This window comes from Carettochelys insculpta, chromosome 2 (genome assembly GCF_033958435.1).
Source record: "Carettochelys insculpta isolate YL-2023 chromosome 2, ASM3395843v1, whole genome shotgun sequence".
In the NCBI taxonomy this organism is placed as follows: domain Eukaryota; kingdom Metazoa; phylum Chordata; order Testudines; family Carettochelyidae; genus Carettochelys; species Carettochelys insculpta.
In genome coordinates, this window is record NC_134138.1 from 61,538,176 (window position 1) to 61,682,354 (window position 144,179).

General features: G+C 43.2%; 1 protein-coding gene and 1 long non-coding RNA gene across 4 annotated transcripts; both read right to left on the reverse strand.

The window, feature by feature from the left end:
• Positions 1-1,233: 1,233 nt before the first annotated feature.
• LOC142008521 (uncharacterized) lies at positions 1,234-35,614 on the reverse strand. 3 transcript variants are annotated; one of them, XR_012644170.1, is made up of 5 exons: positions 35,528-35,614; positions 33,869-33,933; positions 25,214-25,493; positions 3,551-3,671; positions 1,234-2,693 (listed from the first exon to the last, which is right to left on the reverse strand). It is a non-coding gene; the product is annotated as an uncharacterized LOC142008521 (long non-coding RNA). The 3 variants fall into 3 exon arrangements; XR_012644171.1 differs by lacking the exon at positions 3,551-3,671; XR_012644169.1 differs by lacking the exons at positions 1,234-2,693; positions 3,551-3,671 and adding an exon at positions 23,775-24,338.
• Positions 35,615-53,955: 18,341 nt separating this feature from the next.
• CRISPLD1 (cysteine rich secretory protein LCCL domain containing 1) lies at positions 53,956-112,915 on the reverse strand. Its single transcript, XM_074985729.1, has 15 exons — positions 112,738-112,915; positions 111,227-111,550; positions 81,123-81,241; positions 80,854-80,986; positions 77,736-77,851; positions 76,944-77,044; positions 75,662-75,841; positions 75,502-75,562; positions 75,315-75,381; positions 72,972-73,102; positions 68,059-68,102; positions 67,898-67,970; positions 65,071-65,146; positions 57,879-58,009; positions 53,956-55,382 (listed from the first exon to the last, which is right to left on the reverse strand). The coding sequence occupies exons 2-15, from the start codon at positions 111,485-111,487 to the stop codon at positions 55,331-55,333; spliced, it is 1,545 nt and encodes a 514-aa protein (XP_074841830.1). The 5' UTR covers positions 111,488-111,550; positions 112,738-112,915; the 3' UTR covers positions 53,956-55,330.
• Between the last annotated feature and the right edge of the window lie 31,264 nt (positions 112,916-144,179).

The following is a 144,179-nucleotide window of genomic DNA, read 5'->3' on the forward strand; positions in this document are numbered from 1 at the left end:
TCTGATGTTTCCATACCATGGCAAAGATTAAGAGACCCCACTTCCCCTCTGCCACAGCATTTGTGAAGTCCCAAGAAGCAATACTGAGCTAGCCTCCTCCAAGTCCCAGATAAAGTCATTTCTTACATCAGGATAGGGAAGTAAGGTCATCACAACTTTGCCGGTTGGGCTGTGAAGAAAAAACACCCTCTAATGCTCTGCTGGCAATTGTAGAATCATAGAATACTAGAAATGGAAGAATTGCAAGAGGTCCTCACGTCCAGTTCCCTGCCCTCACACCAGGACCAAGCACCATCTATATCATCCCCATTATAGATATTTAGCTAACCTGTTCTTAAATATGTCCAATAATGGAGATTCTAAAACCACCCTAGTCAATTTATTACAGTAATTAACCACTCTGACAGTTGGGAATTTTTTCCTAAACCTTCCTTGCTGCAATTTAAGTCCATTGCTTCTTGTCCTAACCTCAGAGACTTAGGAGAATAATTTTTCTCCATCCTGCTTGTAACACCCTTTTAAGTACTTGAAACCTGCTATCATGTCCCCTCTTAGCCTTCTGTATTCCAAACTAAACAAATCCAATGTAGACATATCAATATCCCCAAAGTAGACATATATCAGAGAGGTAGCTGTGGTAGTCTGTAGCTTCAAGAACAAGAAGTCTTGTGGCACCTTTTAGACTAACAGATATTTTGGAGCATAAGCTTTCGTGGGCAAAGACCCACTTCATCAGACGCATGAGTGGTGGGGGCGTGGTTTCAGAGGGGTATTTAAAGAGTGGGGTCCCAGTAAGAGGGAGGGCCAGAGCTGACAAGGTCTATTCAGCAAGGTGGAAACGGCCCAGTATCAACAGCACTTATCAAAAGAGATAAAAACAAGTTAGATCAGACAGGGGGATGTGAGCCTTTGTCAGAGTCTAATGGGGAAATATTAGCACCCAGAGCAGAGAAATTGCCTTTGTAAGCTGCGAGCCACTGCCAGTCTCTGTTTAATCCATGGTTAATGGAGTCAAATTTGCAAATATATTGCAGCTCAGAGATTTCTCTCTCCATTTGGTTTTTGAAATTTTTTTGTTTCAGAACTGTCACCCTTAAATCTGCCACTGTTGCTGCGTCTACACGTGCACACTACTTCGAAGTAGCGGCACCAACTTCGAAATAGCGCCCGTCGCGTCTACACGCGTCGGGCGCTATTTCGAAGTTAACTTCGACGTTAGGCGGCGAGACGTCGAAGTCGCTAACCTCATGAGGAGATAGGAATAGCGCCCTACTTCGACGTTCAACGTCGAAGTAGGGACCGTGTAGACGATCCGCGTCCCGCAACGTCGAAATTGCTGGGTCCTCCATGGCGGCCATCAGCTGGGGGGGTTGAGAGATGCTCTCTCTCCAGCCCCTGTGGGGCTCTATGGTCACCGTGGGCAGCAGCCCTTAGCCCAGGGCTTCTGGCTGCTTCTGCGGCAGCTGGGGATCTATGCTGCAGGCACAGGGTCTGCAACCAGTTGTCAGCTCTGTGTATCTTGTGTTGTTTAGTGCAACTGTGTCTGGGAGGGGCCCTTTAAGGGAGCGGCTGGCTGTTGAGTCCGCCCTGTGACCCTGTCTGCAGCTGTGCCTGGCATCCCTATTTCGATGTGTGCTACTTTGACGTGTAGACGTTCCCTCGCTGCGCCTATTTCGAAGTTGGGCTGAGCAACGTCGAAGTTGAACATCGACGTTGCCGGCCCTGGAGGACGTGTAGACGTTATTCATCGAAATAGACTATTTCGATGTCGCAACATTGAAATAAGCTATTTCGATGTTGGCTGTACGTGTAGACGTAGCCTGTGTGTCCAGGGAGATTGAAGTGTTCCCCCCACAGGCTTCTGTACGTTACCGTTCCTGATGTCTGATTTATGTCCATTTATTCTTTTACGGAGAGACTGTCCAGTTTGGCCAATGTAACTAGCAGTGGGGCATTGCTGACACATTACTACATATATTATATTAGTAGACGTGCAGGGAAAGAAGCCCCTGATGGTATAGTTCGTGTTAGGTCCTGTGATGATGTCACTGGTGTAGATATGTGAGCAGAGTTGGCAGCGAGGACTGTTGCAGGGGCTGGTTCCAGGCCTAGAGTCACTCATTTTTGGTTTGTAGTGGCTGGTGAGGATTTGTCTAAGGTTGGCAGGCTGTCTGTAGGCGAGGACAGGCCTGCCTCCCAAGGTCTGTGAGAGTGACAGATCATTGTTCATGACGGGTTGCAGATAACTGATGATGAGCTGGAGAGGCCTTAGGTGGGGGATGTATGTGATGGTCGGTGGTGTTTTCTTGTTTTCCTTGCGAGGCCTGTCTTGTAGCAGGTGGCTTCTGGGTACCCATCTGTCTCTATCAATCTGTTTCCTCTCTTCCTTAGGTGGGTATTGTAGTTTGAGGAAAGCTTGGTAAAGGTCTTGTAGATGTTTGTCTCTGTCTGATGGATCAGAGCAAATACGGTTGTACCTCAGTGCCTGGCTGTAAACAATGGATCGTGTAGTATTCCCTGGATGGAAGCTGGAGGCGTGTAGATAAGCATAGCGGTCCACATAGTCATTGGTAGTGTTGCAATGCTAACAAAAGCTTTGTGCAGGTACAAGCGGTATATATATTGGAGGACTCTGCTTGCATAGTTATATCAGTATAACATTACTGAAGAGGCATTCGTAGAGTAGTCAGATCCTAAAGAAAAGGAGAAGTGGTCAACATGATCAGATCAGATATGAGGCAATTCATCTAGACCAAAGGTATAAAATCAAACACAATGAAAAAAAAAACCATTGTCTTCCTTGAGTGAATACCATCCACTGCTTTCTTAACAAAGTAATGAATGCTCCCAGAGAACATTATGCAGCCCTCCATAAGCTGAAGGCCTTCCCTACAGTTGGTCAGAGACAATAGGAAATACCTGGGCATGCAGGCAATCTGCAACTATCACACATTTCTTAGCAAAGAAGCTCTTGCTCAAGATAATAGGCAAAACAAATTTTTTCATCGTCACTCCCTAACCTCTCTTTTCTGAGCAAAGGTCACTGAATGGTGGTTGCAGCTCAACTCCAGCACCATCCTACAATTTTGCAGCTTCAATTAGTCACAATTTAAATTCAGAGATACGAAGAAAATGCATGACTCTTGTTTGTCAGTGATCTTTCTAACACTATGTGTGGGTCTGGTCCTCAGCTGATGTAAATTGGCATATCTCCAATTTCTTCAAAGGCATGACACTGATTTACACGGGCTGAGGATTTGACCAATTCTGATAATACCTGAGGTATTAAACAGTGTGCCAGCCAAAGCCCAAAGAGGAAAATACATTTTGCCTACTTAAATGTGATAGAGCATTGGTACACTTTCTGTCCTAAACTTCTATGCAGCATTACTCCTGTGTGCTGTTAAACAATTTTGCATTTCACTCCCATGCAGCTGAATAAACTAGTCCCTGTGCAAAGTTTCTCAAAACATGTTTTATACATCAGCAGTGCTACAACATTGCAAATTATTACTACTGATGGTTATTTTCTGCCCAGTAAGGCACTTACCAGTGTAGTGACAACTGCACGTGGCTTGCATGAGGTTTTGTGTAACCACTGAAGGGACACAGTATTGTTCTTCATAATAGAGGCTAACTTATTGTTAAATGGCTTCAAAAGTTAGGAGACCCTGTACAAAAAAACCCAGACAACAGATAGAAACCAACATACCAGTTTAGAAGAGAATTTGACAGATAAACCCAAAAGAGCAATTTGAAATGGTGCAATAGTTTATTCTCACTGCACTTAAAGAAATAAAAAGGCATAGTTTTTGCCTGATCTTAAGCTAAGCCACAAACTTGATCAGCTGTGAGTAAAAAGTTCCTGAAACTAAATATTTAAAAGATAACCAGTACCAGACAGACCAGTTCTCCATTTATCAAAGTGAAATGCCTACAGGATAAGTAGGTCAAAGGGCAGATTTACATGCTTCATTGTACCAGAATGCTGTTTGAGTCACTTCTGAATTTTCTTCCTTGCTTTTTTTAAAGCTTTTAAAATGCACTGTTGAAAGAAAGAAATCTATCAAACTGCCCCCAGTTGCCTTCCATATATAAATCAAAAATGCAGAAAACTGTTCTGTATATGCAGAGGGTCAAATCTTGAGATGTACTGAGCATCCACAGTTCCCACTGAGGATAACTCTTAGGATTTGACCCGAAGTCATTATCCAGACCCTTAACAGACTTATGCGGAAAGAACAAAAGAAGTCTTTGTGAGAGTAAAACTGCTGTCGGCATTACTGAGGTCATAATAGTATGAAAATTTCAGTTTGCTTCTCTGTCTGGTTCTTTGGGATGCCTGCATGATAAGGAGCCCCTGTTGTTTAAAACACCAAGTAGAATGTAATGCATTCCAAACTCCTTTTTATTAAAAAGGGTGCTATTAACATACAGTAAGATAAGCATTTTTATACACATTCCTCTAAAGAGGGGGAAGACTTTGGCAGGTCACCAGTGGAAAAAAAAGCAATGTTAAAAAAATCCCAGAAAAATGCATGCTCCCACTAAGGGCTTTCCAACTCAGAAAAGAACTAAACCACATATTCTCCCTACCCTACCAAATGCCCCATTCCTAATCAGCTCACTGAGAAAAGATAAACACAGCTAAAAACAAACAAATAAAAAAATCCTCCAATACTCTCCTTTGCCCCAAAACCAATGGAATAGTGTTTACTTTGCCATAAGATATCTCACTTTGAGTGCCTCATTCTGCAGGCCTTTCCCAAATCTGAATGTCTAAGAAACAGTCACCTTTGCTTAAAGGAAAAACAAACAAACAAAAAAATATCATGAAGGTTTGGACTGAAGCAGATCAAATCAAAATAATGGCAGGAAGGGATATAAATGGGAAGTACTGAGTGGAGTGGGGTCATGGCGAAGAGAAATAGAGATGTGTTGATTCAGTTCCTCTCCATTCAAGCATCCACCAGCTGGGCTTTTGTCTGGACCTTAAAGCTGCCTTCCTCTGGGAGAATCACTGACTTAGATGACTGCCACTGGGAGATACCATTTCATCTTTCCTGTGTACTGCAAAGGTGAATCTGACCTTAAGGATGGCTTTTTCATGGCTAGACTGGGTCAGAGGAAGCCTGATTCTACTGGACAGATGTGTATCAGAATGAAAATAGTGTCCATTTGGTCTCGTTTGAAACCCCTGAAGGCGTGAGGCATCTATTCCACGGGAAAAAATGGTGTTGACTCATTAAAGAGATGCCAAATCCCTTATATGAAACACACAATAAAAGTAAGTTAACCTGGACCAACAATTTGGTATGAAAACAATGTATAACAGTCATAATTTCATGTGGATTAACATTAGCTGTCGGTCAGTTCACGTGAAGTAGCTTTTCTCCATGACTTCAAACAGCTGCCATTTGAGTTCAGGCCAGATCTACACACCCACTAATCTCTGTTCAGATACATTCAGATAAACAGTGTCTTGGCAAGTGCAGTGTGGGGACAATTGGTAGAATACAGTATTCTCTTATTGTCAAGGGCCAGCAATAGACTATTACTCCACTGGAGCAAGTGAATTTCAGGGAAGGAATTGTGCCTCTCAATTACATAGTGTTGTGTCTCTTCTCACCCGTTCACCAGGACAGATGGATGTCCTTAGAATGTTTTACTTAAAAGATTCAGATGAATTGCTTCAGAACAGTGCTAACAATAACATGCAAGTGACTGAGCATCACCAAAGTTGATTAATAAAGTGAAAGAGGACAACTGAATGTTTAAATGAAAAAAAGACACTGAAGTGGGAAAAGTTGACATAATGCAGTCAGCAGTAACTACATTACTAGACATACACACAGCAGATTAATGATTAATATTTTAAATTCCTGTAAAAATATGTACCTTCCCATGAGGTACCTTCCCATGAGCTGCTATTCATCCTTGGCGACTTCAACGCCAGAGTTGGCAGCAACCACCACAGCTGGCCATCCTGTCTGGGACAGTTTGGAACAGGGAAGATGAATGAAAACGGACAGCGCCTCCTTGAACTCTGCTCCCAACATGACCTTTGCATAACCAATACTTTCTTCAACGTCAAACCCCAGCACAAAGTTTCGTGGAGACACCCAAGATCGAAACATTGGCACCAGCTTGACCTCGTCCTCACCAAACGCAGCTGTTTAGGTAATGTCAGGGTCACACGTAGCTACCACAGCTCAGACTGTGACACTGACCATTTGCTCCTGTGTAGTAAGGTGCACATCCAGCCACAAAGATTCTTTCACTCCAAAAAGGAAGGGAGGCCATGCATTGACACTGGCAAGACTCGTGACCCTTCAAAAGTATGCGAGTTTGCCCAAGCACTTGAAGAGGCCTTGCCCCGCCCAGACGACACTGATATCTGCAAGAGATGGGAGCAACTACGGGACACTATCTATAATACTGCGATATCTACCTTTGGGAAGAAGACAGTCAAGTCTGCTGATTGGTTTGAAGCCCACACTGAAGTGCTGACGCCCCTGATTGAGAAGAAGAGACAGGCACTGGCTGCATACAGGTCCTCTCCCAGTGAGGTGAACCTGCAGGCACTCCGGTCTGCTCGGAGACAAGTGCAGCAGGTTGCTCGGCGGTGTGCCAACGATTACTGGCTCCAACTGTGCTCCAAGATTCAGCAGGCTGCAGACACTGGTAACATGCGAGGAATGTACGATGGGATCAAGCAGCCCATTGGTCCACCACAAAGAAAGACTGCCCCACTTAAGTCGGCCACAGGCGAGGTCTTGAAGGACAGAACCAAGCAGATGGAACGCTGGGTGGAACACTACTCATAGTTGTACGCCAGAGAGACTGTAGTTACAGAGAGAGCCCTGAATGCCATCAAGCCGCTGCCCACCATGACTGAACTCGATACTGAGCCCACCTTGGAGGAACTCAGCGACGTGCTAAAAGCACTCTCTTCTGGAAAAGCCCCAGGGAAGGATGGTATTCCCTCAGAAATCCTCAAATGCACCAATGGTACCCTAGTTTCAGAGCTGCATGGAATACTTTGCCAATGCTGGAGAGAAGGCAGCGTACCGCAAGATATGAGGGATGCTAACATCGTGACTGTCTACAAGAACAAGGGTGACAAAAGCGATTGTAACAACTATTGCGGCATCTCCCTTCTCAGTACCGTGGGGAAGCTATTTGTACGTGTCGTTCTGAAGAGGCTCAATGTTCTTGTGGAGAGAGTCTACCCTGAGTCTCAGTGTGGGTTCAGAGCTGAACGATCCACCATAGACATGGTTTTCTCTGTTAGGCAACTACAAGAAAAGTGCAGGGAGCAGAACAAACCTCTGTATATTGCCTTCATCGACCTGACCAAGGCATTTGACCTCGTCAGCAGAAAAGGTCTGTTTGCGATTCTGGCTAAGGTCGGCTGTCCCCCAACTCTGCTCAGCATTATTAGGGCCTTCCATGAAGGCATGAAGGGGACCGTCATATGTGATGGATCCACATCCGAACCCTTTGAGATTCTCAGCGGAGTGAAGCAGGGGTGTGTGCTGGCTCCAACGCTGTTTGGCATCTTCTTTGCAGTTTTGCTCAAATATGCCTTCGGAACTGCTACAGAGGGCATCTCTGTCTGCACAAGAATGGATGGCAACCTCTTCAAACTGTCGAGGCTTAGAGCAAAGACCAGGGTGCTTACGAAGAGTCTAAGGGAGTTCCTTTTTGCTGATGATGCAGCTATTGCTGCTCACACTCAGCAGGAACTGCAGTAACTCATAACTTGCTTTGCGGATGCATGTATGGAATTTGGCCTCACAATCAGCTTAAAGAAGACCCAGGTGGTGGGCCAAAACATGGGTAAGGAGCCATCTATCAACGTGCTAGACTACGAACTGGAAGTCGTCCATGAGTTCGTGTACTTAGGCTCGACGATCTCGGACAACTTGTCACTTGATAGCGAGATCAACAAGTGCATTGGAAAAGCTGCCACAACGTTCTCCAGGCTGACGAAGAGAGTATGGGCTAACAATAAGCTCACTGTACACACCAAGGTGCAGGTCTACACAGCCTGTGTTTTGAGCACGCTGCTGTACGCCAGTGAAACATGGACTTTGCGCTCAAAACAAGAGCAGCGTCTCAACACATTCCACATGTGCTGCCTTAGGCGCATACTCGGTATCTCTTGGCAGGACAAGGTCCCCAATAGCACAGTGCTTGAGAGGGCAGGCACTGCCTCCGTGTTCACCCTTCTCAAACAGAGGTGTATGCACTGGCTGGGCCATGTCTCATGCATGACGGATGGACAAATACCGAAGAACCTCCTCTTCGGCGAACTGGAGTCTGGAAAGAGGCCGAAAGGGCGACCTAAATTGCACTACAAGGGCACGTGCAAGCATGACCTCAGCGCTCTCTCTATCAGTGTGAACACCTGGCATTTGCTCGCCTCAGACAGGCATGCCTGGAAACAGGGAGTGAAGGAAGCTCTTGTTATGTATGAAACTACCTTGGTGAAGGAAGCAGAAGACAGGAGAGCCCTCAGGAAGATCCGTGCCCGTGATACCAGAGCGACATCTGCCTACTGCTGCTCACAGTGAGGAAAGGACTGCCACTCCCGCATTGGATCACACAGCCACAGAAGACACCGCTCGAATCAGTCCAACTGGGGCACAAACCTGTGATCCCTCGGGATTGAAGGATGCCTACGATTGAAAAATATGTATCCTTTGTAACTGAAATGCAGATTCTCAGTTGCACGAAGAACTGCTCCAGGGACCAAAAACTGGTCTTTAACCACCTTTCCATCACTCTAATCCCCTGGAATATCAGAGAGCTGGTAAGTATAGACTCTGGTCAATTTACAGCAGCCTGAGACATAAAACCAATGTGTAAAAAAGCAGAGAACCAGCATGTCTCCAATAGAGAGCCACTGGACTCAAACTCAAGAGACCTGTGTTCTTTTCTTGATTATGCCACTAGAGACACCATTATAGAACATAAAATCATGCATACAAAATAAATTATTTATGCTTTTCAGGAAAAGTGTGCATTGATAAAACTATGAAGTTATCAACTGCCTACTTACAGTGTCAGTCCTGAGCCCAAATAGAAGCTAACAACCTCACCCTTTGAGCAACTGGCTGCAAAATTCTTAAGAAATAGGAAAGGTGTAAGTCTTACTAATGCAGGAATATGTAGCTTCCTGACACAGTATGGAAGAGATGTCAAGACTTTTTTGCTCTGTAGGTTTTGGAAAGTCATGGGATCCGAGATCTCCAGGGCAGAACCATAGCTTTAACCTTAGGTCACATTTTGGAGTGCAAATCAGACCAATGAAAGGTTGTATCACAGCCTGTCCTGTAACTCCGGATGCCTTAAATGGTACCAGCTGTCAGCGGACAAGCATGCATTTCCCTGAGCACATTGCTGTGCAGCCATGGTTCAGCAGTCTGACCCCAGCAATCTATTTTTAACATAAGCCTAACCCAGTCTCCATCAGCCTCAGCTACTACTTGCAGAATGATTAGCTCGCCCTCATTCCCATTTTTCCCCCCAAATGATCATCCCTTACACATCAGCCCTTTTGTGACACAGAATATTGCTCCTTTAGGCTACGTCTACAATAGCCAAAAACTTTGAAATGGCCATGCAAATGGTCATTTCGAAGTTTACTAATGAAGTTTACTAATGGAGCGCTGAAATACATATTCAGTGCCTCATTAGCATGCGGGCGGCCGTGGCACTTTGAAATTGACACAGCTCGCCGCCGCGCGGCTCGTCCAGACGGGGCTCCCTATGAGCAGATGGGAATAAGGAGACTTCGAAGTAGCCAGGGGCCTTTCAAAAAGAAGCCCCGTCTGGACGAGCCGCGCGGCGGCGAGCCATGTCAATTTTGAAGTGCCGCGGCCACCTGCATGCTAATGAGGCGCTGAATATGTATTTCAGCACTTCATTGGTAAACTTTGAAATGGCCATTTGCATGGCCATTTCGAAGTTTTTGGCTAGTGTAGACACGGCCATAGAGAGACAAAACAAGCACAGATTATTACTTTAATTGGAGCTGATTGTTTCAATTCAAACATAGCGCTGGTTTTGTTTAGATTAAAAGCAAAATTTGATTGAATTGGGGTCATTAATTGAGTATCAGGTATAAAGACAAAGTGTTTACAGGCAAATAAAAACGAAATACACATTCAAGTGGCGAAGACCTTAACAAGTTACAGACTTGCTGCAAGGTAGATTCATTCTTTTTTCATGATTTGATTAGGACCCTTCTTAGAAGCACAAGTTGCTAGTTTCCTGCTTCTTCTTAAGTGAAAAGCTTTTCACAGAGAAGGTTTCTCACATTTATTCAGTTCCCAGAGATTCCAACCCCCTTGGTGGAGGGACCTTTTTTCCTCTGGTTGAAAGGACTCTGTGTCCTTGATTTTATCCTGTGATATGTTCCAAGATGGCATCTTCTTAGATCTCCCCAAATTCCATATTTTGTTTCCAGTCTCAGGATGATCTTGTATCATAGAGGTAGCGGTGTTAGTCTGTCTCTTTGAGAACAAGAAGTCCTGTTGCTCTTCACTTCCTGGGGGGGCTTCCCATCTCCCCACTAATTTGTATGTAAATAAGATTTCCATTGTTTCTGGTCACAGTTTTTCTTCATTAATTTCATTAGAGATAGCTCACTTCGCTCCTGTGTATGTGTGTGGGGAGGGGGAGAAGCCTGTTTATTCCTATGTTTGTTCAAAGACTATAAACTATAATATCATTAAATGTCCATATAGCCTTATATATATATATATATCGTTTTAAAATGTGTATATTTATACTATTAGTCACAAATGTGTCATTAACTTTCATAAAAGACCTAACTTGATTAATTTATAATATTACATACAATTAGTGGATTCAGTCATTTCTTATTTGGGCTTGAGATCTCCACAAGAGGCTTCGTGCACTCCACACTTACTCAGTTGATGCCTTTGTTTCCATTTTATGTTAACATATCTTTATTGTGTTTGCCCAACAACCAGCCAGCTAGTCAGGTATACATTTCTTTGTCTGAGGCAGATTTGCATATGCATTAATTACCAAACATATTGAGAACATAATGCTTGTCCATATTCATAACTTTACTAGAAACATGCTATATACAAAGTCACACAAAAATATTAATGATCAGCGAATTAGTTTTCCTGTAATCTTACATAACATATTTTATATAAAGATTATAACTGTTAGATATAGAGAATAGACAGGGCTCACAGGAGTTGCTAACAATAGTAAACCACCAAAATGCTTCTGTGTCACACTATAACACAATTTTAAGATACAAATGCCACAGAATGTCATTTAGAAACCAGGATTAATATTAAACTTGTGAATGCCTGGAAGCTTTATGACTTGTGACTTGTGACTTCAAAATGTATGTAGTTTCTGTTAAATTTTGTTACCTTCTCCTGAAACTTGCAAAGTAATGATACAGCTACTAAAGGAAAGTGTCTGCAAAATAAAGTCAAACTAAAAATGGCCTAGTCAAGGTATGACTGTTAACTAATTATTAGTACTTGAGAATGGACATCTGGACAAAACTTGAAGTGTAGGTATTAAAGACCCCTATTCCTTTCAATTCCTTTTCTTCCAAGGGATATGAATTCTTTGAAGGTCTTTGGAGCAGAAGTGGTCTTTGTTTTTTGTGTTCTCTTTACTACATTAGGGCCTGGATTTTGTCTTTAGTTGCTATTTTAAAGCAATATACATATATAAGGGTTGCTTTTTTAAAATTTTTAATTATTCCTTATTCAGATGAACTACTGTTAAAATCAATGCGAGCTGCTGATGCTCAACCCTTCTGATAATTAGGACAATCATTTTGTTTCCTTGATATCACTATAGATAGCAAACTTTAGACCTTCAAAGTTGAAAAAGTTGGCTTCTGTGCCTCAAAATAATGAAACTGGATTTAGACAATTCCTTAACATCAGATTCTTAACTGATGTAATTACTATTGAGCCATTGAGTGCAATGGAACTATGCTAAATTATTCAGTAGCAACATGCATGATGTTTGGAAGGAGCAACACAGATTTTAGGAGGGAAGCGTTTGGAACAGACATCAGGAATTCAGTCTGTGAGTGCATGGTTGTAATGTTAGTTGAGGTTGTAGCACCTCTAAGTATTTTTCTGAGCAAAGAAACATTTTAGTTCAACAAGCACGGAATCCTCCCATTATTACTGAGCGTGTGAAAAGAGACTATTCCTTCAGCTAAGATCTAGCTCAAGACCCTTCTTTCAGAATGCTGTCATCAAACTTTCCATTTAATATTAATTCTTTTGATTTGAGGATTGTTAATGTGACACTACTTGATAGTGAATTTCAGTTTAGAAGGCAGATGATAATTGTCAAAATAGCAACATGTGCTCTATGCACTTGTTTATTTTTTTTTTGTATTTATCAAATGAAGAAATATCAGTACTGTGGGCTTGTGATTGCTTTGCTTAACTTCTAACTACATTTATTTTCCACACTGGAAGGAAGCTTTACTCACAAGATACATAATTAAGAACCATTTTTATGTTATCGTAGCTGATACTACTATAAGAAAAATGAATGTGTTTCACAGTATTATTTACTTTCTCTCCAGATCATATTAAGCAATCAGAGTATATCTCTTAAGGGTCATGGGTTTGGTAGGCATTCCAATAATTTTTCAGGAGTGAACTAGTTAGGAGGTATAGTGTAATCTACATGAATATATCTTGATGCCTGCTCAATGAACCTTATCCATTCCTAGATTTATGTGGTGCTTGTCATATGGATAAGCTACCATGGATAACAAAGCACAGTTAATAAGCATGACTAATCCTGCTTCCATTTACTTCAATGGCACTTGATTAAAGGGTAATTTAATTAGGATAAATTTTTTAAGAATGGAGCAGTTTTGCTAATTGTGAGGGAATGAATCAAAGTAGACATTTTTAAATTACTTTCATTTGAATATTCTGCATGTTTCTGGAGGCTGGCCACATTCAGGATAGGTATACTATTTCTTTAAACCTGTAGCATGGAGCCAGATAGAAGTGTGCTGGAGAACAGAGTTCTGTGCAGATACAAAATTGGTGTCCTCATTTACATCCACACCTTCAAAAAAAGGTCTGCAGATATCTGCATCCCCATGCATGGATGCAAATATAAAGTAGATAGCTGTAAATTTGCAGGATTCTAGATACACAATGGCTGTGTCTACACTTGCATTCTTTCAAAGACGGGTTTACTTTCTAAGGAGCAGTGTCTACACTGGTTTTCTTCTTTCGAAAGAAGCTATTTCAAAATAAGAATATGCAAATGAGGTGTCAGATATGTAAATCTGCACCTCATTTGCATTTTATTTCCCTCATTTGCAAGTCTCTTTCAAAAGAGGAATGCAAGTGTAGACACAGCCAATAATTTGTATCCTCATCTGAATCCCCAAAAGTGAGCCAATATTCTTAGATTTGAAGAAGGCTCTAGATAGGTATTCTGCAGTGAAGCAGAATAACTGTTTTCTTTACAGCAATAAAGAGTAAGAAGAATGAGACTTCTTCTATGGTTCTTTACCATTATAAAGTGACTCCTCACTGAGATAGAATAGAAAGAGTCAGTTTTCAAAAGTTCCCTTTGTTTCAGATTGAATTCCAAGGGGAGAGTGGGAAAGCAACACCAGAAGGCGTTGGAAGGGAAAAGTCAAATTGGAGAGACAAAGCTGCCAAACCTGTCCTCAAAGCAAGAAGTTTTTGCACTAAGGAGTATGGAGTGACTCAGAAAAAAAACTTCAATCCTGTGTCCTTTTAGAGCTAGTTGGAAAATGCCAATTTTTCTCACATCAACATTTCAGAAAAAATATTTTTATTAAGACATAAGATTTTCTGGAAAAAAGCGTTTCAGTTTTTCACTTCAGAACTTGAAACCTCAAACTTTCTTTTTTTTAAACGTTCAGTTGGTGTTTTGGCTTTGCAGACTGATAGTTACAAGAAAAGGGTTATTCATTGAAAAGCCAGTGACATTTTGAAAATTAGCTGGTTCCTCCCCCTTCCTCCCCTTGCCCCCCCACCCACCTTGCAAACATTTCCATTTTGACAAAAAGCCTTTTTTCACAAAATTAAAAAAAATCCAACTAGCTACAGGAAGAAATGGACTGCTCACGACTGTGTCTAATATTCAGTGCTCTCCAGTTTACATCAAAGTCCCTTGAACAGGAGGCTGGGCAGCAAAATATGACAACAGGAAATAGAAGATGGCAGTAGCAGTCTCTTTGAAAGATGCCCATATAGAAAAGTTAGATGAATATAAAGTAGGATGTTAATTTAAATCACTACATTTACTGGTATAAGTCAGCTTCTGGCTTGGTTTGTAGTTCTAAAGCAATTTAAAGTAAGCTGAAAAAGTCATTTATTTTTTTTTTTTTAAGTGGCCTCATGGGGAAGTTATAGCAATGTAACTAGAGCCGTTTAACTATGCCAGTAGACCTGGAAAAATCTCCTGCATAGAAAGGCTGTAAGTGGAAAGGGAATCACTACTTAAAAAGGAGAGTGAGAAGAAGAGAAGTTTGGAGAAACAGGAAAGACGGAGAGTCCAGAAACTTAGAGAGCCTAAGAAGAGGTCGTGTGGCAGAGGATTGATCTTTGGAAGAGTAAATGATGTGGTGGAGCCATTCAAATATTGTAATGTCACTTTGTGCTAAGAGTGCCATTTCGATATTATTATAGCCTCTTGTATTCTAACATTTGATCGTGTTTCATCTAATTAGTTAATCATACAGAACTTTTAGAATGTAAAGTATTATGTAAGTTTCAACTAGTAATACTTGTGTGCTACTGTTTTACTGCTCTTTTTTAAATTAAGTCTTAAAGTTATTTTCTTTGGACATAGAAATTTTAATTGAATAACCACCAATGTTGCTTTAACTATAACAGAATTATTTTTTGTTCTATGAAAGATTTCAGCTTTTCTACAGTTTGTAATAAAATAACCAGATTTCTGGTTTCCTGAAACTGTTTTTGAGATTTATCTTGCCATGCTGGCAAATGATTTTGCTTACATTGGAATACAGTTATTTACTTTTACCATTCACATTAAGAAGGGTATTTTTGCTGTGTACACAAAGTTTGTATTTTTGATTATACTTTCATTAGCTCTGCCAAAAAACAAAATCTAAATTAAATGAGATTGCTTACATATCTAAATAAAAAATTAAGCCTTACCCATGGGGACAGAAATAATTGCAGATAATTAGGACTAATCCTTAAAAAAGCCCCAAGCTAGTCAGTGTACAAATGCTCAAAGATGCACTTAAATGACTCCAGTGGAGGAGGCTCGATCCTTCAGATGAAGAAGGAGAGATGAAGTACTCTTCCTAAAGTACTGTTACCAAGCAGCAGTCTGTAACAGGATTTTCATGAGCCTTGTTTATCTCACATCCGTGAAATCAATGGAATTACTTCACTTTAAAACCAATGAGAGGAAGTCTTCAAGAAGCAGTGGAGGCAGGTGGGGGTGGTGGATTGTTGTCCTAGAATAGCAATAAATGCTACTGGTACAACACATAGCAAAGCTAAGATGACATAGTATGTCTTATATGTTTTTAAATTATTCCTTGAACCTTGAGAGCCCACTCATGCCATATTTTTCTTAACAGCTAGAGCTCCTATTCACTCTTTTTGTTTTCCTGAGAAGAAAGCTGTGATTCACACAGTTTCACGTCCAGAAGAGCTGGAACTTTAAGAAGCAAACGCTAGAAGATATTCAGTCAGATTGTAATAGCTGGTAATTCCTAACCTATCAACTCTCAGCACTGGAATTACCTCCTGATTAAATTAAACCAAATTAAACCAAGCTCCTGAACTTGAACTAAGCTAAATTTCTAAACTGATTATAAAAAGCTTTCAAACTGGAGAGAGCCTCCAAGCTGATTGAAGAGAGTGTCTTAGGGCTGGAGCAGGCCTCTGTCTCAGCTGAACTCCCAAACTGAAATGAGCACCACCAGACTACAGCAGGTACGCCAGTCCCTTACCCCCACCCTGTTATGCTTAAAAGAAGCACACAGTATTTTTCGGGGGGATAAGGCATCATGCCACATCTATTAAACAATATAGGCAAAGCAGCGTGTACTGTCACACACACACACACACACTCTCTCTCTCTCTCTCTCTCTCTCTCTCTCTCTCTCTCTGCTGATGTTATAATTACCAGTCTGTTGCCCACCCTGACCTACTGGCCAGATATCAGGAATAGGGGCATTGAGCCAAGTTCTTTTTGTTAGGACTGGTGCTCCACCTTGCAAGATGCCCCATTCTTTATAGGGTTTTTCCCCTCATCCAAGTCCGTGTGTTTCACTTTATCAGGCCTTACTCAATCAGTCAGCATTTCAAACAGACAAACAATTTATTTCAGCATTTCCAGCAGTCTTTCTGTGCACGACCTCATCTGGGTGTTGCCTTGCATGCTGATGGCCCAAAGGTGTTGGTCTCTTGGGAAAGTCTTTATCCATTCTTCTCCCACCTTGTACATTCCTCATTAAAGGGGTGTTTGCCTCCAACTCTGAGGTAGTCAATCTGCCTTGTTTTGGTTTGCCCGGGTCCTTAGCTCCACCTTTTGCCTGAGTCCTTAGCTCCACCTCTGATCCTTTGGATAGTAAAGGTCCTTTCATGTCCATGCTTTCTCTCATTCACACACACAGGCACACATTTATATAATTGCAGCAGGGCAAGAACAAAGAATGTGTGTTACAATTTAACATATTACAGAGTGAACAGAGTAATAAAGAATGTATCTGTTACCTAGCACGAAGTCTTAACAGTCTATTATAGTATAACAAAAATCTATAAAACTATAAGTCTACATTATCTATTATAACAAAACAAAAAAGCAGTCCAGTAGCACTTTAAAAGACTAACAAAATAATTTATTAGGTGATGAGCTTTCGTGGGACAGACCCACTTCTTCAAATCATAGCTGTACCAGAACAGACTCAATATCTAAAGCACAGAGGTCCAAAAATTGTTATCAAAATTGGCAAATCAGAAAAATTGTTATCAAGCTTGGCAAATCACAAGAGCAGAGGGGCAGCAGGAGGGGGTGTGGGTGAGTAAGTGCCTCCTCCTGCCGCCCCTCTGCTCTTCTGATTTTCCAACCTCAATAACAATTTTTGGTCCTCTGTGCTTTACTCCGCCATTGCCTGTCCTAAGCGCAGATGAAAAAGGAGGAAGGTTGGGCATTGGGCTAGCAACCCAATCCCTTAAACCTATTAATCGCTACAGAAACAACAAGTGCAACCAAACAAAATAAACAAAAACCTTTATGACGGCGCTGAATGAAAGCCAAAAGGAAGTTCAGTGCCTGATGCAGAGGTCGATCCTAAGTGCCAAAACCACAACGAAAGTCGGAACTTGGAATGTACAAATATTATACCAGTGTGGAAACCTAGCACAGTTACTTTGCGAATTTGACAGCTACCGAATGGACATCCAAGGCGTTAGCAAGATGAAGTGGTTAGGAAGTGACAGGATACCTAGTGATGGAAAGACCATTCTATACTCTGGAAATGATGACCAACATGTGTACAGCGTAAGTCTGGTACTCAGCAAGGATGCAACACAGGCATTAGTTGGATGGAAGCCCATCAGCAAGCGCATTATCACAGAGAGGTTCCAGTAGAGCCATGTAAAGACTACCGTGATTCAGGTCTATGCACCTACTGAGGATGCCGATGAAACTGAAAAGAACACATTTTACAACCTGCTGCAAGATACTATCAATGGTGTCCCCAGTCATGACATGAGGCTATTTATGGGTGATATGAATGCACGAATAGACAGGAAAAGGCAAGGATGGGAACACATGATTGGCCCATATGGATCAGCGATAAAAACGAGCGATAATGGAGAGCGCCTACTGCTGTTCTGTAGTATGAATAACTTGTGCACTGGAAACACCTATTTCGCACACAAAAATATTCATAAGAAAACATGGCGGTCTCCTGATGGCAACACTAACAATGAAATCGATTATCTCTGTATCAGCAAACGCTGGTGATCAGCGCTGTTAGATGCACGAGTGTATCATGGAGCCTATATTGGATCGGACCATCATCTTCTGATGGCATCTCTTTGCCTTTGCTTAAAAAGAAAAAGTGAAAGGCAACCACTCTGGTCCTTCGCAGTGAAAAGATGAGAGATCAGGCCATGGCTGAACAGTATAAGTTCAAACTCAAGAATCAGTTACAACAAATGCATCATGAAACTGAACTCAAAGACCAGTGGATGCGGTTCAAACAAGCAGTTACTAAGAGTGCGGAAGAGACGATTGGATGGAGAAGAGGCACACAAAGAGAATGCTGGATACAAGACAGAACCTGGAAACTGATATATGAGCATAAAATCGCGAAACAGCATAGAGACCAGGCAAAATCACCAAACGAAATAGCAGAGGCTACTGCAAATTACCAATTGCTGGATCGTCAAGTTAAGAAAAGCTGTCGGGCTGACAAAAAAGAATGGTTGGAACGTAAGGGTGCTGGAGCAGAAGAAGCAGCTAAGAAATGTAATACCAAGACACTGTATCGTATTGTCCGAGAATTAAGAGGTGCAAGATGCAATTCCAACGTTCCTATCAAGGATAAGAATGGGAAGATCTTACTTAGTAAAGAAGAGCAAGATGCACGCTGGGTAGTGCACTTCAAAGAGATATTAAACCAGCCAGCTCCAGTCACAACCTATGATTTTAGTAATTCCAGTCCTTCTGATGAACTAGAAGTAGACCTAGGCGTGATTAAATTTGAAGAAACTGATACAGCCATTAGATCACTGAAGAATAACAAGGTCGCTGGTCTTGACCAAATCACGGCCGAATTACTAAGGTATGGGGGCCACAGTGTCATGCAAGAACTAACAGGGTTGTTGAACGCATGCTGGCGAGCAGAGTGTGTTCCAAGTGATTGGAGGAAGGGAGTGATTGTTAAGTTACCAAAAAAGGGGAATGTCACCGATTGTAGTAATTGGAGAGATATTCCGCTCCTATGAGTCCCAGGCAAAGTGTTTTGTATTGTCCTGCTCAGGAGGCTTCTGGCCACAGTGCATAATACACTGTGGGAGGAGCAGGCTGGATTTTGGCACGGACACTCATGCAGAGAGCAAATCTTCACGTTGCGCAACATCATTGAACAGAGTATTGAATTTCAACAGCCGCTGTCAATAAACTTTATCGATTTTAAAAAGGCGTTTGACAGCATACATAGAGAGTCATTGTGGAATATAGTACATAGTTATGGTATCCTGCAACGCTACATCAATACCTTCCAAAATCTCTACCTAAACTCCAGTTGCTGTGTGAGGACCGATAGTGGTATGACCGATTTCTTCACTATTGACTGTAGTGTGCGGCAAGGGTGTCTTCTATCGCCATTCTTGTTCCTTCTGGCTGTGGACTTCATTATGAGGAAAGCAATGTGCAGGACGAATTTTGATATCACTTGGGAAAATCAGTGCCAGCTCACGGATCTGGACTTCACTGATGATATCACGCTGCTTGCAGAAACGGGCGAATGCTTACAGGACATGACAACAAGAAAAAGAAGCAGGTAAAGTTGGGTTGAGGATAAACAGCAAAAAACCAAAGGTGATGTGGGTCAGAAAAGCTCAGGCGAATACGCCAATAGTGGTCGAAAGTCAGTCTTTAGAAGATGTCCAGCGGTTCACCTATCTTGGCAGTATTCTGTCCAATGATGGGGATGTCGAGGCAGATGTCAACTGCAGAATCAGGAAAGCCTCGGCAATGTTTCAAAGACTATGCCCAGTTTGGTCTGCATCAGCAATTGGCCTTGCTACAAAGCTTCGACTCTATAGCACTATTGTCATGTCCAGTGCAATCTACGCCAGTGAAACATGGAAAAACACTGCAAGAATATCATATAAGCTGAATGTGTTCCACCAACGATGTCTGCGTAAGATCCTTGATGTCACCTACATCAAACGCATTACTAATGAAGAGATTGTACGAAGATGTGGTCTGCAGAGACTGCAGGATGTTGTGGCAGAGCGTAGATTGCGTCTTGCTGGACACACCTTGCGTCTTTCAGATAATCTTCATCCAAAGGTAGCAATGCGATGGACACCAGCTGAAGGAAAGAGAAAAAGGGGAAGACCACTGAAAACGTGGCGAAGCACGGTTAAAGAAGATTTTGACAACATTGGCATAATGTGGGAAGAAGTGGAAACAGTGGCATCAGACCAGAATCTCTGGAAAGCACTTGTTGCCCAATGTGCCCAGACGCACAGGCGGACCTAAGTCTAAGTCTAAGTGTTTTATATATTGAGTCTGTTCTGGTGTGGCTATGGTCTGAAGAAGTGGGTCTGCCCCACGAAAGCTCACCTAATAAATTATTTTGTTAGTCTTCAAAGTGCTACTTGACTGCTTTTTTTGTTTTGACAGAATACAGATTAACACAGCTACCTCTCTGTCACTTATCTATTATATGTCTACAACCCCAGTCAGCCTTCTTCACTTGACTCAGAAGAGAATCCCTTCTCTGGGAGAAGACACTGCAGTCTGTCCTAGCTCCAAGATAATAGGATTGTCCTTGGCTTCTGCACTCTAGTCTCTCCTTGAGACTCAGCAGAGAACATTGCTATACTAAAAGTCATAAAATTTAAGGCCAGATAATATTCCATTTGCATTTTTAAAATAAAGCATATAAGTAAACCCATCTCAGAGGAATAGCCATGTTAAACTGTAATTTCAAAAATAAGCTACAGGACTGCTTGTTATTTGTGAAACTAAAGATTAACATGGCTACCCCTCTGAGATGGATTTATTTTAAAAATGCATGTCAGCTGAAGAAGTGGGTCTTATTCATGAAAGCTCATGACCCAATAAATTTGTTAGTTTTTCGAGTACTACAGGACTGCTTGTTATTTAAGGAAATTCATGACTATTACTATTTAAAAGTTCACCAGACTAAAGAAAGATGTGTGAGGACTGAGAGGCGGCATCTCTTTTAAAACAGGGTCAAGAAACAAGACATGAAGAAATTCTTCTCCTGCTAACATCAATAGGAAAACTCTCAGTTTGGTCTATAGCTGCCTATCACATCCCTCATAAATATTTGCTTCAGAGTGCTCTCCTAGAATCTTGGATGTTATGGGGCCAAGAAGAATATAAACAGGCACTTGCATGCCAATCCCCTATGTCAGTTAAAACATTAAAAATGTTCCAATCAGCTTGTTATAGGCTGGTCTAAACAACTGACCTTTTATATCACCCATGATTTGTATGTGTTGTTGGTTAAATCTTGGCCTAGTGATAGGGGCTAAGGAACCAGATTCTGCCTGGGGAGTACTGCAGGGACAGCAAACGGACTCCTTCTCCACAGGCTAAGGAAAGATAGTAGCATTGCTGCATTGTGCAGCCCTGATACTGCAGTAGGACCTACAATTCCTTTCCCATATGCTGAGAATCCACTTCTCCCTCACTTCACTCCCAAACGCGTCCACAGGTGGAGCCCACAAAGAGCTGTGCTCCATGGCACTCAGTGTCCACATACAATTATACAGAAATCGTTTGTTTTACCAATAACAACATTTTTAAAAGTTGCTTGCTGTCCCAGTGCCAGGAGTGGTTTACAGCTGAGACTGCGCCAGCTTGGGGACACACTGTCAGAAAATAGAGCGGATGCCCCAAACTGGTGGTACATTCAATCATTAGATTTCACCAAGCCAGTAATAAAACAGTACTCTTGGATCACTTACACTAATTTACCGCAGACTACAGACAGTCCCCTGGCCATACTGGCCCTGCTTACTTCTCAGGTAAACTGGACTTCTGTGGCATAAGGTTATTAAAACCAAAACCACCACACATTAGATTCTTCCAGTCCCCAGGGACCAGTCACTTCCCACCAAGTCAATGAATACTTCAGGAGCTCATCAAAACTCTTAGCCAATCTTCAGAATCTAAAAAGGTAAAGATTTATTAAGAAAAAAAAATGAGAGCAAAGAGATTAAAGCAACATAGAAGTTGTAGTCAAAGGTGATAACTCAGATGTAGAATTTCTTAAGAATCTTTTCATAAGTCCTTCAGGGGTTTCCCAAAATAAACTTTGGTAGATCTCACTCCAATGGCTTGAAACTCTCCTGTTTTAAGTCCGGCACATTAGAGATTTTAAAAAAAGATGCTTTCCAAAGTCTGAAACAGGCATTGTGAGGTTTGCTGGCACAGTACAGCTACATCTACATTATGGCACTCTTTCAAAAGACAAGCTTCCAGAAGATATCTCCCAGAAGATCGCCTTTCCAAAGCGTACATCTACACACAGAAAGTGGATCGAGCTTTTGACCTGCACTTTCGAAAGACCACTCCACTCTTTCAAAAGAGCGCGTCCACAAAGCCACAGGTGCTCTGTGGAAAGAACAGAGCAGGAAATGCTGCAGACAAGGTTGCATGGCTGAGAAGCCCTTCCAGGCCCTGCAGCCAGCCACTCCCTTAAAGCACCTTAAAACACTCCCAGCACCCTCACCCTGTACACCTGAGACCTGTCGAGCTGCTCCAAGCAATGCAGAGCCTGTACGTGGATCCAATGGCTACCCACGCCCGATGAATCTAGATCAGCAGCTTCTGGCATGGAGATGGCCTTCCTGAGCGCTGTGGTCAGCCACCTGGCCAATGTGGTCACAGCCACCCTCCACCTCCTACTGGGGGTGAGCCCCCCCACCAGGGATCAAGGCCCCTCTTCCCAAGATCCCTCCAGTACTCCCACCAAGTGCCCTGGTGGAGGGCACCCAGAGGCCCAGCGGCATGTGGGAGGTGACCTGCAGGAGGGGGTCCAGGAGAGCCAGAATGGGGGAGGGAACTGGGGGAGGGAACCCTTCCTCCCATGCAGGTCATCTGTGCAGTCAACTCCACGTTGCTCCACAAGGTCATCCACATGGGAGATATGGACTCGGCCATCACAGGGTTCACCATGGTGGCTTCTTGAATTGCTTTGGTGCCCTGAATGGGAGACACGTGCCTATCCTTGCCCTGAAACACAACATTGGCCGCTACATACACTGCAAGGAATACAACTCAGTAATGGTCCAGGTGCTGGTGGACTCCAAGGGCTGGTTCATGAACATTAATGTGAGTTGTGCGGGCCAGACACATGACACCTGTGTGTTCTGGAACTCCAGCCTCTGCCACTGCATGGAGGCCTGGATATACATCCCCCTGTGAGAGCTCCAGGTTGGGGATGTCATCATGTACCTCTGCATGGTGGCAGATGCTGCCTACCCACTGCAGCCCTAGCTAATGAGGGCCTACATGGTCCAACCTGAACCCACGCAGAAGGTTTTTAACAACATGGTTGAGAGAGCATTCATGCACCTCAAGGGCCAGTTCAGGTGCCTCCTCATCCTCCTGGAGGTCAGGATGTGGAACGTCCCACAGGTGGTGGGCACATGCTGCACCCTCCACAACATTGTGAAGGACAAGGTGAGGCATTTGTCCTACAAGCAGCCAGCCGCTAACCCAAATCACCCGGCCCACTGAGTTGGAGTTGGCATTAGAGAGACCCTCTGTGAGAGTATCACTCATGGGCCCCAGTGACCTGCACCCACAGTCACCCCTTGCAGGCCCCCCCACACACATACACCCCTCCGTCCCACCTTCAAAACTCCCCTACACAGAGATCCACCCCTCACAGTCCCCCCATCATAAGCATGGGAAACAGGGATGGTGCAAAAATAAACTGTTTAATGAAAAGTAAGAACAGTGTGGTTTTTACAAATGGTGACCAGAACTATTTACAATGAGGAACAGGGGCAAACTATATACATGAGGGGTCTGTGGAAGGGGAGAGCAGCTCAGCTGGGGGCCGGGGGGGGGCACAGGGGGGCATCGGTGGAGGGCCATGAGCCCCATCAGCCCCAGGATCCCCACCCACCCCTAGTTCAGGTTCCCAGTGGGGCTGTGATGGGGCAGGAAGCACAGGGAGGGAGAGCCATGGGAGGGCTTTGGCAGGGTCAGACTTGGTGGTGGGGAGGGACAGCAGGGAAGGTGGCATGAGGGACAGGGCAGGGCAGGGCAGATGGGTCAGGTGCTCCCTCAGGACCCCAGTTATATCCTGATGCTGGACATGAGATCCTCCCAGGCCACCATCTGCCAGGCTAAGTCTTCCTCCTCCAGGTGGGGCACTGCTCAGCCACTATGCCTGGTTGTCCTGGTACAGGCCTGTCATGGTGATAGTGGGGGGATGTGACTGGGCACCCCCTCCTCTGCCTCTGGTGGGCTGTCCAGGACATGCCTTTGCTGCCAGCATGCTCTCAGCTTCCTGCCACAGGGTTTCTGGGTCTGTGCAGCTTTAAGGGCAGACAGACATAGGGAACATAAAGCTCTGCTGCTGCTGGCCAGGGCGCCTCCACAGCCCAGCTGGCCAGCGCCATGACAGATTCCTCTTTCGAAAGAAGGGCCCATGGTGCATCTACACACTTTTTCTTTCTAAAGAATCTTTCAAAAAAGGGAACTCTTCCCATTACAGGACTAGAGGAGCGCTTTCAAAAGCAGCACCATGTCCTTCCGATTTCCATTTGAGAAAGCAAATTTTTTGTACAGATGCTTCACGCACCCTTTTGAAAGAGGGCCAGGTTTTTTGAATATACTTTCTAGTGTGGACACGGATTATGTGTTTTCCTCTGGGAAAAAATAGGTAACTCAAGCAGTAACCTATATGTGCTTCCATATGTCAGACCAATGACTCTTGCTTTGAAGTTAACTACCTACTCCCCACGCATACATAAATAATTAACTTATACTGATTTACATGAGGCAATTGCCAAGCATTCATTGAAATAGGTGTGGATAACACAGGCAAGCTTCGTTGGTTCAATGCAGTGTATACACATTTGATCTTAAGCCTAACCGAGTACAGGATAAAGACAGATATTAACATACAAACAAAGTTTTCCTTGATTTTTTAACACATGTAAATATCAGCCTAATTAACATCTCCTTAGTATTCACATGCAGCAAATTATCCTGAATGGAACTGTGATGCCACTCCATGTACCTCTAAAAGGCACATTCAGGCAGTTGGCCTGTTAGTTTAAGCTCGTACTGATTTGCCAGTATTGCTCTTATACAATCTATTTAAAGAGAAGCTCTTTCACTGTTTGCATCCTACATCCTCATATTGAATGGGACTAGACAATAAGATCTGGGCTAGGTCTACACTTACCTTGAATATCGATGGCTGCTACGCAATTTTAGGGATGCCAATTGCATACCAAAAATTAATTTTGCAGCTGTCAATATTTGTCCCTGTCCTCACTGCAGAATGCCAACACGAGCACTCCTCCCGTCGACATTCCTTAATCCTTGTTGGCTTGCAAGGAGCTACAGGGTCTACATTGACCCCGGAACATGCTGTTTCATGGCACCATGGAAGATCTGAGTGTCTGCTCTTCTGCAGCGAGTGTATACACAGACCTCCTTGCCCCGCGACGACTGTGCGTGACCTGTCAGTGAAACATGGATGGGATTCAGAAGTTTGTCAATCACAGATAGATAGTGAATCCCAAGGAAAGTTTTTGTAACTGAGTCCACTTACCACTTGATGTCCCCTCACAACCAGAGACAGCACAGAATCATAGGGCTGGAAAGGACCTCAAGATGTCATCGAGTCCAGCCCCCTGCTTCAATCAGGATCAACCCCAACTAAGTCATCCCCCCAGGACTTTTTCAAGCCAGGACTTAAAAACCTCTAGGGATGGAGATTCCACCAGCTCTTTAGGCAACACGTGCCAGTGCTTCAGTAGTTTTTCCTAACATCCAACCTACTCCACTCCTTCTGTAACTTTAGACATTTGCTCCTTGTTCTGCCAGGCATCATTACTGAGAACAGTTTCTCTCCATTGTCGTTAGAGCTCCCCTTCAGGAAGTTGAAGGCTGCTATTAAATAACCCCTCAGTCTTTTGTAAACTAAATAAGCCCAAATCCCTCAGCCTCTCCTCATAAGTCACATGCCCCAGCCCCTTAATCATTTTTGTTGCCCTCCACTGAACCTGCTCCAGCACTTCCACATCCTTTCTATACAGCGTAGTACCTCCTCTTGGCAGTTATCACTGTGGTTTCTCTTTCAGGTAACTTTGCCCTCTCATCTTTAGACAACCCCTTCTAAGGTCCTAATTCTCCAAAGCTGAAGTCCAGAACTGCCCTTTACAGAAACAAAAAGACTGTGTCTATGGGGCTCTTCCTCAGGCAATTTTCCATGTAGTTTGCTGGGCTCTACTACCTTTGTATGGAGCCATTTAGGGATCTCAGTCTTATCCTCAGTCTGGGTTTTGGCCTGTAGTCTTGTACTACACAGCTGGGTCAGATGATTTAACCATATTTCAGTTTTCTCTGGGCCACTTTGCCATATTCAGCCCTTCAGCGTCTCCCAAACTCTTCTCCAGTTAATCAGAGTTTTGACCAGGCCTTCCTGCTTAGCATACTTTCCTCACTGTGTCCCCCCATGTCAGGGTGCCTGACTGGAGAACGGCTTGTCCTGTAATCAGGGCTGGCTTAGGCCCAGTCTCTCCAGCCCAAGGACAAGCCATCCTGTTACAGTTCCTTTAAAAAGATTTTGCCATTATTTGTTCTCTTTTAGCATGTTGTATTCCAAAACCTAAGAGCCAGGCCCTCAGATGGTCTCATCAACCCAGCCTCCAAGACAGTTTATACCACCTGTGGTAAACCCAGCGGTAGACCCTTACCTGGAAGCTTCTGGAGCCTTCTAGAAGGACAGTATACTGGGTCCAATTGGGGGATCCATGGAGTGGGCGGGTGCAGCCTGCCCACGACTAAAAGACCCCTCTTAGAGGGAGAGGGGACCCATTAAAAAAAAGGTCATGGCCCCAACAAAATGCGGGGGACAACTAAAGAAAAAACAGGGACAGGAGTGGAGATCAAAGGTTTAGAAGGAGGGAACCAGAAGGGTACACCAAGCAGAGAACCCCAGAGAGCGCCCACTGTCCCTCGAAGGTGTCAAGAGAGCCAGTGGACGCTGCCCAAAGGAACTCTGCCCGGATTCGTGAGCGGAAAGAGGAGCGGAAACAGGACCCACAATCGCATGCCTCCTCCCCTGCCAACCTCCTCTCCCGAGTGTTATAAATGGCTACCTTGGCCATAGCCAGGAGGAGGCTGACGAGGAGGTCCCGCAACTTGGTAGGACCACGGATAGGGTGTGCAAGGATAAGAAGGTGTGGGGAGAAGTGCAGCCAGAACCTCAGCAAGAGGTTCTGGAGGAGCCGAAAAAGGGGCTGCAACCTGGCACACTCAATGTAAATGTGTGCCAGGGTCTCCCTCGTGCCGCAAAAGAAGCAAGTGTCCGGGAGGGGGGTGAACCGCGCCAGGTACACTCCCGTGCTCACCGCCCCATGAAGAATTCTCCAGCTGATGTCCCCGGTGGGCCGCGGGACCAGGGTAGAATAAAGGCTGGCCCACCGGGGCTCCCCACCCTCCGAAGGTGGTAGAAGGTCCCGCCACTTGTGGTCTGGGTGGGACATGAGGGTGGGGAAGTAGAGCGTGTGAAGCACGAGCGTGTACAGATGATGTCGGGGCACGGTTCGGAAGGGGACCGGCTGCAAGGTGGGCAGCCAGCTGGGATGATGGAGGGGAGGGGGGCAGGAAGGCTCATGGAGCTGGGGGCCCACAGAGAGGTCCGGAGGGCCAGGAGTAAGAGGAGGACGGGGTACACCCTCTCACAGGACCCAGCATAGGTAGACGTGAGCAGCGGGTGGCAAGGCAGCCTTCACCTCCTCGAGTATGTGCCGGGGAGAGCGAAGGGTGGAGAGCCCCATGCACTGGGCGAGCGCTGGGGCCTCCATCCAGTCTCCCCGGTCATAGTCCAGGCGGTCTCCGATCCTGGTGATTCCACTGAGGACCAGCCTCTGGCACACCACGGGGGACTCCGCTGCCTGCACACGGAGGTAGGGGTTGTGTAGCAGGGGCTCCGCGAGGAGGTCTTCCCCCACAGTGGCTCCTAAGGACCTGGAGACTGCGAGCAGCCGCCAGGTGCAGAGGAGATCCTGGTGGAAGGCCAGCAGCTCTGAGAGGTCTCGTGGATGGCCTCTCAAAAGCAGATAAAGGAGCTGCCGGTCGTATCGGAGACCTCGGAAGCGACGGAGGAAAGCGTGCACCAGCGTGCTCCACGCCAGACTATCTGCACTATTGCTGTTGAGGAGTCCCTGCAGGGCCCAGAGGTGGAAGACATGGACCTGAGTGCAGAGGCAGGTCAGGCCCTGTCCTCCTTCCTCCGAGGGGAGATGGAGAACCCCTGCAGGGACTCAGTGCAGTCCTGGCCAGAAGAACTCCAGAATTACCTTCTGGAGGGAGGCCAGGAAACCCGGGGGTGGGACAAGGGTGCTGAGACGGTGCCAGAGCATGGGCAGGACTAAATTGATTAAGCACCTGTGCCTTCCCCCGTAGGGAGAGGCACTGGAGCAGCCCTGCCCATCTCTGCAACCGCTTAGCTACCCTGCCCTCTAAACCCTGCCAGTTTTCTGGTGGAGAGGGATGCGTGGCAGATAGGAAGACGCCCAGATAGGACAGTGGACCCGCGCTTCACCGAATGGCCTGAAGCGCGGGCAGGAGGTGGCCCGCCTGCCACCCAGCCCCAACCACCAGACCAGAGCTCTTGACCCAGTTGACTGAGTAGATGGCTTGGCAGGCCTCCAACCGCACCAGGTCTCCCGGGTCCTGGACCACAAGGAGTACATCATTGGCGTGTGCCGACAGGACCAGCCGCAGCTCTGGCTCATGGAGCAGCAACCCTGTCAACCTTCGCCAAAGGAGACAGAGGAAGGACTCGATGGCCAGAGCGTAGAGCTGGCCTGACACCAGGCAGCCCTGATGCACCTAGAGGGAGGGGACTCAGGACCGACTAGGGCCGGCCCAGGGAGGTGAGGAAAGGCAGAAGGGCGGAATTGGGGAGGAAGGGAGGGACAGAGGAGAAAACCACCCGTATGCCCAGGTCCTCGAGCGGCTCCAGGGGCACGTGGATACCCCTGACTGTCAAACCCCTTTCCACCGCCTCCTGCGTGGCGGCCTCCAACGCCAGGAAGAAGACGATCTTCCCAAACATTCGAGAGGCCGCCATCATGGCCGCGGTCCCCACCACCCGCGCCAACACCCGCACGTAGGTCTCGACGTGGGGCGAGGCCGACACTACGAGGCAGCGGACTCTGTGCCTGCTGGTGAGGGTGGGGAAGGGGCCGCGACCATCAGGGATGGTATTCTGAGCGGAGGTGGAAGGAGCAGGATGCATGGCGGCCACCATTGCCTGGGCGTACGACCTGGGGGCCAGGGGATCAGAGCTCCCAGGATCGGTGGAGGGAACAGGGGGGAGGGAAGTAGAGGAAGCTGCAGCAGGTGTTTCGGCAGCTGGGGTGGAGGGCCCAGTCGCGGGAGGGTTGGCCTTCCAGGCAGGGATCTTGCCGTTTTTGGTCCCCTGGCCCTTCCTGCCCTTTTGTGGGTGGTGGATTCGGGGCGGGGTTGCTGGAGGAGGGCGCCGCGATGGAGGCAGCAGGAGCCCCAGAGCCCACGCCCGCGCCCTCAACCAACGCAATGGCAAGATCCCCGGAAGCCCTGGACGAGTGGGCCACCATTTCAAGGGTGGAAGGGGTAGTAGTGGAGGGAGGAGGGAGGGGGGCATCACCAGATGTCCCCCCGGCGGTTGTGGAGGTCATGATGAGGGGCGCAGGGCAAGGAATTTTATAGAGTTAGGGCACTTTAAGAAGGAGTGGGGGAGGGGAGGAGGAAGGGAGAAGGGAGGGAGGAAGTGGCTACCCCTCCCCCACTGGCCAGGCTGAGGACCTGATCAGGTGGGGGTGGGGCAGGAGGAGAGAGGGAGGAAAGGGAATGCAAGAAGGCCACAACTCCCAGCACAAGATGGTAAACGGCTGCTACTACTGCACTGGGATGTGGCGGGGAGGTGAGTGTGAGAGAAAGGGAGGGACTCAGGCACCTAACAAACACAAAAAAAGGGGGGGGGGGCGTGGGCACAAAGGGAGGGGTAAGAAGGAGGGGTGGCAGAGCCAACCAGGAAGGGGAGGGGGAAAGGTGTGCCCACGGGTGCCTGAAGGAGGGCCCACAGCAGCTGCTGCTGCAGAGCCCCGCAGATGCAGGAAGGAGGAAGGGGCAGATGGTTAGGGTGGGGCCCAGTTGGAGAGGGCCCTGGCAGCAGCTGGGTGTGGGGGGTGGGTTAAAGGAGGCGGTGGCTACAGGGGTGGGGCAGGGACCACACCCTAACACCCCACCCCCATCTATGCAGCTACCTCTCTGGAGCACTGGTGGGGAGGGGCCCCACCCAAACTCACCAGCTGAAGCCACCAAACTCACCAGCTGAAGCCACTTCACAGCAAGCTGTGGAGGGAAGCCCAGCCGCCACCCCAGAAAGCCCCTTACCTCCTCTGGAGCAGTAAGGATGCAGCAGCCAGTGGATGGAAAGATGGGCCCAAGTAGAGGGCCAGCAGAGTCCCCCCCAGAAGATGGAAGGAGGTGGGTACTACCCTCCCCGCCAAGAGGCAGGGCAGCAGGAGTCCCCCCTCACACCACCCACGCAGCAGGTCCAGAAGAAACTAGCTGGGAGGGGTGGGGTGGTGGGGAGAAGAAAGCAGCCTGTCTAAGGCAGGGAAGAGAAGCTGGCCCCAGGGGGGCCTGAAGCAGCCAAAGGCTGCCCGCCCCCTAGCACCTCACCTCCCAACTGCAGGGCTCTCCAAATGGGATCCCTGCAGCCCAGAGGACAGAGTGTTTCTGTTGCCTGCCTAGGCCCAGACCTTCAGTGGTCAGATAGGCCCTGTGCTCCCTATAAAAGGCTCCCCATCTGGTAGCAGGGGGGGGAAGGTTTTGGGAGGTGCACCAGACGAGCACGAGCACAGTGAAAAGGTACCACAGGGAAATGGTGGGCGAAGTGGCCCAGGGTGAGGCTACTACTTTGGGGCAGGGGTAAAGGTCCTGCCAGTTGCCTCCTGTTCTCATAGGGACCCTGGGCCGGAGTCCAGGGTGGAGGGTGGGTCTGGACTTCCCCCACCCTTCCCCCGAGGGATCACTTTACTGGAGCAGGCACAGGCCTGCAAGGGGACTGGTATTATTCTCCCTGTACTGGTCCTGCCTATGATGAGGATGGCTCACTAAGTGGAGACCCCTGCCTTTGGAAGGGCCTGGGCAAAAAGGGGGCCTCCGTGAGTCTCTGAGGCAGCACAGATCCGCCAGGAAGCGCAGGGACCCACAGAGGCTGACAAGGGACTTTGTCACACACCTGAAAAACTAGTGTCAGGTCTTCAGAAATTAATCTTTTTAAAGTAAATTTAAATTTAAAGCCAGATCCCCCATACAGACAATATAGAAGCAAATGTGCTGCATTAGAAGTTATTTTAAAATACCTCACAGACAAATTCCATCTCATGTTGCTAGAAAAAAATTTCCTGGTCTCTTTCATGTGCCGTTGATCCATGCCAAGGGTATGGTTTGCCAAATCATTCCAGCACGGTGTCTGTCTAGTGTAATTTGTTATATCAAATGCTATCCCAGACGTAAAGCAAGAGTAAAGGGGGTTTTGTTACATCAATTCATTCATCATATTCCTGCTGCTTTTATTCTATTTAAAATGGTTGCTTACAAAGATGGGTTAGACAAGGTTCACTCTCTGTGGATTTTTCACCTCCCATGTTGGTGCTCCAGTGACTCCTCACTTGCACTCTGTTTTTACTCCTTAAAGCTTTTGGGCCAAATCTCCACCTGACGTAAATTGGCATAGAGATACATAGGGTTTTAATCGGCAAAGATAGTAGTGGAAGTCTCCTGGGCTCTGCCCACTTGAAACATCAAACTCAGATGTCATTTATAACAGACAGCGCAGAGGTACAGGCTACATGTTCTGTGCTGGGCTTCACTGGGCTCCCCTTCAACAGGGTTCTGATAATCCAGTGGTGAACACTGGCGTAAGGCACAGGCATGTTGCAGTCTGAGACTGAGATGATGCTGTTAGGATCTGAGTTTGCAATGAAAAATCAAGTTTCCCATCCCTATGATAGTTTTTTTTAAAAGAATTGAAAACAAGACACAAGTATAACTAGTGTAATGATATCTGCCTGGGAGGAAGGATGGTGCAGTGATCAGTGTAGTGGTCATGGGAATCTCAGGCTTGTTTTTCTCCTCTGTCATGAACTTCCTGTGTGACCTTGGACATGTCACTTAAAGTCCACAAAGCTACTCAGATGGCTGTGTCTGGGGTTAAGTGCCCAAGTTCTAGTCTCAGCTCTGCTGCACTCTGCAAAACTCCCACTCAACTCTGTAAGGCTCTGGCTAACCTGCAGCCCTATTTTGAAACAAGCTATTTTGAAATGGCTATTGTGAAATATCTCATTTACAAAGAACACAACTATTCAGAAAACGTATTTGAAATAGCATTTCTGAACATGTAGAGCTATTTTGAAATAGCATTTCTGGACAAATAGTGCTACTTCAAAATACAGTAAACTCTTTGATATTCAGCATTCATGGGAATGGAGGGTTGCTGGATAATCAAATATTCTGGATAAGAGAGAGTTCAGTACTCACGCTGGGCGGAAGTACAAGAGGAGCCTGCTATCCGCTCTCACATGCAGCAAGGAGGGATGCCGAGCAGCACTGAGTGAGATGCCCTCCCCAAGGGGCAGGGCTGTGCACAAACCCCAGCTCTGGCTCCCTGTACTTTTCTTCCTAGCTCTGTGCTCTGTTGTCGGCTGGCCGGGGGCCTGGGCAGAAGGAGGCAGGTTTGCAGCTGCCATCTCCCAACCCAGGGCTGCACAAAGCCTTCCAAAGTGTAGCCCCACAGCAGGGGGAAAAGGGGAAGGCACTGTGTCAGGGTGGGGGGGAGATGCAGCTGGCTCCGGAGTAGGTCCCCCACAGGCTGCCAGCTTTCCCCTTTAAGAGCAGGCAGCTGGCTGCAGAGGTGCATGAGGCTAACAGGAGAGAGGAAGTGCCTGTTATCTATTTAAATTGTTAGCCAACCACAAGATTAATAGGGCTAGATTAAGCAAGTCTTTTTAGTTTCCTTAGGGAACAGGATGCCAAGACCTGTGAGGTTTGTCAGTTGCCAGCTAAATGTCCCTCTAGGGGAGCCACTTCCAACTAAACCAATGAGATTTTATTGCTGCCAGCTTATTACAATGTATTTTGTAGCTGCCGCCAGTGGACTGGGACGGAGAGAGCACAGGAATTATGCCAGTTATTTGAGAGTGCTGGTTACTCAAATACCAGTTAAACAAGAGTTTACTGCAGTTAACAACATTGACAGATATGTTGCCCCATTTGGGGACCTAGGTGAATATCTGTTGAGGTGAATGGGCAGTTCACCCCTCTCAGAGATACAATACGTGGCTTGTTAAACTTCATTGTTCATGAAAAATTACTTTTTCTTAGTCTTGCTACTTTCCCCTTTTTGTCACACTTTTTCATGCACAGTCATGGAACTGAAGCGTTCCCCTGTCTTTTCTGATGTCATCTGAATATGACTGATCCCTCCAAGGAGTCTGCCATCCCTCTAGCCCTGTGGAGCTGAGCAGTAATAGCAGAGACATCTTCCTCTTAAGATTTTCTTTCACTGTGTAACATCTCTGGCTAAGAGGAAGAGACGCATTTATGCTCTTGCTGAGACTCAAAATAGATGGGCTAGATGGGAGAAGGGACAATGCAGCTGTTTCAGAGCCATAGCTGTCAGTCCACATGAGGTAGAAGAGCAGCACTAGGACAGCAGCTTCAGCTGCAGAGGTACTCTTAGTAGCTTGAAGGTCAAACCCACAAGATATACTGCTTCACCACTGTTGTCAGCTGAATGGCACCATGTAGCCAGCAGATTTAGAGAAATTACCTTATTTCCTCTTCCTTGGTTTTCTGAGAGTACGAACTTGATTTCCCATCAGCGGATTATTTTCCCTGTTGTGAGGAGGATGAAAAATTCACACTAACTTATATTCTGTAAAATCTCTCAAGTCTTGTTGCCAGCAAGTAATCTTTGGATTTACGCTACTGAAACCTTGGCAGCTGGGAGATTATACATCTGGGGTGCATCGTGGGGTTTTGCTGACTAATAAGCTCGTAGAAAAGAGTAATCTGTGGCTCATATGCATGGCTTTTTCATGAACGTGATTTGTAAAGGGCAAGCAAAGGGTACAGTTCTGAGTTGAGTGGACTAGTGGGAAATAAATTCCTCTTTAATCTTGAGAATTTTATTAAATAAATCTTACCTTGGCACCTTTACAGCTATCAAACTTATAGCTATCAAACTGACTCAGGAAACCTCAAGAAATAATTCAAGAAATATGTTTACAAAGGTCTAAATAACCCCAGTAACAACTGTGGCAAAAACAACGTCTTGTTCTACTTTCAGCTGACTGCAGAACTTTGCTCCATTGGCTGCATGAGCATTGGACCACTTTGATCCACACATTCAGCAACTCCAGACTTGGGGTACTGTGTCCCTATCCCTGGAACTGAAAGACCTCTAACTATTGCAGAACACAACTGGCTAGTTCCTCAGTGGCTTTGGTTGCACATGTTGGTACCAGGCAGTGCAGTTCCAGATTAGTGGCAGTTCCCAAACTTAGAGCTATGTCTAAAGCAACTAGAGCAACAACCTCAGCTGGCCTTTGACAGCCAATTCAGGCTGGGGGCGGGGGCTCAGGTTGGGGGTGCTATTTTATTGGTGTTGAGATTTCTGGGCTCAACTGGAGCCCAGGCTCTAGGACTCTGGGTTCCAGAGTTTTGGCTCAAACCTGAGTATACAGAGTGAACAGCAATGAAACAGCCCCACAGCCCAAACCCCACAAGTCCAAGGTGGCTGATACAAGCCAGCAGTGCTTTTTCTTTGCTGTGTACACATACATAGAGAAACACAATCCAACTAGAAAGATCTTGACTAATTATTTACAGGAGTGTACATGTTCTTGGAGCCAATGAATATCCCCAATAAATGGTATGAGCCATCTCTTCAAACCGGTCATGTCCCAACAGGTAAATGTTACATTTGCACACAGGAGTTGAATAGTTGGCCAATTAAGTAATTTGCTTGCACAAATGATAATTCTCATAGACAGATTTTTCATATAGCGTACTGGTGTCTGTGAGTGCAAGTTAAATCACCTCAGAATAAGACTCCTTCATAAGTAAAGTACAACAGTGTCTTTAAAAATCTCATATCTGGCAAACTGGCAAATTACAGTAGAAAGCCATTCTTCTGCTCCAACATTTAATTCCTGGCTAAGTCTCTTATTTTCAAATACCTTGAAGAAAATATGAATTTTGTGCATGACTTGAAGGTCATCGGATTTGGCCACAGCCAGCAACTTTTTGTCAGCTCACCAGGCCACCAGATGAACCGGGATCCACTTCAACACAGAGCCAATTAGGAATAAGGTACTTCATTAATCTTACTATTCCACTGCTACTACAATTCACAGGGTACACTTTAGCAAGCAAAAGCACTACAGGACAACGCTTAAAGAAGTAAAAGACTCTTTAGAATGCTTACACCGCTTCTGCCATGGGGAGTCCCAAACCCAAAAGGCCTCACACCTGGGCTGCAGCAGACATGGCTGCAGCTGACAGACTCCAGGGCATCTCTAAGGCTGGAAGAGAGACTCAGCTAGGGGCAGGGCTCCCTGGGTTTTTATATCTTAGTTGTTTACCGCCATGTGTGCACTCACTGGCTCAATGCCACTTCTACATTCCCACAAAGTTAAAGCAGAGTTGAAGCAGGGGTCAGGGCTGTTTACTTCAGTAGTTGGCTTTCAATTAAAGGTGTAGGGGTTGCTGCTGATAAGGGCTGTCAGGCATGATAAAGCCCATCTGTTGTTTATGCCTGCAGAGCTCAAGGATGTGCTAGGCTGTGTACAGCAAGCATGAAAGTTTCTATTCTTGCTCTCAGAGGCCTGCAGGCTGCTGTCTGCCGGCATGTCACGTGACACTTTTAGCATAGTAAGGGCCATATTTTTTATTACTTATTATTTGAATTACAGTAACAACTAGGGGCCTCAGTCAAGGATCAAGGCCCTATTGTAGTCGGTGCTGTGCAAACACAGAACAGCCATTTTCTAAAACATCATAGCATGTTCTCAGTAGATAAGACATTTTTTTTTCTCAGAGCCCTCAGTTAAATAAGCCTTCAGCATGTGTTCTTACCTTTCTAATTAAAAGCCTAATTACATGATGAACACTAGGAATTAAGGCTGATTAGTACATGACAGGCGGTGCTCCGTACCGCACTGAAATACGCCTTATGGTTCTTTCATGAGACAAATTAGTAACTGGCATAAAATGAACTTTCTGGTCATCCTAGATCTAAGGTTGTAAGACTGGTTCTCAGGTACCATAACCATGAAATAATCTAATACAGATCTGCAGCTGAACATCTTCCAAGACAACCGGGTAGAAATTATATTTTTCCTTCGTTAGCTCATGACTGCATATTGGGTAGGAGGAGTGATTAGGATCTTAGTGAAAAATACAAATTATAACAGAAGATTTGCTAATCGTAAATTAAGATGAAGATAGCGAAAGTCCTTATTGTTTAGTAGGTACCAAATCTCGTATCTTCAGCTCATACGCTCATCATGATCTAAATATGATTTCACCATTCCTAAAGCAGATCTTTCCACATTTCTGAAACAGCTGACTTGAAACTAACCTTATCCTGGGTATCCTGCATTGCTGCATCTGAAGATTCCAACAACTAGTGCCAATTGATCTTACATCAGCGCTGAACCTTGTGCCAAACCTATGAAAATCATTGATGGATAATCTGTAGACCACAGAATGTATTTTACATGCATTACTTGAACCCCATGTTAGGGCAAGTGTCTATCTTAACCCCACTGTCTGTCAAGTTCTGATTGCTTTATAAAAAGTGCAGAGTGATCTAATTTAGCCTATAATTCTTACTAGATGAATGAGAAAGGATCAGGGTATTTCACTAAGCCATTTCTTTAGCTGTTGGATCAATTATAGCTGTGCCAGGGTCGGAATATCACCTCCAGTGCAGCCAGCACTAACTCAACTTATACAATACAAACCTTTGTGCACTGAATTGGGCTAAATCCAAAAAGCTGAAATTAAGTCCTTTTGCATAGAACGATCGCTCTGTTTCTGTGCTTAGGGAAGCCTGCTGCCCAGAAGATTTTGGAGCTGTTCTGATACAGTAATAAAAATGTTTTTTTCAGAAGGCATGATCTCTCTAAAAAAACCCAAAACTCAGCCTCCCAGAAACAGATGGATTTTAACAGCTAAACAAGGCACAAGATTGAAGACTAATGGGAGATTTATTTAGTGAATGTTTCCAATTTATCTTTCGGATGCTATAGAGTAGCAGCAATTCATGACAAATCTGAAATAACTGGCTATTTGCAGTGCTGTAAGGAGGGAGCAACCCTTAAGAAAATAATTAAGCAACTGAAGTACAGTAGCTTTCCAAACTATAGGTTAAGTTAAAAAGGCTAGAAGTCTTTGCAGCAGTTTTTGTTTCTTTGCTAATGTTTGCAAATTATAATGCCAAAGCTTAAAATAAAATAAGGGTTGGCTGTACAATACTGCATTGAACATCAGACAAGTGTGAATTCTAATGCACACCAATATGACCAAAAAACCCTGGCTCATGTAGACCCTGCTGGCATGCATGAGAACTTCCCTAGTACATATTAACATTCTGCTTGAAGCAGTACTATGGTACAGTACACTAGGGAACTTTGTGTGCTCATGAGTAGGCTCCACATTGGCCAGTTAACGTGCTCTACATTGTTGAATATTAAAATTCACAACCCACCAATATATACTAGTGCACTTAGTAGACAGGCTGTAATACTGTAGAATCTGTCAGTCTTGCAAATGCCATAGAATATATGCAGTAAACCCTCAAAGTAGGTGGCTTCAGGTTGTGCATAACTGACTTTAACGCAGCTTAAGCACAACTTGAAGCTGCTCTGTGGCTGTCAGCCTGCCTAGCTGCCCACATCTGCAGGCAGCTAGGCAGGTTACGAGCACCTTCTCCCTGCCTTCCTCCAGCAGCGTCACTGTCAGGCTGACAGCTGCGCAGCTAGAGGAAGGCAGGGAGAAGCAGCCAGGAAACTGACCAGTCCTGGTGTGCTAGTCAGTTTCCCAGGTCTTGCAAGCAGCAGGAAGCTGGGAACCAAGTGTCAGCCTGCTTCCCAGCTCCCCACCCCGACTTGCATGAAAATTTGAGTTACCCAGGGATGGCAGGAACACAACCTCCATATAACTTGAGGTTTTACAGTAGCTGCAGGTGAATTTAATACAACCTGCATGAGTATTCAAAAGATATTTTCCGTGAAAGCCATTTATGTTTACTGAACTATGTTTAATAAACAAAGCCTATAATACAGTAGAGTACAAATCCTTATGACATCTGTGGTGAAGTAGAGAAACTGCTCACCAGCATGTAACAAGTTAAAGTGAGCCTTTGGGACCAGCTAACCCGTTACACCTGCAGTCTGTCTTAAGGCTGGAGAAGAGGCAAAAGGATGGAGCCTGCCTCAGTTCAGGGCTGACTGCCTATCTGAGAGACAGGATCACTATCCTCCCAGCTGAGTAGTGATGGGGAACCAAGCAGCATCTTTCTGGCCAAAGGAAACAGAAAGATTCCTGGAAGCACTCTGCCTAGGAGGAACTTGGGTGACAGAAGCTTGCAGAACTTATGGGGTTCCAACCCTACCAAACTTACGGTTGCCCTGCCTGAAGAAACTTGGGGATGCAGCAAGATATAAAGAAGTCACAACAGGAACTTTCATAGGCCAGGCCCGAATGCCAATGATTAGGCTGCCAGGCCCTTGAATCAGCTGTTAAGTCATTTGTAGTATTTCATCAGCACCAGCTTTGTTTGGCATTGTCTAGAAACCAATCCAGGTTTAATCATTATCCAGGGTTTTCTGAATGCAAAGCAGTGGGAGTGTAACCATTTCTCTCCTGGCAGTGACAGGAATAAATTGACGAGGACACAGCTCCTCCATCTGATAAATGATTAATACAAATTGGTGGTAAGCCCACGTGAATATATGTTATAGCATTAGGTTTAGAGCATGCCAAACATTCATATTCAGGTCTAAGTCGGAAAGGGTTCTGAGTGATCATCAACCAGACTTTTGGGGCCTTTCTTCCATCCACCGCTGAGGCATTCAAGAGTCAGCTCCTTGCTCAAAGAAAAACTTCCTTTGATTGCTCCAAAGTGTACCCTTATGCTTATTCTATGTTAATTAACTGAAACAAAGCACATAACTCATAGTGACTCTTATTGGGTCACCATAGCAGCCCTTGGTGGGTCACCATTTCTCCTAGTTTCAGCAAACTGCTCTTATCAAAGAATTTCTAGTATTTCTAGTCGTAATTACAGTAACACTTATTTTGTTAGGGGCACTTAAAATCAAGGTTGAAATATTTAAATATTCTTTCCATTCTCATGGCACATTAACTCTCTGTCCTGTCTTCCCATTCTGATTAGCAGAACTACAAACATGCAGCTGCACACCCTTGCCATTCAGCGCCTATGGTTATTTCAAGTATTTGGTTTCCAACTAGTACGCAAACATTGAAGTAATATCAGGTCCTGGGGCCACATGCCATAATCTTGAACTGCCGAGTTACACTTCCCTCCTTGTAGAGCATATATTTTAATATTAAGATCAGCACACCCATACACAACTGGGTTCATGGGTTACTAGTGAGGCCCAGAATGGGCTCAAGATTCTTGACCAAGACTGAGCAATAATCTTCTCCATGGCACTCTTAGTTTTCACTCTCGATTTTGCCTTGTTAAAGACCAGATCTCATGAAAAGTCCTTCATGAAGTACCCATGGGTTACAAAAGTACAAGCTTTGCAATTATGATCTTCCTCTGGATCTAGAGGAAAAAACAATGACCATAGTCTGAAACACCAAAACTACTGCAGTTGAATGTAATGGATTAAAAATCCACGTTGCTGTGGGGGAAACTTGCCAACTTGTTTCTCACCATTTGTGTTCCAAAACTTTGCCAGTCCTCTCAATTAATTACTTAATTAAAAAAATCAATTGTTTAATTTTATTGGTAGAGTGTTGGACAATGATAATAATTTTACAAGTTTCCTGTTTAGAAACATGTAAATAATTCCTTAAAAGGGAATGCTGAAGCAATACCTGTAAAACAATGATATTTGCTATCATCGGTACAAGGTTACACAGGAATACAATATATATTTCTTTTTTGATTGGTTATATTTCCACTCGGGAACTTGAAATTTAGACTTCCATCTTTCAATAGCTATAATATGACAAAGCCTTTGTTTTCATGTGGATTATTAGGTACCTGATGTGCAAAATTAATTGTGAATACCGGGAATCAGCTTTTGAGATGCATGCAATTGTCACTCCTGCATACAATTTCATTTGCAAGTGGATTAATGGCATAATGATATTTTCCCACTATAATTCTAAACACACATGCTGCAAGGGTATATTGAGTGCACGTATATCCAGTCCCAGTTTCTTCTACTGAGGGTCTCAATTCTACTCTGTTCCAACCCTAATCTTCCTTTGCGATGCATACTTGGGCACTATCACTATTTGATTAATATAAAAGCCCACTGCTAAAATGGGGAACAGCCACCTTATTTCTGGTTTTGATATTGCCAAGACAAACAGGGGTTTCTTCAGTCTCTGGTAAAATTTACCATTTTCAACCAGTATTGCAAATCTTTCAGTCTGGGTGAAAATTTTTCCAAATAATGTTCCTAATTTTCAATGTGTGTATCCCACTCATACTGTCTGGAATCTCGCCAGGAACCCCCATCTGCATTTGCATTCATACCAGTGGAAAGGAAACATTACTTACAACTTTCAAAAGGGAAAGGTGATCCTTTTTGCGGGACTGCTGCTGTTCCACCCTGTCCTGCAGGGAGTGTAGCTGATCTAAAGATACCTTTGGGTGTTGCATTCATTTTATTTGCCACCACTTCTTCACTGATATTAAGAATCATTACCCCTGTTCCAAATGTTCACACTATGTCCCTTTTTGGTCTGTCCTTGCGAGGTGCGGGAACAACCTGAAGATTAATTCAGTTTTTCCAACCTTCATATAACTTTTCACAGTGTGTTTTATTGCCAAGATGTTTGCTGAGGAAAATCCACAATAACCTTTTTCAGGGTGTGGTTTCAATTAATTGCCAGTTGCTTCTTTACATTGGTTTGAACTACATATTCCTCAAACAAATTAATTAGAGAAGGTTCCAAAATCCACACTTTTATAACTTTTACTTCACGGGGTCTCTGGAAGGGCCATTTCCTTGAGGTACTTGGCTGCATATTAATAATTTTTTTACCAAGGCATCATTAACCAACCTGTTATCGAACATGCTTTCACCCTTTCATAAATTTCTTGAGAACCTGGGTCCTCCAAAATGCAAGGCAAAAGAACCTCCCATTGCTTCCTGGTATCACTAGCTGTACTCTTGCAGCTCCAAGACCTTCTTATCCTGTGTTCGGCATTAAAAGGGGTTATTTCTGCCTAAAATGAAGTGGCTTTTTTCCCTGAAGTAATCTGCTTGGGGGACATAAGTGAACATATTTGGGCTTACCACAATTTAAATAACTTCCTATCAGTTCCCATCTAGTGTGATGCATGTGGTTAAAATATGACCATGTAGATCATTGTTGCTGCAATGCTGTTGTATAATTACAACAAATATGTAAGGCATGTAATGTGTCCATGGAAAAATAAGATTTGCTGAATATGATTACCCTAATTATATCCATTTTCTTCTCTGAAGTTGTTAATATTGATTGTATCCCCGTACTTTGAAGGCATGTGCTCTTAGGCAAAACCAACAAAGTAGTTTACATCCAATGTAGCCAGCACGTTATGAATAGATTATTCAGGTTGATAGCCCATCAATGAACACAGTGGGCCATGACACCAGCCTAGTCCCACCTGATGGACTTTTCTGTGCACATAGTAGCCAGACTATGAGTAATATGCCTTTACATGCTTTAATGAATCATAGCAGGGGCAGTGATGCTAAATTCCATCTTGTGCTGATATTTTTTAACTAATTGTGCTGGGAGCAAAATACCATCACCACCTCATATAGCAGGAGATATCGCTAAACATTTAAGCTGCACATTAACTTTTACTCAGAGCCATTAGGGTCTGAGCTCCCCTGCCTCCATTTATCCAGAAGGGGGCTCTTGAATGTCTAACTGTGCTTTGACTGCCTGCTTGGGCCTCCACTAATTCATCACTAATTGCTTAGGCCTTCCTGGGGCTGGGCACATGACTGTTGTTAATTTTGCTGGTGAATATGTATGTCTTGGAGAGTGGGCAGTTTTCAGTAACACCAGGGACAATCCAACTAGATCTTCCCAATCTTGCAAAGCCCCAACTTGTGCCAAAACCTCCCTTTCATACAGAGTAAATCCCATCACCATTCCACTTAAAGTTTGGAAGCATATCCCACAGGGGAGAGGCCTGTAGCATGGTTCTGACGCTGTACAGCTCCCATCACCATCTCATCAGCTGGCAACTTTGGAGCTCAAATGGATGTCCCACCACGGACATGTTGGAATCTGAACCAAGGCCTGTTTTACTGGACCAGGGTTTCCTGGTATTAAAACTCACAGTCTTATTCTGCTTCCTCCTTTAACAATTCATGCAGTGGGGCTGCCTTCTCTGAAAATCTCTCAGTGAACTCTTGAGAGAAATAAATCATTCCCAGAAAGGACCTCAGAGCAGTTATATTGGTGGGAGATGGAGTTTAAGAATCAGCTCCACTTTTTGTTGGTCAGGAGAAAACCCCTTCTGTCCCAGAGTCACTGCAAGATAATTTACCTATGTGGGTCTTTCTTTGCACTTACTTTAAATTCCTTTTCCTGAATCTTTTGTAACACCATGTCCAATAACTCCAGATCTTTCCAGGTGTCAAGGTACCATCCACATTACAAATTATACTGTCTCTGTCTGGCATCCTCATCCACCTCTTGACTACATGGAAATTATAAATAATAGGGGCCATGAAGACCCTGGCAAAACATAGAATCATGCAACCATAGGCCTGGAAGGGATGTCGGGAAGTCATTGAGTCCAGCCCCCTGTTTCAGGAAGGATCAACCCCCACTAAGTCATCCCAGCCGGGACTTTATCAAGCCGGGACTTAAGAACCTCTAGGGACAGACATTCCATCACCTCTCTAGGCAACACATTCCATTGCTTCACCACCCTCCTGGTGAAAGTTTTTCCTAATATCCAACCTATTCTTCTCCTTCTGTAACTTCACACCATTATTCCTTGTTCTGCCATCTGTCACCACTACAAAAAGTTTCTCTGCACCCTCTTTAGAGCTCCCCTTCATGAAGTTGAAGGCTGCTATTAAATCACCCCTCAGTCTTCTCTTCTGTAAACTAAATAAGCCCAAATCCCTCAGCCTATCCTCATAGGTCATATGCTCCAGCCCCTTAAGCATTTACATTGCCCTCCACAGAACCCTCTCCAATGTGTCCACATCCTTTCTCTACTGGGGGGCCCAGAATTGGATACAATACTCCAGATGTGGCCTCACCAGTGCCGAATAAAGGGGACCAACACCTTGTCTATATCTGCTCGAAATGCTCCTCCTAATGCACCTTGATATGCCATTAGCCTTCTTGGCTATAAGGGTACACTGTTTACTCATATCCAGCCTTTTATTCACCATAATCTACAGGTCCCTTTCTGCTGTACTGCTGCTTAGCCAGTTAATCCCCAGCCTGTAACAATGCCTGGCATTATTCTAATCCAAGTGCTGGACTCTACACTTCTTGCTGAACTGCATCAGCTTTGTTTTGGCCCAGTTCTCCAATTTATCCAGGTCACTTTGAATCCTATTTCTACCCTCCAATGTATCTACCTCTCCCCCTAGTTTAGTGTTATCTGCAAACTTACTGAGGGTTCAATCCAGTCCCTCCTCCGGGTCATTAATAAAGATGTTGAACAACGCTGTCCCTGGAACCGAGCCTTGGGGAACTTCACTTGAAACTGACTGCCACCCAGATAATGAGCCATTGACTACTACCTGTTGTGCCCAACTGTCAAGCCAGCTTTCTATCTATCTTATAGTCCATGTATCTAATCCATACTTAATTTATGGGCAAGAACATGACCCATTCTTATTTGGAAGGCAAATACGCACTCTTAGCAGCTCATCCCAATGCAAAGGGACATCAAAAAACATTGGCTAAATCACAAACTTAAACACCTGGGCCCCTCCTACAATTGAGTCCATCTGTGGGTTCCCACAATTAGTGGAATGGAAATCAACTACCAGCTTTCAAGTCCTGAGGTCACCTTTAATGACTGGCCATAGGGCAGCATTACTGGGAATTTGATTGTTTCACTAAAGCCTCTTGGTTGAGTGCCTATCAGTTGTTTCTTCCAGGCTGTACGCTGCCTCTTTCTGATACCTATACTGCTTCTGAGGTGGGTGTCGAGGCTTTTAACTGGGATTTCTTCATTAATTTTGCCACATTCTATTTTATTCCTGCTCCACACAACCAATATTTTGTGGTTCTTGTGCACCTTACAGGCTAATAGTTTTATTATGGCATAAGTTTTCATAAGCTGTAACACACTTCACCAGATGCATTAAGTGAAAGGAAAAGAGACAGATAGTAGGGACACAGAGATGAGTGTCAAATCAGAGCTGATTCAGTCAGGGTGGCTATGGATAAAAAGTTGAAAATACCTAAAGTGGAGAAACACTTTTTGTAATGAGAGAGCCATTCCCAGTCCCTTTCAGGTGTCACAGGACTCCCTGTTGCTTTTGCTGAAACAGATTAATACAGCTATCCCTCTGAAACTTGTAATTTCATACTACTTGTCCACTCCTTTCCACCATTCCTTGGTGGCTTGAAGAAAACCCTGAACCCAAAGCAGTGGTAATTTGACTATTTCTCTCTACTTGGTTTCAGGAATAAATCAGAGGACATTGCTGCTTTGTTTGATGAATGACTGATACAAACCAGAGTGCTTTCATGTAAAATCATTTTAATTAGGTCTTAAGCACACATAAGCTGTGTCTACACGTGCACGCTACTTCGAAGTAGCGGCACTAACTTCGAAATAGCACCCGTCGCGGCTACACGCGTCGGGCGCTATTTCGAAGTTAACTTCGACGTTAGGCGGCGAGAAGTTGAAGTCGCTAACCTCATGAGGGGATCGGAATAGCGCCCTACTTCGACGTTGAACGTCGAAGTAGGGACCGTGTAGACGATCCGCGTCCCGCAACGTCGAAATTGTGGGGTCCTCCATGGCGGCCATCAGCTGAGGGGTTGAGAGACGCTCTCTCCAGCCCCTGTGGGGCTCTATGGTCATCGTGTGCAGCAGCCCTTAGCCCAGGGCTTCTGGCTGCTGCTGCCGCAGCTGGGGATCCATGCTGCATGCACAGGGTCTGCAACCAGTTGTCGGCTCTGTGGATCTTGTGTTGTTTAGTGCAACTGTGTCTGGGAGGGGCCCTTTAAGGGAGCAGCTTGCTGTTGAGTCTGCCCTGTGACCCTGTCTGCAGCTGTTCCTGGCACCTTATTTCGATGTGTGCTACTTTGGCGTGTAGACGTTCCCTCGAAGCGCCTATTTCGATGTGGTGCTGCCCAACGTCGAAGTTGAACGTCGACGTTGCCAGCCCTGGAGGACGTGTAGACGTTATTCATTGAAATAGCCTATTTCGATGTGGCGACATCGAAATAGGCTACTTCAATGTAGGCTTCACGTGTAGACGTAGCCATATACACACACATATGGTATAACTGTAGGTTTAGAGCATTTCAAACATTTATGTTTACCCAAAGTCTGACTTGAATTTGAGAGATCAGCAACCTGCTTTTTGGGGCCTTCCTTCCGCCCGGCTGCTGGGAAGTTTTGCAGTCAGCTTCTTTTCCAAACAAAAGCTTCCTCAGACTGGTTCCAAAGTGTACCCTTTTGATTAATCTTTTATAGCTAACTTAAACAAAGCATATAATTCACAATGAATCCTAGGGCTCACTGGTTCTTCTAGTTTCAGCAAACTACTCAGTGTCTCTTATCATCAAAACAGTTCTAGTCATAGCAACAAAAATACTTATATATCAGGGTACTTGAAACAAGACTGAATGTTCAAACATTCCTTCCATTCCGTGGGACATTAACTTTCTGTCCCAGCTTCCCATTCTGATTAGCAGAACTCCAAATATGAAGCCGTACAGCCTTTCCTTTCAGGCTTAAAATCATTCCTAGTGATGTTATACTAGTTGAACTTCCTTAAACTAGGAATCTCTGGTTTAGCAACATCCATGCTCCAGGAGGACAACAGATATTCCTGGATTAGAGAGTCCTGGGGCTGGGAGCTCCCATGCAGGGGGTTGGTATCCAACAGCGTGGCCAGCATCCTGCTGCCCAGACAGGGACAGGGCTGGTGGCCACGTGGCTGGGGTTGGAATGGGCATCTGAAAGCCCAGATGGGCTTGGGGCCAGTGGCAATGTGGCTGGAACCAGAGCTGGCATCCAGCAGTCTGGTGGTAGGTGGCCTGGGCTGGCAGTAGGGAGGGTGGCATGGCATTTGACAAGGCTGCCAGCCCAGCTGAGCCAGAGGCAAGGGAAACCAGCCAGAACAGAAGTGGAGCTGGCAGCAGGCTGGTATCAGGCGACCTCCCCTGGTCTGGCAGATTCTCTTGTTTAGGACTGGGCAGGTTCTGAGGGTGCCAGACCAGGGAGGTCTGATCTGTGTTTGGTTTTAAGCCAGCAGTAGCTGTACACATAGACATGTCTGACTGCAGTAATATCAAGTTCTGGGGTTATATACAGTAATATCAAACTTTGAGGTTAGTATAATGAATAGTTTAAGTAGTCAGTAGCGTATTACAATTATAAACTACATGTAAACAGTGTTTATTTGGTTGAAGTGAATGGTGGACTTTTCTAAGCAACTTACTTTTTTATTGGCAAGCCAGGCCATGTGCTGACATGATTATTTTAATTTTTCCAGTAAATTTAATAGGTTTGAAAAGAACTTTGTGGACATATTTAGGAAACTGAAGCCCTTTGTATATCCATTAAATAAATGCAACAGCAATGCAAATGTTTGCATGTTGTTTTTGCCAACACACGTCACCTCCGACTCATTCATAACACCTCTAAATATCTTTCAATATTTGGACTCTTGGATGATAAAGAGTAAAGCTATGAACAAGACTAACAGAATTAGAGTTGACTAAGTATAGACTCTAGTAACTAGAAATGCAGTATGAAAGATTTATCTGGCCCCCTCAGATGTTTTGAGTCTGATAGCATTATACAGTACAAGCTTTATTATCCAGCACTTTAATATCCAGAAAACTTGGTTAACTGATATCTGCCATAGATGGCAATACAATTCCCTCTTCCGTTAAATGGAAAACCTCTGATAGCTATCTGGCATCCTTTTCCAGTGTTAGTGGAAGTTGCACTTGTTTGATGGCCCTGAGGCAGTACAGGAGCAGTAAATTAGTACAGTAATAGTGTTAGAGGGTGTAGTGTTATGTAATGTTTTTTCATTTCTTAAATATTTTTTGAGTTTGGTGAAAAACCTTAGGTAACCACCACATTTGATTAACTGGCAACCCCCATTCCCCAGACACGCCAAATAACAAGGTTTGTACTGTACACTCTTTGAGGCAGACACTCTCTTTTCCTGCATGTTTGTATACCATTTAACCTGACAAGGTCCCATCTCAGACTGGGGCCTTTGGGCACTGCTGCAAATCATACATGAAATAATATGTAATATTAATAAACAACCCCTTCCTACTTCTCCATATAGGAACTAATTATATGTCCAAGAGCAACTTTCACAAGATCACTGCAGATTATGGAACCCTAGGAAGAAAGATAAAGGAACATAGAGCACTAGTGATGTTCTTGTTCATCCTTCCTGTGGAAGGAAGGGGTCCAGTTAAGGATCGTTGAATCACTGAGGTAAATGCATGGTTGTGCAGTGGTATTGCGCAGGATTTGGTTTCTTTGACCATGGGATTCTGTTTCAGGAACAAGGATTGCTAAGAAGAGATGGGATCCACCTGACGAAGAGAAGAAAGAGCATCTTTGCTGGTAAGCTTCCAAACCTAGTGAGGAGGGCTTTAAACTAGGTTCATAGGGGAAGGTGACACAAGCCCTGAGGTAAGTGGGAAGGAGTGGGGAACAACAAAGTAGGATTCCTGGGTGAAGAGGAGAAAGTGGGCCAATCAGCCACTTCTCTAAGGTGCTTGTAACAAATGCAAGAAGCCTGGGAAACAAATAGGAAGAATTAGAGGCCCTGGTACTGTCAAAGTAGTATGAAGTGGTTGGAATATCGTAGACTTGGTGGGATAATCTGCTTAACTGGAACATGGTCATGGAAGAGTATAAACTGTTTAGGAAGGACAGGCAGGGGAGAAAAGGAGGAGGAGTTGCGCTCTATGTGATGGAGCAGTATGATTGCTCAGAGCTCCAGTATAAAGAGGGAGAAAAACCAGCTGAGTGTCTTTTGGTTAAGCTTAGAGGTGGAAGCAATAGAGGTGATGTTGCAGTAGGTATCTGCTATAGGCCACCAGATCAGGGAGATGAGGTAGATGAGGATTTCTTCAGACAGCTAAGAGAAGCTTCCAAATCACAGGACCTGATTCTCATGGGAGATTTTAATCACCCAGACATTTGTTGGGAGACCAAAACAGCAGCACACAGACAATCCAGAAAGTTTTCAGAGAATGTTGGGGATAACGTCTAGGTACAAGTGCTGAGGGAACCAACCGGGGCCATGCACAATTTGACCTGCTGCTCACAAACAGGGATGAACTAGTAGGAGAAATAGAAGGAGGTGGTAACCTGGGCTGCAGTGACCATGAGATGGTAGATTTCAGGATCCTGACAAAAGGAAGAAAAGTAAGCAGTAAAATACGGACCTTTGATTTCAAAAGAGCAGACTTCAACTCCTGACAGAACTGATGGGCAAGATCCCCTGGGAAATGAAGATAAAGGCAAAAAGAGTTCAGAAGAACTGGCAGTATTTTAAAGAAGTCTTACTGAAGGCATAGCAACAAGCCATCCCACTGCAGCGTAAGAAACAAAAATATGGTAGGCAACCGGCTTGGCTTAACAGGGAAATCCTTGATCAGCTTAAACTCAAAAAGGATGCATATTAGAAGTGGAAAAGTGGACAGTGGACTAAGGCGGAGTATAAATATATGGCTGAAGAATGCCAGGCAGTAATCAGAAAAGCGAAAGTACAATTGAAACTGCAGTTGGCAAGGGACGTGAAGGGTAACAAGAAGGGTTTCTACAGACATGTTAACAATAAGAGGATTATCAGGGAAGGTGTGAGGCCATTACTGGATGAGAGAGGTAACCTAGTGACAGATGATGTAAGAGCTGAAGTACTCAATGCTTTTTTTGCCTCAGTCTTCACAGGCAAGGCCAGCTCCCACACAACGGGGCTAGACACTGGAGTACGGGAAGGTGGAGGGCAGCCATTGGTTGGGAAGTAGCAAGTTAAGAGCTACCTAGAAAAACTAAATGTACACAAATCCATGGGTCTGGATTTATTGCACCCAAGGGTAATAAGGGAATTGCCAGACATCATTGCTGAGCCTTTGTCCATTATCTTTGAAGACCCTTGGATATTGGGAGAGATCCCAGATGATTGGAAAAAGGCAAATGTTGTGGCCATCTGTAAAAAAGGAAAGAAGGACAACCCAGGGAACTATAGACTGGTCAGCCTTACCTCAGTCCCTGTGAAAATAATGGAGGGGATCCCAAAGGAATATATTTTGGAGCACTTGGAAGAGGGGAAAGTGATCAAAAGTAGTTAACATGGATTCACCAAGGGCAAGTTGTGCCCTACCAATCTGATTAGCTTCTATGATGAGGTAACAGGCTCTGAGGACATGGGGAAGGCAGTGGATGTGATATACCTTGAGTTAGCAAAACTTTTGATATAGTCTCCCACAACATTCTTGCCCATAAGTTAAGGAAGTATGGCTTGGATACATAGACTGTAAGATGGATAGAAAGCTGGCTTGATGGTCGGGACCAACGGGTAGTGGTCAATAGCTCAATATCTGGATGGCAGTCAGTTTCAAGTGAAGTGCCCAAAGGCTCGGTTCTGGGGCCAATTTTGTTCAACATCTTTATTATAGACCTGGATGAGAGACTGGAGTGCACCCTCAGCAAGTTTACAGATGACACCAAGATAGGGGGAGAGGTAGATATATGGGAGGGTAGAGATAGGATCCAGAGTGACCTCAATAAATCTGATGCGATTCAACAAGGAGAAGTGTAGAGTCCTGCACTTGGGATGGAAGAATCCCAAGCATTACACTCTATTCGGCATTGGTGAGGCCACATCTGGAGTATTGCATCCAGTTATGGGCTCCCCAGTCCAGAAAGAATGTGGATGTGCTGGAGCAGGTTCAGCTGAGGGCAACAAAAATGATTAAAGGGCTGGAGCACATGACCTATGAGAAGATGCTGAGAGATTTGAGCTTGTTTAGTGTACAGAAGATTGAGGAGTGATTTAATAGCCGCCTTCAACTTCCATCTCTAGAAGTTTTTAAGTCCCGGCTTGACAAAGTCCTGGCTGGGATGACTTAGTTGGAGTTGATCCTGCCTGAAGCAAGGGGCTGGACTTGATGACCTCCTGAGGAACCTTCCAGCCCTATGATTCTATGAATATATACTAAGTGGATGGAAGCAGAAGGTGGACACATTTCAACTGGATATAGGGTGCACATTTTCAACATTTAGCAAAATTAACCATTGGAACAATTTAGCAATGGATATTTTGGAGTCTCCATCACTAGAAACATTTAGATTTTTTTCTAAAATATCTGCTGTAGTTCAAATAGGAATTAAATAAGGAAAGTTCAATGGCCAGAGTTACATGAGGTCAGATTAGCTTATCACAGTGGTTTTTCTGACCTTATAATTTGTGTATAAATAGTAAGACTTACCACCACCACCAATGGTGTTTAATGACATAGACACCTATCTTCCAGCACCTAGACTAACAACCAAATCATTTAGCACAAGCTATGAAACAGTTGGTGACAATTTTCAGATGCTCTCATTTTCAAGATGGGTCAGATTTAAATCAGTGATCTAGTGGTGAAATGTTGTTTACCATCACTGGTGACTAGTAGCAGTAATAAGCTAATGATAAGGTTGAATGTATGGCTTTACCTTCATATGCTTAACGTATACATTGTAATATGGCCCTGAATTATATAATCAGATGCTACTTCCCAGTTAATAGAATATAAGTGTTTTAGAAATCAAACGAGGTGCATCTTGTATGGTACACCAGGAAAGAGGCAAAGCTCTTCAGGTTCTTCATGCTTGGTTCCTAGGTGTTATAAAAAGCCTTAAGATGGATACAAAGTACAACACATTATTTAATTCTAAGTGATCAGATAACTTTGGAAAAGAGTATTTTTATAAATTCTAAATCTCTTCCCTTTTATTAATGGAGAAAATGTAGGAAGGACATATTCTCTGTGTTCACATTAATATGGGCTCTTTTTCTCCTTAGTCATACTAAAAGCATGCTTCAAAAGTGATAGTCTTCCAGAAGATATTGATTGTGTAACTTAGATGAGCATATCTCAGATATCTCTAGCTACACAGCCTTCTAGCTTTTCTACAAATGTATCAGTAAATCTCTGGCTCCACTACCACTAATACTGTATTGTACAATTCACAGAGCAGATTGTCTCCTACGTATAAAGTACCCACCTAAACGACTGGTAATGCCAGCAGGCACCACAGCTTAGCAGTTTTCTTTGGCATCACTTCCTATGGGTTAGTGGTATGTAATATATGGCAGAGCAAACGGAGAGGTTTCCTTGTGTATATTTTCACATTTTATAATAGCAAAAATGTCTCAGTTGGGCTTTTCCTCATTACTAATGATTGTCTCGGTTAAGACCTCCCGCACCTCGTTTTCAAATTCTGGGCACAGGGCCATCACTGGTGTAAATCAGTATAGTTTTATTGATATCCACTATTGAGGAAATGGCCCAAGATTTGTAAATGCCTGGAAACACCTTCCTTGTCATCTGTTCTGGCTTAGTTAATTCACATTTCATTTATAGCAGAATAGAGAAGCTTGCCAGACTAACTCAGAGGATGGGATCAGTATGGGCAGAGAAACCTGCAGCACCCAAGATCCAACAATGTTATGTGCTGCAAACAGTTTGCACCCTCTACTGGAAAAGCTGCAGGAAGCTCACCCACTCATCTTCCTTTGCTATGCTCCTTGTGACCTGTCAGAGGGTAGCTGATCGTTTAAAAGTGAATGGGACATTTGCTCTACATGTGATACCTCTTCCAATGGGAAACAATAAAGTAATGAAGTCATCAATGGCTTAATTCAGGCCTGGGGAGGGAAGGGAGGATGGGGCACACTCCTGGAGAAGTCCCTGAGAAAGGAAGCTTGAATGGAAGCTGGCAACATGTCAGCTAGGATGGTGAGGGTGCTAGGAATCCCGGAAACCTGGAGTTCTACAGCTGGCTGTGATGAAGAATCTACAGGTGCGTGCTGCAGGGAATAATGGGACAAGTTTGAACTGAACCAAGCTCTAGGCAGGAGGGTTGGGGGCTTGAGTTTCAAGGAGAGAGCTGTAGAGCCAGTGGCCATCTAGGCAAAACCCTGGTGGAATTTTAATGTGTGTAAGGATTAAATTGGACCCTGGAAGTGGAAAGGTTTAACTACCATTGGATTGGGATGGTGAATTATGAAGGAGCCCACAGGAGAGAACAGGAAAAGAGACTGCTGAAGAGCCACTTGAGGCTCCATGGCACGTTTGCAAGAAAAATGCCCTGTTAAAGGGCTACACAAGGCCAGTTACAGAAGCCGCTCACATATAAAAGATGGCAGTCCCACCACCTGCCGCCCAAGTTTCTCTTCTCAGCTCCCATACTAATCAGCTCAGTATTGGGTGGCATCAGTGGCTACTTCCAATTCCCTCGTCTTATGTAGCTTTCTTGTGAAGTGGGAGGGAAATTAGAAAAGACAGGGAAGAGTCAGCAAAATCACACAGAAGAGCAAAAAGTGGTCCAGAAATGGAGTGACAGAAAGAACAGATCGCAAAAAGGAGAGGTGGCAGCACCTGTCTGGGTTTGGAGGCACTCATTTCACAATTCAGCCCAAGCACGGGCTCTAACAAATAGCCTACCAAAATTATTACAGAAAAGGTCATTGTGTAAGTGTCAGCTCTGGAAACCAGAGCCTCGAGTCTGAAAGTCAAACTGAGTTCTTTGTAGCCCAGCGATCATGATCACTGGTAAAGGTTCTGAGCAATTCTGCAGATGAAATGAAAACCATAAAAAACTTCATTTCATTCTTCCATAGCTGTGTGGGTTCTGGAGGGTTTGTGAGAAGAAAAAAAAATTATAAACCTGTGTTTATAAGAACTATAAGCAGATATTACTTGGAATAAGTCAGCATCAGGGCCTCTTAGCATTAGTGTAATTCCATTAGTAAAAGATTAACCATAAATAAGGGAAGTAGATGAGTTGACTGAGATGGAAGCCTTTTTTACAAAGCAATTTTCCTGATAGAGAATGCACTGTATAGAAGCCTAAACCCATCTATCCTGACAGACTTTCAAAACCAGATAGAGGAATCCTTCTTACAACTTGAAGTGGAACAGATGAGGAGCTGTGCAGCTAAATCACCCAGTCAGCTTTTAAAACCTCAGGTCTTTCTATAGCCATGTTCTACAAACCACTTGCAATATTTTGGGCAGCAGCAAAGTAAACTTTATGCAGTTGGTATTTCTCTTCTTGAGCTAGGATGAACCTATTTTCTATGTGGTGGTGTGGGGTGAGGAATAAAGACTGCCAATATTACTGTTATTATGTAAATTATTTTTATTCAAAACTGATTAAAAAACTAAACAAGGCTTGACTAACTACATGAGGTAGTACATGTAGTAAAACAAGGGACAGAAAATAATACTCAAATATGAAGAATAACAATACGTTTACTAGTTAAAAAGAGAAATTGTAAATTCATCAGCAGAAACAAAAATACCAAAAATAAAGTTTAACAGCTTTTCAGTCTTAAAGCACAATACACTTTTCATAGAAAGAAACATAGTATCACCATTATATTTTCTTCATATACCATAATATGGTAAAATTAACGCACAGGGCTATTCACCATAAATGAAATAGAAGGAAATGGTGAAGAGATAAATGAGTTAATCTTCATTAGGATCTATATTGCAATACATCCTGGCCTGCAGGAGTATCTGCCAGGTTGAGAGAAGTAAGGGGGATTTGCCTTAACAGTGCAGAGATTGTGTTGACTGTTCACCCTCAAATCTATGCATACTATATGGATCTCTCATGTAGTTTAAGGCCTGAAACTTGAATTTATTTATTCATGTGGTTTACTTTAATCCCATAAGGAAATCCATTGAACTCCATGAAACTAGTCAAAAGCTTAAAGCAAAGCTTGTGTGAGTTTGTGGAATTGAGAACTTAATTCTTTCGGGTTACTCCACCTCTCAGTGTGAAAATTACTTTTCAGTATCTGATTATTTGAACTGAATGAGTTGGCAACATCCAATAACAGTATGTTTATTATGAAATTTAATTTAGAAAATAAAGAATGTTAACAGACCATTAAAAGGAAAATGGTTTCTTGGGAAGAACACATTTTTATGTCACCAGGGTCTTTTGCATTTCCAATTTTAAAAAATCTGATATCTGTCTAATAATTGGTGTGAAGTGGAAAACACTGTAGCTCTGCTTTTAGGCTGGTTAATGCTAGAGTAAATCATAAAAAACTGTTACACTTCTGACTAATAGACATTATTTTTTGCATAACTTTTTGGGATGGCAATCGCTTTAATGGAAATTGGATATAAAATCTTGGTCTACCCTGGCGCAGTTTTTAAATTGTTAGTGGCATACATAAAGCACCATACAGTAATGAATTCAGATAAAAATGTAGAATGTTTATGGAGATTTTAATTAACAGTATAGGAATAACTGCTAAGAAAATATAGCAATATTTTAACACAGGATTCAAAAAATTGTTATATATCATTGTAGTTTTTCAAATGCATTTTCTCCCATGTTTTATTTTACAGATTTTTCTGTAAGATTTACATGTAGCTGAAAGTCTTTTGGTGAAAAGTCTTTTGATATCTTCTGTACAATAATGTTACAGCTTTATACAAACTTTAGGATGTATGCTAAGTGATCTTTATTATCCTCTTCCAAGCGCTCTAGTCTGTTATTTTTTATTTTATTTTTACACTTTAGTAACCGGACTCAGATGACAGCAAATATTCTAAAAGCCTTGCCTCCTGGAGGATTCTGTAAGCTGAAAAATAAAACAATCCCAGAGGTTATTTATAAGATCACAGCACTCCAAGGCTATGTCTAGATTACAGGGACTTGTCAACAGAAGTTCTTGTTGGAACATATCTTCTGACAAAACTTCTATCAACAGATTGTGGCCAGACATTAAAGTGGATTGAGTGGCCGGACTGCCTGGCTGCTCTCTCTTGACAAAACAGCCAACTGAAGGCACAGCACACAAGGCTGCCCCGTGTCCTGGAAGCCCTGTCTGTCTATATAGGACCTCCCAGAACATCCAGACTGGCTTTCTGTTGACAGAGGTGTTATTCCTTGTGGGGAGTGGGATAAGGCTGTTGACAAGAGTGCTACGTTCTGTCAATTTACTGGCAACAGAACACCTTAGGAATCTGGATGCTCTGCGGGTTTTGACGACAAATTTCAGTTTTGTTGACAAAACCCTCTAGTAAAGAAATAACCCAAAGCTTTCTTATGAAAATGATGCAAACCCTCTGCATCCAAAACTCTCATTGACTAGGCTTAGTATCTCAGATCCTGAAAATTATTTTGTGCAGGAGGAATGCTGGTACTTGTCCTTCTGATATGGTAGCAGATTCAGGCCCTATTTAGCTGTATGACATATTGCAAGTAGGTTTTTAAGAATCGTGATTAATGGCCTACTTCTGTTCTTGAAGTTAATGACAAAGTTGCTATATAATCCTGCCATTCATTTCAATGGGAAAAGGTCTGGGTTACTTCACCAGAACAATGTAACTTTCTCCCAGAAATAATCTATAACAGCAGTTCTATCATTTGTGCTCTTTACTGCAAACGAAATATTTATTAACAAAACAAATGAAGTAGATACTAATATTTAGAGAAATGCTGGAATGTGTATCATTTCCAGTTAATGATTATAGAATGTGGGAGTACCATGTATGAAATTAATGCTATTTTGTAAACATTAGTGAAAGAGGAACTGCTAAGTTTTTCTGTTCTTTTACCAACACAATTGAACAGTGTCATGGTTCTATAGGGCAAATGGCAGGAAACAGTCCCTTGAGTCAGATGGCACACTGAAGCCATAATCTTTCCTTCTTTCCATGTGAAACTTGTAGCTGTGCAACTACTACACGTGATTTTAAATGTTAGTGTTTAGTTTATAAATGCCTCCCACCTGGGGATATGGATTAGCAATGCAGGTTCTCCTATGTTGTTAAATACCTGCTGCATCCTTCACACAGACCACACAAATGGTATCTATAGGCTTGAATAAACTGTTAAGGCTACAAGAGGTTAAGGGTGCCCAAATAGTACTTTTTCTTCACATATAAAATCCAGGCAGTTACATTAGGGCAAAATTTTTCAGGCATATTTTTATTCACTGTAGAATGATGTATTAGTTGACCCAAAAATGTTACTAATTTGACAAATTCACAAAATAGCTTTGGTCAAAATAATTTTCGGGGCAACTGAACTGCCATTCATAAAAGTAGTTAGGGCACTTACCTAGACTGGGAAAGCTGAATTTAATCCTACTGGTGGGGAAGAGATCTGAGCTTGGGTCCCCCAGATCCCAAGTGAGAAATATGATTAAGTGCTGCAGCCCCAGGGCTTAGAAGAATCACCATGGCACTGTCTCAATCTCACCTGGTAAAGTGTTCACTATGTGTAAATAATTAGTGCTTGAAGCAGAAACATAAATTTGAGCCTCCCAGCTGAGTATTCTTCCTACCCAGGTACATAATCATTTATGCTTTTTCCTCTTTTCTGGGTGCATGTAGTTCTTGTGCAAGGGTTATGGGGCATACTGGTTGCAGCTCCCGAGTTAACGATGGGAACTAGCTTTATGAATGTAAATGGGATGTACCAAGAATACTGTACAGTCAAAATTTTGTTCTGCTGAAACCTGGAAACATATTTCAGAGCTTTAATTAAATGAAAACATGCAGGCACACAGCATCACAGAAGTCACTATATAATTATGAGTGATTTTGAAAGACTCAGATGCACGTGTGTATCATTTGTAGAAGTAAGTGCGTTGATTCAAAATATATGCAAAACATTAATGACCATTCACATCCCCAGTAAGAGGATGCTATATCAACAGCAAGGAAGTACCAGCCATCCAAACCGTACTCAACTAGATTGAATGAATAACTAATCTAAAAAAAATCCAAAAGGAAGCACAGGCGCAGTTTTCTTAGAAAACACTGCATTATTTGCCACAGGATCAATAAACAAGAGAGTTGTTGATTTATAAGCCACTTTTTAGGGCTATGATTTATATGCTTAGAGGAGAAAGGCAGTTCTGGTACCACAGCTTCTCCAATCATTGTAACTCTTACACAATCCTGTAAATCATCCACATTAGCCTATTTATTTAGCTTTCAAACACAAAGACACACACAAAAGCACCCCCTTTAACCTCACCACATGCAGAGACATAGTGCGAGAATCTGAAAATGATGGACGTGCATTACTAGGAGAAAGGAGAACAGTCTTTACAACTGAACTTTACCTTTCTGAAAATATTCCATTTTGAAAAGAGCCAGTGTACACCTTCCTTTTATCCACTGGCATAACATCAACATAGCCTCCTTGGTTGCGAACTACTCCAGCATGTATGGCTGCGCGGCAGATACTAGATACCTGAAAAAAGAGCAGAAGAGTTTTTGTTGGCTATCAGTTCTATTATGTTGTCCATGAACATGCAGATTTAGATTTAAAAATAATAAGGAAGGCTACCCATGGAACTAGATATCAGCAGCACTCAATACATTCCACAGGAATTCAGCTGCCCAGCCAGAAGACATTTACCCTCTTCCTCAAGTAGGAAGCAAGCCCCATTGACTTTTGCCCAAAGAACAAGATATGGTTTGCCACATGCCTGGAAAGTTACCAACTTCTGGGTATTTAAGACCAAGATGTGCATGGAGGGAAGAACAATTTCCAGAGTCCTGAAGCCCTGATAGGCATGTCCTGCCCCGCTCCCGTCCCATTACTGTAATGAGAAGCGTTCTCCATGAAGTGCCCCTGTGGACTGCAGCCGTGGCAAAGTCACCATTCTTATCAATAAGAACAAATAGTTGTGTCACAAACATCAGCAAGAGGGAGTCCCTCAAGTAGGTCAGTTCCAGGCCTTTAAAGTTCATAGCCAATATAAAAAACTCTACCCAGAGATCAGCAAACAGCAACTCTTCCAGCAGGATTTTCTATTCAGTAAGTGTCAGCTTCATTCCCCAAATGTTTTGTAGGAGTAGCCCTATGTAGAGTATATTGCAATAGTCTATCAGAGGTAACAAAAGCCTGGAGAACAGTGCTCAGGTCTGCATCTGAATTCACTCCCAAATTGCATGCACTAATAACTGATGACAGACATACTCCTTCCATCATAATGTTCCCTGTGCCATCTCCTTACTTCTTCCCCAAACCACCATCACCCTGGTCTTGTCTGTGTGGAGCTTCACAGCACTCATGCATGTCCAAATCTCAACAGGACATTGGCTGAAGAGATGAACTACTTCATGTGAGTCAGATACAGATACGTACAATTGGGTCTATCCACACACTGAACACTCTGAAGTAGATGTCTTATCACTATCCTTCTGATCAACACGGTATTTACAGAAACAGAAGGGAGACACACTGATACTCTGTGTGTGAGACCTTTTTGGGTCTACTGCCTACAACCACCTGTAGAGAACTCCCTAAGGTTGCGGCAGGGGGCAGGAACCCAAACCAAACCAAACAAAAAAAACCCCTCAATGCCGCTAAAGACCAGCTCCATACGCGAGATCGACAGGTGAGTTAGTAGCACTTCAGGACCAATGGCACAGACTGATCTATAGCCATTTTTGTACATCTGGTGTTTTGCCAGGATGTTTTGATCATCTTAGTGCTTTTGTATGTACAAGATTGATGAAGAATTGGTGAAGAGAAACCTATGTGGCATTTTGAAGCAAGAAGCTGCAGCTACCATTACATGGGTTTCCCCCTTCGCCAGTCCTTCACTTTGTTTTAATGCTCCCTGCCATATGAATCAGGATAAAGCTGAAGGACCAGAGATAGTCAACTAAGAGTTAAATGTATATAATTAGACCCATATTTCCAAAGGCAGCCTATAAATGTGCGCTCACAAAATCCTGTATTTGTCTCTAAACAGCATTTGCACACATTTAAAACAGTCTAGGAAGATTTACTCATGCAAGCCAATTTGAAAAATATTATCGACTAGCTTGAGTACTTAATTAGCAATTTCTTGTTTGCTGTTGTTCTTACCCCAAACTCCTAATTCTCTATAATGCTTTATAAAAGAGAACTTGCCCATAATATTCATCTGTAGCTGGACCCAAACTACCCAGGAGATTTGCTGCAAAGAGATTGTTCCCAGTGATGCCTCATATAAAAAAAATGAAACAGGAATTTGGTAAGGGTTTATTTTAAGATTAGATATGGGTGATGTTTCTAAGAACACACCAATTCATCATTGTCAGTGAAGTCAGACCAGGCATGAATGGGGCCCATCAAACCTTTCATCAAATCAAATTCTGAGTGTGAAACAAATTATAACTTGGCGACTTCAAAAAGCCTCTATTTATTAGACAGACTTCTAACTCCCTTAGACAAAGGGTTAATGGGCACAAAACAGACATCAAAACACTCCAGATCCACAAACCAGTTAGTCAACATTTTAATGGAAAGGGCATTCTATTAATGACCTACAGGTATGTGTGTTACTGAAAAAGAACTTTCACACCGTTCTTCAAAGAGAAACAGCCGAGCTGGCTTTTATATTCAAATTCAGCACATTAACACGTGGTTTAAACCAGGAGGGGAACTTTCTGGGCCACTATAGGGGCTCGTCTGCATACTTGGCTTAATCTAATTCTTGACCTCCCCCCCACACCTCCACTCTCTGATTTACTCACCTTGATTATCTTTTTCTGATTTGTCAACTCTGATTACTGTTTTTGGTTCTCTGTGCCTTAAATATTGAGTCTGTTCTGGTCTGGCTATGGTCTGAAGAAGTGGGTCTGTCCCACGAAAGCTCACCTAATAAACTATGTTGCTAGTCTTTAAAGTGCTACTTGACTGCTTTTTGTTTTTATTCTATAGGTGTATTTGGTGCTCTGAATCATGGCCTAATAGCAGTAGAAAAGCCAGTCACTGGACAAGTAGGGGCTTCAAGAGCATCTCCAGACAGCTTTGACAGTTCACCTCAGTCGTGATCAGATTCATCCTTTTACAAAACTTACATCTTTTGCAAACATCAAAGTCGGCTTTGAAAACAGATTTTTGAAGGGTAAATTCCACTGACAAGTTCTGCGGCATATGGCATAATATCAAAATGACAGAAATACGGCTGTGAGCCTTAGATAACTGGAATAAGGAAGCTGAAAGCATGGACGTCCTGTTGCCATGTGAGGAAGGGAGGAAGCTGTTGAGTGATCTACCAATGGGACAAAGCATTGCCCTGTGGACAGTCCGCATTGCTTGTCCAGGAGCGATCTGGTAGTGTGCACAGGACCCTAGTAGAGTCTGATGTGAGTCTGGTATATACTACAGTTATTTATTACTGACATTTTGATAATACCCAGAGGCCCTATTTAGCACTGAACCTCACTGTCTTAGCACCGCACATACAAAAAGTAAGAATCACTCCTTGCCTCAAAACACGCACAATCTACTTTAAGATAAGACAAAAAAAAAAAAAGCTGCAACAAACCAATTGAGAGTACAGGGGAAGGGAGGATGTTCAAAACTACCAGGAAAATGCATATAGTTACATACACATTGTGCACAAGCATATGGTTCCATGTTAATCTGAGGGAAAAGCTAATAAATAGACTGGTACTGCTAGTAGAGCATAAGGAAATGTGAAAACTAACCATCTCATGTAGATTAGGGCAGTCACTGTAAACTCAGAGCTTCACGGAAATGCTATGAGACAAAAATAGCAAAAATTTTGGGGTCATCCTGCTTAGATGCAGGTAGAATGGGAGCAGAACCAAAAACTTCTAAACTAATATAAGAATAAAACATTTTTCTCAATCATGTAGCTCTTAACTGGAGCTACACAAATGCTCCAAAAATAGTTTTGCAAATATCTCTAAGTAAAAAAAGGAAATTTGCGAGAATGCCTTTCCTAAACTTTTATTTCCTTTGCACAATACAAATGGCAAAAATATTTCTGTGTAACATGGATGAATGTAGAGAAAGTAAATTGTTTAAAAGCAGAACTCTTAAGAGACTAATTAGAGGCTATATGGGACTACTACTAAGCAAAGCATGCAGGATTGGCCATTGATGTCAATGGGACGTCTTGCTTGAATAAAGCAAGTAGATATTAGTGTTTATCCTCTAAGAGGAAAATCTGTTCTTACTCATCTCCACCCCAGGGCTGTGAATCCAGGCTGCTACCAAGGAGTTGAAAGTAATTCCTTCCTCAAAAGGCACTTACTTTTCCATTTCCCCTGTTGATGTACATACTAACAAACATGTACATGAGTAACTCAGTGTGAACTGAGAGGACTAGTCCCATATGTAATTACTGACGTACATGAGTGTTTGCAAGGGGGAGTCCAAGTCTTTCAGTAAGTATTGCTTCCATCTCCTAACATAGATCGGTACTTGACACTTACATACGGATTTTCATCCACAGATTATAAAGTGCTTTAAAGTGTTTGAGTATCATCACCTCAGCCAGCTACATGTCATCACACTATTGAGGACTGATTAAATAAGCAGAGCACTATCATTTACTGGGAAAATGGTGAACTGCTCCCTCTGCAGTTAGCCCATTGCTGGTCCCTGGACTGATCACAACAGGAACTTCGTGCATAGGACTGCATCCTTCATACTTTTCCCTGCTCCAACACTAAATCTAGCTCCTCCTATGTAAAAATTCTATGCGAGTGAGAAACAGTGTGCCATTTGTGTCTAATATGTATTCATCCTAATTTGATCTAGTTTCCACTTTTTGTAGAAGATTCATAAATTTCTTTTTTAGTGACATTCATACCCTGGTGGCCCTCCATGCCAAAGAAAAAACTCTGTCCAGCATCCTGAGGCCAGATTTTCCCTTATGTATTCAAAGCTATGGAAGCAGACTTTTCATTAGGACCTCCCCACAAAGATTTCCTGAAGGAAATCCTCCTGCATTGTCTCAATAGCAGGGTGGCATTTGACCACATCAATCCACTTCAAAACCAAGTTGATCTAGTAGATGGGCCTGCAATCATGCTGGCCTCTGGAAGCTCTGCTGACTGCCTGCCGTCATGGCTCTTATCAGCCTTACTCCATTTTCTAGTACTTACAAAGTCAAGTTAAAAATATACCATATATTTAGGCTACGTCTACACAAGCGGCTTTTCCTGGCAAAAGTGGGCTTTTGTTGGGAAAAGCTGTGGAGTGTCAACACACAAATGTGCTTTGTTGATAGTTTTGTCAACAAAACCTGGCACATCCGCTGGTAGCGTTATACCTCTCCCTATACAGGTTTAACGCCTCTCTCAACGGTGTTCTATCAATAAAACAGCCCTGTAGATGCCGGGGCCCTTTTGTTGAAAGACAGGGCTTCTGATTCACCGGGCAGCCCTGTCTGCAGAGCTTCTGGTCAGCCTTTCTGCCTGACTGCTCTCTTGTCAACAGAGCAGACTGATGTTTCAATCTGCTTTCCTCTGTAGACAGAATCTATTGACAGAAGTTTTGCCATGAAATCTCTTCTGACAGTCACTTCTGTCTACAGAGGATTCTTGTGTAGATGTAGCTATGTACAATAAAACTGGGTCAACCTTCACCAGGCTCATTTGCTTATATGGTGTGTCCTAGGGCCCTATCCACTGTCTTAGACTATAAGTACTTCAGGGCAAGGACAAGGAGGGTGCATCTACACTATCCAGCTATTTCGAAGTAGCCAGCACAACGTCGAAATAGCTCGCGTCGCGTCTACACATGCCATGTGCTATTTCGACATTGAAATTGACGTTAGGCGGTGAGACATTAAAATCACTATTCCCATCTGAAGATGGGAATAGCGCCCTACTTTGACGTTCAACATCGAAGTAGGGCGTGTGTAGACGATCCGCGTTCCGCTACGTCGAAACAGTGGGGTCCTCCATGGCAGCCATCAGCTGAGGGGTTGAGAGACGCTCTGTCCAGCCCCTGTGGGGCTCTATGGTCACCGTGTGCAGCAGCCCTTAGCCCAGGGCTTCTGGCTGCTGCTGCTGCAGCTGGGGGGTCCATGCTGCATGCACAGGGTCTGCAACTGGTTGTCGGCTCTGTGGATCTCGTGCTGTGCAGGGCAAATGTGTCTGGGAGGGGCCCTTTAAGGGAGCGGCTTGGGGCTTTGCTGGCCCCTTATTTCTATGGGGAGTGCTTGTATGTGTGGACGCTCCACATTTCCTTCTGGGGCGGCTCCTTTTGATGTTCCCTGTTGCTACTTCGACGTTGAATGCTGATGGCACCAGCCCTGGAGGACGTGTAGACGATATACGTCCAAGTAGCCTATTTCGATGTCCTTACTTCGAAATAGGCTACTTCGACATAGTGTGCTAGTGTAGACGTAGCCAGACTATCTTTTTTTCTATGTTTCTACAGCACCTGGAACAATGTAGTCCTGACTGAGGTCATTGGGCTCTCCCATAATATAAATATTGAATACAGTTGCATTACTCAAGACAATCTATGCCCAGGTGATACCACATGACACTGAGAAGGACCAGGAAAAAGGTCAGACACAGAACTGCGTTGACTGTTTTGAATATCTAGCCCATTCACAGATCCTATCGCCAGGTCCACAAAGAGAAGCATCACATCACAATCGAGTCTGACTTTCCAAGCAAAAGTGGAGAAATCCTCAATTCAAACATATCATGATCCTGGTGAGACGTGATCTGAACCCCGATGTATATACGTGCAGGGGGTACAGCCATATAAGCAAGCTGTGAGCACAGAGGCTATGTCTATATTTGCACCCTTCTTTCAAGGGGTCATGGTAATCAGTGTGATGGGAGATTACTAATGAAGTGCTGCAATGTCTATGCAGCACTTCATTAGGCAAATTCTCCCTTGTTGCAACTTTGAAGAGTCAAAGTTCGAAGTGCCGGCATGCGTGTAGCTGTGAGCACTTTGCAGTACCCGCGCTACGCAGAAGTACCTTTACTCCACAAACTTTTGTGGAGTAAAGGCACTTTGAAGTAGCGTGGGCACTTAGCGAAGTTACTGCGGGGGAGAATTTGCCTAATGAAGTGCTGCATGTGCATCGCAGCACTTCATTAGCCATCTTCCGTCATGCTGATTACCATGCCCCCTTCAAAGAAGGGGGCATGTGTAGACATGGCCAGAAGGATGGGATCTGTGCCAGCCCCAAACATGCGGCCATCAGAAGAGCAATTGCTACAAACAGACTCTGTTATCAGGAACCCTACAGTGGCAAGGGCTGAAATAGTTTATGAAAAGAGGAAATGGAGCTGTCCTGGACTCTACATCTTCGGTCTCGTGTGTGTGTGTGTGTGTGTGTGTGTGTGTGTGTGTGTGTGTGTGTGTGTGTGTGTGTGTGTGTGAGTGAGTGTGAGAGAGAGAGAGAGAGAGAGAGAGAGATCAGGCCTGAACGTCCAAACTATGTAATATACTCTCACTGTGTTCTATGGTACACTAACAGTTCCACTACCCACATTTATGAATATGCTTGAATAAATCCTGCTACTTACATCAGAATAAATTTGAGTTCCAATTACCCGAGCATAGTGTGGGTTTTCCTGCATACAATTGCGAGGGCAGTACACTCTGAAAATTGAACACAAAACATATATTCTTAAAGCAAAACTACCATATTACAAAACCATGTGACATTTTATTAAACTGGGCTTCAGGCATTTGACAGTCAATAAATTAAATAAAGATAAGGCATAAATGCTGATATGGCTCTTGGCTAGCTAGCATTGATGCTATGCACTAAGAAGTTTTACTGATGCACTTCTGGTCCTTGGCAAGAATGGGCAGTGCTGTACTTCAGTGGCTGTGGGCTTTTCTGGCAAAGACAACCCAGAGGACAGTGCTGGGCAATTGCTGCCCCTGCCAGGGGGAACTGTTGCAGGTTTCCTTCCTCAAAATACTGAGGCATAAGCTTCTATTAATGAGTGAAAATGCTGGCCTCAAAGAACTTGCTTACACACTTTGCTGAAATCTATAAATTGACTTAACCAATAATATATTCATTGTGATTAAGGTTGTAGGAATGAAGCACAGAAAGCTGGAAGTTATACTAGTCCCTCTAACATCTATAAACAAAGATTGTGATCTGGGAATGTGGTTAGACTCTCAGCAGCTTCTGGATGATCATATAGCAACAGTGTCCGGGACTACCTTTTTCCAATCTGTGCCTGGCCAGTCTTTTCCTCTTGAAAGCATATCTTGACACTGTGATAAATACCCGCGTCACTGCTAGACTGCACTACTGCAATGCACTCTATGCCATAAATGCATTTAAAGCAGAAGCTATTGTAGAATGTGGCAGCTTTCTATCAGTGTCTGTTAGTGGAAACATGACACCAGTGCTGCAGGGTCTACTCTGGTGGTCACTTGGCTTCCAAATGGCATTTCAGATATTGGTCTGATCCATAAACCCCAAATGACCTGGGACCATTTTACCTTACAGCTCGCCTCTTGCTTTGTGACATACTGTCTTATTTCAGATCAGAGGGGGTATTCAGAGCACAGGAGGAATTCAAACTGAATCCTCTCAGTATAAATGACTGAAGGTTGTAAGAGTCCCTGGACATGCTACCAAGCCTGTCCACCCCCAGGAGTACTGGAGACAGATTGATGCAGCTGAAGATATATGGGGAGACAGGAGAAGAACATGCTATGAAAGGGGCAGTAAAGCTAGCTGACCTATGATTAGTATATAAGCTGTAGCTGGGAGACTATGGAGGAGAAATGCTTTTACCACAATTTATTGCTGATCTGCTTGTAACTCACTGAGCTGATTTTTTTTTTTTTTAAAGATTTGTGTCCAGAGAATGTAGACAGTGTTGGATTGGACTTTGCCTTTAGAGTATTTAAAATTTCTCTCTGTCACTCTTTTGACTCCACGTTTTTATTTTTAAACATTTGCCTAAAACATCAATTTTTTCCCCTTCAGATTAAGGGAAAGATTAAGATGAGAGGATTAAGATGGGTATAAGGAAAGAATTTGCTCCATCCATTCCTGCATTTCACTGTTTCCCATTACGAGTATGCACCAATAGCCAAACAACATATGAATCCAAGGCCTGATATGCAAACATTTTGGGGTGTTTTCTTAGCAGTTTCGACTTTGTTTTTGCTTCTTCTATTGACTGTCGGACACATAGAAAACTACACTTGTGGGCTACGTCTACACGTGCCCCAAACTTCGAAATGGACATGCAAATGGCCATTTCGAAGTTTACTAATGAAGCGCTGAAATGCATATTCAGCGCTTCATTAGCACGCGGGCGGCTGTGGCACTTCAAAATTGACGCGCTACGCCACCGCGCGGCTCGTCCAGACAGGGCTCCTTTTTGAAAGAATGCTGCCTACTTCGAAGTCCCCTTATTCCCATGAGCTGATGGGAATAAGGGGACTTCAAAGTAGGCAGGGTCCTTTCGAAAAGGAGCCCCGTCTGGACGTGCCGCGCGGTGGCGTAGCGCGTCAATTTCAAAGTGCCACAGCCGCCCGCGTGCTAATGAAGCGCTGAATATGCATTTCAGCGCTTCATTAGTAAACTTCGAAATGGCCATTTGCGTGGCCATTTCGAAGTTTGGGGCACGTGTAGACACGGCCGTGATGAGGTAAATCATGCTACACTGTATTTACCCTTGACTCATCTATGACTTTAATAACTGTTACAGGTTCCCTTCCTCAAAATACTGAAGCACAGTTTTCTCTTTTGAAGAGTGGAAATCTTGATTCCATATACACATTACAAATGGACAACTTACACATTTTGCTGAAGCTATAAATTGGCTTATAAACAGGATTCTCACTATGGCCTACTTTACCATTCTATTAATATTCCTCTGAAAAACATAAATATTTTCCTGACCTACTATTCTCTCAAAAAAACCCAACCAACCAAATAACACCTAAGACACAGAGCTGTGTCAAACCTTTTCATGATATCTATTTACAGAGAGTAAACTGAGGCTCAGAGGTACGTTGCCCAAGACACACAGCAAGTCAGTAGTACAGAATATATATATATTCAGGCAGACTCTTGGTCTGCCCACATTTCTCAAGGTGCAAAAAAGACTCGCACTATAGAAGTAAAAGAGTCCTTATTTGAAATAAATAAAAATATAGAGATCCTCCTCTCTGCAGAATGTATTTACTAGCTAAGAGAGTTCTTAAACCAAGGAGTGAAAGAGAAGCAAAACGTTTGTGTCCAGATTTTCAAATGTATGGACTATTTACACTTCCCACTAACATCAGTAATGAATGTGGGTGTTCAACACCTCCAACAAAAGAGACCATTTCTTTGTGCTTTGATATGACAGAAAGATTCAAGCTCCTTACCTTGGACAGTGTGAGGCTGGTTTTTGAAATGGACATAGCTGTTCCACTGTTGTTTCACAGGTGACAGCTTGAACTGAAGAAATAAAACAGAAATTGATACATATATGCAGTCAAAAGATAGTCCAATGCATGAGAAAAATAATATATAAATAAATGCTAACCTGTTACTTTGGAGACTGTGAAGGAATTAGCAGACTGATATTTGCTAACAGAAAGAAGAAATAAAAGAAAAAAAGTCAAACAATTTCTTTCATTGGTTTCTAGACACAGGCACTAGACTGATTGGCTACACCTACACTAGCATTCCTCTTTTGAAAGAGGCATGCAAATGAAGATAATCAAAATGCAAATGAGGCACATATTTACATATCTGGCACCTCATTTGCCTATTCTTCTTTCGAAAGAAGAAACAAAATGTAGATGCAGCTATTTCAAAAGTAATCCCCATCTTCAAAAGAACACTTCTCCCTAAACAATAAAAATAGGAAGAAGGGTTCTTTCAAATATGTGGATTACTTTTGAAAGAGCTACATTTGCACTGCTTTTCTTCTTTTAAAAGAATATCCAACTCAAGTGTCAGATAAGTAAATCTGTGCCTCAGTTGCATTTTCAATTTCCTTCATTTGCATGCCTCTCTCAAAAGAGGAATGCTAGTGCAGATGTAGCCATTATGTTTTACTGGAATCCATTAGTTCAGACCAAGCATGGAGTACGAATGACTGATCACTGCAATTACTACATTCACAGTAAAACTTAGCATGAACCCCGTGCTTATCACAAACATGTGTTAAGCACTGGATTTCCCACATTGTCAATGACTTCATCTGCTATGAGAACAACTAAAATAACAGCAACAACCAGGGGTTCCACGGTTCTGTTTTAGTCAGAAGGGCCAATAATCCACAAGAGCATCCACTGTCCTTTTCCTTACTATGTATCTAAGCACCCCATTACCATCACTGAGGCAGAGGGTTCCATTTGGTTAAAACCAGTCTCAGAACCTAAATTTCTAATTGAGTTCTTAAGTAAGTTAGTGGAGTTAAACTGTAAGCTAGCTTCTATAGATTTTTAGCTCTAGTTTCTCATAAGATTTTCACCAATCACTTGAGAATTAAGGAATCTGAACCATGAGAGTCTCTTGGAATTCAAGGAGGCAAGGCTGGTCCCTTGTCTTTTACTACCATAATATCAAGGAAGGGTGTGAGTATTAGGCTTGTCTATACTATGCAGAAGATTGACATGTTCAGGCAAATAGTAATCAAATAGAAAATAATCAGAATTACAATATCTGTTCAGGGTCCATCTTCCAGAGTTCATTTTTGTGCATCTCAGATTGAACTAGAATCATAGAACCATAGAACCCTAGGACGGGAAGGGACCTCGAGAGGCCATCAAGTCCAGCCCCCTGCCCCAATGACAGGACCAAGTACTATCTAAACCATCGCTGATAGACATCTATCTAACCTGTTCTTAAATATTTCCAGCAATGGAGATTCCACAACCTCCCTTGGCAATTTATTCCACTGTTTGACCACCCTGACAGTAAGGAACTTTTTCCTAATGTCCAACCTAAACCTCCCTTGCTGCAGTTTAAGCACATTGCCTCTTGTTCTATCCTCAGAGGCCAAGAAGAACAAGTTCTCTCCTTCCTCCTTATGACTCCCTTTTAGATGCCTGAAAACTGCTATCATGTCTCCCCTCAATCTTCTCTTTTCCAAACTAAACAAGCCCAATTCTTTCAACCATTTTTCATAGGTCACATTCTCTAGACTTTTAATCATTGTTGTCACTCTTCCCTGGACCCTCTCTAGTTTCTCCACATCTTTTTTGAACTGCAGCGCCCAGAACTGGACACAATACTCCAGCTGAGGCCTAACCAGCGCAGAGTAGAGTGAAAGAATGACTTCTCGTGTCTTGTTCACAACATACCTACTACTGCATCCCAGAATCATGTTTGCTTTTTTTGTAACAGCATCACACTGTTGACTCATTTAGCTTGTGGTCCACTATAATCCCTAGATCCCTTTCTGCTGTAGTCGTTCCTAGACAGTCTCTCCCCATTCTGTATGTGTGAAACTGATTGTTCCTTCCTAAGTGGAGCACTTTGCATTTGTCCTTATTAAACTTCATCCTGTTTATCTAAGACCATTTCTCCAATTTATCCAGATCATTTTGAATTATGACCCTATCCTCCAAAGCAGTCGCAACCCCTCCCAACTTGGTATCATCTGCAAACTTAATAAGCGTACTTTCTATGCCAATATCTAAATCATTGATGAAGACATTGCACAGAACCGGTCCTAACACAGACCCCTGTGGAACCCCACTTTTTATACTTTTCCAGCAGGATTGAGAACCTTTAAGAACTACTCTCTGGGTACGGTTATCCAGCCAGTTATGCACCCACCTCATAGTAGCCTCATCTAAATTGTATGTGCCTAGTTTTTTGAAAAGAATATCATGAGACCCCGTATCAAATGCTTTACTAAAGTCTAGGTAGACCACATCTACCGCTTCTTCCCTATCCACAAGGCTGGTTATCCTATCAAAGAAAGCTATCAAATTAGTTTGACAAGATTTATTCTTTACAAATCCATGCTGGCTGTTTCCTATTACCTTACCATCTTCCAAGTGCTTGCAGATGATTTCTTTAAATTACCTGCTCCATTATCCTTCCTGGCACTGAAGTTAAGCTAACTGGCCTGTAGTTTCCTGGGTTATTCTTATTTCCCTTTTTATAGATGGGCACTATATTTGCCCTTTTCCAGTCTTCTGGAATCTCTCCTGTCTCCCATGATTTTCCAAAGATGATAGCTAAAGGCTCAGATACCTCCTCTATCAGCTCCTTGAGTATTCTAGGGTGCATTTCATCAGGCCCTGGTGACTTACAGGCATCTAATTTTCCCAAGTGATTTTTAACTTGTTCTTTTTTTATTTCAACTTCTAACCCTACCCCTTTCCCACTAGCATTCACTATGTTGGGCATTCCTTCATCAGACTTCTCAGTGAAGACCGAAACAAAGAAGTCATTGAGCATCTCTGCCATTTCCAAGTTCCCTGTTACTGTTTCTCCCTCCTCACTTAGCAATGGCCCTACCCTGTCCCTGGTCTTCCTCTTGTTTCTAATCTATTTATAAAAAGCCTTCTTGTTTCCCTTTATGCCTGTCGCTACTTTGAGCTCATTTTGTGCCTTAGCCTTTCTAATCTTTCTCCTGCATTCTTGTGTTGTTTGCCTATATTCATCCTTTGTAATTTTTCCTTGTTTCCATTTTTTATATAATTCCTTTTTTATTTTGAGATCGTGCAAGATTTCCTGGTTAAGCCAAGGCGGTCTTTTTCCATATTTTCTATCTTTCCTACACAGCAGGATAGCTTGCTTTTGGGCCCTCAATAATGTCCCTTTGAAAAACTGCCAACTCTCCTCAGCTGTTTTTCCCCTCAGCTTTGCTTCCCATGGGACCTTACCTACCAGCTCTCTGAGTTTACCAAAACTATGTGGTCTGCAGCTGACCCCTGTACTCCTCACAACAGAGTTTCTCCCGTTGACCCCCTCTCCAAGGACAGTCAGGTAAGTCGATTGCAGATAATTGATTTTAGCTAAGCAATTGCCATAGTAGAATTGTGTATCTGTGATCAACTTACCTGCCTAGTATAGACCAAGGCTACATATATAAAACCATACTTTTACCTTTGTAATTCTGATTATTTTCCATTTGATTACTATTTGCTTACAGGCTTAAAGACTTCTCTTGAGATAAAAGTATTTTTTTAACCCAGCAGCATTAGTGTCTTTGTCACACATCCCAAGGCTCCATGCAAATTCTGTGTAGCCAGATTCTGGACAAAAACCTTATCTTCTGATCAGCTTAAATGATGAGCCTACAATCCCCAGTGTCCAATACATTCACCACTCTCAGTGAACAGGATGCCGTGGTGTGGCAATTCTCAGCTCTGGAGCTGCATGTGGCTCTTGGAGCCTTTAGAAGTGGCTGGTCAGAGCTGCACACATGGAGTGCCCTCTGCCTGCTCCATGCATGCACCCCGCCACTAGGCGGGACATGCACATGGCAGCAGGGGCAACCCCTGCAGCTACTGCCCTGGCACAGCTCCTGCAGCCCCAGTGGCTGCGGCCCAGTGCGGTTTCTGCGGCCTGGAGCCACGTGGCTCCTGCAGCTGGTCATTGCTCCTGCAGCCCCAGTGCAGGCCTGGCACAGCTTCTGCAGCTCGGCATGGCCCCACATCAGAGCCATATGGCTCCTGAGACCCTGCTCTAGTGGTGGCTCCAGCAGCAGCAGTTCTAGTGAGTTGCCGGCATATTCAGTTAGAGGGGTTGGTGGTAGGGATGCTGGTGGTGCCTAGCTCTGGGGAAAGGGGGGCCATTGAGTTAGAGTGGGGCCTGGGGAGCCTGTGGCGAAATGTTGAAGGACCACAACCATCAGAAATATGAAAATCTTTGAATTACTCCTGGGCAGCACTGCTATAATCCATATCAACAATATTATTAATCTCCTAAACCCAGGCAACACTATCATAGTTACCCTTTAACAATATTATCAATGTTACACAGGGTGAGTGGATCACTTCAGCTCAGCATCAGTACTTTCTTACAGGGAATAGAAGAATACTGCAAATATTGAGATAATTTAATCATAAACACTAATTTAACTTCCTTAGAAACAAGGGGGTGAGGTGCTGTCTTTTACTGGCAAGAGAGACAAGTTTGAGTGTATGCAAATCTCTTCTTTGGGTTTGACTATCTGACATAATTGCCAAGGGCAACCACTACAAATTTGCCCTCCCTCTTATATTTGCAAGAGCATTTTTGTCACTTCCATCCCATAACTGCTCTGTCACTTTGCAGTATGCTCCTAAGAATGGCATTTTCAGGGTGGGAGAAAGGATATCTGTATTCATGAATATGTCGTTTTTACAGTGCTCTCCGATCCTTCAGGAAAAAAAAATTACAAGGGAAAACTATTACTGTGACTCATTTCAGGTGCAAAATATGCAATATATTGGGAATATCACACATTTTAGTTTTAAGCACACTGAGTATCAGTAATCTTGCACTTACCCAATTGACTGAATGCCATTTCTATAAGATTTGATGAAATAGCTTTTCCTTCCTTGCCTAGTGATATCAACCCAACCACCATCGTTGTCTAGGATACCATAATGTATGGCAGCTCTACAAATGCTGGATTGCTAGAAGATGAAGCAAGAAAACCATCTTCATATCAGATGACATAATTGTTTTCCACTGTATTTTAAATGTGAAAAGGCAGTTCTTATTTACAATTGCGTCCAAGTTACTGTATATTTTAGAGTTTACCAAATTAGGTATAAAGCTTCCTTTTACAGTAACTTAAAGCAGTGTACCAGTTTAGTTGTGCCAGCTAAACTGGATTTGCCCGGAATTGGATTACTTCTCATAAAACCAAAGAGAAAAAAGAAAGAAAGAATCATCAAACCACGTACAGTCCTCAAAACTGACATAACTGAGTGAATGCTGAAAGAGACTGACCAAGATGAGCCAGAAAAACGGGATGAATCTGGAATAGGATAGCATCTCAATAAACCTTACTAAAAAAAGATAAAATGGAGAAATGTGGAGTCATGTTCTGTTTTGGCACAGCTATATTAGTGCTTAAAGTTTGAAAACCAGAAGAAAATGTTATTGGAAACCAAACTGACTATAGCTTTTTTTGTTAAAGTACAGCAAATGATATGCGTTTATTGGGATGAAGAAAAAAACTTGATGGAACTCCCATTTAAAAAAAAAAACAAAACACCTTACTGGAAAAGAATTAACAAATTTTTTTTAAGAAATCTGAAATAAAAATTAACTTCACAGAATAAAACACTATTTTTGACAAATACAATTATTTAAATAAAACAATGCTCATTTTCCATTTATTTAAAAAAACTGAGATAAGGACTCGAGCAATGCCAGGTAAATATGCTAGTATTGAATATTAGCATTTGTTAAAGTTACTCAGTCTTATGCCTTGCAGTCCTTATTCATATCAAGCTATTCCAAAAACCAGGGATCAGCCAGATATAGTGACAACTCCACTGCAACCATGTTTTTTTCTGCCATACTCCCTATTCTGGAATCTTTGAGGATGAATGGTATAAGAGTCACTATGACAGGGCTTCAAAAAAAAACACTCATGCTGAACATGCTGCAGTCCCATAGTGGGGGATGGCAAAGGCTCAGAAATACGACAGAGGGATGGAGGTGAGCACTGAGGAAGCCCCAGACCTGGCCTCCGGATCTGGCCCATGGACCATAGATGTCCTCTCCCCTCCACCCAACTACATGGAGGTAGCCACTTAAACCACATTTTGGTGGCTTGTGCCCTCAAAGGCTATGTCTACACTAGCCAAAAACTTTGAAATGGCCATGCAAATCCATTTCGAAGTTTACTAATGAAGTGCTGAAATACATATTCAGCACCTCATTAGCATGCGGGAGGCCGCAGCACTTCAAAATTGACGCAGCTCGCCGCCGCATGGCTCGTCCAGACGGTGCTCCTTTTCGAAAGGACCCCACCTACTTCGAAGTCCCCTTATTGCTATGAGAAGATAGGAATAAGGGGACTTCGAAGTAGCTGGGGACCTTTCGAAAAGGAGCACCGTCTGGACGATCCACACGGCAGCGAGCCGCGTCAATTTTGAAGTGCTCCAGCTGCCTGCATGCTAATAAGGCGCTGAATATGTATTTCAGTGCTTCATTAGTAAACTTCAAAATGGCCATTTTGAAGTTTTTGGCTAGTGTAGACACGACCAAAGAGAGGCAAATTCACGAGCGTGGTCCTGAATCCACCCCTTACCAAACTTGGCATCGGCAGTATTAGCTACTGGAGCCATATCTCTATTAAGTTTGATGTAGTTGGGACAGCCACCATCCCACATGAAACAAATACATTTTGCCATTACTCATAAAACTCATTCATGCTAATTCATGGTGTCTATGGTTTCCCTCTTTTGTTTTGGTGTCCCAAAGTGATATGCAACAAAATAAAGCTCAAGTAGCAGATATTTTAAGCTAAGAATTAAATGTACACATCTAGACCCATGTTTCCAAAAGCAGCCTATAAATATACACCCACAAAACTCAAAATAGTACTTGTACAGATTTATACCTGTCTAAATGGTCTGCCCATATAAATCTTGTACTTGCTCACAAATGTGAGGTTTCATATACCCCAAAATTACATGTTCAGAAGTGCAGGAAAAAATCCAGATACACTGAGGCTATCTTAAAAATGTGCAGGAGGTTTTTTATTTTTATGAGCATTGACTTCTTCAGAGTGCATCTTGCTGATAACACGTTAGCTAATACCCCAGATTAAAGTGATAGAATTCCAATAACTACATTTGTACTAAGCACAACTTAGTTATATATATTTACCATTTCATAATGAACACTTCCAATCACTTTGCCCTTACTATCCAAGCAGCCAGCGGGACACTCATACCTAGAGATTAAAAATACAAATTGATTTGAGATCCTACAATTGAAACAGGGAAAATATGTTAGTTGTTATACACATAGCTATTCAAAATAATCTCAGACAGGCAAACTGTGGAAGGTATACCTATTGCAAGTTGTCCCTTTGCACTGGTCTCTTAGCCTTACTTCACAGGACACAATCTGAGCTAAGAAACAAAAAAGCCAATTTCATTAAAATGTCTTAGAATACATATTATCCTACTTGGTTCAAATTAGCTGGGATATGAAAAATGCAGATTCCTTACACATTTGCTGTGTGCTTATTACTTCATTTCTCTCACTGTCATCACCCCTTGTAGAACCTGTAGATGAATGGGTCCTTGATCGACTTTGTGATGTCGTATCCTGTGTTTTGGACTGCTGCCGTTCAATCTCATTGGTTTCCTCCTCTGGCTCATGAGGAGAGTAATTCCTGTCCGAACCCTCTGTTTTAATGAAAGAACGAGACAAATAATTTCTCAGAACACATCTTAGTCCATTTTTATAAATGATGCTGACATAAATGTGGCAACATTTGTGAATATTCATGCTTTTAATATTTTGTTTTCATGGAATTGTTTAAAAAGAGATGAATGAACAAAATGAAAAATGTGATCCTTCCATTGACTCGTGGGATCCGTCAGCTGGATGAATAGCTGATGCTTGGTAACATGCACCATATATCTGCTGGCATCTTACATGGATGTCTTGCTCACTCAATAGTATTGATGACATAGTTTCAAATATGAATGTACTGGCAATATTTCTGCTGAGATTACTTCCCTCTCTCATCAGGGAATCTATAGAACAGCAGAGGTATTTCTTTACATGAGGCTGCCTAATCACCCTTTTAAGTCAGCTTGATAAGATTAAAGAAATTGGACTTCTAAGTCTATATCCACCTGAAATTAGGCCGTTTTCTAGGCACCTTAATAAGGACCCTAATTTTCAGAGGTGTACATATCTGAACCTAAATCTTTTATTTAGGTACTTAGATTTAGGCACTCAACTGTGACCCAGATGAACAGCTGTAAAACTGTATTTAGTAATATTGCTTTTTCAAAAGTATTAAGGAAGTCACTTAACTTATTTTGAAAAAGAAAATTATATCAGATTCATAATCTGCTTTGTTCTAATGGTACAAAATGTAATTAATACAATTTTGAAAAAATATAAATGGTGATGATACAAGTTGGCATTTTACTGTAATTAATACAATCTTTTTGCTGCCAATTTTTTTTATAGAATCCCTTTTGGTGTTTTGCTGAGACTGCAAGAATTTCCATTCAAATAAATTAGTACGTAAACTTTTGATTGACTAATCAGTAAGCAATTTAACAGTACACGGCTGCATTGTGCCCCTTTAGCCACCACTGAAGTCAATGGAAAATTAGCACAATTAACTCTTTATCCGAAAGGCTCAGACTGAGCAAAATTACACTACAGTACATTCCACTGTCTTAAGACTAACAGAGAAAATGAATGTTAAATTTACAGTATTCAACTACACAATCCCACTGAGGTTTCATTAGTTAAAATGGTACATACCCCTGTAGCAAAGATTTTCTCTACAGCCTCCTCCAAAACTCGGTGGACATGCTGAACAAGGGCGGCCATGTTTGTAAGGAGGATGACCCCACCAATTACCCCTGAAGAAGAAAATGCTAATTAGTAAATATGCATAAATGCATGTATTGTTAATATTAACATCATTTCATTATGTAGCCAAACAAAATGAGGAAAATCTTGTTTTGATTTACTGTGATATTTGAAGTGCTGTTATTATAAACCAGGCCCCAAAATGGGGGTGTTTGACTTACAAGAGTCTGGGTTCAGTGACTGAGAAACTAAGGAAGGGGAAATTAAGGCATCAGCATGGTCCAGTGTTGAATCAGGTGAGACCCTTTTAGTAGTATGCCAGGTAAAATAAATTCCTCCACCATAAGTGGACAGGACTGTCACTGTCCTGGACTTCAGTCACTTGAAGGTACAATTTGACTCCACATGTGGGAGGCTCTCTAAATGAGAAATCTATTGTTTATTTGGTAATTTCATACATCTGCTAGAATAATAATAGAGTGAAACCTTTATTTTCCAGAAAAAATGATCCATCAGACCACAATAAAGCTCTTTAAATCCAGAGCACTAAAAGAAAGTCAAGCCAGAAAAGAACCTGCTTGTGCTCCATTCAGTTATGGCTTCATTTGGAACAAAGGTTCTTTTTGTAGCTGTACAAAAATACAAAATTTAACTTCATTTTCTCTGGAATTATTTCCTGTGAAGCATTTGCCCTTTCAGGATAAATTTTACAATAAGTGTTAGACTGCTGTCTATACTTACTTAGGAGAATAATTGCACACTAAGTAGACTGCTTTTGGCCAGATCTGTCCCCAGATGTTCATATTATGACACAAGTTAATAGCACAACCTATCCTGCTACTTGTGGCCCATACCACCTAGATGACAGGAAACAAGAATACATGTGAAAATTAATGAGTGATTAACGCAAAACAAACATGATTATGAAATGCTGAACTATAAAAAAATCAAATCACAAAATAAGCAGCAAGGTGTCTGTTTCCCTCATGCTCATATGCATGTACTTTTGGACAGTGGAAACACTCATGCATGGAGACCAACTATTATCTCATCTTTGAATATTCTGGCCCAAAGGTCATGTACTTTTGCTGTTGCAAGTCAGATATCTGGCTACCATGTACCTGTGTTGTTCCAGGGACATCAGTGGAGCAATGCTGGTTTTCAGCCGCTGACATTATGGCCATTATATCCCTTGTTACAAGAAACAATTTTATGCCAATAAATAAGGCAATCGGGGGCTGTAGCTGACAGTGCAATCAAGATGCAAATATCTCACTTGAAGAACAGAGTTTAAAAAAAAATCAAGCCAAGCTGTGAGAAGTTGGACTCTTACATATCAGTTGTGAACACAATCAAAAAACACAGAAGAAATTCCAAATTAGGTAGAGAGATAGACAATAGCCAGTAATTAATGGAAACAATTCACATAAGTAATTTAACTGTTAACAAAATATTTTGTTCACTGAAAATACTCCTGTCTAATACAGACCACAGGTTTTAAACAATTAGGGAATTCATGTCACTGCAATTGAAAGAAAACTTGTATTTCCTTCATTCAGCTGTTGAGACAACTCTCATGAAAGAATTTTTAAAACATCCTGAAAGATTAAGGCTGGGACATTCAAAAGTGCTAAAGGAGTTAGGTGTCTAATGGGAGATACAAATTTTCTTTCCCATAGACCCTTGCACTGTGCCAGCTTAAAGCCTCAGATTCTATGCAGAATCTCCAGCACATTAAATGTATGTCTACACTACACACTCTTTTCACTGGTGTAATACACTACATGCCTCTTCCCTTTGTGGGTATAGAACTTACATGGCTCTCTACGTGCCCAAGCAACGCATCTCCCATTTACATTGCTATTTTTAACATGATGATGTCCAGCTACCACTCTGCTATTGGAATCATTCCCCACCACAGGGAAAGATCTTGTCAGTGGGAAAGACCCCAGCAGCTTCAAGGAGCCTTTCTCCACAGCAGGCAAGTGCCAGAGCCTTTTCCCATGCAGACAAAGATTCCAACAGCAGGGAAAGGCTTCTGAGATTCTCCTCTGTCAGGACAGGATCCTATCCGCTCACTGCAATAAAAGGCTTCGGCAGCACAGAGCTGCCACAGCCTCTTCTCTGCCACCCCCACCAGAACTTTACTCTGACATGTGTTGCTACACACTAAGTTAGACACAGCCTGCTTTTTACTGTGATGTTTAGTTACCCACTCCCTACACACTACCACCACTTGCACATTGGGTAGGTTTAGCTTAAGACTACCAACATGGTGGGGATCCTGCATGTCATGGAGGAGGGTAATCTATGGAAGTTCTTAAATAAAACTTTAGTCAAAAGCACGTCTTATTATTAAGTGAAATTGACTTCTGCAAATTACTGCTAGCAAGAAAACTGATGAAACAATGAGAAGTCCTGTGGCACCTTACAGACTAATACATTTTTGGAGCATAAGCTTTCATGGGCATGTCTGTATCTGACATAGTGGGTCTTTGCCCATGAAAGCTTATGTTTCAAAAATATGTTGGTCTATAAGATGCCACAGGACTTCTTGTTGCTTTTGAAGATACAGACTAACAGGGAATGGGGACAGCAAGCTGTAATAACACAGCTACCCCTCTGATACAAGAAAACCTATGGTAAGTCTCTGGTACAAATGCTCTTTACTTTTCTTTCAACCACAGTAACATGAATTCCCTAATTGCTTAAAAACCTGTGGTTTGTATTAGGCACGAGTATTGAATAGTCACCCCATTCAGTAGATGGCTATGATATCTTACCCATTACCTATCTACAATCAGACTACAGACTTTTCAAATGTCCTTTACTGTGCAGGTAGAAGTTCAGTTAAGAAATATTAGAGGGGTAACCAAATTAGTCTGTATCTTCAAAAGCAACAAGACCTGTGGCACTTTATACACTAACAGATATTTTGGAGCATAATCTTCGAAGTGGGTCTTTGCTCATGAAAGCTTATGCTCCAAAATATTTGTTAGTCTATAAGGTGCCACGGGTATTCTTGTTGCTAGTTAAGAAATAATTTTCAAGGCTTCTTGAAGTTAATCTAAAATTGTGCATGCACATTGGTTCAGCGGTGTCTGGAAATAAGATTCAGTTGAATTTAGAAAAAAAATCGGAATGAACGTGTTAAATATTGGAAGAAGGAAGAAGTGTGTTATGTTCACTACATAAGGACAGAAATGTTTAGGTCAGGATTTAGAAACATACAACATTGCCAGAGCATTTAGGCAAAGGAGAGTTAGCAAACTGAAAAGGTACGTTCTATGTAAGAGCAGTTATCTGGGACACTGTATTGACAAATACTTTTAACAATTTTGTGTTACCCTGTCTGGTTATTTCTGTGCTTTTCAAATTTTTGCATGTAAACCATTTCTAACGCCATTATGCTTAGGCTTCAAGTTAAATATGTTTACTGACACATATTACATTACATAATTACATAGCTACAGTAATTTGAGCTTGAAGTTGTCTGTTAATGTCAAGGCAATATGGCAGAAAATTTGTCAGAAATAATTCAACCCAATCTGCCTTCCTGGTAGTCATGGTGCTCACTGGGCCCATAAAGAAAACAGAAGATGTTACTGCTATTGTAGCAATATAAGTCCTTTGCTATAACATTTTATTATTATGCAATAAGTGGCTTATTTCCTATATGGCATTTGTCATGATTATTCATAAGACAATTTTTTTCTCTTCTTTATTGTAAGGAAGGGCAGGAAACATGGTGCTTCCAAATTTTCTTTTAGGTGTTTCCTTAATGCTGTCTACTGAGGCATCATGGATTACAAGTGTGGAAAACAAGAATTACTTTGTGGTAAGCCAGCCACACACATACCTGTGTATAATGAGTGCAAACGGGACCAGAACATCTGTAAGGACAATAAGGATTGCATTCTTGAGGATAAGGATAAGTGAAGTCTCTCACTTCATCATACCATGCCTGGACATGAAATGTTGGAGGCCTATATCTATAAAAAATACAATGTTTAATCAAACTATTACTTCTATAGAACAACTCCAAAAAAGCCTTTTAACATCATTTTTTAAAAATAGATTTCCTTATGATTCCAAATTATTTGAGATAAAAATGGGATTTTAAATTACCTTCCCCAATGGGCTCCCAAATTCTGTCCAATTGATGGAAGAAGGCTTGCAGGTCCGTGTTCCCACAAACAAGTTTCTGCCCAGGATTCTGCAGATCTCTCCAGCTCTACATCCCACACCTACAGGTCAAGAGTGAAAAAAAAAAAAAAAGATAGACACTACCTTAGATACATTTTGTGGCTATTTCATGTATTTGAAAAGAATCTCATCACTTTTTAAAAAGAAAAATCTTGTTTTGTATTTTTGTTTTGTATTTAAAAAGGCAGCTCTAAATAGTTTATGCACCACTGGGGTTATGTAAGGGAATAAAATTTTTATAAAACCATGAAGTAATAGAAATGTTTTCACAATTCTCCCCATTTAAATATATGCAGCAGAACTGTGCAATGCAAGAAAGAGAAACTATGAAATTCACAAGCTTATTTGAATTTTCCAGGCTACTTTGTGAGATTTCCTTCAAAGCAGTGGACATGATTCTGAGCCAGAAAAAGGTATTATCTAATACTTTTTCTGCTGAAGGGTACCCACCCTGCCCCCCAGCAAACAATAGGTTATCTGAAATAAAAGGTTTTTCTCTTCTCTTTTCCATAATCAGCTTTTGTAGAAATAATTTACCATGTAAACACCTACTTGACAAATATTGCAATCTTCCAGTATCAAAATAAAATTACCATCCTGGCTGTATGGTTAGGCTAATAAAACAAGTTATGTTCACAGGAGCTCACTGTGCCACTAAACTGAAATATTTCTGCCCACAGAGTTTTAGAAAAGTAAAATAAACTGATACATAAAATATGATGTATTTATCACAATGTCCTTTAGAAGCAATTGTCAGAGGAAGCTTATCACTGAGAGGCAAACAGAAACTTTGAAGTTTCCTGCTCCTTATAGCCATAAATGAAAACATACCTTTTCTGTGATCAGATCACCAGTAGAGACCACTTCTCACTGTGTTTACATTGTCTGCATTGCACTAACCACGTAATATTAATTTTAGAAAAAGATTTGCATTTCCTCATATTAACTAGTAGGGCTTTTTTCTGCTCTCTGACACATTTGCCTTGGCTGAGATGAGCATAGAAGACTTGTTTTGGCAGTCTGGAATCAGGCATCCAGATAACATGGCTTCATAATATTAGCTTGCAAGAGGACACTGATATCAATGCATCTATCATCACTCTTAATTTGGAAAATCTTATATATACTGCCTTGATGATACTTTGGCATGTTAAGATGATTCCTCTGCATGATGTACATGTTCCAGCCCTATATAGTAGGGTGGGGATCAAAATAACTTTATACATCATGAGTTTGGGTTTGGTTCTGTGGTTGCAGTCTTCAAACACCCTCTTTTCCAGATGATCAAAATCTTAGCACATTTGAGCTGGTACTGGATTTCTTCATCAACTCCAGCTGTTCTGAGAGGTTGTTTCCAAGTTAGGGGAAGCATGCAACATTTGCTACAGGCTTATCAGAGATCTGTATTGCTTGTGTTGGCAACTGTGCACTAGAAGCTTGCTGATGGAGGACCTTTGCCTTCTGCACGTTAAGTGTCAGTCCCATTTCCTGGTATACTTCAGCTAAGACACAGATGATTACCTGAAGATTTCTTTCTCAGGAAGCACACACTACAGCACAGTGTTGTCAGCATACTGAAGCTAAACAGCTGAAATCAGCAACGTGACTGTAGATAGGAAATGAATAAGACTGAAAAGCTTGCCATCCGCATTCAGTAAATTAGATGCATTCATCCCAGGATCACGAAGGAGATGAAGAACGGTGACAAATTTAGATAGAGATCCATTCTTAAAAAGGATTTTCCACAATGCTTCCCTGTTAAAGAACTCACAAAAATGAATGCCAGGTGTAGTGGACTGCATTGTTCTCTAAATTTTTTCTGCTGTTGGTGAGCAGTGAAGATTGTGTCAATAGTGCCTCTAGTGGTTTAAACCCATACGGCGATTCAGGAAGAATGTGTGCGACAAGAGGACGAAGATACTTCAGGAGAAGAACCTCTCCTTGCTAATAGAAATTCCTCCATAAATTTAAGCAGTTATATTATATCTCGTTTCCCAAAAATGGTCACAATCACGGCACTTCTAAATTCACCCTAGAGTTCCAGATTTTCAGAACAAGAGCATGTAACTAGGAGGTGACTTCTTCCCTGTGCTTGTAAATCTCTGCAGGGACTGCATTGATTGTAGATGCCTTCACCTGCTCTGAAGGCATCCCAATTCAGTGACAAGGAGACCATACAAATTGGAGATCTACCAGCACTGCAGTCTATAGAGCTCTTCACAGCCATTGAAGATATTAGCATCAACCTTATGAATGCTTATTCCAGGACTGGAGGTATTCAGAGTTCATCTCTGAAGATCTTCTCAATCAAGACTCTGCTATTAATGACTTTTTTTTCACCTGCGTCTACAACATCCAATCCAAATATTCCTTCACCGTGATCTAATGACTTTCATTTATTTGATCAACTGTCTTCCATCCCTAAATTTCAGGGAAGCTGACTCCCCAAAACATGAGCCATATATGGTTTTAGCGGCCTTAAAGAATCCAAACATATAGTGGGCATCTGCAAGAAAATGAAGCTTAATCAGTTTGTCCAGTCACCAACAGTTCTTAATGTCGCTAATACTTTGTTTGCATCACTTACATTGCAAGCATCATTTAGGGGCCAGTCTGATGCTCATGATTGAGCAGATGAGGTGATCACCACTCCAGAATTCATTACATCCACTCATAGTTTAAGTAATACGGACATCTTTGCAATCTTGGGATCAACTAAATGCCAGCGTGTTGATTATAGATGTTGACTAAGATCTACCAGACATAACAATCCTGCTCCCTTCACCATTAGCTGGTCAATACAGAACTTGAGACATATGCTGGTAGGTAGTCATCATCAACATCAATAACCATGGGCTCAGTGCCCATCGGTGTCTGATGCCTCTCTCACTATTTCCTTCCATCTTTCCCTATCCAGTGCAGAGAGGCTTAGTTTCTGTAGACTAGCTCCACACCATCTATCCATTCTCTGTGGGGTCTGCCTCTCCTATTCGAACCATCCATTTTGCCGAATACCAGGGTGTTGATTTTCCGTTCATCATTCATTCTGCAAATATGTCCAAATAGTTGTAGCTTCCATTTTATAACCTTCTGCAGCAGGTTCTCTTTCGGCTGTATCTTCCTATATAATTCCTCATTGGTAACCTTCCGCATCCATCCTATTCTCAGAATCTTTCTCTAACAACTCCTTTCAAACGCCAATATTCTTCTTTTCGAATCTTTCATTATCACCCATGTCCCACATCCATACAACATGCTGCTGAATACACGTTTTCAAGACGCCCAGCTTCATTCTTAAGCTATTTGCTTTGCTTTTCCAGATCTTATCCATTGCCTTCAAACTCGCTCTTGCTTTCACTATTCTACTTGCTATTTCCTTCTTACAGTCTAGATCACACATTATGTTACTCCCCAGATATGTGAACTTCTCTACATTTTCAAGTTCAATACCAATTGACACTGATCTCCCTTCCTATTTTCTTATCTCCAAATACAATTGTTTTTGTTTTATCGATGTTCACAATGGCTGTGTCTACACGTGCCCCAAACTTCGAAATGGACATGCAAATGGCCATTTCGAAGTTTACTAATGAAGCGCTGAAATGCATATTCAGCGCTTCATTAGCATGCGGGCGGCAGCCGCGCTTCGAAATTGACGCTCCTTGCCGCCGCGCGGCGTGTCCAGACGGCGCTCCTTTTCGAAAGGATGCTGCCTACTTCGAAGTCCCCTTATTCCCATGAGCTCATGGGAATAAGGGGACTTCGAAGTAGGCGGCGTCCTTTCGAAAAGGAGCCCCTTCTGGACGCGCCGCGCGGCGGCAAGGAGCGTCAATTTCGAAGCGCGGCTGCCGCCCGCATGCTAATGAAGCGCTGAATATGCATTTCAGCGCTTCATTAGTAAACTTCGAAATGGCCATTTGCATGTCCATTTCGAAGTTTGGGGCACGTGTAGACACAGCCAATCAGTCCATACCACTTCCCTTCTTTGTTTAACACCCGCACCGTTTTCACTAGCTTCTCCTCATCTTCCTCAATGATAACTATATCATCTGTGAACCTCAAGTTGTTAATTCTTTTCCCATGCACAGATATCCCTTCTACCTCTTCCTTGATCTTGTCCATCACTCTCTCCAGATGTGCGATGAAGATACTTGCTGATATTGGATCTCCTTGTCTCGTACCTCTACTTGTTTTAAATCAACTTCCCAACTCCCCGCATGTTCTCACTGCTGCCTCCGCATTATCATTGATATCTTTCAACAACCATATCAGTCTGCTATCCACTCTGTATGACTCCAACAACGCCCACGTCACTTTCCGATCTATACTGTCAAATGCCTTTTGAAAAAAAAAAAAAAAAAAAAAAAAAAAAAAAATCGATGAAGCAAGTGTATAAGTTTTTGTTCCTTCGTCGAGCTTTCTCCGCTATCAGTCTTAGTGCCAATACCTGCTGTATGGTACCTCTATCTTTTCTGAACCCTGCTTGCTCATCTGCTATATGTTCTTCTATCTGCGATCTTAATCTCTCAGTCAGTATCATCAGCAGCACCTTACCTAGATGACTCATTATGGCAATCATTCTGTAGTTCTTGCACTCCAATGTACTTCCTTGGGTATTGTCACTAGCACAGACCTTGTCCATTCCTTAGGCTCCTTCCCTTCTTTCCATGCTATATTACATAGTCGGTGTATTTCCTGAATCATGCCTTCTCCGCCGTATTTGACCATCTCTTCTGTGATCTTATCATTTCCAGCGCTCTTCTTGTTGTTTAGTCATTTCACTGCTCTTTCTACTTCCTCCTTCAAAATATTGGTCTCGCTCTCGATGCTCATGGGAGATCTCTTTCAGTTCTTCAATCAGTCTCCCAGAGACACTCGGGTCCAACTGTGCTTGGTATAGATCGGTGCAATAGCTTGTCCATCGCTGCACAATCTTCTTCCTGTTCACGAGCACTTCTTTGTTCTCATCTTTGGTCACCGTTGCCTTCAGTTGCCATTTCCTATTAATATTTCTAATTGTCTTATACACCTCCCTGGTCTTACGTTCACTGTAATACCTCTCAATATCTTTGCACTGCTCCTCTAACCATTTCTCCTTATCCTTTCTGGCTGCTTTCCTTACCTAATTGCATTTCATCCTATATTGCTGTTCTGCCATCTCAGAAACATCTCTTCTGATTTTCAATGCTCTTTTCTCGTGAACCAACTTCAGTATCTTCTGGGTAATCCACTTCTTATTGATCTTTTCTTTGCCTGGAACAGTCTGCTCAATTGCTTCTTCTACAGCAATGGCTATCCCTGCAACTCTCTTATCTAGGTCTTTCTCTGTGGTGATATTCTTAATCTTCTCTTCGAGTGCTGTTCTGTGTGCATTCCCTGTTTCTTCCTCACATAGCCTCACCACGTCTTCTTTTCTTGAACTGTGTCTTACATTTTCTTTTGAGTTTTGTCTTGATGTTTGCGATCACTAGATTGTGGTCTGAGTCTCTAACCATTCCTTGGAAATTTCGGCACTGCTGTACTGATGTTATCCATCTTCTTCTTACCAAAATCATATCTATCATGTTCTTGGACTTCCCGTTATTCAATCGCCATGTCCACTTCCTACAGTCATTTTGTTGGAATCTCGTGTTTCAGATCACCATCTCATGCTCTGTAGCAAACACTAACAGTTTCTCACCTCATTCGTTTCTTTCTCCATATCCAAACCTTCCCATGACTCTCTCACAACCTTCATTATCTGTTCCAACCTTTGCATTCCAATCTCCTCCAATGATCAACACATCTTTCTTCGGTATCTCCTCCACCGTCTTTGTCAACTCTTTATAGAATAGCTCAATCTCTTCCTCCGTACTGTCCGATGTGGGTGCATACCCCTGAATGACTGAGATGTTGAATGGTTTTGCTTCGAATTGTACGACCATCCTTCTTGCACTCACCGCTTTGTAACCTAATAATGCTCTTCTGGCTGTTTTGCTAAGACGGAATCCAACTCCTGCTTCATGCTTGGTCTTGTTTCCTGACCAAATGACTTCGCAACTGCATATCTCTCCTGATCCTGTCCAATGCACCTCTGCCAGTCCAAGTATATCACATCGGTATCTCTCCATCTCCTTCCAAAGTAGCTCTAATTTTCCAGTTGCCCAGAGTGTTCGGACATTCCACGTTCCAATGGATAGCATATGTGTTAGGTATAATTTTCTTTCGGTAGCCAACTTATCAACCCAACCCGGATCACTCAATTGGTATCACGGACCTTGTTTATCTGGGCGATGTCCGAGCCAGCATCTTTTAACATTTAGCTGTACTGGCATCAGATTTCATTCGTATTGTTGTTTGACGGTCAGTGCATCGACACACATATGACCAACCCTCCTCCCTCATCCAGGCTTGGGACTGGCATGGACCTCTCCGTGGCTTCATGGCTGAGTTTGGTAGGTCATGGTTCCAGGAAAGATACCTGTCCATGGATTCTTTGAATATGAAGAAACTGTTGCACATCAGTTCCCCTGCATATTCTTCATTGGACAAAATTCTAATTCAATGGCAAGGAGACTACCCAAATTGGAGATCTACCAGCACTGCACCCTATCTAGCCCTTCACAAACATTGAGGATATTAGCATCTACCTCCAGCTAAATTTACCATCTTTAATCATTACCCTGATCAATATACCCAATGTACCCTTAAGGCATCCTATGGATTCCAACCCCCTCTGCCCCCACAGAAGCCCAACTGTAACATTTATTGTAACAAAATTAGGACATTAATGATGGCATAAAACTTTTAAGTAATCTCTGGGCAGATCCCAAAACCCACTGAAGTCAATAGGATATTTTTTCCTAATGTATTCATGGGATTTGCAGTACAGGTCATTCGGGCTTATCTATACTACTGCTGAAGATCAATCCACTCAGGATCAATCTTTTGGGGTTCAATTTCATGTGTAAGCAAAACTGAGCTCATAAGGGTCACAGTTGACCCCTGTACTCCTTGCAAGACATAAAGAAGGTCGAAGGGAGAAACTCTCCTGTCAATTTTCCCCTGGATAGACAGACAAATTAGTTGAGCACAAATATATCAATTTTAGCTACGCAATTGGCATAGCTAAAAGTGCATATCTGCAGTCAACGTCTATGTCTTGTATAGACCTAGCCTTAGTCTACCACCTTGTCAAGGCAGGGTTACAGTACATGCCTTTGGTCCTATCTAAACTTTAATGTCATAAGGGATAGGGCTCCATCGCTCTCCTTGAGACAATATCTACTATAATTTAGCAGTCAGGGCTACATCTACACAAGAAGCCTCTGTTGACAGAAGTCACTGTCAGAAGAGATTTCACAGCAAACTTTTGCAACAGATTGCATCTACACATAAAATCAGATCAATCTGCTCCGCCAACAAAGAGCAGCCAGACTTCCCGGCCCTCTCTCAATAGAATGGCTGAATGGAAGCTCTGCAAACAGGGCTGCCCAGTGAACCAGAAGCTATTTCTGTTGAAAAAAGGGTCTTGGAGCATCTACACTTCAGTTTTGTTTAAAAAAAAACACTGATGAGAGAGGCATTATACCTAAACAGGGAAAGAGGTATAATGCTGCCATCAGATATGCCAGGATTTGTCGGCAAACTAACAAAGCACATTTTGCGTCTAGATGCTGCATGTTCTTCTGCAACAAAAGCCTAGTTTTGCCAGGAAAGTCTCTCACGTAGACATAGCCAGGATGTTTTATCTGACATTAAGCCTAAATCTTCTGTTTTTTTGGCCTGTAGATCCTAGTTACAGATGTTTGTGCCACCATACGAAATACTCTATTCCTTCTTATTGTATCTTATTGCGTCTCAAAAATCAGTAGGCTGTCAATCTTGCCTTATAAATCAGCAGCAGTACAGTTTAAGCTGGCATCATGGCTTCAGTAATGCTGTACCTATGCTTTTGCTGTTTGCACTGTGACATTACTATTACATTCAAGTCTGCTCAGTTTTGGTGTATTTAGATTTAGTTCAGTGGACGTGAACATGGCTAGTTCAAGCCATTTTGTATATTTTCTGAACCCTGTGTTCAGCCTAAATTTGAATGCAAACTGCACTCTAAACAATTACCTCCATAGACAGTCTTAATGAATGGATGTTAGAAATGTGTTTTACACTAATACAAAAATAAAATACAACCTTCTTTCCTGTAAACCTCTGGAATAGTCCGACTCCAAAGCAAACTAAATTTCATTTTATGCTTTAAAGAACCCCCAAAACTATCTTAATCTTCTGGACCTCATCATACCATCTCTAAAAGCCATTCATCACACACAAAGGAATGTTATCAACTTTTTCCTTCAGAAGTTTCAAAACTTTCATTTTGGACCAACTGCATAAATAAAGACTCACTGCCAGATCTAATCTAGTTAATCTGCCTGTGTCTGTTGGCAAGCAAGACCTAAAGCCAATTCTTATAGGACTTTAAATACGTTTTCAGAAGAGAATAATGAAATGCATCCATCCAGAGATCTGCAGGAATAGTCTCTGATGAAATATTTTATTAATTGTCACTGAAGATGACAGATGAACAACTATACTTCAGGACACTACTGAGATTGGATAAAGTCTTCAAAAAGTTTCTGAAATGTTTCAATTTTTCAAAATGCTTTCTGAACAGAGGGTATAGGACAGTGTTCCCATCTCTTCTTTGTCCAACATTACAAAACAGTCTCTCTATTCACAAAAGACAGGAATGAACAATTCTTCCTGCTCTTAGGCTTCTTTCTCAGCTCTTCGGTTTCCTTCTGAATCTCCCAGTCTGGAGGTTTTTCTCTCTAAGATGAATTCCAGGGAACAACAGCAATACCCTTATTCGGCCTTTCCTTTCCTACCTACAGGATAAGGACAGTCACATGAGAGAAGCTCAAAAAGTCTTCAGTGCGTGATACATATTAACAGCTGAGGAGAGTTGACAACAAGCAATAAGAGGGCCAAAAATTGTTGGCCATTACTTTTTTGACAAAAATATAGATTTTCATCTAAATAAAAATGTAATGGAAAGTATCTTCTCTCAAAAAGTTAATTTTTCATAACACCAAATACTAGAAAATTGAAAACATTGTTTTGGCAGTTTTCAGCTAAACATTTTAAACTTTCAGGGTTTTTGGTTTTTTTTGGTGGGGGGGGGAATTTTTTATTTTGTCTTGTTTAGTTTGGAGGGTTTGTTTAAAAAGTAAAAATCTTCTACACAAAAAAAATTCAGCCAGCTCTAAGAGAGAAGAAACTTAAGTTACATTTACTTTTTTTAATATTTGTCCTTTTGTCAAGGAAGTTAATTGGAGTTAGGTCATTAGTATTTGGCACAAGTACCCCTCTTTTAATCTGTTTGATAAATTATACAACCCAGTTACTAAGTTCTTTCTTAAAATAGCTCAGACAGCTTCTGGTATGTATAAAACCTTGTAGAAAGAATTAGATGTCTTAAGTTTAGTCAGTTTCATTTCAATGCATTTGCAAAACATTTAAATTTCCTACTACAGGTTGAACCTCTCTCATCTGGCACTCTCCAGACCTGACCGGTGGCAGACGAGAGAATTTGCCAGAAGACAAGACATCAATACCTTCTAGCATATTACTAACACTTACACTGCCTATTGAGCTCTTAGAAGAATATCAATATCATAGAAGTCTAGAAAAACTGTGTAATGAAAATTCCAGAAGTTAATACATCCCTTCTGTTTGGAATATGTTTTATAAAAAGAATAGGGTATAAAGCAAACCTTTGTTAAGAAACTTAATTGGTTACCTGTGTCACCTTTCTTAGGGTTATTTTAATTTCAAGGATTCAGTACTTTAAATTAATTTTATGGGTTTTATTATATATCTGTAACAATGGCAAGTAATAACTTAGGATATGAAAAGGAAGATTGGTATTGGACTATAGTTTGGATAACACTAACCAGAAAATTGGTTGACATAGCTAGAGTCCTGCATATACAGATATCTGTGGACCATTTTTGCAGTTAGTGGAGCAGATGTGTATACCTGCACAGGGTCCTCCTCTCTTCTGCCAGCCTGGTGGGCGCCCCCAGCCTGGTAAGCACTGACTTGTGGGAGCCCAGGCTGAGACTCAGGGAGACATGATCCCTGCCCCATGTCCTGTTCTGGTGCTGCTGGCTAGTGCAACTGGGAGCATGCATGGGAAAGATAGCCTGGGCTGATTTGTGGGAGAGGAGTAGGGCTCCCAGCAAAGGAGTGGGCTGCCCACTCCAAGAAGGGAGAGCCCAGGTCTATGGGGCTGGAGGAGAAGTGGGGACAGTGCTTGGTCATGTTCCTGGGCAGCAGGGCCCACCCTCTGCCACATGGACTGGAATGGGCAGGACCCTGATAGCGTATTCCACCACCCTGTTGTGTTATGTGACAGAAGCTGCAGCTGCCAGTTGTCATCACTCATAAGCCCCCAGCAGCAGCAGCGCATAATGCAACAGCCATTGACTGTCGCCCCCACCTCCTCTTGAGATGATCACTTTGCTCCGTGAAGCCCCTTTCCCCCCCAATATCCCTGTTGTCTTGCTGCCAGCCTCCTCCCTGCCAATGCCTGCACATCTATCACTCCTCTATGCTTCCTCCCTCCTCCCCTGCCCGAGGAAGATTAGTCCAAGGATCTGACTAACATTCCTAATTACCTCAGACAAACTCCTACATCTATAGAAGACTATGCAGAATGAATGCAGGCCAATGTATTTGCTCATTTGGTCCAATTTTGTCTGTGTATATCTAGAGCTTGAATGATAGTATGAACCTTTGCCTATGGAAGACAAACGGACAGTTTTAGAACCTTAACAGCAAACTTGCTCCATTTTAAACCTAGTTTACAATCTTACATAGAACTTGTTCTGAAACAAAGACACACAGTAGCCCTGTGACAATCTTTACAGCACACACAAAAGCATGTTCACTTCCTTACTAATTAAGCAATCAGTTTCCAGAAGCTGTCAACTGACTGATCTGGGTCACTGCCTAAGAGAGAATCTGTGCATTACTTAACACCAGATCTTTATATAGCTGTCAAGCTTAAGTTCAACTATTCTTCACAGCAGGAGTCAACAATGTATACAAATGCAGAGGATGACCATGACTATCATAATCTTTTGTCAGTGTGGTGCAGGGGCCAACATTAATTGCTGGAAAATAGAAAGGCACAGTTGAAGGAGCCTATTCAAGCCAGATTCTAGATGTCGTTAGGAGAACTCCACCATGACTAGCCTATGACCTCAGTCTTTCAGGAAGCAATGTGTTAAAGGAGACAGACCACTTTATTCCATTTCTTGGTTCTTACACAATTTACTTCCCCTTCTTGGAAGTGATGAATTGGACCAAATAGATGGAGTCTCATACTTCTTCCTAAAATGTGAAACGTCCACGAAAAATGAAAGTCATCCTCTCTCTCCAGCCAACTGGTGAGCAGGACACCAGCATTTGAGTTCTTGCAAAGGTGACCAGAATTTTCTAGTTTCTCTGAGTAACACATCTTGTCACAATAGCTCGGGTAAGATAGTCAGTTAAGCTATAACTGTTGGTACAACCATCTTGGGACATACTGTAGAGCAGTTGGCTTATTTGAGTCAGTAATTTACCTCCACAAGTCACGTTCTGTGGTCAGTTCTGGAGCACAGCCTGGCCAATTTAGCAGGTAAGCTCATGCAAGCTGCAGTTTCTCCTCAACACTATGTTAGCTGCTCAACTGTTCAGTTTAATGTTCATAGAATGTACACAAAGTCCTTCATATTCTTTGATACTCTTTCACGTTGTTTTCAACAGTACATTTTACAATGCAAAGTCACTTCAAGAGCTGTTGTTCTCCAGGAAGCCAGAACAGCTTTTTAAGTCTCCATTTTTCAAAATGTCATAAATGATAGACACTTTGTATGTATGACAGAACTTGAATCCACATATTATTAAACAGTTACATTTCTCATTACTATACTCTGTATACATATTATTTGCTTTCAGTTCCTTTTTCTTTACTGCTTGTTTTAGCACAAGTTAATAGAGTAAACTATTTCATATCTGGCAGTACTGGCACTGCAACCATCTGGGGGTGGGAACTGCAGGACTGCAGCCCCAGCATGGTATCCCCACTGTGTGAGGGGGAACACAAGCCCTGAGCTGGATCCAGGCAAGCCATGGGTTGTAGGTCCAACATCTCTGTTCTAAAAATCTTAAAAAAAATTAATTTCCAGAAGCTGGGACAGAATTGTTCAACAATTCCAGTCAATCAGTGACTAGCTGGTCAAAAGCTTAGGAGACCAAAGCAAAGAACTCTAACATGCTTAACATCACCCTGGCCAATATTCACCATGGAACTGTAATACAGTAAACTCTTTCATATCAGGCATACTATTCTCCAGAACTCTCAAATAAGCAGCATTTTAACCATAAGTAAATTTTAGTTATGTTTTCCATATGTACAGTATAGTGTAAGAAATACAAATAACTATAGCAAATACAAAACAAACCAGCAGTCATGTAGAACTTTAAAGACTAACAAAATAATTTATTAGGTGATGAGCTTTCGTGGGACAGACCCACTTTTTCAGACTCCAGCAAATACAACAAATACAGTATGTTTACAGTGTACAATACTACTGTTAAATAAAGTACTCTGTATATATTTGTTTGTTTCTTAATATCTAATCTTGTTTTTCTTTCGTGCTATGCATTGCTAGGTATAGCTCTTTATTATTCAGAATATTTGAATATCTGACAAGTTCCTGGTCCTGGGGCTGCCAGATATGAAAAGGTTTACTGTAATGATCCTCTTCATACCAACTATTTTAAAGCATCACAGGTGTGTTTGCAGCCACTTGTCTTCATTTCTTCCTGTTCTACCATGTGCTCAGTTTTTTGTACAGAGCAGCCACTGGATTAATTTGTGTCAGGGCTGAGCCCCAAAACCTCTAAGCTCAGCAATTCCTAGCCCCATCACATCTGAGCTCACTCCAATGGTTATGAATGTAAAAATTGCTTAAGCTCCGGCATCTCTTTCGTTGAAAGTTAAGAACTGAGGGCATCCCTTTTGTGGGCCAACGGGCAGAGTCCTCAGCCAAAAATCACATCTTCTTTTAGCACTGTCCTCTCAGTAACAACATTTGCAGCCTCTCAGTCCCTTTCATTATGGCTTGCCCATCTTGATTTATAAGAACAAACAAGACACTCAGGACAATGGGTCCTATTTGTCAGAAAACCTTTTAGGTCAGCTGAGAGAAGGAAAAAAACCAATTTTTTTTAATTTACGAAATCATTTATGCCCTCATCCTTGATCACCCATATGACAGGCAAGGATCTGAACTCATCCTTCACGCACTAGGACTGTGGCACACCTTCCTACCTTATAACACCTTCAGACAAAGAATACCAAAGCACTTTTGAGTGGGATGTAGAACGCAGAAATAACATTTTACATAGCTAGACAGAAATTCATATGTACAGGAAAGAGGTAAAAGGGCTTAATAATGAGATGTATTGAAAGCTATTTAATGATTATTTTGTTTCAGTGTTCACTAAAGAGACTGATGTTGATCATATATTCAGTTCAGTTAATATAACAATCAGGGGAAAGGAACGCAAGCCATTAAAGAATATTTAGAGAAGTTAGATATATTAAAGTCAGCAAGACCTGATTAAATTAATCTTACAGCAATTAAGTACTAGCAGAAGCAAACTATTAACCATTAGCAAACATTTTTATGAAAGATGAAGTCCCTGAGGAATTGAGACAGGCAATCACAATAGTTATCTTTAAATATAGGAATAAAGGAGATTCAAGGAATTACAGATGGAATTCAATGAAAACAAATGAAAAACAGAACTATTTTTAGGGATAAAAAAAAATCAACTACTAAACAAGGAATAATGGTGTCATCATTACTAGCTGATCTGGGATCTGGGGGCTAGAGCATATCACAAATTGAATCTGAGTCAACATCATACAGTTGCATAAAAGGGGTAATGTCGTTCTGGGGTGCATCAACAGAACTATCATGTATCGAACACAAGAAATAATTGTTCCACTGTACTCAGAACTGGTGAGGTCTCAGCTGGATTTCTGTGTTCAATTCTGGGCTTTACAAAAGATGTGGACAAAATAGGGAAAGGACAGAGGAGAGCAACAAAATGAATCAAAGGTTTAAAAACCTGACCTATAAGAAAAGATAACATGAAAATGGGCCTGTTTAGTCTTCAGAAGACTTGAGGGGAGGATGTAGTAAGTCCTATAGTAAGGGCTGTTACAAAGACGATAGTCATCAATACATCGGTCCCATGTATAGGGTGCATCAGGGTGGCCATCCCAAACCATGTTATTGGGAGCCCTGCAGCAGCTGTCCCAACCATCCTATGGACCAGAGGAACCTGAGGGGATAACTCAGCCTGGTGCTTGGCTGCAGCAAGGTTCACCTCCCCGCCACATGCTCACTCCAAGGGTGGCTGGAGCAGCAGCAGCCCAGCAGCCTGTTTGGCTCCACCCCACTGCACTCCTGGCCCCTGCACGTGGCTTCTCAGAGTTGGCAGGAAGTAGAGAACTCTGGCCCCAGAGCACGCCACTTCCCTCTTCCAGGGAGAAGCAAGGTACAGTGGGGCTGGGAGAAGGCAGTGCAGTGGAGGCTGCTGGGCCACTCTAGCTTCCACTTCCTCTGTGGTGAGTGAGTAGGGGGAGGGCTACCCCTGCTGCTGCCACTACACCAGGCCCCCACAATCCTCCAGGCCACATTGCTTGGGGATAAAGTAAGAGGCTGGGTGGGGGACAGAGAAAGAATGGGGCCAGTGGTGGAGGTAGGGAAGTTGTCCCAGGCCCCCCATTCCCCTCAGGACAGCTGTGTTCACCAGTGTTCATGTCCTCTAAAGGTAGAACAAGTAAAGATAGGCTTTATCTGCAGCTAGGGAGCTTTAAGTTAGCTATTAGGAAAAACTTTCTAATTGTAAGAACTGTTTAGCACTAGAACAGGCTTCCAAAAGGAGGTCAGTGAATCCCTGTCACTGGACGTTTCCAAGAACAGGTTGGACAAACATGTCAGAGAGGTGGCATGAGAGTTTGAATTGTCAGGGAAGACTTAAATAATACTTAATCCTGCCTCAAGACAGGGGGTTAGACATGATGACCACAAAGTCCTTCCAGCCATACATTTCTAGGATCCTATAGCAATAAAAGAGCTGAAATTTAAACTTGGTATAGATGGAAATAAGTACAGTAAGTACTATTGAAAGTAAACATTTACCATGGGATGATGTAAATACCATTCAACAGTATACATTCTAAATATATGGAATAAAGTGTAAAAGAAATGCCATGGTACAGTAAGGTATTTAAGTTGTAATAGCTCCCTCTGTATTCTTTGAAACTCATTATATTGAGAATGGAAAAAGGAAGGATGAAATATTGGATGAAAATACCATCATCAAATAACCCAAAACAAATAAAAAAAATCAGCAGCTTGGCACCAGAATATAATACTAAGGCTGAATCTCTGTAGTCTGGCACTCTTTCATCCAGCAACATCCATCATGATTTTTACTTAGCTGGATGTCCACTTATCATGGATGTGGCCAAGTTTCCTGTGGTCCCATAAAGTTTGTTTACAGCCACCGGTCCTGGCTCCCAGTGTTCTGTGCTGTTATTTAGCTGTAATTTACCCCTAAATGTCTTCTAAGAGCTCAGTGAGCAGTGTAAATGTTGGTTGTGCTGCTAGACCAGAGGTGTGCAAAGTGGGAGGGTGCGTCCCCTTGGGGAGGCGTGACATTTTCTAAAGGGGGGGGGCAGCACAGCACGATCACTTAACCAATCATGGAGGCAGAAAATATCTTGCATCTCTTTCGTGTATCACCTGCTTGCTTTAAAGGGGTAGGTGGAGGCATTACTGGCAGCAGCAGCTTCTCTAATATCTCCCTGGCTGTTAAGCCTGGAGCATGTCAGTGCTGCTACCTCCTTCTTCCCCAATGCCTTTCAGCTGTTGCAGCTGAGCTGAGAGGGGATGTTTCATCTTCCCTTTTCTGCCCTGGCCCTGCCTCGGAAAGGGTCCGTGTCCCCAGCTGTGCAGTCCACACCTAGGGAAACTCTGCTCCCAGGCCCGCCTGTCTGCTCCAGGCTCCACTTCCCCCTTGCTCAGTGCCAGTGTCCCGCTTGCTATGACAGCAGCCTGGCTCTTTCATGCTGGGCACTGACTGGGCTATAGGAGGGGCCAGTATGTATATCATCACTGGGCTTCTGTTCTGCCACCAACTACATTGTGCCCCTGAACTACGGACTTGGCTGTTAGCTTCAGGCCCCTTGTACCCCAAGCAGCGTGGCCAGAACTCCCCAGCAGGCACTGTAACAAAAACACTCGATGGCCTCATCAACGGATGGTCACTTTCTCAAGCTTTTCTATGTAACCTGCAAGAGTGAAACTGACTTTCATTAGCAAAAGGGTCATTAACCCTCCAATGATTCAGCACAGGGGCTTGAAGAGGAGGCCCTGGCAGACTGATGAGCAGGGGGGACTGCTGGCCTTCTCCTCTCTACCTAGAACAGGGGTGTGCAAAGTGGGTGGTGTGACCCCCTTGGGAGGCATACAATTTCCTAAGAGGGGCAGTGTGATTGGCCACCCTGTGGCCTCCATTGGTTCCCCCTCACTCTTGTGGCCTCCAAGTGAGATGGTTGGGTTGGCTGCTAATTGCAAGGACCAAAAACGGGCCCTGATGTAAAAAGTTTGCTCACCCCTGCACTAGGCAATACTGACCTCCCATGGTTCAGCAACTTCTCTAGTTCAGCACTCCTGAGGGTTCAGCCTGTAGTAACAAAGGCAGTGTGCCCAGAGCCTTGCTTTATTACAGCATGTGAAAGTAATAAATTGAATTTCATTGCACATCCCATCCAATAACCTGAAATCACCTGAGAGGATTAACTATCAATATAATTTTAATATAGGTAATTACATATTTTTTTCATAGATGTGTACGCTGGCACAATTAGTTTTTAAGGTCAAATTCTCCAATGTGGGTGACTGAAGTCAGACTTCTAAATTCACACTTAGGCCCCTGAAAGAAGTCACTGGCAACTAGCGTTGTTCAGAAGTCTGAAAGTTAGGTCACCTATTGAAACAGACATGGATCTAGATCCTGAATTTAGCCCCAAAAGGTGACAACTTTGGACTTACTGTCTTCCTTAAGGCCACACAGTGTTGGGAATGAGACAGCAGATTTTTCCCGCCTTTTTGTTTACCTCAAGGGCTCCGAAGGGGTTTCGTTATGTAAGGATCTCCCACCACAAGGGAAAAAAAAGGCAGACACCAATCTGTGGGGCTGCTGCTGCCCATCCAAACGGCAGAGTGGTGCGGTTCTCTTTCCATTGATTCCAAAAGAGCATCAAGCCAATTAGAACATCACCGCTCCACCGAGCCATCTGATGCCACTCCAGTGTCCACCTTGAATCCAACTGCCATCTAGTGACAACTCTCCATCACGGGATTGCCCCAGTGTTCCTCCCTAAGGGCTTTCAATTAGCCTAAGGGTAGAAGGTCCTGGGCGCCCGCCAGGAACTGTGAAGGAGGTTAATATCAAAACGTTTACCATAATGTGTTTATTGCCTGTTTGGAACTGACTATTATAGTTTTTTGGGTTTATGATGATTCTCGATACTTCTTTTTTTCTTCCTCCCCATACTCTGTAAACTTATCCCTTTAATAAACAGTTCCTTGTTCAGTTTAGATACTATTGTTTCATATCCTTGTTTACTTGGGTAATAGTTGCCAGGTGACAGATATTGGTACACAGTGAGCTCAGGCTAGAGGACTTTGTTGGGGTCCCATGCAGTCTTATCCTATTTCAAATTATTTCTCTACCTAACAGATAGTCAATGATGGAAGTTGGAATCAAATGCTCCATTTCTGCACCAGCCACTACATAATGCTCCTTCCAAATATGAAAACAAATATACTACCATAAAGACTACCAGTGCCATTATTAATCCTTAAGCATATTTAGGTTAGTAAAAAAGAGGAAACAGATGACATTATACTTTCCTTTGCTGAGGAAAAACAAATACATTGTCTTTTTTCTTATAAGTTTTCAGTTCTAAAACAGACAAGAACACTGTTATATTCCAGTTATAATAGACTGATGTTTATACAACTTTTTAAAAAGATTGCTACAGAGACCTAGAGGCTTCAGCTACTCTTTTGGAAAAGAGCAGAATGCCGGAAAAACTGTGGCTTTTCCCTGGATGCAGCAAAGTGATCTTAAGCCAAAAATACTGTTCCTGGACACTAAGTAAAAGGAATCAATTACTGAGGTAACCCTGCATTACAGTTTCATGTGTTTGTGGTTTGGGTGTTCAAAGAGTCAAAAACAAAATAGGAACAGCGCAAATGACTGGTCACCTTTCACTGTCAATGTAATCTAAACATATTAGGATGCTGATGAAATATTCATATTTCTAAGGTAACCTGGAATGGCATCTCTGCTTCAACATCAATGTTGCCATTTTAAAACAGCAAAATCAATTTAAAACCCAACAATATTTTAAAATCATCTTACGAACTGTACGTTCCAAAAGCAAATGTTATGGAGTGGCAACAGAACTGTAATAACGGACCTTAATTTCCCAACACTTTCTATTGACAAACAGTCAATTACTCCATTTCCATTACAACTTATTCAGCTCTATGTATCTATCATACTGTGGAAGACCAGAGCCTTAATTATTCCCTTAATCAGCTCCTATCATCATTACAAGCCAGTTTTTAATGTATCAGAGATGTTGCAGGAAGTAATTGCAGTCTCTCAGATACTGTGCTCTGAGGAATATTAGCTTTTTATTGGTGGCTCCTGCAAATCTCATTTTAATACAGCAGAAATGGAATATTGGAAAGGGTGACAAAGTGATTACACATGATTTAGCAGCCCAAAAGAGATCTTCTTAAATATGTTTCAGAAAAAACGGGGGCTGAGCAACTCTCTCCAAGCCAGAATTCCTTGGCATTTTGATTCTGAGAGCCATCAGGACAGGTGTGGTTAGCTATTTACTGAATACTTGTATTTCTGGTAAATTGAGTCAAAATGTTGGATTTCGTGACTGAAGTAAATTGATTTTATGCCAAGAAATGACACTGTTTTCATGCTCTCATTACAAATTAAAGCTGCTTTTGCTTAGAGTCGTTTTTCCTGGGCTCACAAACTACTTCATTTCATGTAAAATTGAGGATTGATGACAGACCAAATTAATTCATAGTATTTGGGGGAGGGGGGTTACCATGACTGCTATCAATCAACACTTAATAAACAACCTTAAATTAAATCAGATTCCCAGTCAAATAACTCTAACATATCTTCTCCATGTTAACCTCTGTAAATAAACAATTCTTTCTGTCCTCACTATAGATTTCATGCCTTGGGCTCTATGTTCTGCTATTGCAAACTAATAATTTTGCTAACTAACAGCAAAATGACAGCAAAATATAAATGACAGATGAATAACAAACCTCTTACTTTTGTAATTTTGATTTCTGTTTTGGTAAAGCTCTTTAAAACAGTAAGCTATCTGCTGCTTTCTCACTTCCAGCATCTGTGCCTGGAGCCATTTAGTTGCTACTGGCATTGCATCAAAGTCATAACAAGGACTTACCCACTTGTTCACTTGGCCACTTTCAAGCTGCAGAATCCTTTGCTGAAAAATGCCAGATAGAATAAAAGGATAAGTCAACGTCACAGTATTCTTTGATGCAGTGGCAGTGGCCTCTCAGCACCAGGGCAAAGAAGCTGAAGCACTTCCACCAGGCTTTGAAGTGAAGCAGGAAAGTGGAAAGCCAGAAAGGAAACAGACAAGTTCACAATGAAAAGGGAGCTGGGGTTTGTTTTAAGTGCTCTCCAAAAACTTAAAGGATTCCACAGACGACTGTTCTCAGGTCTAAAGGAATAGGAACTGTGTTTTTTCAAGTGTCCCTGTGACGCTCTGGAAAAGCTGACAAGAAGACAAACAAAACAGAGACGTGCCAGAGATGTTTCAGAGAGACCTAGGAACTTAAATATGGGCATAGATCTACAGCATGGAGTTCAAAGCGTGGAGGGCCAGTGAGAGTCCCTGTGTACTTCCTAAGCCCCTTTTTAGTACTTCACTATACACAGGGGTGCAGAGACTCGCTCCACCACACATACTGACTCTGTACCCTGAGTGTGCTGTCAAACAGAGCTGATAAATGGGTCACTGCAGATGAGGCTCACAGGAAAGGGTAGTGAGGATAGAGTTACTTTATCCAGACTTATATAGATACTATGGCCCTAAAGAACCTCACATCTATAGAATGGCTTTGTGTAGCAATGGGTCACTGCCATCTGAAGTTTTATATTATGCTATATTCTTAACTTCATGAAGAATTTGCCTGAGTAAGGATTAAGTAAACACAGAAAAAAAAAAAAAAAACACCTTGAACAAGCATTTAGCCCTGAATGTGGGACTTTCACACACCACAATATATAAAATGGCCATCTTTGACTCTTCTTTGTCTAAGGGGCCAGTCCTCATGCAGTAATTATGAGACAATGTAGTGAGACTCCATGAAAGCCCTGAGTCAACCAGTCTTAAAAGGGACAGCATTGTGTCAGCATAATCACTTAGAATTATGAAGAGATGCTAGAGTGACATGAGCCACAGAGGAACAAATGCACATAACCACAATACAAATAATAACAATTGTGCATACTTATTTTATTGTCTGTCTGGGCAGAAAATAGTATAGTTTTGTACATGCTAAATTATTTCCCTTTTCCTTTTCTAGGACAAACAAATAGGGATCAAATGCTGCCTTCACATACACACGTATACTTGCCATTGTCATGTGATTACATTTGAGAATAAAACTGGGTCTGGGATTAAAAAAAAAAAAACTGTCATTGCTTTTTGTCTCCTTCCTCAAGTTTGTGAAATAAAACAATCTAAAAAAATCATTACAGATTTAGAGTAATTTCTACACAGAATCAGATCACAGGAAAATCTGAAAGGAAACATAAGGCCAATGCAGTTGGGTTGCCAGCAGGGAGAAATGAACCTCTGACCTTAGAGGCTAAAGCCTGTGTGCTACCAGAATCACAGGGCTGGAAGGGACCTCAGGAGGCCATCTAGTCCAGCCCCCTGCTTCAAGCAGCATCAACCCCCACTAAGTCATCACAGCTAGGACCTTGTCCAGCCAGGACTTAAAAACCTCAAGGGACGGAGAATCCACCACCTCTCTAGGCAATGCATTCCAATGCCTCACCAACCTGTTGGTGAAGTAGTTTTTCCTAATATCTAACCAACACTCTCCCTCTTCAACTTCAGACCATTACTCCTTGTTCTTACATCTGACACCATTGAGAACAGTTTCTCACTCGCCTCCTTAGAGCTCCCCTTCAGGAAGTTGAAGGCTGCTATTAAATCACCCCTAAGTCTTCTCTTCTGTAAACTAAACAAGCCCAAATCCCTAAGCCTATCCTCATAGCTCTTGTGCTCCAGCCCCTTAATCATTTTTGTTGCCCTCCTCTGAACCTGCTCCAGCAAATCCACATCCTTTTTATACTGGGGGGCCCAAAACTGGACACAATATTCCAGTTGTGGCCTCACCAGTGCCAAATAGAGGGGAATAACTACTTCTCTAGATCTGCTCAAAATGCTCCGCCTAATGCACCCTAGCACACCGTTAGCCTTCTTGGCTACAAGGGCACACTGTTTACTCATATCCAGCCTTTCATCCACCATAACCCCTAGGTCCCTTTCCATTGTACTGCTCTTGAACCAGTCAGCTCCCTAGCCTGTAACAATGTTTGGGATTCTTCCGCCCCGGGTGCGGGACTCTACACTTCTCCTTGTTGAGCTGCATCAGATTTCTTTTGGCCCAGTCCTCCAATTTATCCAGGTCTCTCTGGATTCTCTCTCTACCCTCCAACATATCTACCTCTCCCCCGAGTTTTGTGTCATCCGCAAACTTGCTGAGGGTGCAATCCAGTCCTTCATCCAGGTCGTTAATAAAAATGTTGAACAACTCTGGCCCCCCGAACAAAGCCTTGTGGCACTCCGCTTGAAACTGATTGCCATCCAGATATTGAGCCATTGACCACTACCCGTTGGGCCCGACCATCAAGCCAGTTTTCTATCCATCTTATAGTCCAAAGATCCAATCCATACTTCCTTAACTTATGGACAAGAATGTTGTGGGAGACCGTGTCAAAAGCCTTGCTGAAGTCAAGGTATATCACATCCACTGACTTCGCCATGTCCACAGAGCTTGTTACCTCGTCATAAAAGCTCATCAGATTGGTCAGGCAGGACTTGCCCCCTGGTGAATCCATACTGGCAACTTTTGATCACTTTACCCTCTTCCAAGTGCTCCAAAATGGATTCCTTGAGGATTCCCTCCACTATTTTCCCAGGGGTTGAGGTAAGGCTGACCAGTCTATAGTTCCCTGGATTGTCCTTCTTTCCTTTTTTTAAAGATGGGCACTACATTTGCCTTTTTCCAGTCATCCAGGATGTCTCCTGATCGCCAAGAGTCTTCAAGGATAATGGCCAAAGCTTCAGCAATGACCTCTGCCAATTCCCTTAGTACCCTAGGGTGCATTAAATCCAGACCCATGGACCTCTGAACATCTAGTTTTTCTAGATAGCTCAGAAATTGTTCCTTCCCTACAGATGGCTGCCCTCCACCTTCCCATACTTCATTGTCTAGGACCATCATGTGGAAGTTGACTTTGTCCATGAAGACTGAGACAAAAAAAAAAAAAAAAAAAAAAAAAAAAAAAAAAAGCATTGAGTACTTCAGTTTTTCCTACATCACCTGTCACTAGGTTACCTCCCTCATCCAGTAATGGCCCCACACCTTCTCTGATAACCTGTTTATTGTTCACAGGCCTGTGGAAACCCCTCCTGTTACTCTTCACATCCCTTGCCAGCTGCAGTTCCAATTGTGTTTTTGCTTTCCCGATTACTGCCCGGCATCCTCCAGCCATACGTTTATGCTCCTCCTTAGTCAACTGTCCCCATTTCCATTTCTTGTATGTATCCTTTTTTAATTTACACTGACAAAGGACTTCCCCGTTAAGCCAAGCTGGTCGCCTACCATGTTTACATTTCTAACTATGCAGCGGGATGGTTTGTTCCTGTGCCTTCAGTAAGACTCCTTTAAAATACCATCAGTTTTCTTCAACTTTTTTCCCCTTCATCTTTGTTTCCCAAGGGATCCTGTTCATCCATTCTCTCAGGGAGTCAAAGTCTGCTCTCCTGAAATCAAGGGTCTGTATGTTACTGCTCACTTTTCTTCCTTTTGTCCGGATCCTGAAATCTACGATCTCAGTCACTGCAGCCGAAGTTTCCTCCCACTTCTATTTCTTCTACTAGTTCTTCTAGTTCTTCCTGTTTGTGAAAGCTACCACATGAACTCCACTGGCTCTGAGTTGAGGCAATAGAGCAGAGACTTCCTTCTCCTTAGTAGGTCGTCTCAGTGCCTCTGGAGTTACAGAAAGAAAGACCTACCTGAAGCAGTTACGGCAAATATATGTAATCTCACTGAACAGCAAACTACCAAAAATTGAAAATTGGACTATGGCCAAGGGGTTCCAAGTGTGGTAGAAGGCTCAGAGTTGGGGTAGGATTTAGGGTGTGTTAGGGGGTGTGAGGAGCAGGCTCCAGAAGAGAGTTGGGTGCAGGAGCAGGCTCAGAGCTGGGATGGGGATGGGGCACAGGAGAGGATAATGGTTATGGGCTCTGGACCAATGGGTGTTGTGGAGCCAATACTCAGGTGGGGATAGCATGGGGAAAACCCTGACCACCCCTACACCTAGGCACCAAGGGGAGACACTTCCCAGGAAAAATGCAGACTTGGCAATCCTATTAGGAATACAGGAGTAAAGAGTTTGATGAAAGAGTTCCTTCTATTTTCCATGTAATGCTGCCCCTTTTAAAAAGTAGGAAACAACACAGGTACTCGAGAAAGATTTCAGTTTGCATGTCCACATCTGAATTCATCAGGTGATGGTCTGGGCACTTAATCTGCATGGGGAGTGGGGCAGAGAATGACTCTGCATCAGCAATAGCTTATAATCAATTCACTTTGCAAAGCACAGCAAGGACCTGCAGCACCTTATATTCTAATGACCTGTAACAAGTAAAATGGTTTGCAGTTGTAGGCTACGTCTACACGTGAACCCTACATCGAAGTAGCCTATTTCGATGTGGCGACATCAAAATAGGCTATTTCGATGAATAACCTCTACACGTCCTCCAGGGCTGGCAACGTCGATGTTCAACATCGACGTTGCGCAGCACCACATCGAAATAGGCGCTGCGAGGGAACGTCTACACGCCAAAGTAGCACACATGGAAATAAGGGTGCCAGGCACAGCTGCAGACAGGGTCACAGGGCGGACTCAACAGCAAGTCGCTCCCTTAAAGGGCCCCTCCCAGATACACTTGCACTAAACAGCACAAGATACACAGAGCTGACAACTGGTTGCAGACCCTGTGCATGCAGCATGGATCCCCAGCTGCAGCAGCAGCAGCCAGAAGCCCTGGCCTACGGGCTGCTGCACACGGTGACCATAGAGCCCCGCAAGGGCTGGAGAGAGAGCGTCTCTCAACCCCACAGCTGATGGCTGCCATGGAGGACCCTGCTATTTCGATTTTGCGGGACGCGGATCGTCTACACGTGCCCTACTTCGACGTTGAACATCGAAGTAGGGCGCTATTCCCATCCCCTCATGGGGTTAGCGACTTCGACGTCTCGCCGCCTAACGTCGAAGTTAACTTCAAAATAGCGCCCAACATGTGTAGCCGTGACGGGCGCTATTTCGAAGTTGGCACCGCTACTTCGAAGTAGCGTGCACGTGTAGACACGGCCGTAGTGTTACATTGGCATTTTATTTGCACATCTCTAATTTAATAAGAATTATATTTTCAATTCTGGGCAAAACAGAAGGGTACTTGAGGGATGGGGTCTAATGTCAAACATCTCAGAATTATAAACTGCATAAAACTGCACAAAAGAAAAAAATTGCTCCAAACTGTACAGATATTTATATGGCTATCCTGCCTTTCTGATTTACATCTGCATCATTTATTTGATGAATTATTTTTAATGATATTTAATGAATTATTTAAAGGATAATGTTCGTGGCAGCTGAGGCTATAAGTCTGTGATTGGGTTTCTGAATCACTGAACAGTCAAAAGAAGCATATAGACAAAAGCAGCATATTGCCTCAGGTTCTCCAGCGCTATAAACCTCAACAAGATATTTAAAAAACAACAATCATATACAACCACACTCACTGTAGAGTATATCAGCTATCCATGGAAGCAATGCAGAGACTGGAGTGTGAAGAAAAATCATATTCAAGGTACAGGATTAGAAATGGCACACAGTTTTTAAAAGCTTCATGTTTTTAAAACAGATTAGCAAACACCAATGTTCGCTGTAAGCTGAGCTCTTGGTCAGCTACCCAGGAAAAATCCAAATGCCACACACAGCTGATTAGCAGAGTGCCCACTGTGAGCAGCATGTATTTTTACTGGTGGTGCACCTCCACACATGACTTGGTGCATATAACAAAATTTATCCTACACATGGATGGAAAAAAATTAGAGGGAACATTGGAAAACGCCTTCGTTTAGTATATGCTGCACACAGGAGCAATTACTGGAGGCCCCAAGCCATGCCTTCTGTGGATTAACAGAAGATCAGCTAATGCTACCAACCACCACCTAAATGGTAAAGCTCTGCGCATCTTTATTTATTTATTAATGAAGCTGCTGTAAGTAGGACTTTTAGTGACTTTAAGAAGTATCACGGGCACTTGGACCATACAGAGGTCAAAAGGTCAAATTTTGGCTCTCCACCTCAGAAAGGTTGCTGACCTCTGGACTGGAGTTTATGTGAATTACTATTTGAGGATAGGGTCAAAAATTGTCTTACAGTTCAAGAGAGTGGCTTGAGAGAAGATGTAACCTAACTAATACACATTAGCTGTGGACACACTACCCCACCCTTTCAGAAGGGGCACGTTAACGAGGGATTTCGGAAGATGCTAATGAGATGATAGCATGAATATGAAGCACCTCATTAGCATAATGGTGGCCACACACAATTCAAAAATACCACTTTCAGAACGCACACCGCCCATGTAGCCGGGGGCCTTTCGAAACAACCCTTTGATTTCAAAAGCCCCTTCTTAAAACCAAATAGGTTTAGCATAATTTTTTGTTTGTAATTTCTTAGGCTGTGGGGAAAAAAAAAAAAAAAAAAAAACAAAAAAAAAACCTTAAAAGTCAGAAATCTCACTATGCAGCTTCATATTGGCACCATCATGCATCATCAGAAGGGTTGTATCTTTGGGTCCACTATCACATATCTAGCATATGAGCCAAAAGAATAGCTGATAGCAGCAGGAATTACCAGCCCTCTATGTGGGCCAGCCTAGATAAGAGGCTTTGCCAGGGTGGTTTCACAGGTATTTGCTGACAACAAATGTGACACTAAACTAGGCGGACTAAGGGAAAACACTGATATGCTGGCAGGTGGGGAATAGGGCCCAGGGAGACCTAGACAAATTGGAGGAATGGACCAAAGGTAATCTGATGAGGTTCAGTGACAACAAGTGCAGAATCCTGCTCTTAGGACAGAGCAGTCCCGAGCACTGCTACAGATTGGGGATCAACTGGCTGAGCAGCTGTTCTGCAGAAAAGGGCCTAGAGATTACAATGGATGACAAGCTGTATATGAGACCTTGTGCAACAGTATGCCTCTGCTGCAGAAAGCATGTGGATTGAGTCCAGTGGAGGGCGGAAAAATGACTAAGGGGCTGGAGCACAGGACTTATGCAGACAGGCTGAGGGATTTGGTCTTTCTTAGTCTACAGAAAAGAAGAGTGTGCAGGGGTAGATTTTATAGCAGCCTTTAACTACCTGCAAGGGGAGACGGGTTGAGAGAGGATGCACAGGGGCTGTTCTCAGTAGTGACAGATAGAACAAGGAAAGATGGTCTTGAGCTGTAGTGGGGGAGGGCTAGATTGCATATAGTAAAAACTATTTCACTACGAGAGCGGTGAAGGTCTGGAATGGTTTACCTAGGGAGGTGGTAGAATCTCCTTCCCTAGAGTTCTTTAGGTGCCAGCTTGACCAAGCCCTGGCTGGGATGATTTAGCTTAGATGGGTCCAGCCTTCAGCAGGGGTTGGACTTGATGACCTCCTGAGGTCTCTTCCAAACCTATGTTTCTATGAAAGGGTATCCAGGTTCCATTTTGGTTCTGGGGTGGAGGGAGGAGGGCAGTGTGTTCTACTGGGCACAGACTGCTGTCCATTTCATCCCAGAGTAACCTCTTCCACCTTTGCCTTCCCAGCATGACCCTGAGAGATTCCTGTATTTTCCCCATCACAAGTGTCATGTGCCAGACCCATTCTCCATTCCTCAAAACTTATCATCCCTACACAAGCCTCTTGGCCCACCCTGTCCCAGTTAGAGCATCCTTGACTATCTACCCCAATCCCATTGTCCCTCACCACTCCTAGTCTTAGTCTGCTTGAGTAGCTTAGTGACCTCCCACTCCCAGCTCTTTGTCCCAAGTCTCCTTATGGAGTAAGTTTCGGGTCTCCCCTTCCTGAATCCTCACCTAATCTCCTTGCCCCTATCCTGGCTTTGGTTGCCTCCCACCCACACTCCCTAACTTCAATGTCTCCCTGTCCCAAAATCCTTCAATGGGCTCTTCATGCAGTGAGCGTCCCTCTACATCTATCCCCCCACTTTATTGCCCCAGTCTGTTTATTTAACCAGTTCTAGTCTCCCACCTAGATTCTTCATCCAGTCTCTTCCAGCACCTCTTTCCCTGTTCAACTTCCAATCTCTTTGCCCAGTAGTCAGTCCACCATTAACTCAAAGTTTTCTTGTCAAGACAGGCCCAGTTCCTCCTACCGCCCCATCACTCACAAGACTCTAGTCCAAGTCTCAATCTTCACCTGGCTCCTTGGCCAAATCTACCTCACCCACCCCGCACAAATCCACCTACTGTTCCCTCTTCATTCAAATAAGGCAGCTTCCTGCTCCATGCCAGAGACAGCTTGAGGAACACTGAGAATACAGAAGATATTGGCTTCCTGCTTTCAATTCAGATGCCCAAACCAGGCCCACAGCAGCCTAGAGCTGTAATTGCAGAGAAAATTGTGCTCAGGTCCATGCTGGAGAACATTCTGCACAAATGGAATAATCAGGAACTTCAGCAGCTAAAATCCAAGAAGTATCTACTGAGATTATACAAACTGAGATTTTTCAAAGACTTACAATTTGTCTTAAATTCAAGTGGATTTTATAGCAATAACAAAAGCACTGTGCTGACGTGAAGACTGCCTGCTCAAAAAACTTTGAATTTCCTGATCCAAAACATGCTTTTCAATGGCCAACAGAATTTTTAGCAAGGACAAAATATAATTTTCCTAGCCTCATTTTTGGTATGACTGAACTGTGTGGCTGAAATTGAAAAAAAAAAAAAAGAAAAATCAGCTTGTGATGGATGCCTGGCATGGAAAATTTCAGCGTCAAGAGATCAGGTTTAGCTTAATTATAAGCAACTGAAAACAAGACCTTATGATGGCAACTCTTGGACAACCTTAGTAAGAGAGGTACAAACAGTTCTCCTAAAATAATGCAGCCTCGTTATAGGTATAATCAAACAAATTAAACACACGAACATTGTGACAAAAGTTTGAAGTTTTCTGCACATGTAAGAGAGATAAAACAATTGCTCCATTCTTGTCAGATCACTGGCCCTTTGAGGCACTCCAAGGACAGATTTTGAATATTCTTAGTGTATACTAATAAGGTCATAAAAATGTGTGTCATGGACACTGAAATTTGGCTATTGTAGGGAAGGGGCAGGGCTTGAAGTGCCTCCCTGACCTCCAACTTTCCTATCATGCAGGAGATTCCAACTGTTAATCCCAGCCAGTGCTGAGGAGACATGGGATTTCCTCCTCCTATTTGTGGAGCCCAGTCAGACTCACCTGTGGGAACCTCCCTTGGTTGCAGGAGGCTCTATGGCTGCTGGCTAGGAGCCCAGTTCTGCAGGCAGCACAGAAATGAGTGTCTGTCAGCCCCAAACCAGGTGAAAGATTAGAGCCTCAGCTGTCAGTCTCCAAACTGGGTGGGAACCTTCCAGGAAAACTGGAACAGATGGTAGACAGCTTCCAATATTCTGCAACTCTCACTTCTGTCCTGCTGCTGGGGCTGATGCTGGCTTTAGAGCTGCACACTCAGCCAGCAGCCACTGCTCTCCAGCTGCCTAGCTCTGATGTCAGCATCCCTACCATTAGCAGTGTAGAAATGAGTGGAAATTCCACAATTTCCTTTATGATAGCCTTGTGAGCCCTCCCTCCATAGCATCCTTTTGGCTTGGGACCCCCACGGGTACAACATGGTGAAATTTCAGATATAAACATCTACAGCTGTGAAATGGACTATTTTAAAAATCCTACGACTTCGGAATTGACTAAAATTGACACTGAATTTGGTAGAGCCCTAGTAATAATGAAACTTATTATATAAAAAACAGCATTGAGAAAAGAGAGAGCGCTTAGGTTCACAAATACCAAATACACATCAAGGGAAAAAATGAGAAGAATAAATTTTCATAATACCAATGTATTAAACATAGAAATATATCAGTTTGCAGGTAGGGGGAACCTGAGCTATTCTGCAGCTCAGAGCTTCCAGTTTAGCATCCTCCTTATCTTTTAGCTCCTGAAAACTTGTTTCATTGTTCTGAACGTTACTTTAGCAGGTTCTCATAAACAACTTAAAGAAGACTATTGGAAATAGGAAGAACTCTTGGATGTTGCTAAAATAAATTGTTGCATCCACAAACAAAAACATATGTTCCATTCCATCCTTTTATAGCAATGTCAACAGACAAACATCAGGAAATAATGACTGAAAGCATGCTGCTTTACATAATGACAGTAACTATTGCATTAACATTTCTGTCTGAACACCACTATCAATTTTTTCCTTACCATGAATTCCATATTGGAAGCTGGTGGATACACCTGGCTCCGTAATTTATTATGGAGATCCAAGATACTTTGCATATCACTGTCTGTGATAGCCCTTTTCCCTCTTTGTTTGGCGATCCACCACTCACCATCCTCATCCATGTACTTTTCCAAAAGTTCTTCTAATAGTGTATCATTGGGAAGAACCATTGAAGAAGCTGTTTGAGCTATGAATAGCAAGGCAGTTACTCTGAGCCATTCCTGTGCTACGCACATCATCATGAATGACCTCAAAACTCCACTGGGTTAATTCCAAGATAAAAATCTTTCTTCCAGGTCTGCTGGCTGCAAAGGCATAAGAGAGTAAAGCGATTCTGAGGTTAAACTGTTGGCCTGAATTAACCTACTAAATAACAAAAGTCAAACTGTAGTTGGGAGGGAAGTGTGCCAGTGTGGTTTTTAGGGAGACAAACCAAGATGCCAGAGAACACAGCCATCCATGCTTTACACTGTGGCTTCGCCTTCATGAACTAAAAATCATTCAGGTAGCTGTGTAAAGCACACTAAAGTGTCTGCATAAATAAACATAATATTTTCCACAAACTGCCATCATCTGATGTCTCCTTTAATCTAAATTACATGACGAAGTAGATCCTCTTATAATGTTGCAGTATATAAACATAGCTGTTTTCAAGCTAAAAGGGCTTGTAGTGGATCTGAAAATGAAAACAACCCCCCCAAAACAATATGAAATATGTTTTAAAAATCAGAAGTATCAAATCTGACATTGATCAACAGCTTTTGTTTCAGCGATTTAAAAGCATTTTAAATCTCCAGATTTACTAAAACTCAAATAATTAAACCCTGCTCGTCTAATCAATGTGTTTAGTACGCTTGACGAGCCAAAAAGAAAAAAAAAAGAATTTGAAAAGGTTTCACGATGCAGGTCTACCATCAAGAATGTTCTTCAGATACCGGCTACTGCACTTTGGAAGTATGGAAAGCTGCAGTGATCTATCTCCAGGAGATTTCTCCTCCCACTTCAAAGTGTCTTAACCTTAACAGCAATCCCCCAGCACTGCAGCAGCTGTGGAAGGACCCTTAGGCACGCTGCAGAGCTGCCCGCTATAGCTGGTGTTCCCACAGGGCAGACACACTACATCCTGCTGCTGGACCAACGTGCACTCAGACCCACATGGCTCCTGCACTACGGGCACATACAGAAAGGAGAAAGTCCGGCTCGTGAGCTCCTAGGGGGTAACCCCAACCTGCTCCTGCCGCGTCTCCGGCGCACGGCGGCTCCCACACACGGATCAAGGGAGACTTGCTGCTCTGAACCAGTCAGCCCCGGCGCGCTCCGCACCCTTTGTTCCAGGCCCGGAGCCGGGGAGGCGCAGTGGGGAGACCCCCACCCCCCGGCAGGTCCCCGCCGCCGGTGCGCGGGAAGAGCGGCAGCACCGCAGGGTCGCGGCTCGGGGGCGGCGGGAGCTCGGCCGAGAGGCGCCCCCCTTCAGGCCGAGCGCAGCCCTTACCTCTGCCGGCCGCTCGGGCGCCAGGCGGCAGCCCCCCGGCGCAGCCGAGTCCGCTCCGGCGCCCCGCCTCTGGCAGGCGAGAGACGCGCCCTAGCCCAGCGGGAGCGGGACGCTGCACTAGCCAACCCTGCGGGCAGCGTGCGCGCGAGTCCCGGCCCCGGGAACCCTCTGCCCCAGCTCGCGCCGCCCCCGCCTCCCTGCAGCTGCCCGTAGCGAGCTCGGCGCTTCCCCTTTGCTCCCCGCCATTTATCCCGGGCCTAGAGCGCGCCCCCAGTGACGTGCCCCGGCCAGCCCGGCCCAGCCGCCCGCACGGCACCGCCAGGGGACTCGGAGACGGGCTCCGTGTAGCGCCACTCAGGCCCCAGCTGCCGAGGGAAAAGCTGCCTGTGTCCTGCAGGTCTTTCAGCCCCCACTTGGCCCCGTAGGACAGAAAAGAGGGGTCCGCGCTGAACCAAGCGAATCCAGAACCGGGTCAAGAGCGCGTGAAAAGCCCAGAACCTGTAGCTGCATCCAACCAGGTTGTGGCCAAGAAGCCCCAGATCCTAAAACCCAAACAGGGCAAGACCAGGGGCCCCAACAGGGGCAAAACAATCTGGATCCTAGCAGGTGTACTGGAAAAATCAGGTCAGACCCCCGCCAAATGTTGTGTCTCTGTTCCTGCAGGCGACTAAATGGGGGATGGGTCCAACTGCAATAAAAAAAACTCTAGTCTGACTCGAGGCCACAGCAAGACTGCAGCTGCCCACCCCATCCCTTCCAAAAAATAGAACCTGCTGGATTCACTCAGTTACCAGGGACCAGATGAAGTACCAGAAAGGGGCACTTGATCTCCTCGCAGCACAATTTAGAATTTGTGGCCAAAAATGTGCTGTATGCAGCAGCAAAACTTAGCTATCAAGTAGGTGGTTTTGTATGGTTCTTACACAGAGATTTGTCAGAACCTGGATTTGTCTAGTCAAGTGAGTGACATCATGTGATATCTATTTTGTTGAATTCAGCTCCGTGGTCCAAAAATGATAGGATCCAGCAGACTTTGTGTGCTGGATACATTCATTCATTCACTGTTATGGTTGCTCCAGTTTGCAGCATGTTCTGGGTTTTATGGTGCTCTAGAAATTTATATACACGCTTGCATGCAAGCATACTGTATAGACAACAGAATTCAAGGGATTGACGTTAAAAATTGGATCCACCAGCTATGGGGGGGGGGTTCGGTGCTGCTCATCTGGAATCCACAAGGGTACAGATTTCTCCACTGAAACACAAGTGGGTAAGCTATTTAGAGTATATATTTTGGGGCATGAGGCAGACAATTGCCAGCATCCATCTGGATCCAGGTGCTAGAGTCAGGTTATTGCTGGGGGTTATGCACCAGAATACATCACGATCTGGAATTTTTGGGTGCAATTGGGGTGGCTATACTCACTCTCTATTGATGGCAGAGACTTTGAGTGAAAGCCAAAAATTGATTGGATTGCCCAGTATCCATAGGCCAGATCTGGATTTTAGGGATGCCCACATCTTAGATACATCTACGCTACCACAGTGAGACAACCTAACATACTCAACACCAGCTATGTCAATAATGTAACTGGAGTCGACATACCTTATATCAGCTACCTGTGGTGTCTAAATCATGTGGGCTGGATTGTAGACACTTTCCTGTTGATTTACCTTACTCTGGTTGTTACTGGGGTTGATTGGTCAACTTGGCAGGTGTTCAGTAGACCTGCTGAATGAACTGATGATTCATCGATCGCTCTATGGATCATGACAGTAGTTTAGATGTGATGTCAGTGTGCATGCTGTGTATGCTTTTATTTTTCCCTCTGTACACAGGTGTTCTTGTATAGAAGCTGAAATGTTTATTTCAGTTAAATATGAGTATCAGAAATGTGTAAACCTAGGAACAGAGAATGCAAACCATACTAACAAGATGGGTAACTATGTTGGGAACCAGTAACTCTAACAAATGTTTGCTGGAGTGGCACGTAATCAGTTGAACACGAGTGCCCAATGCATTGTTATCGCCACCATAGCTAATGCAATCTTTTGATAACAGGTGAACCTCAAGTAGGAACAGAGAGGTTATTTGAAGAAGTGGGTTTGCTCATGAAAGCTCATGACTTAATAAATTTGTTAGTCACTAAGGTGCTGCAGCTTAGGGTCCATACTTCAAAAAGAAGTGTGTTGATAGATTGGAGAAGGGTCAAAGAAGAGACACAAGGAAGGCTGCAGGAGCTCCAGCTATTTAGCGTAGCTAAGAGATGGCTGAGGGATGACTTGAAAGTAACTTCATGGGGAACAAATATGCAATAATGGTCTCTCAGCCATCAGAGCCCCATCCTCTGTGCATTTCTGGCTGTCACTGTGCAGTGCAACTTGCAATGGCTGGTGAGTGCAGGCATGTGCCAGATGGTAGCCAGCTATGTGATACCTCTGCTGTCCTCTCCGTGCTTTGTCCCTTCACCCTCTATCCCTGATACTCATCCATATCACCCCTGGTGGGGAGCATCCTGACCCCAGCTGTGTGTGGAGAACCAGCTGTTGGTCAGAGTGCTCAGCTCCCCAACAGCCTGGTTGGCAGGCTCCTCCTTTCCTCAGTTGTCTTTGGCTGGGCCAGCACCCCTTGAAAGCCCAAGACCCTGTAGAGCTGGCTAAGAGCTGAGCCCTGCATGTTCCAAAGTCCCACACAACCCTGGCACAAGGAAGCTTCTCCATTCCTCAGTTAAGCTCTGGAATTTGTGGAGAAGCAATTTCCAGTCTGTTTATGCTTTGACCTGCAACTCCACAACAGTCACCCAAGCAGGGTCTTAGCACCTTCTTCACCTGCCGCTCACTGCCCTGGATCCTCCCCTCAGGCATCATGGAGCTGCTCCGCACCCATACTTGCTGAACCACCTTTTTTATCATGTTGTCTGAACCCCCTGAAGTCAAGTTCCTTGACTCCTGGTACACAATCCATCCTTTGGGCTTAACTCCTTCCAGCTCACATTGTAGCCAGGGGACAGGAGACAGCTAGGCTATGTTGATGGCCAGCAGCAGCCTGGAGGTGTTAGCAGCCTTTCAGTTCTGTGTAGGCAGGAAGGTACAAGCTGCAATTTACCCACAAGGGAGCAGGATGAAGGGGTAAGAAGCTGCGTTCTGAAAAGACCCAGGCCAGGTCACTCTTCCCCTGTATGTTCTTGTTGCTAGAAGCAGAGCCCATGCAAAGTGTCAAAAAGGCTGCTAGAAACATTATGATGTGAACCCTGACAGAAACAGGTGGGAGGTACGTGACCCTGCGTGCTCCAGCATGTTGCCCCAGGAAAACACAGCACCAGGTACCAGAAGAGGTGGATCTGTTCTGGAGGCTTAGACATGGTGGTGGAGAGGGCTAGCGTGAAGGTCTGGGTTGGTTAGTCACTCCCAACATATGTGAGAGGAGTACACAGGAATGTGTGTATATCACCTCTTCCTGTATGAACCCTAAAGTCTTAAAGATAAGGTGAATAAAAAGAACCCATATATAAAGTATTTCTTTTTAATGGGCTCAGTCAACCTGGTGTTAATTTGAATGTTTGTACTGCATACCACTGAGTGCTGATGAACTTGCTTGCATACAAGTAGTTTTACTAGATGTCCTATATTCAGCATAGGGTAATATGGTCATCCTACTAACAAGCGTCACTAAGACCTTACCTGGGTGGAATTTATGATACCTGCTCTCCCTCCAGGAACTGATGTCATCTAGGCATTTTGATGGGATACACAGCTTGGTGTTTCTCAGCATGCTGCTCACAGTGACATAGAATCATAGAACACTAGCACTGGAAGGGACCTTGTCATCAAGTCCAGTCCCTGATAGATGTCTATCTAACCTGCTCCAAAGTATCTCCAGTGATGGAGATTCCATAACTTCCCTAGGCAATTTATTCCAGTGTTTAATGACCTTGACAGTGAAGAGGTTTTTTTCCTAATGTCTAACTTAAACCTCTCTTGCTGCAGTTTAAACCCATTGCTTCTTGTCCTATCCCCAGAGGCCAAGAAGAACAAATTTTCTCCCTCCTTTGTGTAACCCTCTTTTAGGTACTTGAAAACCGCTATCATGTCCCCTCTGAGTTTTTTCTTTTCCAAACTAAACAACCCCAATTCTTTCAGTCTTCTCTCATAGCTCATGTTCTCTAGACCTTTAATCATTCTTGTTGTTCTTCTCTGGACTTTCTCCAATTTCTCCACATCTTTCTTGAAATGTGGTGCCCAGAACTGGACACAGTAGCCCAATTGAGGCCTAATCAGTGCACAGTAGAGCAACAGAATAACTTCTTGTGTCTTGCTCACAAAACTCCTGTTAATGCATCCCAGAATCATGTTTGCTTTTTTTGCAACAGCATCAGACTGTTGACTTGTATATAGCTTGTGGTCCACTATGACCCCTACATGCTGTTCTGCAGTACTCCTTAGACAATCGCTTCCCATTTTGTACATATGAAGCAAATTATTCCTTCCTGTGTGGAGTACTTTGCATTTGTCCTTATTAAACTTCATCTTATTTACCTCAGACTGTTTCTCCAGTTTGTCCTGATAATCTTGAATTCTGATCCTATCCTCCAAAGCATTTGCAACCCCTCCTAGCTTGGTATCATCTGCAAACAGAATAAGTACACTCTCTATGCCAGTATCTAAATCCTTGATGAAGACATTGAATAGAACTGGTCCCAAAACAGACTGCTGCGGAACAGCACTTGTTATGCCCTGACAAAGCTGTCTGCAACAGAAGACATACAGGGAAAACAATAAATCCTTTCCCCCATACTCATGTATTGGTCAAACCACAAAAAGTTGAAGGGCATATTATCTCTCTGAATTAGGGGCTGGGTTTTGTCATCCCTTTTTGATCAAGTGAGGCTATGTTATAGCCCTCCTTGTTTACAATGGATATGCACAGGGAGTACATTGCATCTTAACATGAGCAAGGGTAGCAGACTCTGACTCTGAATTAGGCCCAATTGTGTAACTTAACTCGCACGGGTGAGGTCCTAGTCATATGAGTATCCCCATTAGAAGTACAAGTTTATAATAATTAGATCCCTAAAGCTGTGTCTTCATGGCCCCTCCCTTTCAGAAGGGGCATGCAAATGCAGCTGATCAGAAATGCAAATGAGGTTCAGATTTAAATATCTCATGCCTCACTTGCATATTCCCAGGTGATCTGGCTTCCGGAAGAGCCTTTTCCAGAAGCCAAAGCACCCGTGTGGACGGGATTCCTTCAAAAGGAAACCCCCTTTCGAAAACACCCTTCTTCCTAATTATTTTCAGGAAGAAGGGTGCTTTTGAAAGGGGGGTTTTCTTTCAAAGGAACCCTATCCACACGGCTGCTTTGGCTTCCAGAAACAGCTCTTCTGGAAACCAGATCATACAGGAATATGCAAATGAGGTGTGAGATATTTAAATCTATGCCTCATTTGCATTCCCAATTGGCCACATTTGCCCGCCCCTTCCTAAAGGGAGGGGCTGTGCAGATGCAGCTTAAGAGATCAGCACATTCATTGTAAAAAAATATACATCATTCTAGCAGAGGGCCAGATTCAGTCACCTTTCTCATGCTTTCTATGGTATTGATCCAGGGATAAGATGCTAGTCAGTGTGACAAGAGATGGCAGAAAGGGAGTAGTAGCTGTCAAGCTCTAGCAAATTAGTATAGGCCATATTAATGAAACAGGTTATGTGAAAGGGTCAGGCCAGAGAGCTAGAGAAGAGTGATCAAGGGGAGATATATTAGCCTTAATGGCCGTGTCTATGCTAGCCCAAAACTTCGAAATGGACATACTAATGAAGCACTGAAATACATATTCAGCACCTCATTAGCATTAGCCTCATTAGCATGTGGGCAGCTCCGGCACTTCAAAATTGCCGCGGCTTGCTGCTGTGCGGCTCATCCAGACGGGTCCTTTTTGAAAGGACCCCAGGAACTTCGAAATCCCCTTATTCCTATCAGCAGATAGGACCCACCAAATAGAGGAGGAGCTTTCTCACACTTACAATGGACACCTCTCAACCATTCTCAAGTTTTCAACAGAGTTTTTGGTGATAGGTAGTTTCTGTGCATGCCTCTGATTTATTTAATAAAGAAATTATTATTTATAACACTTTATTAAGGCAACACTATTATTTTGCCTTTTAAACTAATAGATAAACATATTGTTGTCCTTGGTCCAAGCAGTTAGCCAATATTATTTTGTTTCTATTGGGAGGAAAAGCTGATTATGAGAGTCAGGTATTTCTTTGGAGTAATCCTGTTTATTGCACACAAAGTCCTCATTCCTTGAACTCAACAGAAACAAACCACCATAGACACTTGTCTGGCTTACAACTTCCAAGCCTGTATTTCCAGCCAGCCATGGGCCCCCTTGAGATCTGTCTCTGCTCCCTGTGAGATCTGTGCTCACAACTGCATCTCTGGCTTTTTGCTTATTTTTCCCTGGCTTTCTTGTTGGCATTTTGGTTGGGTGAGGCAATGTCTTTTATTGGACCCATTTCTGTGGGTGAAGGAGAAAAGCTTTCAGGTCACACAGAACTCCTCATGCACACTTCTAGTCCATCAGTGCCCCAGGCAGCTCAAACCTGCAATCAGGGTGACTGATGGGGGGGGAACATGGGGACACCAGCCACATGACCCCTGCCCAACCTGGGAGAGGCGTGGGACAACCCCCTCCACTGCAGGACACATCTCTCCCTGCCCTTTCTCTGCCCCCGCTTCACCTCTTCGCCCCACTGCCCTTCCCAAAGTGATGTGGCCTGGGGGGTTATCAGGGAGTCCAGCATGAGCAGTGGGGATCCAACTCCGCCTCACTGTCAGTAGCAGGGGAGGTGGAGCAACACGTCTCCAGCTCACTCTGCTCCTCCAGATGTTGCTCTGGGAGCAGGTTCCACCCCCCCTACCCCCCCAATCAGTAGCATCCTGGGAGAGCAGAGTGAGCAGGGACCACATTGCTCTGCTTCTCCTATCGTTCCTGATGAGTGGCGGGGGAAGGTGTGTGTGTGTGCAAACCCTGCTGCAGATGCCAGGCCTCCCGACTCACTCTGGAGTGCTCAGGGGCTCCGGCCTGGCTTGCTGCTGCGAGATCTGTGCCCCTTCTGTCCATCGCCGTTGAGAAGGCATGTGCCCCACTCACACTCTCCATGTGTCACTCTGTCTGCAATCAGCCCCCATGGAAACCCCTCAGCCCCTGTAACTTCACAGCTGCTGGGCCTTGCAGGTGGCCTAATATTTTTGCCACATTGTCTCCAGCTATTTTTGGACGTATTTTACAAAACAGCTAGCACACCCATCAGCTGTCTCAAGGTCTGTGATGGCCGATAGTTAAAAGACACTTGAGAGCAGCCATAGTGCACAAAATATGTATTAAAATGAGAAACTTTGTTAAACACCATTTTTCAACCTGGAGACCATTTTTAGCTGATTTCTGGAAATTCTTCCAGTGCCCACACATTAAGAGTTAGTTTACACCCCTTTATACATCCCCCATGAATTTTCCTCAATATTGCTGCTTAAACTGCAAAAAAATATGTAATGCAAGGACAGCATAACATTTTTTGTAATATTTTGTAGATAAATTTAATTAAATGTGTGAGACTCATGAAAGGAAGAAATTTATTTAAAATCTGACTGATAAAGAGAACTTCGTAAGAACTTTGTACAAAGCACAACTGAACCAAATCAATGAACTTTGTCAGTTGGAATGTGGCTCTTTCAGACATGCCTCTTTGGAAAAGGCGGTGATTAGCATATTTCTGTTTTTGCCCATCAGCACTTTGGTCAGATTTATTCAAGTTTTTATTAATAATTTAAAATGTAGAGTGAAAATGTAACTTTAATTATAGAGTTGGATTATTTGAAAATTAAAATACTGTCTCTAGCTATATTACAGGAGCACTCCAAAGAGACCTTTTGAGTAACCTGTATCTCCTTAAATCCCATCAGAGGCATTCAATTTCTATTCTAATTAATAGCTTATTTTCTAGTATTTTACAATTCATCTTACACTTTGGACTGTTAACATTACTAACCTGCTTCTTGGTACAAATTCTTGACATGTTACAGGCTCTGTATATCTTGCCATGTTACTTTCCTTTTTGAATCAAGCGGACAAGAATATGGTTACAGAAAGATGAGAATGAGAATAGTATGTAGCATTCTACAGTGTAACTTCACACAGGTGTTTTTGCTGTTAGTAATATTTTTGGGAGAGTTGTTTTAATTTTTCCATTTGTTAAATGTTATTTGTCCAAGTCTCTGCCTGAAGATACAGGCCAGAAAGATGATGTCTTTCACTTTTTGCATAGTCGAGCGATTGTGCCTTTACAGTTGTTGTGTATAGTTTTAATTACTGGGTGGCATTCGGGGCCCCTGAGGAAATCAGACTGATGATCTGGTGGTCCCTTCTAGCACTGAACTCAATGACTCTTTCATTTTAAATGCTGACCATTTTAAATGCTACACGCAAGCCAGCACTTCGAAGTTTGCTGCTTCGAAGGTGCTGCTGGGGAGAATTAGCTTAACAAAGTGCTGCATATGCACCGCAGCACTTCATTAGTAATCACCTGACACCCGACTTACCACGCTCCCTTTGAAGCTGGGAGCTAGGGTAGACACAGCCTATTAGTGCTATATAAAAACCAATATGGGGATGGGGTGAACAAGTCCCAAAGTCCCACCTGGGTTCCTCAGAGTTCTTCCATCCCAGGAAAGGAGCAGTGGGGAGTTCTCCAACCTAAAGTAGAGGGTAATCAGAGGAGCTGCTGGAACAGCTAATCAGTTGGCCAGGAGGACCATATAAAAGAAGCTGCAGAACACAGTGCCAGTTAGTTGCTGCTTGGAGCCATAGAAATAAGGACTGTGTTCCTGGCTGGAAGAGCAAAGACAGCTTGCTGGCAGGGACAGGGGGAGCAAGGACTGGCTGGCTACTAGGACTGACTGAAAGATGGTTTGTTAGCTGGCATGAGGGGAGCATTGAGGGAGCTCATGGCAGGATGTAGGGACTTAGTCCAGGAATGGCCTCAGAAAGATAGTGTCTCCAGGGAGGAAGCCCTGCAGATTTGGCTCCCTACCAGAGCTGGGATTAATATACCCTTCTCTGAACACCTTGTTAGGAAAACTGAAATGAGAATTAATAAATTGGTAGATTTTTCAGGCCCCAGAAGAAATGGAATCCTGCAAGTTATATTGTAAATGTTTTGCAAAGTAGCCGTTAAGTTACAAAGCCTAGAAAGACTTTCTAAAAATGTGTCATTGATATCAGCTAGCAAGGTGCCTCTCAAAACAAAATCTTATCAGTAAATATTCAAAAGTTAATTTCTCTTTTTGGCAGGATTTGGGTGCATGTTCTTGAACACTCATGCTTTAAACAGGCCTGTATGTGTAGAGCTGTTAGAATATATACATTCACAGTGCCCACTGAGCCCAGTGTCTATCTTTCCTTAAAAAAATCCTAAAGGTTTTTAAATGTGAGACAACATAGAGACAAATACGCCTTTGATGATGCCAAAAAGAGCTTTGGCACCTTGGCACGGCTACAGCACTATGGTACCTGGCCAACTAGAAAGTAAATTTTGTGGGACATACATATTTTTTGATGAGTTCTCCTGAGGATATTATGATATTTACTGAATCCAAGAAAGTGGAGGCTACAAAATTGAGTTAGGCTTTTTTTGAAAAAGAGATTGAAGCAGATTTATTTTAAGCATTATGAACCATCAGATGAATCCACCTTGCTAGTGAAGTGTTAAGCAAAGAGATTCTCTCTCCAAGAATCAAGACACACGGATTATACGAAGCAGGTTTATTGCAGTGTACTGAGAAGAGACTTTACAGCAGTGTTTTTCAAAGGTGTGTCAGTAACACAAACCTTATATAGCGGTTACATATGTAATGCATATCATTGTCATATTGTTATTGTACTAGTTAAAACTTGTTAAGTTTATTAGTCCTTTGTGTAACAAGAGACACGCAGGCAGGACATACCAAAAAAGGGAGTGGGGGGAAGGAGCAGAGAAGGCTGGGGTGTACCAAAGGTAAACATGCAGCAGGACCAGAAGAGACAGGTTTTCAGGAAAAGACCTTCAAGGTCCTTTGCAGCTGGAACCTTATTAGAAACAGCAAACATTCTTTGAAGGGTGTGGTACAGAGGGAGGCAATCCATCGCTAAGCAGGCAGATTCTTGAGGCCCATCTTGGGGCTTTGTCCCAGCAAGAGGCATCAATAAAGTGAGGGCCTGGGGCAACTCTGCAAGAAAGGCCTGACAGGAGAATGGCAAAAGGTTTCAAGTTAAGCAGAACTGCTGTAGCTCCACTGAAAGGCAGACTTTGGAGAAACCAGATAGAAGGCTCTGTGCATCTTGAATCCAGGCTCCCTGGGAGTCCATTCTGCAGGACAATGGACAGGAGCTTGTGGACCCTTGAGGAAAATGGTGGGAGCAGGGTCAGTGGAGTCAGCAACCAGGACAGAGCTAGCAGTCATTAATTCCACATTAATTCTTCTACAACAGCTTATAGTAATGCTGTTGAACTGCACTGCTACCTGTGTCCTGACTCTTGGTTGGAAGCAGGAGAATGTCATTCCCCAACAATCATCTTGGTTCCCCAGTTGAAATTTCATTACTTAGGCTTTCTACAGGAATCTCTCCCAGAGGTGTTAGTCATGTTTTCTGAAGAGTTACAACTCAAAGTAATGTTATTCATTTCTCTGCTGCTGTAAATTAAGCTGTGAGTAATTTCTGTTCAAATGTGATTATTTGAGAAGTTTGTGTTTTAATGCCAGATTGTTAATTTTGTTCATGCAATCTAATATTTTTCATGTTCAATCATTTATTTCAAACGTTTCATTTCTGTTCTATCGAGGTTCTTGTACCACAGCTATGAGCACATAACAGAGTGCTTACTGCATTATTTCCAGGTGAAGTAAGATTTGAGGAATATTTCGTGTTTCAGCTATGCGAGAGTGTATGTGCTGCTTGCCCACATCATGTATTGCAGGCTTAGCCTCAGAGCATCCTGTAATAGAAGTCAGAGGCATGAGGCTGTCTGCATGTCCTCTAGTAGAATGTTATACACTCCCTAATAAGTGAGAGCTCCATTGTAAAATACTGGATTTTGAGACTTGCTAAGGAGCAAGCAAAGCAAGAATGCTGCATCAGAAAAGTTTCTTTATTCATTTTATTCTTCTATAAGCCCTGAACCCATGATTTAAGCCAGTGCATACTTTGCTCTGATAAGTCTTGATGTAGCACCTATCAAAGTAACTGGAAAGAGTATGACTGACTTCAATTGGTGCCAAACCAGATTCTTGATTACCCCATCTGAAATCATTGGAATTACACACATGCTTGCTTCTGTAGAATCAGATCCTATAGCTTGGTTTTACTTATTTATGAGAACATTTAATAATATACAGGTTGAACCTCTCCCAGGCAGCACCCTCAGTATCTGACCGGTTCCAGATGGGAGGATTTGCTGGACCACAGGAGGTCAATATTGTCTAGTTCATTACCAACACTTCCACTGCTTACTGGGTTCTTAGAAGCCAGATAGAGGTATATTGCAGCTAAACAACAACACAGAACACTGAGAGCCAGGACTGGTGGCTGTAAAACTTTATGAGGCTACAGGAAACTTGGCCACACCCATGACAAGTGGTTGTTTGGCTAGCTAAAATCATGCTGGATTACAGATGTCAGACGAGAGAGTTCCAGATTAGAGAGGTTCAACCTGAATTAGTAGGCATGATGTAAAATAATCTAGTCTAAAATAAAACTCACTGCAGTATGTATGGGGGAATATGTAGTGATAAGTGGCAGAGTGCCATTTTTGTGAAAATCTGAAATGTACGTGTTAGTGAGGTTTTGCTGTATAGTGTGAATATTCATGTACTGGCAGGTTGAGCTACGTATTTCCTGTAATATGAATTGTAATTGAATTATACATGTAATATTTATGTGATAAAATATCAATCATTATAATTTAATTACATTTATGATAATTTATAATATTTATAATATATAAGATTACTTATTATCACATACACCCATAAAATGGCAATAGCATAATAAAATGCCCCACAGGTGGTGTGGAAACCTATGGGATACTGGACAAATCTATCAACTCTGTATACTTTTTCCCTTCAGCCCCAGCCCTGTCCAAATTCATTCTCACTAAGGGACCACCCACCCAGTGACATAGGATAAGCTTTTGAAAAATGACTTGTCAGCAAGACTTGCATATATATTTAACTAATCATGATAAAAGGTCTTGAAGTTGGTTGGGCTCCCAACATACACAGCAGAAAACAAATGCTGCAAAAAAGCTATATAATGCATTGTTTCCAGATGTACAGTAAACGGCAAGTTTCCTTTAAAAATGCTAGAAAAGCAGTTTCTTCAAGCATTTAATCTAGTTTATATAACAATGGCACATAAAGGACCACCATTAAAGAGAGAGGATCGTTTGTTAGAGAACTGCAGTGGTTGCGTTAAATTAGAGGAAAGGTCAGAATCTCTCTTTTTAAAAAGTTGCTTTTTTAAAATCAGAATTTCGAGTTGTAACAAATATTTCTATGTACTGTACTACAGGCCAGGACAGCCAAGTGAAATTCTTTTTGCTATGCTCAATGCTATATTTCACCCCATTATGAGGGGGCACAATCCTCCGCACTTTCATGTGTGTTGATTAAAAACATTCCCCACTACAACTCACATAGGAATTTTAAATTCCCCAACATTGCCTGTAACATTACCATTTAGCATTTTCTCCCTTGTTTGGTTTATGTACAACTCGCCTAAAGCATCAGTAACAAAATCACGACATATTATCTGACTTGAGGAACAGACTATCGGTTACTCAGAACTATCTGGAAATTATTCTGCCCAGTTAGCCTCGTAATGTCAGGTTGCCTAATGTCTCTACATGCAAGGTTTGAATACTGGACTTGAAAAAGGATCAGTCCTTGTTGACACTTTTCGATGATCTTGACAATTTGGCAAAATTGTTGCTTTACTGTTTCTGTTCTGACTTTCCATTTGTGCTGGCAGCTTTGGGCCTGGAACCATCATCAACTGCCGTGGAGCATTTCTGAGTTCTAGGAAGAACTGCAAATGTTGCTAATCCCTGCTGAGCAGGCCTGTTCTGGGTTTTTATTTCCAGTGTCCGAATGCACTTGTGTTACTTCCCAGAGTTCAAGAAGACTGTCAGTAGCTTTCTGGCCCATCTCAGGAAACAGAGAGCCAGTATCCTTGATTTTGTTTGGAAGTCTTCCATTCCTCCTATAGAATTGGTCCTCAGGGGTGGTTATGCCTAATGGTTTTGGTTGACATTATATAGATGTGATTTTGGAAGATGACCAACTACTAATGCTAACCTCTCTCCCACTTGCAGTGGTGGGTAACTGCGTGGCATTCTTGCTGAATTTCCTCTGTGCCAGTTTCCTGGTGTTTGGTTCTTTCATAACTGTTTCACAACAAATTGTCTTTGGTTTCAAAGGCTCTTAGATTTGTTCCTAAGGGAGGTGGGTTTTTTGTCCCCCTTCCAAATCTCTATTCATCTTTTAAATACACTTGACCAGGGGTGGGCAAAATATAGCCTGAGGGCTGGATCTGGACCACTAAAACCTTTTCCTCTGGTCCATCATGATCCTCTGGGCTTGGACCAGAGGAAAGTGTCCCTAGCCCATCACTCTGCCCACCTGCTGCAGCCCTAGCCACACTGCTCCTGGAAGCTGTCAGCCAGCTGCTACTGGCAAGTGTCTCTCTGCATGCCCTTTGGGGAGACGCTCCAGATGTTGTCCCCAGTACCATCCTCACATCTCCTATTAGCCAGTTTCTGGCCAATGGAAGTTGCAGGGGTGGTGCTACCTTCTGCCCTCTCCACCAAGGGGCATGCAGAGACATGCGTGTGTAACCCCAGAGGCACTGAGAACTCTGAAAGGGAGAGTGAAGTCTCTGCTCTGCAACATTGGCTGAGAGACTCATGGCTTTTAGCTTATGCAGTAAGGCACATGGCTTTAGCCCCTGAGGTTGCAGGTTCATTCTCTCCTGCAGACAACCTGGGTCTTTTGGCCTTACACTTTCTAGCTGCAGCCAGTTGGGTGCTACCTAATGTACGCATCCCTAGTAGTGCTGGAGCCCAATATCTTTGCAATGGTTCTTGCTCGAGAATTGGCAAGGACTGCAGCACCTCTTCCAATTCTTTGGCAGGTTCCTTTCTAGACAAGAATTTGAATGGCTTCATTTGCTCAATTTCTGACAAAGTCCACTTTGCTTCTGACAATGTCTAATAAGAATGTGACACACCTCAGTGGCCTTAATCACGTGGCATGGGTCAGGGTACAAAAAATTATACTTAGCTAATGTTCATTGATTCAGATGGCTATTAATCGCAATGTGGCTCACCAGCACATCAGTCAGAATGTGAAGAAATCATGCAGGATAGTCTGCAAGTAAGAAAGCCCTGTTTCTAGGCAGGCCATATTACAAGTCTCTGCAGGCTCTACACAGAGCATGAAGTGCACAGCTTGGCCACCCATGCATTGAGTAAAAGTGATATTAAGCAAGATTGAAATTGTGAAGTAGGACAAAGATAGGCTTTGGAGTGATATATCTCTCAGGTGTTAAAATTTGCTGATTATGGCTGAAATATATAAATGGATGGGCACAAAAGGAACAATTGATTTACACAATGAAAGATTTCAACCCATCTGTAAATGTAAGGTGAACTTTTCCGATAAGGGTACTGAAGTTGCATACTGTTCCTTTTACTCACTCACAACTCTGTTTAAGGCTTCTCTTCATCTCTAGCTTACTGACTGTCATCTAATTATAGCTTAATATGCTAAAAAGCAGTTGCACAGAATTGCTTTCTGTATATTGGCTTTAGTTTACTACCCTTTGGCTGCTAGCCCCACCACAACATGAGGCTGCTTGTATAAGTGGTAAAAGAGGCACACTGGGCAGAGAAGATAAATAGTAATCACTGCTGCAACCACAGTGGCACAACCACATAACGACTATTCATAAAATGTTTGCTGTTCTACAAGAAACTTCCCACAAGGAAAAAGCATAGACCTTTAAAATGCAAAAGGCATTAAACATAAACAGGAGTAAGCCTACCATGCCAAAATCCTACATAAATAGCTTAAAGTGATGTGAAACACTTCAAGAGAGCACTTTGCTTTCCTTAATTTTAGTTGTTCTCAAGAAGTGACAAAGAGTGAGCACTAAGAAGAAATACTTTTTAATAAGTTGAAGCTTGTGAGAGAAGAAACAGCATTGTCCTCCATAGACTCTCACTCCTGTTTGTGAGACCCTTCTGGTCTGCAGCTGCTTCTACATCCTACAGAATTCTTTTTCTTTACTCATTACGCCACCTATTTTCAAATGGGTGCAGTGACCAGCCCAATGAGCCCAGTTGTCCTCTTTTGTGTTTCTTCTCAGCTACAGCGATTCCTACTTACCTCTGCATTATCTAACTCTAAATTGCTCTGGGATATGTTCTACGGGAAAAACACTATGAGGACACATTTTCCAGAGCCATCGCTAATTTTCAAATATTTGTTTTCAATAAACACTAGAGACAATTGTGATTGTTCAATCTGATCTCATTTACAACACAGGCCACAGAACATCCCCTATACAATTTCCAGGGCTGGTTTTTTGCTTCTTTTAATTAAAAAAAAGTGGGAAAAACTCTCAGTGATGGCAAATGCACCATTCCCCTCTTCAAAAGGTGCTCTAAGGGTTAATTATGCTCACTTTTAAAAACTTGTGCCATATTCCTATTACATCTCTCCCACATGGTGGGTGGGTGGGTGTGATCTACCAACCCTGGCCAGTGCTCTCTCCCCTCCATGCCTGGCTGGCCTCTCAGGCTGGACCTGTCTCTCCTGGTGCCTGGTGCCATGTCTTCCTGAGGCAACACACACATGGGAACCACACAGGGTAACATCCCTGCCCCCTGATTTCTGCCAAGTCTCACATCAGAATATGACCTGACACAGCCTTTCATCACTTGTGGGAGGGAAGGGTTGAGAGCTACGTTCAGCCCTGGGGAACTGGGGAGAAGAGGGGTGACCTAACTATGTTTTTGCAGACCACATCTCCATATGCCCACCTCTGTTCCACTGTGGCTGGAAGCAGCTCGTCTCTCCCTCCCTGCACAGTGTTGAAAGGCAGCTAAAACTGCCAAGTTCCTGGTGGCCACTGGTCTAATCCAGACACCTCCTGCCCAGGCTGCAGAGTGGTCAGGAAGGGTATAGCCCTGAAGATGTGTTCTGCACCAGATCCCAGGGAACCTGACTGTAGGGGTTGGGGCATGAACAGGCCAGAAATTCCTTCCTGCTGCTACCCCATACCTTAGCTGAGGAGCAGAGAGGCTCTCCCATGCCAGCAATATGCAGAGCTTTGACACATGCAGGGTTCAGCTCCTCCTGGCCAGCACCCTGGACCAGTGGGTCTTGGGCTTTCCTGGAGTGCCAGCAAAGTCACAAGCAGTGGGGTGAAGGAGGAAGCCTGTCAGCCAGGCTGTTGGTGAGCTGAGTGTTCCTGCTAGGGGCTGTTTCTCTGAACAGTTCTGGGAGTGGGACGCACCCCACTGGGAGATATGGAGGAATACCAGGGAGTGAAGGGGCAAAGCAGGAAGAGGACAGCTAGAGGGAGAGCCCTTAAAGGACAAATGGGTGGGCACACAGTCAGTGCTGGCTGGAAATGGAATGGAGGGCAGGGCTGTGCTGGTCAGGAGGCACACACAGGGGGCAGGAGCAGGAGGGGAAGCATCTGGCTGCACATGCACTGCAGATTTGCTCTGCCACCTGCCTTGCACACTCACCCCCATCATTGTCCACAGGACACCCCCTCCCCCCAGCCTACCCCGCACACTGTTGGTGGGTGCCTGGATGGTGAGCAACGATCTGGCTAGCAGAAGAACCCCACGATACTAATGGAGGGAAGACCATCGTATGGGACAATTAGCCCGTTTTTAAGAAAAAGTCAGGACACCTGCAGGAGGGCTTAAATAAGGGGCTGACTTTTAAAAATGGGACATCTGGTCACTGGACATTCAAAACTCTTGTATGCAAGTTGCCTGGACCTGCTGATTTAAAAATGTTTCACTTTAGTAGTTTCTGTTTAACTCATACAGGCTACGTCTACACTAGCCCCAAACTTCGAAATGGCCATTCAAATGGCCATTTCGACGTTTACTAATGAAGCGCTGAAATACATATTCAGCGCTTCATTAGCATGTAGGCGGCTGCGGCGCTTCGAAATTGACACGGCTCGTCCAGACAGGGCTCCTTTTTGAAAGGACCCTGCCTACTTCGAAGTCCCCTTATTCCCATGAGCAGATGGGAATAACGGGACTTCGAAGTAGGTGTGCTCCTTTCGAAAAGGAGCCCCGTTGGGACAAGCCGCGCGGCAGCGAGCTGTGTCAATTTCGAAGTGCCACAGCCGCCCACATGCTAATGAAGCGCTGAATATGTATTTCAGCGCTTCATTAGTAAACGTTGAAATGGCCATTTGAATGGCCATTTCGAAGTTTGGGGCTAGTGTAGACATGGCCACAGAGATACTAGTGGAATGGAAAAGTATTATCATCAGCATTTAACAAAACTATATCATCTATTTTCTCCAAATACAAGAACAGAAATATTTATTGAACTTATCTGACAGCTTACTAACAAATGTTTTAATAGTAGTGTTGCAACCCATAATGCCATTGTATAAATTATGTTATGTATTCACCTTGAATATTGTGTTATTTCTGTTTGTTCCATCTCAAAAAGAATGTAGAAATAGAACAGACTTACAGGAGACCCATTAGGATGATTTGAGGCATGAAGAGTTATATATCAGAAGGCAACTAAAATAGTGAATGTGTTAGAAAAGATCAGTTTTACTCCTTATCTTTTCTCATAATACAAAAACAAAGGAATAGCCAATAGATTTTAAGAATGGCACACTTAAAAAGAAAAAATTGTTCATGAACCACATTTTTTTAACCTGCAGAATTCATTGTTGCAAGATATATTTGCCAAAAACAGCCCAGTATGAGTCCACAACATATTACATATTTATATGAATAATTAGAATATTTGCAATTAATTCAATAAAATGAATATTTCTAAGGGATATAATACATCATGTTTCAATATATTAACCAGATACTAACATTCTGTGTTAAAAAAAACTGCCCTATGGCATGCTGTTGTAACCCCTTACATGTATCTTACATCTTTATCTGTAGAATCTGGGGCTGGCATTTATTCAAAAAGCAACTGGAATAGATGGACCAGTGGTGTGATCTAGGCTATGCCTACACAAGCCCCAGAACTTCAAAAGGGGCATGATAATGAACCTAATCGAAAGATACTAATGAGGCGCTGTGATGAATATGCAGTACCTCATTGGCATAATGGTGGCCGTGGCACTTCGAAAGTGCCCTTTCAATCATGCGTAGCTCTTCTACATGGGTCATATTGGAAAGGACCCCACATACTTTGAAATCTCCTTATTCCCATAATCAAATAGGAATAAGGGGATTAAGAAGTGTGTGGGGTCCTTTAGAAAAAGACCCCATGTAGAAGAGCCATGCGTGATCGAAAGCGGCACTTTCGAAGTGCCATGGCCGCCATTATGCTAATGAGGTACTGCATATTCATTACATTGCCTCATTAGCATCTTTCAGTTAGGTTCATTATCATGCCCCTTTCAAAGTTCTGTGGCTAGTGTGGACATGGCCCTAGACTGTAGCCACACTAGCCCTCCTTTTGGAGGGGCTATGGTAATGTGGCACTTCTGGATATGCTAATGAGGAGCTGCCATGAATATGCAGCACCTCATTAGCATAATTGTAGCTGTGTGCTTTTTGAAACTGCCAGTTTCAAAATGCAGCTGCCCATATAGCTAGGGGGCCTTTCGAAACAACCCCCTGATTTCAAAAGCCCCTTATTCTCGTCGGCTGTGACCACACTCGCCCCTCCTTTTGGAGGGACTATAGTAATGTGGCACATTGGGATATGCTAATGAGGTGTTTCCATGAATATGCAGCACCTCATTAGCATAATGGTGACCGTGCACTCTTCAAAACTGCCGGTTTCAAAACGCAGCTGCTTGTGTAGCCAGGGGTCCTTTCAAAACAGACCCCTGATTTCAAAAGCCCCTCATTCTCAAAAACAGATGGGAGTAAGGGGCTTTCCAAATCAGGGGGTCATTTTGAAAGGCCTCCCCGGCTACACAGGCAGCTGCATTTCGAAACTGGCAGTTTCGAAGCGCATGTGTCTGCCTTTATGCTAATGAGGAACTGCATATTCATAGTGTCACCTCATTAGCATATCCTGAGGTGCCACATTACCCTAGTCCCTCCAAAAGGAGGGACTAGTGTGGCCACAGCCTTAGTGTGGTAGTTCATTTGCTCCTTGTCATGTTATTTCGTATAAAATGAATATGAGGTATTTTGTCTGTTGCACCTGTACCATCTGTGATTAGGGTAAAAGGGACAAACAGTGATCTTTGGATAGCTATACGTCACATGGACAAAATAAGAAGATAGATCAAAAATAACTTGGAGATAAATGAGAGTTGTGAAAATGCAGAGCATAGTTAATGCAGGATTAAAATGTCCTAAAATTGATTTGTAAAACAATAGCTGGAAAAACTAAGGAAGGAAGCACATTCATAGAGTGAGTATAGGATTTCTTCCTTCTTCAATGTTCTATGTTGTACAGACAAATAAATTTACAGGTCAGTTTCAACTTAATAATTAAATGATTCAGGTAACAAAAACAACATTGGAAGACACCTATGATTTGTGAATTATAAAGAATTTGAAATACTGATTTAAAAGTCTGTGGAAAGAAGAATAATGTAATACTGTCGGAATTTAAAAAGTAAGCTTTGACAGACTGTAAAATTATTTAAATAAAATTAGCTGGTATTCAAAAATGTATGGGAAATCCACGGTGGAAAAATAAAAGTATATGGTGAGGAAGAGAAAAATCAATTTTCTCTGCTGTAAAATCCAAGAAAGCAAAATGGACAATAGAAATTAATGTAGTTAAGAGGGATTTTTAAAGAGCACCATAAGAGGGCATTTAAACTACAAATGCTATGACTGGAAAAAGTAATAAAATCAATCAGAAAAAAATAGAGGATCAAAGGCAAATAAGTAAAATGCAGAAAACATTTCAAATAAGAACAAATTTTTCAAATGCAATAATATGTATGATACAAAGGACCCATCAGTGTCAACTAGGAAGGGCATTACAAGGATATCCCAATCCTCATACATACATTCTCATTCACCAATGAGTATCATATGAGGTATTAAATGAAAACCAGGCGGGGTGGTGGTGGGAGGAAGTAAGGGGCAGCTGTGCTGGGCCTGGCACTTAAAAAGGACCCATGGCTCCAGGCTACTACGAAGACAGCAGCCAGAGCCCTGGGCCTTTTAAATTGCTGATGAGGCCCCACATGCATAGTCTGGGCAATGCTGAGGGCTGGGGTGGGAAGGCTAGCTCCCAGCTCTGCCCGTTTTGCCAAAGGCCTCAACCTTTGTGAGGGTGAGTGAGCACCTGTGAAGGACAAAAGCTTGGTTGCTCAATTGCCAGTGTAGGCAAAGCATAAATCAATAGGGAGATGTGAAATCAACAGGGAAGCAGCACTGGAGGGTAAGCAATGGGGAGATGGGAGTGAGAATCCTGAATTTTGGTACAGACAATGACCTTGGGGGATATAAAGACAAGGCGTGGAAGATATTTCTTTATCCCACACCTGGGAAGTAATCAAGTAGTGTGAAGTATCAGAGGGGTAGCCGTATTAGTCTGGATCTGTAACAGTAACGAAGGGTCCTGTGGCACCTTATAGACTAACAGAAAAGTTTTGAGCATGAGCTTTCGTGAGCACAGACTCACTTCATCACATACCTTGACCAGCACCTGATGAAGTGAGTCTGTGCTCACGAAAGCTCATGCTCAAAACTTTTCTGTTAGTCTATAAGGTGCCACAGGACCTTGCGTTGCTGTTACAAGTAGTATGAGTACAAAATAGAAACAGAATAACAGTCTGTGCTGATTGGAGCATTTCAGTGATATGCTGCTTTAGAAAATAAAGTTGTCCTGTTTTTCCTGGGGGTCCTGTTTTGATTTTGTTTCCATTATCCTGTCTCATCCTATTTCTTGGGTCTTGAACTTTTGGGTAATATGCATGCACAGTGGGTGAAGACCCAGCTGGGAAAGGCAGGCCCCAGCCTTACCACTTCTTCCACCACCACCGTAGCTTGCAGAGCTACACCCAGCCCCCACCCATGTTACTACCCTCAGCTTCTGACTTCTCAGTTCCCCATCCCACAATGTGATGTGGCCCCACCCTTCCCAGCCAGCTGCAGTGCCTTTGGCTGGCGGGCTAGACGTCCTTGGTCTGGCTCTGTCCCTGGCCCCAGCCCTAGCCCTAACTTTAGCCCTTTTCCTTCTGGGATAGCTGATTATTTCTTGATCTGCTGTAGCTGCGTTCCTAGCAACTGCATCAATCCAGCAGTGACAGCTGTTCAAAGATGGCTGTTTACAGCACCTCAGTGTCTTTCCTTCAAGCAAGCTGTCTCACCTTTTAAAATGAATGTAGTACTCCTGGAAGCTGCTTGAATAGAAACTTGTAGAGTAAAGCCTTCTAGCCACAGAAATGGTAAAGCCATGGTGCAAACTTCCCTGCCTCTAACCCAGTTTCCTGTAGCCCAATTTGCAGTGACAGGATAGATCCTTCCACATGCCTTTTGGTATGCATATGTTAGGGTGCCAGCAACCATGGTTATCTATGTACCATATGCAACACTAAGTCTTCAGCAACATCCTACTGGGACTGTATCTTTAAAGAAACTGTACTCCATAAAGCTGCATGATGAAAGATGCATTTGAAGAACTTGATCTTAGGCAGAAAGAACCTCTTCTGCTTTTGAGGCTGAAAAGATACATGTTGGCCAGTCTAAATTCCTTGCTAGCTCTGGATTCAGGGCATTTTGTGTATCCTATTCATATGAACTGTGACAGAAGGGAGCAAGGGGAGTCATCAAGTCAGGTTGCCTTAAGTGCCAGATCAAGTGCTCTAACTAGCCATACACAACTGGAGTTTATGTTTAGTTTGTCTTGTACTCAGGAGCTTGAGGCTATTGCAGCTGAACGAATTATCCTGGCCAGTATGGGAACATCTGGTTTGCATGAATACGTAGTAAGACCCAGATTAAAATAAGCATGTGTTCAAGCAGGAGAGTAGCCTGATTGACTTAAAGTTAAGCATATGTTTAAGCTCCTTCTTACGTCAGCCCAAGTTTCTATTCTTGAGGTCATGCCCTTGAAAAGGGCCTTCCCCCGCTCTGTCCCTATGCATGCCCAAACTTATCAGGAGCAGTGTCAAAGAGGCTGTAGGCAATCATGCTGGGTACTTCTTTCCTCACTTTTTAGCTTTAGGTCCTTTGAGTCTCTATATTCTCAGTTCTATGACAGGTTCTTTTGACTTTTAAGGTCTGCTGTTGGCATGGCTGTACTGTTTGCAGGGTGTGTCTGGCATAGTCAAGTACATTCTGCCAAGAGTAACTAAGGGTTAGCTCAACTCTTCTTGTTCTTTTAATTCTTAATCTTTCTCTACTGAGGCTCCAAACAAAGATGCCAATTGTAACAGACTCTTCTTTGCCCTCATGCTTTCTCCACCCAAAGAACAGCTACTTTTGATCCATTTTCCAACCACATATTGACTATATATAGTACTGCATAAGCAGAGGTAGTTAATCCAAATCTCAGGCACGCAAGATGACTCTTCTACTATCTGAAACATCTCAAGAAAGTAAGAATAGGAAGCTCATTTCAGGAATGTTTTGGATTTTGTGGTTACCTTTTTGAATTGGATAGATAAAAATATTCACTTTTGTTAATTATAATTGCTTTGAAGGTTTACTGGCCCAAGTTTCTACCATTATTTAGACAGTCAGTAGCAGCTCATGCCCAAAATAAATGATAGGTAGCTGTATACAACCCTGACAGCCTACACCATGCGTTGATTGTATTTTCAATGAGGAGAACTGGAAAACTAGAGTCAGGGGTCATAGAGAGGAAAAAATTCCCAAAAGGGATATAAGAGATTGTTGGGAAAGTGAGAAGGAAAGTTCTGCTCTGTTCCCTGCACTGAACTCTTCCTCTTTCTGTAAAGTGTCTAGTGGAGAAAGTCACTTATCCCTCTGTGACCCTCTTACTATTCTCTCCATTCTCAAACTCTCGCTTTCTGACATCCAACACAGACTCAGTTCACCCACAATATCATTCACCAGTTGACAGCTTTCTCCCTCTGGTCACAGGCGTCATCTACCCTGGGTGCAGGACAGTCATGGGGAAGACGACTGGTGTCCATGGCCGGTATTGCTGCCAAGCAGCAAGGGCTAATGGCTTCATCACTTAGTGGTGAGGATTGATGGTCAGGGTAGGTGAAATAAAGCCTTCCTGGCCCTACTGGGTTTCCACCCAGGACACAAGGGAATGGTAATTCAAAATATGCAGCCTGGGGCCTTACACCTGCTTCCTGGACCACCTCCTAGCCCTGCTTTGATTCCTCTGCAGTTGCCACTGGTTCACTTCTGATTTCCCCCAGGAGTATAGGCTTCAGTGTCTTCCTCCATCAGTCAATCAGAACGTGTCATTGTTGCCCATCACCTCTGTAGTTGAAGGGCCTGCAGCAGCTTGGTGGTAGGGCTGGTCCTGGTCCTAGTTTTGGCCACCTAGGACCCAGGCAGCTTACACACAGCTGATTTCCTTCTCAGTTCAGCTAGACTGAGCTGAACTGCTCCCTTTTGAGCTCAGGTTCCACTGTGAGCATGCCCAGTTGGCATGGCTGGGTTTAGCTTTATGGGCTGCTCCTTAACTTTTCCCTCACCAGGGTGCGGTATGTGCATACCAGCACAAGGATCATTTCCTCTTTTACCTCATGCCCACCACTGACTGAAGGGGAGCCACCCTCCTTCTTCCAGCTCAGATCCCCTTCAGATCCCCTCCTGACAGACAGTTATTGCTGGGTTTGAGGCATGAGTCAGAATGCACTCACAACTCTACACGTGATGAGGCTGAACAAAATTCCCTCTGTTAATACTTCAGAACTAACATCTGAGCTTTGAAGTCTCTTGAGAGGGAAGGTAAATGTTCCTGGTCTAGAACTGCAGCAGAGCTTGTGAGCTAGATCTAAAGATGCCTGACCATAGATGTTGCTGGACTACGGAACTCTAGACCATAGAGGTCAAATTGGTATTATGATAAGCTGTTTTATTTTCCTCTTTTTAAAAAAGCCTACTGTCTATGAAAAGACTGTTGAAAAGAACCTAAAGTATATTGCCTTGACTGACCCCTGTACTGAGGTAATATTCACAATTTTTCCACTTGTTTCAGGCAAAAATATCTTCCAGAACTAGTCTGCAGGATTTCATTAAACACATTTGTTGGAAGGGCTAAAATATTAGTAAGCTTTTAAAAATATAACTATTTTACAGTGTTCAGAATATACTGTTGTACGTCTGTGCAATGTTGTTGTAGCTGTGCTCCTCCCAGGATAAGGCAGGTGAGGTAATATCTCAGGGGTGGCCAAACCATGGCTCATGAGCCACGCCCGGCTCGTTTACAGCTGAAGTGTGACTTGCAGAACCCCTCCGCTCCCCTGCCCCCCTGCACACATCTGTTCTCTATATAATGGGGGTGGGGCCGGGGAGCTTGGGGGTTCTGCCTTGCAGTGGTATGGTTGGGCAGGGGTGTCTGCTAGAGACGACCTGCACCTACAGAGGGAGAAAGGCACCATTTACAGGTTTGTCCATCCCAACTGCTTGAAGCATGGCCCCTTCCTCCCAGCAAACACTCCCTCTTACCTTCCACAGCCCCTCCCTGCAGTGCTCACATTTGCACCCCACATAGAGAGGCAGTGGGCACGTAGCAAGGCAGATGAGGGGTGCGGTAGCTCAGTGGTTTGAGCGACAGCCTGTTAAGCCTGGGATTTTGAGCTCAGTCTTTGAGGGGGCCATTTAGGGATCTAGGGCAAACAGATTAAAAAACAAAATCTGCCAGAGCTGGTGATAGGTCCTGCTGTGACTTCAGGGGACTAGACTCAATGACCTCTCAAGATCACTTTCTTATATCTCCTTATAAAAAAGTGCTGGGAGCTGATGTTTTAGCTGCATAGGAAGAGGCAGCAGAAGAAGCTTCAGCTTTCCCTGTGTCTCCCAGCTGTTTGCTGCAGCATCTCCCCAGGGTCACAGCTCCCAGCTTGCCAGCTTTAGCAGCTGCCATGCAGGGAGCACTATGCAACTGAGTGGGTCAGTAACCTCTGGCAAATATTTGAGAGGGAGGGGCACATGATCCTACGTGACTCGCCATATGTCACGTCTGGCTTCTGTCCACTGGATGCTGGGAGGCGGGGGGTCTAGGGGCTCAGCCCCAGGGAGTGCACCTATCAGGACTTCAGCAGGAGTGGGACTTCAGCCCTGGGATATCTCTCCCTGAGGTTTGAAGCACTCACCCAGGGCAGGAGCCTCCCAGGGCTGAAGCCCCAGCATGTACACTCTGCCTTTCAAAAGTCTGAGGGTTGTTCTATGGGATTTGGAGGGTCTGTAAGGTTGGCACACCTGTAATATCTTTTACTACACCAAGTTCTGTTAGTAAGAGACAAACTTTCAAGCTAGAAAAACTTGGTACACATTTGAAATCTTGTAACTCCCACCAACAGAAGCTGGTTCAATGAAAGATAGTCCCTCATCCACCATTTCTATCAATGCGTGTGTATGTTAACATTCATTTATTGGTGTTTTTCCTGATGAAGTATGGCCTGCCATCCTTACTCTTGGCATTACTGCTCAGTAAAGATGTTCACATAAGTAAGAATTACTTATATGAGTAAATATTGCATTTTAGATCCCAGTGTTGCCAGTCTTTCCTCATGTAAGTAGTCCCCACTTTAATCTGGCCTTCTCATTGAGTTCAATGCACCAGGTAGGTGAGTAGTGGCAGCATGGTGCCCTCATTTTGTTTTTTAAAACAAATTAGGTAGCTGGTGCTCTTATGGGACTGAACCTCTGAGAAGATGCTGAGAAATCCTCTGACTTCTCTGGGAGGAGAGGGCTGTCATCACCTGGCAAGTTTAAGGTCAAGAGCCAAATCTATTAATTATTGAAAATGATCAAATGCCATCCCTTCTAAACCAAGAGCAAATATTAGATACCTCACCATGGCAGAGGATCCTCATCAAATCCTGGAGTACTCATAGGGAAAAGCTGGACCCTGAACTACGTAACTTCTCCCCACACCCTTTCAGAGCTCTCTGAGCATTAGCAAAAGAGGTAGTCACAGAGCTCAAGCTTAGGGAGGGGGAAGAGTAGGGGGTTGGGGATGCTCAGGGGAAGAGGCCAGGTGGCTACAGAGCCCTGTGGCTGGGGACTGGGAGCACAGCCCTGTGGCTGGGAGTGGCTGTACTCCTGGGGCTCTGCATCCACCATGCCTCTTCCACCAAGTGTCCCCCACCTTCTGTCTCTGCTTGGTCAGTGCCACCTCCTCTGCTGCCATGGGAACTGACCCACAGCCAGCAGCAGCAGTAGAGTGGCTGTTATTGACCTCCCTTGATCTGGCAGCACTGGACCAGGGAGGTACAACCTGTACAAATATACAAAGAAAAAATGAATGTCTAAAGCGTTTCACCCAGGCATGTTAGTACCATGTCTTCCTTTTATTTTACTCATTCTTCCATCTACATGAGTAACGTGCACACATTGTATGATGCAGACAATATAGTCAAGAATTTATATATTCGAGAATATTCAAAAATTAGTCTTTTTTATAGTTAGCCTGATCAAAATGCTAAGTAAAAATCCTTCACAAATATTTTCATGCCCTATCCACATAAAGCCAATTGGACTACTCTAGTGAGTAAGAACTACTGATATGACTGGGAATTAGTCACATGAGTAAGGGTTACAGAGGTTAGGTTTCAACTTGCTCTTCCCTTCTGTCATTTTTAGAACATCCTCATGGCCTGGATCCTGCAAGGTCCTGAGAATTTCCTACCAAGTGTCATGTACCCTGGGTTCCCACTAGCTTCAGCTCAGAAGATGAGGCCTTGTACTCTTACCAACATCAGAAATACATTTACTTTCTCCATCAATGTGGTTACAACTTACGGGTTATCTCATAAAGTGCTTTCTTCATCTGATTAAATACTCTTTTCCTTTCCCTTCCCACTATGCTGCTAGTGTTTGACCTAAACGCACTGGAACATACTATACAAGACATTGTGATAAGTATCAGTTACCTAAAGTATGATTGTGAAAGAGCAAAACTTCTTTTTTCCTCAGTTCTTTAAAAGCATAATTTAAAAAATAACAGCAACGAACTGTTACTGAAGTAATGACAGGTGAGTCTGTAGGTAAATTGCTCCCTCTTCTGCTAAATCAATGTATTGCAAGGCTGTTTAATATCTTACCAACAAATTGCCATCTATCTCCTATGTATTTGAGTTTGTCTGTTAGTCTGTTTGTTTGCTGAAGAACTCTCCCTAAAGAATAAGATCTAGGACAGGGATGTCCAATATGTTTACCACTCTCCACATGTGGAGAATAGGACACGGCACTGTGGTGAATACGGGGGTGGTCAACCTGCAGCTCTTGGAGCCTTTAAATGCGGCTCCTCCTAAGTGCCTCATGCAGGGAGTGCAGTCCACTCGCTCTGCGCACATACCGCACCTCTTGGTGGGAGAAACGCTTGGCAACAGCAGCCCCTTCAGTGGCCCTGATGGCTCTGGTGAATTGTCAGCATTGAAGTAGTACTGCGGGGCTGGGGATGCCTGGCTGTGGGGCAGAGGGAGGGCATTGATTTGAGTAGGGGGCTGGGAATGCTTGTCTCTATAAAGAGTTGTATAATATAATGTGGCAAATATGGAAAGATGACAAATGTGACAATCTTTGAATTCCTATTGGATACCACTGAGCTAAGCGCTCCACATTTTGTATACAGCTTCCTCTTATCATAACTTAAAGCAAGGTCAGGGTCTGGTTGTGCCAGGAGATGGGATGTGTCTGGAATGAGGATTGCTCCTTGCAAAACCAAACAGAAAATAGGCAGAATCATCAGGCAGGTGAAAGGGACCGGCTGAAGGCACACCACTCTCCACGCTCATCCGAGGCTGTCCTAGAGCCTCCCTCCAGTCAGGCACTCTTTAGGGAGGGGTAGGCTGAGTTGAATATCCCCCTCCCCAGATTCTTATGGGGACATTGCTGACTGTTTTCCTTGATTAGGGAGAAAGGAGGAAGTGCAGTTTGCTGCACTCCTCTCCCTGTCTGGGGAGTGCAGAGGCACACGAATCTGGACCTGTCCCAGCTGGGGCACATGTACCCCTCTTCTGGCTGTGCCCACTGGAGCTGCAGTTCAACTAGCCCCAAGCTGCTGTGGTGAGAGAGAGCTGGGGTATTCCTCTCTCAAAGGGGCAACCTGTATACTGAACCCCTCAGTCCCAAACTAATGATTTAAATGAAGTCAAAAATCAACTGAGATATGGACCTGAGCAACAGTGGATAAATATTCTATCATAGCTGGAAGGGACTGCAAGATTCATTTTTAATCCCTGGCCATCAGTTGTTGGCCAGGAGGATGGTGTGGCATGGCACACCAGGGAGGAGCAGGCTGCTGCTCCCACCACCCACCTGGTAAGTATGAGGAAGAGGCAACCTCTGCAACTTCTGCCACCTGACACTCAGCCCCAGGTAACAACCCATCCCTCAGGAAGGGAATAGGAGCCTGACAGCTGCTCCTCAATAGACCCCTGAGGCCAGGCCCCTTCAAGGCTGGAGGAGGGGTGCAATGTGGAAGCAGGCCAGGGTAGTGGCAGGAAGGTTCAGGGCTTGGAGATGGGAGACAGCAGTATTTCGCAAATTGTGAGGGTCTCCTGCACTGGTATCAGTGCTGCTCAACACCTTTATAAAGGATCGGAGGGAAAAAACGGTAAACAGTGAGGTGGCAAAATTTATAGATGATACAAAATTTATTCGAGATAGTTAAGGCCAAAGCAGACTGCAAAGAGTTACAAAGGGATTTCACAAACCTGGGTGACTGGGCAACACAATGGCAGATGAAATTCAATGTTGATAAAAGCAGAGTAATACACATGGGAAAATACTATTACCCAGGGGACAGAAGCAACTAAGGGAAAGTGCAAGTGGAAAGGAGAAAGGTAAGGCAGCCTCTGTTCCAAAAGATGTAGGAACCCTTCTCTTCCTGCATCTATCAATGGTTTTGGATAATCCCAGTGCAGCATAATGAGGGAAACACGTTAAGTAAATCCACAAAATGTATTACAAGGTTAAATTACAGCAACTGAAAAATGGGAACAAGAATAATCGAGCAATCAATCCATAACAAGCCTCTGATCATAAACATATAAGTAAATAAAAGTGCCGGGATTCTATACAAAAGACATGAAGCCCAGGCTCAAATACCCATTTAATCAGAATGAGGAAAACCCGTAGGAAGGAAAATAAAGAAATTTTATACTTTGGGTGCTCTGTAGCCAAAGTCTGGGACCTACAACCCTCAAGCTAATTTTAAGCTCTTGGGGAGGAACTCTAGGGAAATCCCAATGAAGATGCTCTGTCTTCTCTTTTGGTGGTACAGCAGTGATGGCCCAGTGCAGACAGAAGTGCAAATGGGAGCACTCACACCTCTCTTAGATGGAACAGCCACACCCCACCACTTCCCAGATGGAACAGAGAGCTCCAACCCCCACTTGAGAGCCAGGTACTATGATAGTCTCTGGGCCATGTGCCACCGTCTTAGTGCCGTGGACGCAAATTAGGGCCAAGTGCAGAGCTACGCACCTTCCTGAGGTAATCGAATTATCAGTCAGGTTTTGGTGGGAAAATCCAGTCAAGACCTGCTTACTCCCTGACCTTGAGTTCCAAGATGGACTCCCTCTTTTTATAACGGAGTCTTTTCCTCATGATAGGCGCAAGTTGCCAGATACCTCAGAACTATTATTAACATTAACATATTTAACACTACTAGTAATTACAATACCCCTCAACAATACAATCCCAAATACATAAAAAGAATGGGGCTAAATTAGCTGAGCCATCAATAAAGAGGTCTTGGAGTCCTTGTGGATTGTTTTCTGAAAATATCTGCTCCATGTTTAATGATACTAAAAAAAAGCAAACAATAAAAAACACCTAACAGAATGTTGGGACTCATTATGGAAAGGATATATAGTAGGGCAGAAAATAGCACATTTCCTCTATATAAATCCAGGGTACATCCACATATTGAATAGTGTGTGCCGATTTGATCACCCCATTTCAAAAAATATATATTAGATTTAGAGAAGGGCAACAGAAATTACGAGGAGTACTGAACACTTTCCACATGAGCAGAGATTAAAAATACTACAACTTTTCAGTTTGAAAAGGGGATAATTAATGGGGAAATTTGACAGAGATCTACAAAATGATGTGGAACAATTGAATGAGGAATTGTTATTTACTCCATCAAATAACAGAAGAAGTAGGAGTCACTCAATGAAATCAATAGGCAGCAGATATTTTTTTGTTAAAAAAAGAAAATATTTCTTCATAGTCAACCTGTGGAACTCTTTGCCAGAAGATATTGTGAAGGCCAAGACGATAATAGGGTTCAAAAAAGAAGTAGGTAAGTTCGTGAAGAAGAGGTCCTTCAGTAGCTATTAGCCAATGTGGGCAGAAGTTCAACACCATGTTCTGCATGTCCCTCAAATCTGTTTTCCAGAAGTTGGGGATGGATGATGGGCTGAATCACGCAGTGATTACCTGTTGTGTTCATTCCGTCTGAAGCACCTGGCATTTACTACCATCAGAAGATAATATTTGGATCTAGATGGACCTTTGGTCTGACAGAGTAAGTTTATTTTGATGGTCTTACGTAGAACCCAGATGTGTCTGTCCCTGCTGTAACCCACTAGACCCCACTCCACTCCCAAGGCTGACCTAGAACCCAGGAGTTCTGGCATTGTCTCTCTTTCTTTCTGAATGTTGTTGTCAAAGTAAGACTATATATTAAAATTTTAACCTAAACAATGCCTCTTAGGTGACTTGCCACAAGATGTCCAAACATGTTATTAGAACTGAGTGGGTCTAATATTTGTCTGTAGGAATTAGATACCAGGCTTCTGTCAGCTAACTACTAAATTAACTGATCAAGTGCCTAAATGGTTAAAGTTGCCCCCCCCCACACACACAACCAAAATGTGAAATGTTGCCCCTGCTTAGTCCTAGCCATGCCTTGAACTAAATAGATGACTAGTTCTGTCCAGAATTGTTTTCTGGCTAAGGAATCCTTCCTGGGCCATTCAGGAAATTATTAGAACATGGGACATTTAGGTGCTGAGGCTATGAAC

Coding starts and splice junctions, on each gene's coding strand:
- CRISPLD1 (XM_074985729.1), bottom strand. CDS start 111,487: ATGATGATGTGCGTAGCACAGGAATGGCTCAGAGTAACTGCCTTGCTA. Junction 75,382..75,501: donor AAAGGGACAACTTGCAATAG/GTATACCTTCCA, acceptor TTTAATCTCTAG/GTATGAGTGTCCCGCTGGCT. Junction 58,010..65,070: donor GAACTCAAATTTATTCTGAT/GTAAGTAGCAGG, acceptor CTCTTTTTTCAG/GTATCTAGTATCTGCCGCGC.